Source organism: Crinia signifera, chromosome 2, assembly GCF_055691185.1.
Source record: "Crinia signifera chromosome 2, ASM5569118v1, whole genome shotgun sequence".
Lineage (NCBI taxonomy): Eukaryota > Metazoa > Chordata > Amphibia > Anura > Myobatrachidae > Crinia > Crinia signifera.
Window position 1 is genome coordinate 366,965,567 of NC_139218.1, and position 144,179 is coordinate 367,109,745.

The window sequence follows — 144,179 nt, forward strand, 5'->3', positions numbered from 1 at the left end:
TGTTATGGATTTTCAAATTCTCGGATGCTTTTTCTCCAATCCGCAGCCATTTTCGCCAATCCTCTGACTTTCCGACACTCAACGGTCAGAACATTGAATTCAGACTGTCGATTTGCGGTCGAGAGAAATTACTTTCTCGGAATCCCAGATTTAATGCCCCCCCCCCTTCGGGTTAATTTACTAAAGCTTCTAGAAATGAAAAGAGGTGATTTTACCCATAAGATCTTATTCAGTTCCGTTCGCAGCAGCACTACGTATGCACTGGGACTTATGTCTTACTGCACATGTGCATATACAGAGTGTATGCACCCACAGCGAACAGTCTCATTGGTGTTCCCATGAGAACATTGGGCGTTCTCATGCCAATGAGGTCGTGACACAGGTGCGGTGGGCGGGCAGCTGACATCACCGGATGTAAGCTGCCCACCCATTTCCTTCCCAGCGTGCACACGTGTATTGCTCAGAGCAATCTGGTTGGCGACCATCAAAAGATGTGGGAGGTTCCCCCTGGCCTGCGGCAGCCCCCATTCGCAAGTCAGGGCAGTTGATTCATAAGGGTGCGAATTCGGTTCCGAGCGAATCAACCAGAATAGTCCCCATAGAAACCAATCAGATTCTGTCTTTCATTTCCCTATTGTACCCTCGGAAATGTTCAACAGAATTGGACCGGTTGCTACGGGCAACATCAGCTCTTTTCATTTCATTTTTAGAAGCTGTAGTAAATGCAACCCTGGCTTTTCTGAGTGGACTTTTGTACTGGAAAATAGAATCATTTTGCATTGTCAGTAAGTATTTCTATTTTTACGTTCTTTCATTTTCGGTGATGCTTGTTGCCTTTGTTCTGTTGTATCTGTTTTTCTCGTGTTCCGGATCATCTTCTCTAGTACCTAATGATTCAGGGGCTTAATTGGCAGAGAGGGACGTCTCACCTGACTGGCAGTCTGGACGGCGCAGCTTCAGAGCAGGGGGACAGAATTTTGGATTAGCTTACGCTGTTTTCCTTTCTGTTGAAAATAGGTCACACTGGGGGTTATTCTAGTTCATTCTTTCTGACAAAATCCTTCTTAGATGGACAAAACCATGTGCACTGCGGGTGGGGCAGATGTAACTTGTGCAGAGAGAATTAGATTTGGGTGGGGTTTTTTTTCAAAGTGAGATCTATATTGCAGTGTAAAATAAAGCAGTCAGTATTTTCCCTGCACAGAAACAAAATAACTCACCCAAATCTAATTCTATCTGCACATTTTACATCTGCCCCCCCTGCAGTGCACATGGTTTTGTCCATCTAAGAAGGATTTTGTCAGAAAGAATGAACTAGAATAAACCCCACTGTGTCTACAATTAAGACCTCAGTAGCCGGACCACAGGTGCGCACAGGAAAATTGTGAGCGCCAGTGAAAATAACTCAGTTGCTATAATTCACCCCCTTCAGTTAATAATTCATAAACAGGAATTAAACAACCTGGTCATTTCAATTAATTCTCTGTAGATTCATTATCCTGGGCCTATTACATCGTTTTAATTAAAATCCTATGCTTAAATGAAGAATAATGTATCGGGGAATGGGTTCTGGTTTAGTTAAGCTGCAGATAAGGCTCCCGGAGGTATATTATAATGAACGTTATATTTGTTATGAATAAGTGGCTGTTGAAATATTTATTGCATCCATAAAATATGTTTTAACCAGGAAAAGAATAAAAAACAAAAACAAACCCACTTGCTTTAAATCAGCACTGTCCGTGTTTTTCCCATGCTCAGCAATGATCACATATATTCCTGGGAACACATCATGTGGGGCTCTGGAGATCGGTCTGCTACTGTGCTGTCAAATTATAGATTCCTTCTCTGTTGTTCTCCAGCTTCGTACATAGCATCAGGCTATCCATCAGGCTTACAGGGTCACATTCAGCCAATCAGGGCTCACAGATTTTTTTTTTTGCAGGGACCACGTTTGAAAATCTGCATTATTGTGGCGTATTTATTTATTTGTTTATGCCTTAGATACAGAATTGTACAGCTAGTTGCCATCCTGGAATTGCTGTCCCTCCAGCAATGTCTTGTTGTCGTTATTATATATTATCTAAAAATATCCACAGCAGTATTAACTATTTGGCGTGATCTTCTGCTAAAGCTGCCGCTTCGGAAGCAGTTACTACAAAGATGTTTTAACCCAGTATTGTGGAAACACCAGATGCTGAATAACAGCTAAAGGGCTAGATTCTCGAATGCCCCTTTCAGACCGCACAAAAAAACCGGTATTTTGCCGATTTTTAACAGTTTCAAAACGGTAATATGTGCGGTCTGAAAGGTGCAGAGTGATTTTACCATTTCCAAAATACCGGTTTTTAGAAACGGTAAAAAAGCAGGGTCCTACCCATTTCAGACCCGTTTTTTTTTTTTTTGCTGTCTGAAATGGTACCCAGGCAGCAGCGAACACTATTGGTCCCCAGCGCAGTGCATATTTAATGAGCCGGCCGCTCATTACATATGCGCATATTTAATGAGCGTCCGGCTCATTAAATATGCACTGCTCTGGCTCAGAGCATCCCTCATACACATGCTCCGGTACACTACCTCCCGGGGGTCCTAATGCATAGAGCAGGGCTCATCACATTGACTGACCTGTTCAGGAATGCGTTACCGAAGGCGATGAGCTTTCTGAAGGGCTTCTTGGGGTCCGCCATTAGCGCATTCCTGGGCAGCACCCCCTCCACCGGACCGTGCATGACGGCGATGAATGAGTCGGTGGTGGGCTCCGGGCCGATCCTCATTGCGGGGAAATCCTGCTCCATCAGGTGCCGGATGAAGGTGGTCTTCCCCGTGCTGTTCTGCCCCACCAGCAGCACCATGGGCTTGTTATGGAAGTCAGCGTCCTCCAGGGCCGGGGAGTGAAACTCATGGAAGCGGTAGGTCTCCTCCAGGGGCAGCAGCTTCTATTCACGTGTGTCCCTGGTGCGGGGCTCTCACACACCGACCGGTGCGGGGATCAGTACTGTGTGTGCGGTCCCCTAGTTCTCCTCGGTGAGGACTGCAGCTCCCGATAATGAGCCTTGCTGCTTTCACACCGCAAACCTGCTGCAGACCAGGTATTTACATGCGATGTGAAAGGGGTTAAACTTTCTCTGACCCCTTTAAAAAAAAAATGTTTTAAATACCTGGTCTAAGCAGGTTTTGTGGTGGGAAAGCAGCATCAGCTTCAAAAGGGATAACATGGAGACTGATAAACAGCCAGCCAATCAGCTCCTACCTGCCATGTCTGTTTTTGAAAAATTTCAGGCAAGATCTGATTGGCTGGTGGTTTATCACTCTCCATTTTGAATAAACGTTTTCTTTATTTTCAACACAAGTAATAACAAGTATGCACTGGTGAATACAATCGGGTAGATCTATTAGTGCCCAAAATGGCTAGGAGTCCGGTAAGTATCAGGGCAATGTTAAGTAAAGTAGTATACAATACGTTGATGTAATACATTTTGCCTTGTCATTATTTAACAGAGTCTCCTAATAATTTATCAACCTAATCAATAAGTATGGGTTCGCCTTATACAAAACATCTTATTACGGAGCAGTTTTTGACTTCCCAATGTTCTGGTCCTTGGTTTATATCGTATGTCTTACTAGATGGACCCATCTGCCCCTTAAACAGAATCCTATACCCTACATTTATAACTAACAATAGAAAGACAGAGAAAGATGACAAGAGACAGCGGAGGGGGGGGGGGGGGGGTGGGCAGTATTTATGGGTAGGAGTATCGTTGCATTTCCTGTTAGCTCTTCCAAGTCTCAGACTTCGGTGGGTTCGTATATATATCAGCTCGCCAGTTCCTGTACCTGGAAGGGAGGCGAAAGCCTCGATGTTTCGGGGTGGGGTGGTCTTTACGGCTTAGTCAATGGATCTGGGTTGGCTCGCTACAATATCCCGCAACGCGAGATTCTGTGTGTTAGTGCTATGTTTTGCTAGGGTCCATGACTGATGTTCCGCATAAAGATAAATTTTCGATTGAGTGTCTTCATCTAGAGTAAGTATATATATCTTTCCCATTTTCTGCGAAAGCGGGAGTCGCCGGACGGGGAAGCAGCTGACAAATATTTCCGATCATAGTACATTTGTTGAAGTGTCATCCTATGTAGATCTGCTAGTCTTGGACTGGTTTTAGCAATCCAGTGCTTGAGTATCAGTTTTTTGGAAATCGTAAAGATAATCGCAAGTAATGGAATCACCTCTCTATGCTGAGCCACGTCCAGCCACCCATCAAAGTTAATGCACAGACATGCCTTAGGGTTTGGCACAACCTTAACATGAAGCTGTGAGTTAATAAACACAAATAGTTTGTTCCAGTACCTTCTAATCTTGGAACATTCCCAGAAGCAGTGTAGGAGTGAGGCAGCTACTGCCCCACATTTTGGGCATCTCCCTTCGTCATCTGTAATAAAGTGAGCTCTTATGTTAGGAGACATGTAAGCTCTATGTACTGTCTTCAGGTGTACTTCCTGTAGATAAGCTGAGTGCAGGGCCTTCATCGTGGCCACAAATCCTCCCACCAGGTCCCCAGGGGCTCGGATCTCTTCGATATCGCGGTGCCATCTGTCTGCCATCTTGGTCATGTATGTTACAGCAGGTATATTGGCTAAGTGTATATATATATGTTTCAATTTGTAAGTTTGGGTTTCCCATTTTTTCAGTGTTTTAAGGATTACATCTGTTGGTGAAGCTTGGCGTTGTGTGAGTTGTAGGGATTGTACATAATGACGTACTTGTAAGTACATGAAGAAATTGGAATTAGGTAGTAGAAATCGCTCTCTCAGATCGCTGAACTGGACAAGGGCACCGCCCGGATCAAACATTTGGTTGGCTGAAGTCAAGCCTTTTTCCCTCCATTGCAGAAAGACGGCATTGTGCAGTGAGGGAACAAAAGCTGGATTTCCCCACAGATTCACATAGGGCGTGGCATTATGTCGTCCTTTTAGTTTTTTGTTAAGTAGGGTCCAACCTAGATAAGTATCATGAAATAGTGGGTGATTCAGGATTTCTGTTGGGATAAGCTTTTTCGCGGAATGAAGTAGGGCATTTGGCGAGTATGGGTGAAAGGCACATCTGTCCAATTCTACATTCGTGTAATTACTTTGGTCTAACATCCAATCTGCTGCATATCTCATGAGAATGGCTAGGGAGTAAGAGTATACGTCTGGGATGCCCGACCCCCCTTCCTCCCTGGACAGGGCTAGTTTAGAATATGCTATTTTTGTTTTTTTCCCTTGCCATATGAAACGTATAATGGCACTTCTTAATTTTTGGTTGTCTTTCTTGGTTATGACAAAGGGTAGTAGTTGTAGTACATAAAATATTTTAGGAAAGATGATGTTTTTTATCACAGCTATTCGTCCGACCAGTGATATCGGGAGGTCCCGCCATCCGTCTAGTTTTGTAAGTATGGTGGATATGGTTTTTGTTAAGTTTAGTTGGTAGATATCTTGGGGTGATTTGGGAATCAATATGCCGAGGTATTTGAAGTGTGACTGGGTGATTTTTAGGTGTGTGGTCGTGGCCATTACTTGAATATCGTTATGTGGTATGTTAAGGGGTAAGAGTTCCGATTTAGTGACATTAATTTTGTACCCTGCCCTGCTTCCAAATAAGGTAATAAGACGGAGGATTTCAGGAATAGAGTTTTGGGGTTCTGATAAGAATAGAAGCATGTCATCGGCGAACAATGCAATTTTCACCTCCCTGTCTCCCACCCTTATGCCCTTATATCTGCCTGATGTTCTCAGCATCATTGCCAGAGGTTCCAATGCTATGGCAAACAGTAAGGGTGAGAGCGGGCATCCCTGTCTCGTGCCTTTTTCTATGGTGAAGGGGTCAGATATAAACCCGTTACACGCTACTCGTGTTTGAGGGTTGTGGTATAGTAATTTTATAATATTGATGAAGGCTTCGGGGAACTTAAATTTTAATAATGTGTTATACAAGTGTGGCGACTCTATAAGGTCAAAGGCCTTCTCGGCGTCTAATGATAGTATGGCATTATGTACGTGTGGTGGGGATTTTTGAGAGGCTGCTAGAACTGCCATTACCTTCCGAACGTTGACTACGGAGTGCCTTCCTGAGATAAATCCCGTCTGGTCGGCATGAATTATCTGCGGCATTATAATTTTTAATCTATTTGATATTATTTTGGCTAGTAGCTTATAATCTAAATTTAGCAATGATATTGGGCGATATGATCCAGGGAGGGACAGGTCTCTATCAGGTTTGGGGAGGATTTTGAGGGTAGCGGAGTTGAAGTGTAACGGGGGTTTTTGTTTTGTGATCATATCATTGAAGGCCTGTGTAAGTATAGGGGTTACAGTGGGAGCTAGGAGTTTGTAAAACTCGCCACTATAGCCGTCTGGGCCCGGGGCCTTGTTCGGCTTCAAGTACTTAATTGCTTCCGCTACTTCTGCCTCTGTGATTTCTGCTATCAGCGAGTTAGACATTTCTGGTGTGAGGGTAGGGTATTGTAGGGTTTCCCATTCTGGGGTGTGGAGGGGGATATGAGCTTCTGTCCCTTCTTGTGGTGTTGGGGGATTGGTATTAGGGATGGAGGAGGTGTAGAGATCTTTATAGAATTGCTGCATGGTCTCGGCAATCTGGGTATTTGACTCGGTCATTGCGCCATTAGGTTTGCGGAGTGGGTGGACTATCGCAGGTTTATAGGAGCCCTTTAATAGATTGGACAGTAAAGTTCCCACTTTATTGCCAAACCGATGAAATTTATAATTTACTGTAAAAAGGTACCTATCACCCATATCCGCCACATATTCATCGAAGTGTGTCTTCGCTAGGAGGTAAGCCTGTTTATGTGCCGGGGTTGGGGAGGTTTTGAAAGTGGAAAATGTAGTAGTTAGTTCCGCCTGTAGTGTAATATATTTTTTAGAGTAGATCTTATTCGTCGCTGCAGTAAAGGATACTATGGATCCTCTTACTACTGGTTTTAGGGCCATCCAGAATAAAGTGGGGTCTGACTCCCTCATTTCTTTATTGTCTGTGCAATAGTTTAGGATCGACTTTTCTACAAGGGCTTTAAATTTGGGGGATGTAGTGAATCTAGAGGGGAATCTCCATAATCTGTTGCTGCCAGATTCATCGGGAAGTTGAATGTGCGTTGTCACCATGGCGTGATCCGAGAGAGCTATGGGTCCAATGTTAGATTTGGTCAGGAGCGGGAAAATTGTGAGTGAGACAAATATATAATCTATGCGGGATAGGGACCCATGCGCGGAGGAGAGGCATGTGAAGTCCCTTTCTGTGGGGTGGTGTGCTCGCCATACATCTACCACCTGCAAGGAGTCTTGCAATAGCTTTAGGCCAACTTTTGGTGTGTTAGAGGATGTATGTTTACCCGATGATCTGTCTAGCATTGGGGACATTACCATGTTGAAATCTCCTCCTATAATTAGGTTCTCAGTTGCATGGGGGGTTAATAGGGCTAAAATTGACCTTACAAACTGTTTTGAGTATGGCGTGGGAGCATATATGTTGACCAAAGTGTATTTTTTGCTAGCGATAGAGACAGATGACACCACGTACCTTCCATTTATATCTGTCTTAGTTGACAATACTTCCATTGGGAGATTCCGCTTTGCCAAAATCACTACTCCTCGAGCTTTTGAAGTGTAGGGGGAGGATGCGACCACGACCCAGCCCAGCATCTGCAGCTTTGAGGTTTCTGCCAGGGTAAGATGTGTTTCCTGTAAGAAAGCTAAATCTATGTTATTTTTGTTTAAATAGATTAGAATTTTTCTCCGCTTCATGGGTGAGTTGATGCCACCCACGTTCCATGTACATGTGGTCAGGTCTGGCATGGCCCAGCATAGAGTGTGATTGTGGGGTCACGACCCCATTCCACCTCATGAGTAATTAAAAACATTAGTAAGCATCTAAAGAGCTCAGAAAGCACAACATATATCTTATTTGCCATAAACTGTAGTTTGACGTGGGGAGAGGGAGAGAGGGGGGAAGGGAGGAAAAGGAAGGTCAGAAAAGAGAGAAATAGAAAAGGCATGTAGATAAATATCCACATAGTAACAAAACAGTTGCTCTAAGGGCCGATGCCCTAGAGTAAACTTCCGAACAATAATACTAATAAATTGGTGTAAGTCTAATAACCGGCGTCTCACTCCGTCCATCCGCCCCACACCGGCTCTACTGGAGAGAAAAAAGGGGGGGGGGGGAAAGGGAGGGGGGGGGAGGGGGTTTGAATGTGGAATACCGTCAGATATTATAACACATAGCTAAACTGCATGAGGAGGGGAAAGGATGGGGGGGGGAGGGGGGGAGGGGGTCTGTGGAGGAGGTAGTGTATCGTCCTCAGCATCTTGGTATTAACATCTAGGGTCTAGAGGTACATCCCAAGTATTGTAGAAGTTGCCAGGCCTCACATTAAAGATGGTGTCAAGTCCTGTGGTAAGCTTCCTGGGGCTTGGGGTTATCACCGGTGAAATCGGCTAGAGTTCCTCGGGTAGCATATTGTGGCGCCTTCTAAACCATGCAGTCTTTGGTCCAACGAGAGTAGTCTCAGGAACTGGATTCCAGTTTTGAGAGGTTATTTCTGTGGATCAGTTGTGCTGTCGGTCAGGGATATCAGAATCTGAGGTGTCGTCTGGACTCTGGTTTCAAAATGTAGAAGAGAGAATGGGTGGGGGGGGGACCCAACTTCAGGGGGCAATGTCAGTGATGTCTTCCGCCGTTTTTGCGTGGGATAATTCCCGCATGTATGCCTCTGCATCTTTGGGCGTAGAAAAATCTTTAAAGCTGGTGCCGTCATATATACGTAGTTTTGCAGGGTACAATAAGCCAAATCTCCGACCTTCAGTAGCCAGTTTAGAGCATAGGGGTGAGAACGCTTTCCTCATCTTGGACAACTCTGCAGAGTAGTCCTGAAACACATGGAGTCTGTTTCCTTCCCAGGCAAGGTCCTTGATCTTCCTGGAGGCTGTCCAGATCTCTGCCTTATGGAGGTAGTTCATGCATTTAAATAATGTAACTCTGGGTCTTGGTCTGGAGGGGGTGGGTGGGGGGCCTACTCTGTGCACCCTTTCTACCACCATATCCTGGCACGCTGCTTCTATCTGGAGTAAAGCAGGTAGAGTATTTTTGACAAAGTGGGCTTACGCCGGCCCCTTAATGGATTCAGGTAGCCCCACCAGTCTTATATTGTGTCTGCGCGACCTGTTCTCCAGGTCCTCCACTCTGTTCCACAACTGGTAGTTTTCAGTGTTGAGCCTCTTTATATCTTTCTGCATGTCATAAACATCATGTGTGACAGCACCTATTTGTTGTTCAGTGGCTACCACCCTATGCGTGAGCTGCTGCAGCTGTTGTGTAATGTCTGTGACCGCTTTGTTAAGCAGAGGTGTCATGGCGGCGTTAATGGCTTCCACTAGGTCGTGGTAAGTTACAGGTCCCTCTGACCCCACATTTACTTGACCTCTGGGCTGAGCGTCTCCTCCCGCCACTTTCTTATGTGCTGGAGTCGTTCTGTCCCCTTTATCAGCTGGCGCCATGTCTTCAGCCGTCCTGCGGCGTTCTGGGCGCGGCTGCTGGGCATGCTGAGGCGCATAGTGCGCCGGAGGTCCCGTCTGGCTTGTCGCGCGATCCATCGGCTCGGCGGGTGCTTGGGGTATAGCGGGGAGGGTGTATGGCAGCAAAGAGGCTCCAGGAGCCGTGTATATGAGCCCAATGCGAGGCGGTGGACGGAGCTGCGGGACGGAGCTCCCTACTCCATCAAGCCGGAACCGGAAGTCTATCACTCTCCATTTTATCACTTTTGAAGCTTAGTGCATCTGGCCCAAAGCCTTCTACAGTGTTGAACATTATTAGAGAAAACAAGGGTAGGAATCGGAGGGTGGATCATTTGCTATATTCACAATGGGGCCGATTCAAATGAATTTGGCACTGCTGTATGCATATGCTGAAACCCCGGATGCGGCAAGTTTCACAGTCGCCAATCCGTTCACTCTGGACGGGGATACGGGGGCGGGCAGGATGCGGGAGCAGGGGGAACGCCCAGCATTTTATGAACCTCCCAATAAAAACCCCGGGGCGTTCCCCTGGGAACGCTGGGCATGTGGATACCTGCGAGCATCGATGATTTCTCTCCTGTTCGGCTGCATGTGAGTGGTTGTGTTAGGGAAAATAGGCAAATGTCTCAGCTGCCACGATTTTTATTGAGACGCCCACGGACGACTTTGCAAATCTCAGAAAGACACGACATCGGTCACAGATCAGACGACTATTGAAGTTGCGATCTGCCGTATGTTCCTTCGGCATGGATGCTGGAGGATGTTGGAGCCATGTTCACTTCGCACAGATCTCTCCGCCACGTTCTAATAACGGTTATGATAGGTTTGAGTTTGAGTCACCGCTCACAAACGTTCCCTGACGTTGGATCCGATGCACTAAGCTTCAAAAGTGATAACATGGAGAGTGATTAACAGCCAGCCAATCAGCTCCTACCTGTCATGTCACAGGCTTTGTTTGAAAAATGTCAGGCAGGAGCTGATTGGTTGGTTGTTTATCACTCTCTAAATCTGGCCCTCAATCACTTTGCAAATAATTCTTTCCTGTGACTACCGTCGCTATACCATCGTATAGCTGCAGTGTGATGTAAAATTAGTTTTGCATCCAAATTATGGTACTTGTTAAGTTTCACGGCGCCCGATATATCGGATGCGATATCAGCCGATATATCGGATGTGATATCGGCCGATATATTGATGCCTTTTTATGGTAGCTATTCCTCTCTAATCTCCCACACTTTACCAATATCGTTTACCTAGTCATAACGCCGATATAGTTAACTATATAGATGGTGCCCCTCGTAGTGTGTAGAGGGCTGAAGAAGCGTCGATTTGTTTATTTCAGTCATCAGAAGATCTCCGTTTACTGTGTTATCTAAACTGAACCTCAGGCCAAAAATTGATTTACTTCTAGGCTGACTTCGCCGCCGCGGAGGGCCTCAGACACTCTGGATTGATATAGAGGCAATCTCTCCCTCTCACTCAGTTCTGTGTCGTCTGACACAAAGTAATGATCTTGAACTGTGCTGTCTGCTCATTGCTGGTCTCTGAGACTTGTTCCCAATGCAATCACATCCCAGCATGCGGCTTTCTAGAAGTGTGACTGTACGGGTGTCTTATTTTAGGACTTTGGTTCCTAATAAATTATTGGTCACCTGGAAGAAGTTGCTTGAGGACAGGCGTGTGTATATATACAGAATGTGCCCTATTAACATGATTTGACATCCTCCAACGTGATAACTGTCAGATATATGTTGATGTTCTCTATATTGCTTATTATACTTGCAGTTCTATTGTAATTTATGGAGTGCCGTATGCAGTTTGCAGCATTGTACTACAGTATGTGACATTTTAGTGTTCTGTTTATATTTGTAGTTACATACATGTATCCAATCTTTTTTCCTTTGAATAAACCTTTGTTTTCAGGAGCGAGCGCTACAAACTCCGGAATGGCACAGTTTGCTGCCAGGCTATTCCAGGTTTTACCTAATACTTGTTATCTCTCTATTATCAAATATACCTCAAATTGGTTTGATATAACTTCCATGTTGTTTGCAGCTACTAGATATCCCCTCAGGCCAACTGTGTATGCCCTTAGGTCAGTATTTTTCATCTCTTGTCCTCAAGTGCACCCAACAGGTCATGTTTTCAGTATTTTTATCAGTGGAAATGGGTGGGATACATTCTGACCCAGAAAAATAGATAAATTCCCCTGTGTACGACTAGCAAAAGCCCGAAAACATGATTGGAAGTATTTGAGAACTGGAGTTAGGATCCAATGTCTTAAGCCCCGTACACAGGGGGCAATATCAGCACATATCTCCAACAGTCGCTGTGAGCGTGCTCCCCCGACCAGCCCTGCAATGGTCCTGCAACCAGCAGCTTCCCCAGGCAGAGTGTCTCGTTTTCATCTGCGACCGTTACTGGTCGCTGATAAAAATTGGACACTGAGCAATTGGTCCCTGAGCGATATATCCGTGTGTACAGAGCTTAAGCCGACACTGTTTAACCCTTTGAGTGCCAAGTGAATTTGTCAAAATAGGTGTGAAAATTGTCACGCACACATTTTTTACTCATCATAATTGATATTGTTTCATGTATAAGGCCTCGCAATTGTTATGCAGCGCCGTACAATGACATGTAATGTATATATTTTCTAGGAAATATATTTTTTTTTAACACAACATTATATTTTTTTATGTATATAACAAATGTGAGCAGTGCTGACATTTTTAGCTACTATTTTGAACATCTCCCACAGAGATGTTGGCACCCGAGGGTTTAGGGGTTTATTTATTGAATGAAATATTACCATAAATACACATCTTTATGAAGCACTGATTAGATCATATGATTGTCTCACTTGAGGGTGGGCATTATAAAATGATAATGTCTCCATCACCGCAAGTTAAATTCCAATAGCACAATGTTTGAAATTGCTCTTTCTCTCCCGTACCCCTTGATTAGTACCCCTCCTCTCAATTTGAAATATCCACAGTACTTACAAGTGGAAGTGAGCGGTATGCATGTCCTTATGTTAAGGAGTAGCGGAGGAGTAGCATGCTGTCAGGAATCGGGTCCCCCTGTGTCTTGCCGCTGTCTGTGTGCTTTCTCCGGATAGGGGGTTGTTCGGGGGTGTCAGGATTCCTGGAATACGGACATGCTCATCTCTAATCAGAACCATCCGGTTTTTTAAACAATGGCGAAAGTAGATCCCAGATATTTGCAACAGAGATCTGCTGAGAAGACTCCTTCCTGGTGTCTGCAGCCGATTGGACATCATCAGGCATTGAATGGGTCTCTGCAATTCCGGCATTGAGTGTCAATAACATTGGGAATAGCGGAGGCTGCCAACCAACCAACCGTCTCCAATGTGCGAGCAGTGTGACGGACCCTGGCTTTGCTTGCACACAGAAGACATGCTTACTCAGCGAGCCATGGATGCTTGCCTAAAGATCAGTCTTCCAGAATCTCAAGCTCTTTGCTGTTTGATGGCCACACTTAGAAAAACATTTAATAAGTTGCTTTTGAAGAAGAGAACGTCCTTTATTACTTACTGTATCAGAGCCGCACAGAACGCGCAGTGATTACATTAAGTAATCTCACTTTTATTTGCTCCTCATTAAATGACTGGATTTACATGCAATGTAGCAAGTGGCGGGTTAGAACAATGACAGCAATGTTCAGGACTGTAAGAGTTCATTTAAAATTTGCAGGGGGGAAAATTGGTTCTCCTTAGACTATCACAAAACAAAGCGTCTTTAAAAATAAGTGTTACACAAAATCATTCCTAATTGTTTGGGGCACGTAGGCGTCTATCCTATTAATTGATTTAGCCCCTGTGACTAAGTTGGTTATTCAGATCTGATCGTTGGGCTGCTAATGTTCGGAGCCCAGCGATCACTTGGCCGCCACCCCGCTAGCAGTGGCGTAGCTACCACTCCACAGCCCCAGCGGTGGCGGGGGGGGAGCAGGCGCCACAGGGGCGCAGGTTCACGGAGGCTGTATGATGCCACGCCAGGAGTCTGCAGGGGATGTACTAAAAGGAACGACAGTCCCGTCTGCAGCAACAGCCATTAAAAATATATGGATGCAGACTTCTCTCCTCGGCTGTCTGTGTGAGGACGCTCAGTGACCCGCCCCATGAAACGTCCATGGGGCGGGTCACTGAGCGTCCTCCTCACACAGACAGCCAGAGAGCTTTTTCCTGGCTTCCACCCTACCTGCCGCTCCGCCTTCCACCGTGGCCGACCACCGCTCCCAGCAGGGCACTGCTTCTTGTAGAGAGTAGGTTCAGATGCCCTGCTTCTGGACAGATAAAAGCAGAGCAGGTACTGTTTATTCTGTACTTGCGGCGCGCTGTCTCTGTGTGGGGGCGGGGGGCGCCAAATTTCTTATGGGCAGGGGGGAGCTGTATTTCTAGTTACGCTGCTGCCCGCTAGAGTGAAATCCCGCCCACGTGCAAGGCTGCAAATGGCATGGCAGCCTTTCACATTTCTGCATATCCATTTGCATCGCAGTCACCATTGAATGATTACTGTAGCGTGTAGCGTGTATTCAGGACTTACTAGGTGGCTGCAAAGAAATCGGTTGATCGGGGTCGGCTATGATGTCAGAGGTCCTCCCCGAAAGGGCCTGGTCCCTTCTGTGTGTTCCCTTGCCACTCCCTAAAAATGGCCAGGTGCCACCCCCAAATTCTATGAGCATGTGCACTGGTTGGATTGCAGATATATGCCACACTTATGGTACCGCCAGATTCACAGACTTTTGTTAACGGCCCCAAAGGGCTACTTACTGTACAAGAATCATTGGCGAGGTGGGTCCATGATGCAGTAGCAAAGCAATAGCCCCCACAGACCATTTGGGGGGTTCCAGCACCTGTGTTATGCAGATTCCTTGCATTCTGGCAGTCCTTATTTGCTGAAAATGTCACTCCAAAAATGTATGCCAAGAGGAGTCAGATGCTTGAGATACTACTTGGCCTCAAGCATTTGTCAGGGAAGCACAACGTGTACAGTATTACATAGAAGTGATGGGATTCCAAAAAAACCCAGGCAATGAGCATGTATAGAAAACATTCTAATTAAAGTATGTGGTTCACAAAATTTATCGTCACACTACTGCCATAAGGGAGGTGCGTTCTGCTGTCATCCCATGTGATGAGTTACCTACCCTATAACATAATACTTCCACCTTTAGGAAACTAACGTGTTGCCACTCCAGCAACTATTGCTACAGTATATTCAGTGGTTTATATTTTTGATGCTCTGCTTTTCAGCAATGTTTTACAGTTTCAGTTCCCATGGGCCTGGGCAGGACCGCCATCCGGGCGGATCGACAGTATTGGATCCGACCAGACCAGTTGCATGGCCCAAACACATACCCTAGTAGTTCTTAATTGCAATTAGCTGTTGTATCCAAGATGGAAATAGCTTGTCGCTGGCTGAGTTCGGTAGGGAGGGGGCTATCTATTAAATGTGAAGGTTATGAATTGCAGATTGTATCACTGAGAACTGTAAAATAATAAAGTTACTCAGAGATCTGTATGATGGAACCGCCAGGAGCCCCAACAGTCAGCAACTCTGGCTTTCCCAGGCTGCGCGATCAGCTAATCTGCCATGATACAGACGCCCATTGCTTTGTAGAATGATGACTATGGGGTTAATGACCAGCCTGGATTATGGTCCTGATTCAGACCTGATCGCAGAGCTGCTTTTATTTTTTTTTAGCAAATGGACAAAACCATGCTGCACTGAAGGTGGGGCAGATGTAACATGTGCAGAGAGAGATAGATTTGGATGAGGTGGGTTCAAACTATATATCTATATTGCAGTTTAAGATTAAAGCAGCCAGTGTTTACCCTGCACAGAAACCCTCTCTCTCTACCTATGTTACATCTGCCCCACCTGCAGTAACATGATTTTGCTGGGTTGCCTACTCTCCTGGAATGGCCGGGAGGCTCCCGAAAATCGAGCCCCCCGGAAAGGTGGGCAACCCTCGCAGATACCCTTTGCACCCCCCCCCATCAGCGTTAATTTCCTGCGATTAGCGGCTTTTCAGGGGCGGGGCTAAAGATGCAAATCATGTCATTTAGGGCTTGATGACATCTACATCAGGCGCCGCCTCCCGAAGTGCTGTTGACCGTCTCCTCTTCGGGCTTCTCCTGGAGAGGAGGCTTTAAAAGTAGGCAGCTCTTTGTTTTGTCCATTTTCTAAAAAAGCAGCCCTGTGATCAGGCCCCTATAAACAGAATGAATGTAGTTTGCAGATTAGATTACATAAGAATCCTGCCAATACTGTAACAAGCTTCATTAGCTCTCATTCTGCAGGTCACAAGCCTAGACCTCTGGTTATACCCTCACTGAGAAATTAGCAATGTACAGTATTATAACACAGGGATGTAACTGTAACCGCTAAAGGTAAATGTTAAAAAAAATTATTAAGGCAGAAGAAAACGAATGAAGAACTATTCAGCCTTCCAAGCGCTGTCAGTGTGACAGCAGGGTAATGGTGACCGTGATTCTATCAGCTTCAGTGGCCGGAGTTATTGTCTGGGGACTGCTAAAGTAGGTTACAATGAAATCGCTGTAGACATTGTACTCAGCTATATGCAGAAAGAGAGTGTAGATCATTTCTGCTGATGCTTACCTGAACTCCCCTCTCCGGCCAAGAGATATCCATCAAAGAGTAATGATAATTTAAATTATCCAGACCTCAGAAATGTGTTATTTTCTACTGTGCATTTCAGTGCTTGAAGGGCTCCCATCTCACATCATCCACCACATTTCTAGTTTGTTTTTAGAACTTTCAGGCCGGATTTAGAGATGTATTTAAACCCATCATTTACGTACATCTCCGATGTTTATGGTCGGTGGTGGAACTTGTGGGTGGTGGGCCCAGGTTCAAAAATATAATCCCCCCCCCCCGCTCCACCCCATTCCTAGTTCACAGTATGCAACACTGTGGTGGGTCACAGGGAGAGGCAATGGGAGGCAAAGTGCCACAGGGAAAAACAGTGGGTGACGGGCAGCAGTGGTCGCCTTAGTCCTCAGAGGCCCCGGTGCATTACACATTCTGCACCAATGGTAGTTCTGCCTTTGATTATGGTTCTGCACATGCAGAGCCTGATTCCAGTTTGTACCTAGTACCGAGACAGGGGCTAGGCATGTATGGAGTCCAGATGGCAGCAGCAGCTTACCTTGTGGTTGAGCTTGCCCCCAGTGTAGTGACTTGCAAAATCAGCATGTCGTTCAGCGGTGCTGGCGCTTGTAGATGATGTCATCTCCAAGCGCCGCCCCCTGCACCCATGTGCAGTGTAAATGGTGTCGGCCCAGGAATATTCCTTTTCCTGTGAAGAATGTCTCCCACCTGTACCTTGTTAAAGCCCTTGAAAGTTTCTATCATGTCCCCCCTTTCCTTTCTCTGCTCTAAAGTATACATATTAAGATCTTTTCGTCTTTCCTGGTACGTTTTGTGATGTAGGCCATGCACCATTTTAGTTGCCCTTCTTTGTACAGTCTCTAATGTATTTATATCCTTCTGGAGATATGGCCTCCAGAATTGAACACAGTACTCTAGATGAGGTCGTACCAATGACCTATACAGTGGCATTATTACTTCTTTCTTTCTACTGCTGATACCTCTCCCTATGCAACCAAGCATCTGACTTGCCTTCTTCATTGCTTTGTTACATTGCCTACCTGCTTTTAAGTCCCCTGAAATAGTGACACCTAGATCCCTCTCTTCCTTAGTAGTTCCCATTATAGTGCCATTTATACTATATTTAGTCTTTGGATTTTTGAGACCCAAGTGCATTATTTTGCATTTTTTGGCATTAAACTGTAGTTGCCATTCCTCTAATCTACCTAGATCATCAATCATTTTTTTTACCCTGTCCCCATTACTGTAACATTTCAGCCAAGTGAGTCAACCTGCCTTCCCCTTCCCAGTGGAGGCCACCAGGAAGTCATCAAGTATAGGAGTAGATAGTGACCTCCTGCAATGTGTGTCTCTACTGGGAGCAACCAGCATTGTGACCACCTCCTTCTGATTGGCCAAAGTGCCAGGTAAGGCCAAGTCATATTGACTTTTAGAGTGTTTGGAAGATTATAGCGCACGTAAGGCAACAGAGGCGACCTGCGGTCATTTCTCCGCTATCTCTGGTAATCCAACCATGTTGTAACAAATTACAATTTCTTAGTTTTGCAGCTTCATAAGACCGATGCCCATCATATACTTTTGTCTGTAAACTGCTTCTAGGTCACGCAAGGTAAACTTTTAAAGCAATTTTAAAATCCGTATCTCTAGGGCACACTGTAATATAGAACAAAGTTTTGTAACTTTTTTATTTCTTCTAAAGCTTTTTTTTTTTTCTCTTTAAATAATGATTTGAAGTAGTTATAAAAGAGAGAAAGATCTCACTTAGGGGCTACTTTGATCCGACAGATAATTGGACGTCTTTCACGTACAAACAATACTCTAACACTTATCACTGTAAACGCACAAATCAATGGGCAGTGGTTGCACAGTGACGATATGTAAACATGGTTAGAACGTTTCTAGTGGACAGACGATGACTTACCTTGTTTGGCTGGTCCGACATCAACTTGTCTTACTGGCGTGATGGTGCATTTCTGGTGGTGAGTGACTGCAACCCAAACCCTCCCCCTACTGCCTATCCCTATTCTCCCTCAACCTAACCTTTAACATCCGTCTTGTGTCTAACTTCCACCTAACACTTCACTCCCACAGCCTTACCCTAACCATCTGCCATGTGTGCAACATTACCCCTCCCATCCTGTAGCCTTAAACTGGCAATACATCTACAGATCGATTGCCAGATTGGGTTGGTTGGAACAAAAACCTGGTAATATCTGAATGACAGTTTTTGGCAGTTTTCCAGCATTTCAAAGCAAATGGTCCACTGTCATTTGCTCTTATCCATCACCAGGTTTTTGTTCCAACAAGCCAGATCTGACAATCGATCTGTAGATGTATGGCCAGCTTTACCCTAACAATTTTATCGCATAGCATAATCCTAACTCTAAGCCTCCCCCTAGTGTCTAACCCTTGCTCTTCAGTTCCTCAGTCTAACCCTCTTCCTCACCATAGTGCCTAACCTTAACCTTCTTATCCCGTAGCCTAACCCTAACCTTTCCTCGTGTTTATCAATAACCCTCCACTCCATGCAAAATATCAACATGTCACATGTCGAGATTCTGCAGATATTGACATATTTCAAGTCGACATTTCAACAATGTAAATATCCTAACTGTCAACATTTGTGGTGTCAATATTATAACTGCATCCTGGATTTCACATGATAACTGTGGGATTTGGTAGGGATTTTGGCATCATTTCCATATTCTTAGTTTGTTGGGGTATTTTTGAGTTTAGTTAATTAGTATTACTTTTATGAATATTAACAGTTACTGTTGAACTAAAAAAAAAAGTGTAAAGTATGTTTTTTTCCCCCAAATACCGGCAGTCTGTCAACTACAGTAGGCTGCATCTGAGGGCGCTGTATGCGGGGATGCAGAACCCGTTCTGTACACGTGAAGAACTGTTCCAGCACAGGAACATCCACCCCACCATTGGAGATACGTAAACACTTGTGATATGTACACCCTACTGCAGTGGTAGCCAACCCTAGCCCTCGAGAGCTACCAACAGTTCACATTTTCCAGACAACCTAGCTGCTGCACAGCTGCACTCATTAATCACTGACACATTTTAAAAGATCCACAGGTGGAGCTAATTAGCTTACTTGTGATTCTGTGAGGAGACCTGCAAAACATGCACTGTTGGTACTAGCTCTCGAGGACTAGGGTTGGCTACCCCAGCCCTACTGTATATCGGTTCAAGGCATGTACTGGGTATTAAGTTGGGGATTTAGAAAAAAAAAATATTTTCTTCGGTCAATTTATTTTATTGTTATTAAAAGAGGGAAGTCCTTTTTTATTTATTTTTTAATACTTTTTATTGGTTTTCAGTGTGATTTTCCAACAAGAAAAGATTTGCTGATTTACAATCATCAATTAAGCAAAACATTTTATCATAAGTAAAGATATCAAAGATTGAGAAGTACTTGATGGAGTTGTTTACAACAAAATAAACAGTTGAAAATATTTATGAAAAACACCCAAAGACAAATAGACTCACACTATAGGCCCCCATACATCGAGGCGATTTGGTCCGATTTCGGCCGATTGCGACCAATTTGGTTAAATCAGACCAAATCGCCTCTCCCTGACATGCCGTCGGGTCCAATGCGCGGTCCTGTGCGACCACCCGTTCCTCCAGCCGGCGAGGTGGGCGGGAAGCAGGGACACATGCGATCCATCACAACGGATCTCATGCGTCCCTGCTGCCGGGAAGGTCCCGACGGCTTGCAGGGTATCGGGTGTCCGTACACTGCTTCGAGACATCACACATGATGGGAAGGAAGGGGAAGGGATTGTTGAGTTTTTTTCAAATCTGGGTAGCATTGCATAATACGAGGGTTTTGTTTAAGTCTAGTATGGATTGGGAGAGTAATGAACTATTTGAGGAGGTAAGTATAAGTAGGTAGGTATAAATACGAGTTGTGAGGGGTATGGTGTACTACATCTGTGAGCGTTGTCCCTCAACTATTCTCAAACAAAGTATAAACTTTTGGAGAGTAAAGGGGGGGGTTATATGTTAATGAGAATTGTATCGTAAGTATTAAATACTTTATAACGCCTTTTTTATTTTAAAATGGTGACACTTTCTTATTAAGAGTAAGGAGGCAAACGTATGGTATTTAACATAGCTGTTTTTGCTACATTTATTTTAAAGGAACAACACTTTATTAATATTTATCTTAAAGGGACACTTCAGGATGATGATGATGATTGTTTTTATAATACATTTATATATTATCAATTTTATAAGGCAGTAAATTAACAGTAAATTATTACCATAGTAACCCCCCCACCCTTGGTGACCAAGAGGTGCCCTATGCTATTCACCATTAGGGGGGGGAGGAGACACATATTTTTTCAGTACTCCTTTGTGTGTGTTTTGATGGAGTATATTGTGTGTTCCCCAATTCATGATGACTGGATATATAGGGGTACTGTAAATTCAATAGCAAAGCTATGAAGGCAAGCAATGCCGATAGCTCGCCATCAGTATTCAACTACCCCCTGTTCACTCTTCGTTTCTACCTCGCTGGTTCTTTTCAGCAAGGTGGAAATGGCGAGTGCCGCCATCAAAATGGCGGGACTCACCACAAAATGCAGTGGGCTCGCAGCATTTGTAGCAAAACTCGCCATTTAGGGGAATCCTCACTGTCCTCTGACAATGAGGATTTCCCCGGAACATTGAGTACAGCGAGCGGCCGGCAAGGGGGTTTGACAGCGAGGATGGCCTATTTTTGGCGACCTTCGATGAAAACAAGCCATCCTCACTGCACAAACCCCCATTGCCCTCTGCATTGAATATTACCCATAGTTGGGATGGAGATTTGCGATGGTTGTTTGAGAATGATGGCTTTATGGTGATTTATCAGCAATGTTGCCTAAAAGCAGGAAATGGCATAGATGGAGTAGGTTGATGGATGGCAATGGTATAGATGGAGTAAATGAATAGCTAGCAGTGGTATGGATGGAGTAAATGGATGGAGGGCAATGGCATGGATGGAGTAGATGGATAGAGGGGCAATGTCATGGATGGAGTAGATGGATGGAGGGCAATGGCATGGATGGAGTAGATGGATGGAGGGCAATGGCATGGATGGAGTAGATGGATGGAGGGCAATGGCATGGATGGAGTAGATTGATGGAGGGCAATGGCATGGATGGAGTAGATGGATGGAGGGCAATGGCATGGAGGAAAATGGCATGGATGGAGTAGATAGATGGAGGGCAATGGCATGGATGGAGTAGATGGATGGAGGGCAATGGCATGGAGAGAAATGGCATGGATGGAGTAGATGGATGGAGGGCAATGGCATGGATGGAGTATATGGCAGTGGCATGGATAGAGTAGAGGGGTGTATTCTTGGTATGGATGGAGTGTGGCCTACCTCCAGTGAAGTTGTGATTACAAGAGGGATGTGGTGGCTCTACTATTTCCCTAAACTATATAAACCAGCCATAAGCGTGATGAGACCATGCAGAGGATTAGGTGTGATCAGTAGTCGATTGTGTCACCACTTAACATAGGGAGTCAATGGCACATACATACATATTTAAAATAATTTTGTGGCCTCCTTAAAAAAAAAAAGGCAGGGAAGTCATTTTAGTCTTATTGACAACTGTCACACTTTGTTGTGTGTGTCACTGCCTGGATCAAGATAACTCTAATTTGTGCATAGAGGTAACTGAGTTATCTCCCTCACCCCCAAATACTGACTAAGAAGTATGAGGAGGACCTTCAGGCACGTCTGACGTTGTGAGCAGACATTTCTCCTCCAGTTTTTCATCATTTAACTTCACTCTTATATTGAAGTTGCTGCTTTGCTTATAAAATATAAATGAGTATTGCAGTATTAATGCACAATAATGACACTAATAAATTATTTGTAGAGTTTAACTTTCTTCCTCAACTTCGTTTGGAAATCTGTTTCAAACAAAAATGTCTCTTTCTGTAAAAATTTTACTATTGTACAAGTAATATTAACCTATCTCTCAATCTGAGCCTCTTATTCTCTATTCCAGTGGTACCCAAACTGTGTGCCGTGGCACCCTGGGGTGCCTTGGGGGACTAGCAGGGGTGCCCTGGGTTGGTGGTCCAGGACCAATGTAAGTTCTTTATGTCCATTATAATAGTCAAATTGTGGACAAACAGAAGTGAATCCTGTCCACATAACTGACCCTAAGGATGAGGTATAAACACAATTTATTTAACTTAATACTGTATTTGTTTCTGACTATCTCAATAAGACATTTTTAGCCTAGGGGGTGCCACGAAAACATTTCTGATGCTTCAAAGTGCTGTGATTCAAAAACTTTGGTAACCCCTGCTCTATTCTCTGTCACAGGAAAGTATTGTTGGGCTGCACCCACTCCTTGAGTTTTTCACTGAAAATGTACCTGCATAATTTATCAAATTCCAGAGCCACACTTTTAAGCTTCCCAAATCTATTCTACCCACTTATATGTAACCCTCTAGCCCAGTGGTGCCCAACCTGTGGCACTTGTACCCCTGGGTTACTCTGCAAACCAGTTGGGCATACTTAAAAACAATATTGTAATGACAGAAGAAGTCATCTCCCGATGGTGGAAGAAGTTTCTCATTGCCATGGAGAGGAACGGCGTTGCATCACTTCCGGTTCCGTCTACAGAGTCATCAACATCTCATGCTTTTGCCTGACCAGCAATCCACTGGGAGCTACCTGCGCTGCCGTCAGACATCAGCAATCATCTGCCTGCGCTGACACGGGTCAGCCCTATCAAACAATCAGCATGCTGACAGCCATTCACTGACTGGCTGTAGGCTATGGGAGCAGGTAGAGAATTTAGCTGGGTTGCTTTGATTGTGTGTAATGCAATTCCTTCTTATGGCATTCACCTGTCTGCGTCCCCTGGTGTACATATGGGTGTATGAGTGCAAGAACTGAGATGTCTATAGTCAGCAACTGTGTACAATATCCTTAGATGCCAACTTCCCTCATACAACGGAAATCTGCCCCAGACCTTTAGCAGATGCTCATGGCCTGATTAACCAATAGGCTGATTAGGCTGCAGCATGGAACGCTGGGAGGGCGCAGCGCCAGCATGATAGATTTCACTAGGATGGGAGTGATTCTTGGTGCCACTAGAGTTGGGAACTGTGAGAGCAGCGGTATCTGCTGGGATTGCCGGTGTCACTGAGGCAGATACACCTGGAAGAGGAGATCCTGGGCGGGATGCACGAACATCCGCAGGACTCCCTTAGACTTGTAGTTCACCTGTAAAAAGAATGTTAAAATAAACACACTCCTAGAATAGTAAAACTTTATTACATATATTTTACACCAATCACACATACATTACCCTTCCTCTCTCCCACAAAGCTTCTCCGGAACAACTCACCCCACACTGACAGCAGAGTGAGCCAAGTCCCTCACCCCGCACTGACAGCAGAGTGAGCCAAGTCCCTCACCCCGCACTGACAGCAGAGTGAGCCAAGTCCCTCACCCCGCACTGACAGCAGAGTGAGCCAAGTCCCTCACCCCACACTGATAGCAGAGTGAGCCAAGTCCCTCACCCCGCACTGACAGCAGAGTGAGCCAAGTCCCTCACCCCGCACTGACAGCAGAGTGAGCCAAGTCCCTCACCCCGCACTGACAGCAGAGTGAGCCAAGTCCCTCACCCCGCACTGACAGCAGAGTGAGCCAAGTCCCTCACCCCGCACTGACAGCAGAGTGAGCCAAGTCCCTCACCCCGCACTGACAGCAGAGTGAGCCAAGTCCCTCACCCCGCACTGACAGCAGAGTGAGCCAAGTCCCTCACCCCGCACTGACAGCAGAGTGAGCCAAGTCCCTCACCCCACACTGATAACCTCTTTGCTGGGGAACCTGCTCAGCCCTGATTGGCTATAGGCAAGTAAGAAGTGTCCCCCGGCTGTGGCATGATACCGCTGGCTGCTGGAGCCCAGTGCTGGTTCCAAAATATGGGGGACCCCCAGTTTTTTTTATCCCCCCATATTTTTCCAAGAGCCTGGTGCTGGTTTCTTAAATACTGGCGAATCACACAAATTTTCTTCCCTGTATTTGGGGAACCAGGACCAGCTCAATGAGCCCGGGGCTGGTAATATTGGGGAGGGGGGACCTCATGCCGTATTTTTAAAAAGGTTTACACAAATCCGCACATTCCTTTGTCTAAAAAAAATCCTACTCTTGTTAGTAAAAAAACACGTGTAAAATAAATCGTATATTTTCGTGACTTAAATCGCCGTGACTTTGTCTACAAAAAAATGCTCCCTATTACATTCATATGTTGAAAAGTTTCAGCTGGGTATTCTGTACATGTAGTAGAATCCAGTGTTGTCCCCAGAACCATTATTTAGCGTGCATTGTACCATCGCACCATCGCTATTACGTGCATTGTACCATCGCACCATCGCTATTACGTGCATTGTACCATCGCACCATCGCTATGACGTGCATTGTACCATCGCACCATCGCTATTACGTGCATTGTACCATCGCACCATCGCTATTACACCGCACACTCCATCCAGTCAGGGTAAAGTGCAAGGACTGATTACCGTAACCTGGCTCTCGGTGGTCACAGGGGACAGATTAAGTCACTCAGGCAGATTACCTGATCCACGTCTGCAAATATTACCACTCACTGTCAGTGTAAATAGCAATCACCACTGCCTGTCCCGTGTAGACATCCTATTTACTCTGAGAATACAGATTACGTTTCTCTGGGATGGCGACGCCTAATTGACATTGATAGGGCACACTGTTATGGTGCGGAAAATGAAGCGAGGCTGTGGCTGTTCTAAACCCCTGTGATCTGTCACTGGGCCCGATTCAGGCCTGCTCGCTACGCTGCGTATATTATATTCGGAGCCTAACGAGCATGTTAACGCTGCCCCTCGAAATGCGCACCCCTCACCTTCCGAATCTACGCTGCAAGCGCATGCACAGAGGAAAAATCCTTTGATTACTTACCATCTTAACTTTATTATCCGCCGCACGGTCTTCTGTGAATTGGGGGTGAACGTTGAAGTTATTTGACATCAGCCACTGCCCTGAGCAGGCGTGGTAATGCCTGTGTTCCCTGCGACCCACCCAGTTCTACTATGGGCCCGCCACTTTTTGTGTAAAATCCCATAAAACGCCGGGTTTCCACCCCGGAATGTTAATCAGGCCGCAAGCACCACGGGGGATTGAAAATCTTGCCAACGGTGCTTGCTGCGGCGGTTCTCACATGCGCAGTCCCCCATCATGACAGAGGGGCCGAATTCCCCCCACTGTTCCTCACCGCTACATTTATTTTCCAATGAGAATGCTATGAGGCTAAGGGGGTTATTCAGACCTGATTGGTTCCCTGCTAATTTGCAGAGCCCTGCGATCAGATAGCCCAGTGTGCGCAGTCTGTGCGTAGCCCAGGACGTACTCGGCCAGTGTGATCCGGGTGATGGAGGCCGGAGCTGACGCCACACGTCGTTCATATTATGGAAGCAAGATAATAAAGTGAAAGAAAGAAGCTGCACTTACATACATGTTTAATATAAGTTGTACTGGATTCAGTTAGTCAGGGACTCAGGGTATAGAAATAAGATTCAGTGGCTAATTCAGAATGGATCATTAACGTGAGAAGTCTCAGCGAGGAGTGAACTGTAAGGAGAAAGCCGACAGAAAAAGAGAAAACGCCTTTTGCAAAATGCGAGAGAATTGCAAATGGAACGCTACTGACTATCCTCTTGCAAATCCATACTCAGTTCCCGAAACATTCAACAGTTTTTGCCACCTGCGCTGATGTGAGGAACTCTGAGGCCCTCACTAATCTATGACTGGGACAGGGTGAAGGTGGACATCGCTGACATCACAGACCCGCCTGGGCACAGCTGTGTTTCTTCAGACGCACCCAGAAAACGTCAGGTTACCAACCCCAAACGCCGGCTTCCTGTGTCATACTCCGGGCAAATTGCGTTTACGATCCATGTGTATTTTCATATGTGTGCGATGCAGACGTACGTATGTGCAATCTTTTGATAATCGCTCGATTTGTTAATTCTCTGATTAGTGATATATTCTGAATTAGCCACTCTGGTCACTGCCTCTGGAGGTGCGGGTGGAATCCGCCTACTCTATCTGGTTGGAACATGCGCAGTGTGGCTGGAACATGCCCAACGTCAGGTGGCTTAGCATTCATCCTATTGCTGATTCCTCGTTCTCGGCAGAGGAGGAACTACCATTGGTGCAGCAGGTGCATTGCACCGGGGCCCCTGAGGGCTAAGGGCCCCACTGCTGTGTGGCATATTGTGAACTTGGGTTGGACTTAAGGAGGGGGCCCAAATTATATTTTTGCACCTGGGCCAAGCACTTACAAGTTCTGACACTGGTTCTTGGGCAAATCTCCAATGATCGCAGTTTTGACATCTAACAAATGTTATATACAAATATGAACAGAATCAGCGTACTTTTATTTGTTGGATACACATAAAATTGTAGCTATTTGTGCAAACACCAGAACAATGCGCAATGCTAAGATCCAATTAGAAATGACAATTTGCGGCAGTTGCAAAGTTGTGCAACCTTTCTACCTAAAGCTACTTAGAAGAAATACATGAAAAAGTGGGCAAACCATCCTGGAGGATTCAGTATTGAATCCCGGCGGTCGGGATCCCGGCGTTCAGAATCCCGACGCCGGAATCCCGACAGCCGAAATGCCGACAAGGGGGGGACGTGGATCGCCCCCCCTTGCGGGCTCGCTGCGCTCGCCACGCAGCGGGCCCGGTGCCTCGCTACGCTCGGCACACTAATTTATTCTCCCTCCAGGGGTGTCGTGGACACCCCAGGAGGGAGAAAGTGTCGGCATTTCGGCGGTCGGGATTCCGGCGTCGGGATTCTGAACGCCGGGATCCCGACCGCCGGGATATTAACTGCATCCCATCCTGGACCCCCAAAAAGCCGCAGCTGAGATAGTGGGACCATATAGACAGCTGAACGTACTGGACATTTTTAAAAGATGTCAAATGGATGATGGCCCTTATTCAGATCTGATCGCAGTACAAATTTGTTCTTAAAATGGGCAAAACCATGTGCACTGCAGGTGGGGCAGATGTAACATGTGCAGAGAGAGTTAAATTTGCGTGAGTTTATTTTTACACTGAAATTTCAGTTTCAACACACCCCACCCAAATGTAACTGTCTCTCTGTGCATCTGTTACATCTGCCCCACTTGCAGTGCACATGGTTTAGGCCATTTTGTGAACAAATTTGGACTGCGGCCAGATCTGAATAAGGGACGATGTTTGCACTCTTATAAATGGTTGAAACATGATAGCAAGCAAGTGACGTCCATCAAATCCACACGTTTCCAGCATTTTGGGGAACTGAAAATTGTCTGAATAGTAAATTTTCATTGTTTTCATAAGAGTTTGTAAAAAGTTGGAATAATCACATTTACCTCTAATCTGCAAGCTAACCCCCCCCCCCCCCTTATCCATACACCTCCATGCAGTGGCGTTGAGTGGTTACTTTTTACCCAAGCCCGGGTCTGCTGGAGGTGCCTGGGTTCTGCTCCCCCTCCCCCGTTGCAGGGAGCCGTACAGATGGGAGAGGGATGGCAGCTGCTCAGTGTCGTGTGCTGAACCGGGGAGAGAGCTACAGCGACAGCCTGTGCTAACGCTCCCTCTCGTTTATTTTGTTTTATGGGAGTGTGGCCACACCTACATCCCTCATCAACTAGTCGAAAAAACTGCACTTTTTGATGTTTGACGTTTTTTAGGTCAAATTTACTTTCAACCTATTTAATTACAGTGCCGATTTTTCCATTAGAAATCCAGCATGGTCAACAAATACGTGGATCGGCAAATTACTCAATGCAGTTTCAACATGAAAAACAAAAAATGTGAAACTGTATTAGTGAAAAATCAGTAAAAACCGTCCTGAAATGGATGAAATTGAATACTAAATTCTGTTTTTTTTCCATCTAGCTGAAAAAAACCCCAGATGTAATTGAATACCCCCCATTTTCTGCTAGTAATTGAATTGCTTAACAAGGGCAACTGTAAACGGACTTTCTGAACTCCCAGCATTTAAATGTTCATTCACTCAATTATTTTGTTTTCTATTTCTCCCCCTTTTACATTTCATTGATTTGCTGACAGTTCATGTGGAAAGATACATAAATGCTGTTAATGATGCCACAAAGCAGAAAGTTCCAAAAGTTGGAACACAAATAGTCTTTGCAATCTAAGATGCCAGAGGGTCAAACAACACAATTAGGGCATCTACTCTTATTGTCTATTGCACTGGAAAAATTGACCTATAGTGAAAAAAGCCTGAACTAGATTGAAATAAATGTCATTTTATGTGTGCAAAACAAATATGTTTATTTAACGCTTCCTCCGCAAACATTTTCTGCATGGCTGCGTAACCTTGTACACCTAATCATTATTTTAAAAGTTTTAAAATGCATTCGTAAAGCCTTTTAGTGGCCGAGGCCTTTGAAGAACATGAGAAATGTTTTACTTATATTGAATATTGATGGAACAGCAAGCCTATTTGAATAGTAGTCAAAAGACAGAGCATGCATCAAGATCCTGATATTTGTGATGCATACCTCTTTACCTTTGAAGTTTTACAAGCAAGCGGGACTTGCTGTGTCGGCGGTGCGATCAAAGCGAAAAAGGGGCCGGGGCCGGTGCTAGGGGGTTCGGTGCCCTCCTGCAAACTATAAATTTGCGCCCACCCAAGCTTTACAAAGGGACAGCACACAGCAAAAGAAAAATGTGTGCTCTCACAAGGAAGGGGAATGGCCACACAATAGTACTCCCACTCCAAATTACACCGCATAGTAGCACAATATTATTCACCTTACACAGCTGTAACTAGCCATTTTGGTACCATGAGTTAAAAAACAGGGAGAGTTTGCGCCATAGCAGCCCTCAAAAATGTAGGGGCGTGGTCACATAAAAACACCAATTACACCGTAACCCCCATAACACATTATGCTTCACACCTCAATACCCATTACACATTATACCACACACAGTAAGGCAAATTATACATTATGCCACACATCATGATGCCCGTAACACAATACGCAGCACACCATAATGCCCATTACACATTATGCCACACACAGTAATTCCCCTGACAAAATATGCCATGCACCATAATGCCCATATGACATTGGCACACATTATGCTACACATAATGCCCTGAGTACTCCTGGATATGCCTACATTTGAAGGGCTGCTTATTCATAACGCCCACACCAGTTGCCAAAAGTAGTTGCTCTGCTTATACGTAGTGCTTACACCAGTTGCCGACATTAGTAGCACTGTGTAACCATATGCCCACACCAGTTGCCAACAGCAGTAGCACTACCTATACACGTGCCCACACCAGTTGCCGACAGCAGTAGCGCTGCCTATACACGTGCCCACATTAGTTACCGACATTAGTAGTGCTGCCTACACATGTGCCCACACCAGTTGCCGACATTAGTAGCGCTGCCTATACATAATGCCCACACCAGTATCTGACAGTAGTAGAGCTGCCTATACACGTGCCCACACCAGTTGGCGACATTAGTAGCGCTGCCTATACATGTGCCCACACCAGTTGCCGACATTAGTAGCACTGCCTATACATAATGCCCACACCAGTTGCCGACAGTAGTAGCGCTGCCTATACATAACGCCCACACCAGTTGCCGACAGTAGTAGCGCTGCCTATACATGTGCCCACACCAGTTGCCGACATTTGTGGAGCTGCCTATACATAACGCCCACACTAGTTGCCGACAGTAGTAGTGCTGCCTATACATATGCCCACAGAAGTTGCTGACATTAGTAGCGCTGCCTATACATAATGCCCACACCAGTTGCCGATATTTGTAGCGCTGCCTATACATGTGCCAACACCAGTTGCCGACATTAGTAGCGCTGACTATATACGTGCCCACACCAGTTGCCGACAGTAGTAGCACTGCCTATACACGTGCCCACACCAGTTGCCAACATTAGTAGTGCTGCCTATACATGTTCCCACACCAGTTGCCAACAGTAGTATCGCTGCCTATACACGTGCCTACACCAGTTGCCAACATTAGTAGTGCTGACTATACACGTGCCCACACCAGTTGCTGACATTAGTAGCGCTGCCTATACATAATGCCCGCACCAGCTGCCAACAGTAGTAGCGCTGCCTATACATAACACCCACACCAGTTGCTGACAGTCATTATCGCTGCCTATACATAACGTCCACACCAGTTGCTGACATTAGTAGCGCTGTCTACACACATGCTCACACCAGTTGTTGACATTAGTAGCGCTGACTATACACGTGCCCACACCAGTTGCCGACATTAGTAGTGCTGACTATACACATAATGCCCACACCAGTTGCCGACATTAGTAGCGCTGTCTACACACATGCTCACACCAGTTGTCGACATTAGTAGCGCTGACTATACATGTGCCCACACCAGTTGCCTACATTAGTAGCACTGACTATACATGTGCCCACACCAGTTGCCGACATTAGTAGCGCTGACTATACACGTGCCCACACCAGTTGCCGACATTAGCAGTGCTGTCTACACACACATGCTCACACCAGTTGCCGACATTAGTAGTGCTGCCTATACATGTTCCCACACCAGTTGCCGACAGTAGTAGCACTACCTATACACATGCCCACATCATTTGCCGACATAGTACACTCACACTTTTGTCTCTTGGCAGCTCAGCCTCTCCTGTGTCTTCAGTCTTGCTCCCTCATAGCCCCGCCCCCTTCTGTGTAACCCGCCCCTAAGCCCGTGTAGCCCCGCCCCCTCCACCCGTGTAGCCCCGCCCCTTTTCGGCCATACTGCTGACTTGATATTTAGTAGCCTGGAGGGAGCTCTGTGCCTCCGACGCTGCTGCCTGTCATGCAGTGTGACAGGCACAGCCACAGAGGACTCCAGGGGATGCAGAGCAGGGACAGGGCCGCTCCTGCCTGGCGCCTACCTGCTTTGCATCCTCTGCTGAGCGGGTAGCACCGGCCCTGGCTGGGCCACAGGGGAAGGACAGGTCCTCGGACAGAGGGGGGAAAACACTGCAACCCATTTGTTTCATTTCAGGGGTTATGCCCAGCGCTCCCCAAGAAGTGATGTTGAAGTATGGTAATAATAGACGTAGGTCAGCTGCAGCACTCTAAAGGTGGCCATACACTGCTGCGATGTCTCACACCAGTGTACGGCTACCTGATACCCCGCGAGCCGCCCGGGACCTTCTCTGGTGACAGGGACGCATGCCATCCATAACAATTTGTTGTGATGGATGGCATGCATCCCTGCTCCCCGTCTGGCTCACCGCTGGGATGGTCGGGTGGTCGGACGTCCAGCAGGTCAGATGTGCATGGAAATGCACATTGGACCTAAGGGGACATCAAACTGACCCGATTTGTTGGCCCGGTTCATTGGAATCAACGAAATTGTCCCAAATCAGCTCAGTGTATGGGGGCCTTTAGTCTTCTAGGGACCTTCTCGGTTCAGTAAACTATCTAAACACAGTTATTTGGAGCAGTGCTTCCTCCTCAAAGGCAGCTTGTGGTTAGTTAAACTCTCCTGCTGTTACACACCACTGTACTATTGGTAGAAGTTTAAGGTTCTCCAGTGGCCTCTGTTAGGCTGAGTATGTGAAGGAGGTGAACATGTTGCCTTTTTCTTGCTGATTATTTATGGGTTTGTGTCTCAGCATGTATATGTGGTTCTGTTTCTCAGGGTGCCTGGCTTCATGGGTAGGGGTGTGCCCTCACTGCTTCACCCCTGCAGGCAGTGAGGGGATCAGTCAGATTGTAGTGCTGCTCCTACACTGTGACAGGAGCTGTGTACTGCATGTAATCATACAGTGCAGCACCAGCTCCCGTCATTGAGCAGGAGCCATCATTTTGGTGTGATCCTTCAGGGGCTGCAGTCCGCTTTGACTTTTCATAAGAACTGTATTCAGAGATTACAGTTCATAGTCAGATTGTGTCTGTTCCACGTGCACACTCTTCGTACATGTGTGTCTGCTCCACGTGCACACTCTTCGTACATGTGTGTCTGCTCCACGTGCACACCCTTTGTACATGTGTAGAGATAGAGACGGAACTACCATTGGTGCAGCAGGTGCAGTGCTCTTGGGCCCTGAAGACCAAACGGCCCACTGCTGGCCCTTTCACCCTCTTCCTGTAACCCACTGTTTTTCCCTGTCACATTCTGCCTCTCCCTCCCTCTGTCACCCCCTGCCGTATTGCATATTGTGAACTTGACTTGGAGTGGAGAAGTGGGGGTCCCTATTACATTTTTGCACCTGGGTACACAACCCACAAGTTCGGCCACTGTGTAGAGATATTCAATTATAATATCCTTGAAATATACCGATTTTATATCCAATTGTTGGGTATTGTTCCTTGTGTACAGAGATATACCCTTATGTGTAATATACAGCTAGGTGATTTGCTTATTGGAATACAATATGATGGTTCTGCCCTCTTGCTTGGCTAAAGGAGAAACTATCGGCAGATAGAAGTCCCTACACATTAGCATAAAGTCCCTACACATTAGTCCAACCAACTATAGCCCCAATTAGTCTACTGTCATTTTCAGGCTCACCGTACACAAATTATGTCACGGATAGAAAGTACTATTGTCTAAGAAGCACTCAGAGTGCATACACATTCTTTTAAGAGCTATTGAGAAATAAACATCACTTAAATACTGCTTTGTTCCTTTGACTAAACTATAAACTCGCCATCGGGTATCTTTCATGTATGACACGTTAAAATAATGTAACACTTTCAACCTTTAACTCAGTGGCGGTTTTTACCTATAGGCTGCAGGGCTGCAGCCTCCCCCAGGTAAAATCTGCCACTGTCTCTGTCTGTGAGACTGCTCTGGCTTCAATGTGACTGGCAGTGACTGCCTATTGGAAGTCCGACCTGCCAGTCACCCAAGGCAGTCCTATTGGGAGGTGTTCCCTCCCTCCGGGATGCCTCTCTGTGCGCAAATGTGGGGCAGCCGCCAAAACGGGTTCTGCAGCTGATACTGCGCATGCGCTGGACCCTGCAAAGGCAGCCCATGGAGGCTTGGGCAGCGCATGCGTAGTATGTATGAAGTTACTGTGCATGCACTGGTCCCGTTAAGGGGATCGGCAGGTGCAGGGAGCGTGGCGACGGCAGCGGAGAGGGGCCCACATTGCGGCAGCCCCCTCCTCTAAAAGGGTAAGAGCCGCCACTGCCTTAATCACTTAGAGAAGACAGGGACACAAGTGCTGGCGTTTCAAAGTAATGTCAAATTTATTGATTGACAAGTTGACTATTAGATCTGACAATAAGTGATGGCGGCACTAAAGAATGGTCACGGGTAACATAAACACACTCTTACCAAACAGCCGCTGGTGATCAGCTCTCCAACTGGCAACCCACCCGTGCAGGTGGTGTAACCCATCTCCCGTCCAGGAAGATGGGTTTAATGACATACAGCAATGTCGAGAGAACTACTGTAATACATATAAATAAGCGACCGTTCTTTACCGCTGCCCAACATAAAACATAGGGATAGGAGGGAGGGAAAATACCTCCCTGTAAGATCACTTCCTGCCTCCTTCTAACTGCCCACTCCTCCCCTTTTGCACCCCATTGGCCAATGCCCCATCATCAGATCTCACAGTAATCTTAAGGTGTCCATACACACGCAGATTTATCTTCAGATCTGGCTGGTTGGATCAAAAACCTGGTTATGGATGAGAGCAAATGACAGTTGATTATTTGCTTGTTTTTGTTCCAACCAACCAGATCTGCAGATAAATCTTAGTGTAAATCTAGTGTATGGGCACCTTAACACTAGCTACTTAAAGTGACAGCATCTCCAGAACCCTTTATTGGTTTATGTAACCTCTGTGCTTAGTCAGCCATCGGTTTCCTTACAGCTACTGTAGCACAGTAATTCAGTGGTCCTACAACTCAGTCCTCAAGGAGCACTAACAGTTCATGTTTTCCAGGTCATCTGTGGATTTCTAAAATGTGACAGTTGGTGATACACAGTGCACATGCCCGGTGACCTGGAAAACATGAACTGTAATTGCTCCTTGAGGACGGTGTTTGGAAACCGCTGCTCTAATCCATCTCCCTGCATTGAGTTTAGGGACTGATTCATGTTTTTAAGTAACACAAAAAAACAAGCAATGGGGTAAGACCATGTTGCCCAAATACTTGCAGGTGGGGGCTGATGTAACATGTGGGGCAGATGCAATGTGCAAGTGGGGCTGATGTAACATGTACAGGTGGTGCTGATGTAACATTTTGGGCAGATATAACATTTGGGGCAGTTGTAAAATGCAAGTGGGACTGATGTAACATGTGCAGGTGGGGTTGATGTACCATGTGCAGGTGGGGCTGATGTAACATGTGGGGCAGATGTAACGTTAAAGTGGGGCTGATTTAACATGTGCAGGTGGGGCGGTGATGTAATATGTACAGGTGGGGCGGATGTAACACGTGCAGGTGGGGCTGATATCACATGTGCAGTTGGGGTTGATGTAACATGTGGGGCTGAGGTAACCAGGGCTGCTAAGAGGTATGCCGGCCCCCGGGAAATTTTTTGGGTGTGGCCTACTCGGGATGTGGTCACCTCCCCCCAATAAGGCCACGACCCCAAAATGTTTAGGGGGTGAAAAAAAACACTATAAAGGGAGTGTTATTGTCCCCCACCCACCTCAGCAGCACACACCTACAGCATGTGCTGTGCTGACAGCAGGCTCAGTATGAGTTCTCTCGCTGCCAGTGAGACGCTCATGCTGAGGCTGCTGTCAACACAGCACATGCTGTGGGTGTGTGCTGCTGCTGCTGCCCGGGAGGGGGAAGGGGGGGGGGGGGGTCGGACCAGGGTCCCCATTGGGCCCCTCCAGCAAGCACGGGCCCAGGTAATTAGTACTCCCCCCCCTCTTCCCTCTCAGCGGCCCTGGATGTATCATGTACAGGTGGGGCTGATGTAATGTGGGGCAGATGTAACGTGCAAGTGGGGCTGATGTAACATGTGCAGGTGGGGCTGATGTAACATGTACAGGTGGGGCTGATGTAACATGTGGGGCTGATGTAACATGTGCAGGTGGGGCTGATGTAGTATGACGTAGGCAGTAGCGCACGCAGGGGGGGTTTCTGAGTACCCAGAACCCCCCTCAGGAGTCTAAGGGTCCTAGGCTGAAAGCTGAGGTTCCCCTCTTTCTATGGGTACAAAAATTTTAAAAATCCCCGGCACTCAATTAATTACCCGCTCCAGGGGGGCTGCTTTCCGGGTCCAGTGATGCGGAGGCACGGCGCTGGGACGTTCCGGGAGGCTTGCCGTGCGATGCGGTGCTGGCCGCCGGGACTCTCCCCAGGGAGGGGAGGGGAGGTGGGGTGTCCAGCCTGTGACGTTCCAGGAGGGGGGGGGGTGTTGCCGAGCGATGCGGCGCTGGCCGTCGCGACTCTCCCCAGGGAGGGGAGGGGGTGTCTGGCGCCGTGGGAGGGGGTGTCTGTGCTGGCGGGGGAATGATGCGAGTCGCAGCAACGCAATGCTCCCCAGGGAGGGGCGGCTTGCTGGGTGATGCGGCACGGGGGGACCAGCTCCAAAATGCCGCCCTCCAGCGGCTGGCGCCCTAGGCAAATGCCTAAGGCTGCCTAGTGGTGGCGCCGGCCCTGGCTCCAGCTCCACAAATCTAAGAAATCTATTTCCGGGAACTGGAGATCTCTGCAGTCAAGCAAGCTGTCCTCCCACCAGAAAATTATGCCCACTCCACTATACACCCCTCCTCTGCATATTAAACATCCTCTACCACCCTGGAAGTTATGTATCAGGGCCCCTTCATTCAGCCCAATGCCCCTTTCTCCCACCCCATCTCCCACCATCTGTGCATTAAAAGGGTAATTAGTGGAAATTACTGATCCAGGCCCTACATGCAGAGCGGTTGATATAATACCCCCTAACACCCGCGGGACATCAAAGCTTCCCCCACCCCTACCGCTGGAGGATCGGTAGGGGCCCCAATACATTGCTATGCCCAGGGGGTCTACACTGCTGTTGATGCCCCTGTATGTATGTATATATGTATGTATGTATATATATATATATAAATATGTTTGTGTGTGTGTGTGTGTATATATACAGTATATATATCTCTTATATATTTAGCCAGATCTGTCAGTCAAGCAGTGTGGCAAACGGTGGGCGGGGTTTCACGGGTGATTGACAGGCCCATCCACCGTCAGCCACACTGCAAAAGCAAGGCACTTTCGTTCTACTGTTCTCCACAAGCTCACACCCCTCCTCGCACAGCACTCCCCATATGCCTGCCCACTAACTCCATCCACGGCTGCTCACCACCCACAACCCCTCCCCCAACACACTCATCCCCTGGCCGCCCAGCCCCCCCCTCATATACGCGCTGACCACGCGTAACTACTACTTTCCCACCGCCCCGCCAGACATTTCGCCCACCCCCCTTCTGCCTCACACCCAGAGGCGTAGGGAGGGCGGAGCCAGTGGAGCTCACGCTCCAAGCGCAGATTGGCTGAATGGCGCCGCCGGCCCGCCCCCCCCTCCGCAAATGATCAGTCGTCCGTGGCGATCATAATCATACTAATTGTACTAGCGGGCAGCGTGCGCCGGCAGCGCCGCTGCCCGCCCCCCCTCCGCAAATGATTAGTCGTCCGTGGCGATCATAATCATACTAATTGTACTAGCGGGCAGCGTGCGCCGGCGGCGCCGCTGCCCGCCCCCCCTCCGCAAATGATTAGTCGTCCGTGGCGATCATAATCATAATAATTGTACTAGCGGGCAGCGTGCGCCGGCGGCGCCGCTGCCCTGCCCAGCGCCTGCCTCCCGCCCTGCTCACCCGGTCCAAACGTCACGGACGGTGAGGACGGGCGGCTGACTTACTGGTCTCTAAGTTGCTGCTGCTGCTCGGGTCGGCTTCCGGGCAGCGCAGCAGAACTCTACTCCAGACTCTTTCCAGTCACCTGCCCATGCTACCCTCCTCCCTGGCTACAGCAGCGCACATCAGCCATCCCAAGCGCTGGCTGTAGCCTGGAGGAGGAGAAGGTTTCTGCTGCCGCCCGTGACGCCCTGGCCCTGCTGTAATCATTATTCAAGGTGAAGGTGAATTTTTTTTTCTTCTTTTTGTTTTATACAGCTAATTAATGATGTTATGAACATGGTGTTATAAATTTGGGGTTTGGGGGATTGGTGGGGCCCAGGGGGGAAGAGGGGGGGGGGGGCCGCAGCAGATTCCGTTACAGGGTCTTACTGTATATAGCGCAGCAGATTCCGTTAGTGTCTTATATAGCGCAGCAGATTCCATTACAGCACCTTCTATAGTTCAGCAGATTCCGTTACAGTGTCTTATATAGCGCAGCAGATTCCGTTACAGTGTCTTATATAGTGCAGCAGATTCCGTTACAGCGTCTTATACAGCGCAGCAGATTCCGTTGCAGTGTCATATACAGCGCAGCAGATTCCGTTACAGCGTCTTATATAGCGCAACAGATTCCGTTACAGCGTCTTATATAGCGCAACAGATTCCGTTACAGCGTCTTATATAGCGCAGCAGATTCCGTTACAGTGTCTTATATAGCGCAGCAGATTTCGTTACAGCGTCTTATATAGCGCAGCAGATTCCGTTGCAGTGTCATATACAGCGCAGCAGATTCCGTTACAGTGTCTTATATAGTGCAGCAGATTCCGTTACAGCGTCTTATACAGCGCAGCAGATTCCGTTACAGCGTCTTATATAGCACAGCAGATTCCGTTACAGTGTCTTATATAGCGCAGCAGATTCCGTTACAGTGTCTTACATAGCGCAGCAGATTCCGTTACAGCACCTTATATAGCGCAGCAGATTCCATTACAGCACCTTATATAGTTCTTACATAGCACAGCAGATTCCGTTAGTGTCTTATATAGCGCAGCAGATTCCGTTACAGTGTCTTACATAGCGCAGCAGATTCCGTTACAGCACCTTATATAGCGCAGCAGATTCCATTACAGCGTCTTATATAGCGCAGCAGATTCCCTTACAGTGTCTTATATAGAGCAGCAGATTCCATTACAGCGTCTTATACAGCGCAGCAGATTCCGTTGCAGTGTCATATATAGCGCAGCAGATTCCGTTACAGTGTCTTATATAGTGCAGCAGTGTCACGCTCGGGGTACCTCGTGGATCTGTCTGAGGCCCGGAGGTTGGGTGTTTGTGGCTTGAAGGAGACTGGAGAATAGCAGGTTTAATATAACTCTTTATTGTAGCACCAACAAGAGAAGGTAAAACCATATATGAAACTGTAGATCAGGGAACCCAGTGAAGTACCTGGGCAACAGCTGAAAGTCCAGAATGATGGGAGTGATCCCAGAGTCTCTGTTAGTTCACAGGGAAACACAATGGCTAGCTGTGGGAGCTGACGGCAGTGGGCAGTGGAAGCCGGAAGTCAGCGACATCCGAGGACTTGACAGCAGGTGCCGATGCAGACGGCAGGATGGAGAAACGTCAGCGGGCACGGAGGGCTGGCAGTAGCTCGAAGTGCTGATAGCAGGATAGCGAGGCGTCAGCAGGCACGGAAGACTGGCAGTAGGTGCGGAAGCAGACAGCAGGATGATGAGGCGTCAGCAGGCACGGAGACTGGCAGTAGGTGCGGAGGCAGACAGCAGGATGATGAAGCGTCAGCAGGCACGGAGACTGGCAGTAGGTGCACTTGGACCACAGGTAGGCGTGATGATGTGTCAACAGACACGCAGGATTGACGACAGGAGCAGCGGATCGACAGCTGGAGTGTAGATGTGTCAACAGACACGCAGGGCTGGCAGCAGGTGCAACTGGTCGACAGCGGGAGTGTAGATGCGTCAACAGGCACGCAGGGCTGGCAACAGGTATAGCTGGTCGACAGCAGGCGTGTAGATGTGTCAACAGACACGCAGGGCTGGCAGTAGATGCAACTGGTCGACAGCAGACGTGTAGATGTGTCAACAGACACGCAGGGCTGGCAACAGGTGTAGCTGGTCGACAGCAGGCGTGTAGATGTGTCAACAGACACGCAGGGCTGGCAGTAGATGCAACTGGTCGACAGCAGGAGTGCAGATGTGTCAACAGACACGCAGGGCTGAAGCATGTGCAGAGGCTTGAGACACTGTAGTAAACCTGAAAGGGCTGGAGGCAGGATGCAATTGCAAAGTCCAGGAAACAGGTGTGACTCTGTAAGGGCTGGAAGCAGAATGCAAATGCAGGTATCCAGGTATCAGGTGTTGAACTGCAGGTAACGAAGACAGGGATGAAAGATATCACAGGGCAAGGGCAGGAGCACAGGCTGAAGCTTCTTCCACAGGGATTGACAACAAAGCACTGGCGCTTGTATGCCCCAGAGGGCTCTGCTTTATACCCCAGGGCAGATCTTGATGGGAGGAGCTGAACTGGGGTTCTGAACCATTGGCTGGCTACAACAACATGGCGGCGACCGGACTGGAGACAAACAACTTTGGTTAGCTCTCATGCTGGACGCGTGTGCCGCAGTCCCCAGAAGGATGGTCGCAGCCGGAAGACCTAGACGCCGCGCTCCCCGACCTGCACCCGGACGGATGGCCCGCAGGCCCCGCCGCCGGAGATGAACAGGTGAGCGGCGCGTCCTAACCGCGGCCGTGACAGTACCCCCCCCTTTTGAAGTGGACTCTGGACACTTCCATGGTTTTCTTGGATATTGTTGATGAAACTTACGGACCAAAGTGGGAGCATCGACGCGAGCAGCATCCACCCAGGATCGTTCCTCTGGACCGAAGCCTTTCCAGTCTACCAGATACTGAACTTGCCCTGAACGAATTTTAGAGTCCACAATTTTTTTAATTTCAAAAGCAACATCATGTTGAGCTTGAGGCTGAGGGGATTTGGGTACTTTATCCTGGAATCGATTTAATATCAATGGTCTTAATAAAGAGATATGGAATGTATTAGAAATTTTCAAAGAACGAGGCAACTGTAATTTATAAGCCAATGGAGAGATCACCGAAGTTACTGTATATGGCCCAATGAATCGAGGTGCAAACTTCATGGACGGAACTTTGAGTCTAATATTCTTGGTGGAGAGCCAAACTCTGTCGCCCACCTTGAGTTTCGGAGCTGCCCGTCTGTGCCGATCAGAGAATTTCTTGTAACGTTGGGAGGCTTTCTCTAATGAAGCATGAACATTCCTCCAAACGCTTGAGAAAAACTGGACAGATGAATTAACTGCTGGTATATCAAAAACAGGAAGATTTTGGAATTCTGGAACACGTGGATTACAACCATACACAATGAAGAAGGGAGTCTTTTCGGTGGAGGAATGATAAGAGTTGTTATGTGCAAATTCGGCCCAAGGCAGAAGCTCCTTCCAATTGTCTTGCGAGGAGGACAGATAGAGGCGTAAAAAGGCCTCCAAATCTTGATTTACTCTTTCGGTTTGACCATTGGACTGCGGATGATAAGATGAAGAAAAATTCAGCTTTACCTGTAAAGCACTACACAACGCTCTCCAAAACTTCGATACAAATTGCACCCCTCTGTCAGAAACAATTTCTCTCGGAAGACCATGTAGACGAAATATCTCAGCTATGAATATTTGGGCCAATTTAGGAGCAGACGGAAGGCCCTTCAATGGAACGAAATGGGCCATCTTGGAGAAACGGTCGATGACGACCCAGATCGTGTTGAACCCTTGTGAAAGGGGCAGATCGGTGACAAAGTCCATCGATATGTGTGACCAGGGTGACTCGGGTATGGATAATGGTTGTAAAAGACCAGCTGGTGCTTGACGAGAAGACTTGTGACGAGAACATTGGGTACAGGACGCAATGAAGTCAGTGACATCTTTCCTCATGGACGGCCACCAGTACGCTCTTTTAATGAATTCTAAGGTTTTCTTTATACCACAATGTCCAGAAAAACGAGAAGAGTGTGCCCACTGAAGCAAAGATGATCTTTGTCCAGGATCAACAAAAGTCTTTCCTCTAGGAATGGCTACTACAGCAGTCTTGGCAAACACTGTAGGGCTAAGAACTGGGCTTATGGTACGATCTTCTGTAGAGGACGTAAAAGACCTGGAGAGTGCGTCCGCTTTGCCATTTTGAGACCCAGGACGGAAAGATAACACAAACTCGAACCTCGTGAAGAATAAGGCCCATCGGGCTAGTCTGGGATTCAGACACTGGGCGTTCTGTAAATATAACAAGTTTTTATGGTCTGTGATGACGGATATAGGAAACTTAGCCCCCTCCAACAAGTACCGCCATTCTTCCAAGGCCAATTTAATGGCTAGTAACTCTTGTTCACCAATGGGGTAATTCATCTCGGCTGGTAGAAACTTCCTGGAGAAGAACCCACATGGGTGTAGGTGACCGTCCTCAGATTTCTGTGAAAGTACAGCTCCAACCCCAACAGAAGAGGCATCTACCTCCAGGATAAACGGGCGAGAACAATCAGGCTGCAGAAGAATTGGAGCTGAAGTAAATACATTTTTTAATTGCTGAAATGCAGCCACCGCTTCGGGAGGCCACTTGGCAGGATTGGCTCCTTTGTGAGTCAACGCTGTGATGGGACAGATGATGGAAGAAAAATTTTTGATGAATTTCCTATAATAATTGGAAAAGCCAATGAAGCGTTGAACTGCCTTTAAGGTATGAGGTTGTGGCCAATCAAGAACTGCTTGCACTTTAGAAGGATCCATGCTTAACCCGGTACCTGAAATGATGTAGCCAAGAAAAGGAACTGAAGATTTTTCAAATTCGCATTTCTCCAATTTACAGTATAGCTGGTTGGATCGCAAACGCTGTAACACTTCCTTCACGTGCAGACGGTGTTCCGGAATATTCTGAGAAAAAATAAGAATGTCATCGAGATAAACAACCACAGAATAGTACAGTAAATCACGGAATAATTCGTTCATGAATTCTTGGAATACTGCTGGAGCATTGCTGAGACCAAATGGCATAACAAGATACTCGTAGTGACCGTCTCTAGTATTAAAAGCTGTCTTCCACTCATCGCCTGCTCGGATACGGATAAGGTTATAGGCTCCTCTGAGATCCAATTTAGTAAAGACTTTAGCCCCTTTGATTCGGTCAAACAACTCAGTCACCAAGGGTAACGGGTACTTATTTTTGACTGTTATGGTATTCAGTCCCCTATAATCAATACAGGGCCTCAGACCTCCATCTTTTTTTTTAACGAAAAAGAATCCGGCTCCCGCTGGAGATGTGGAAGGCCGGATGAAGCCTTTTAATAAGTTCTCTTTAATATATTGGGACATGGCTTCTGTCTCTGGCAAAGAGAGTGGATAGGTTCGGCCCTTTGGAGGCATTTTACCTGGAATAAGGTCGATGGGACAGTCCCAGCGCCGATGCGGAGGTAATTTGTCGGCTGAACCTTTACAGAAGACGTCGGAGAAGGCTTGATAGGCTTGAGGAAGAAGATCAGGAGACGTAGGCGAGGTGGACTGGATGCGCACTAATTCGGGAAGACAGGTATGACGGCAGTTCGTACCCCAGGACAGGATCTCCATAGTACTCCAATTGATTTTTGGAGAATGCTGCTGGAGCCAAGGAAACCCCAACACCACAGGATGGTTCGCTTTAGGAATGATGAAAAAAGACAATTCTTCTTGATGCAGCGCCCCAACTTGAATTTTAATGGGCAGAGTTCGATGAGTGATGGAGGCTTGAGGAATAAGACTCCCATCAACGGCAGATAAATGGAGCGGCTGTGAAAGTCTCTGAGAGTCCAGGCCGTGATAGGACACAAACTGGGCTGAAATGAAGTTGGCGGCTGCCCCAGAGTCCAGTAAAGCAGATACTGCGAGTGACCCGTTGGGTAACACCACCTGTATGGATAGCAAAGAGTCGGACTTGATTGGAGAATTTTCTACTCGTCCTAGGTTGGCCTCTCCACAACCAACTAGGACCGGGAGTTTAACGGACGACGGGTACATTTGGCTAAAAGATGACCAGACTCCCCACAGTACAGGCATAAATTCTGTCGCCGTCTTCTCTGGCGTTCTTCGGGAGTTAGGCGAGTATGATTAATCTGCATAGGTTCGTCAGAAGAATTTGGAGGAGGAGTAGGCCCAAGGCGAGGAGACACGGGAATAGACTTGCCTCGCTCTTGTCGGGATTTCTCCAGTTGACGCTCACGGAAACGGAGGTCCAACCTATTGCAGAGCGATATGACCTCACCCAGCGAGGTAGGAAGATCTCGGGTGGCTAACTCGTCCTTCATGCGTTCAGATAACCCTGCCAAGAAAGTGGAAATTAGCGCCTCCTCATTCCATTTCAGTTCAGATGCCACAGTTTGAAAGTGGATAACATATTGAGAAACGGAGCGGGAGCCTTGACGAATCCGTAGGATTTCTGAAGCAGCAGAAGATACTCGTCCTGGTTCGTCAAAAATTTTCCTGAATTGGGAAATAAAGTCAGAGTAATTGGAGAGCAGGGGATCATTTCTTTCCCAAAGGGGGGAGACCCAGTCCAATGCAGAATCTGATAATAAAGAGACAATGTAAGCCACTTTAACCCGATCAGAAGGAAAGTTCATTGGTTGCAGGGAAAAATGTACTTCACATTGATTGATAAACCCCCGGCAGGTACGAGGGGTACCATTATACTTAGAAGGGGTAGACAATCGTAAAGACGGGGAGACAGTCTGGGACGGAGGGTTTGCGGCTTGCCTTTGGGATATGCCTTGAAGGGCTTGAGTAACTTGCTGCTGGGATTCCTCCAGTGCTCGCAGCCGAGCGACCACATTTTGAAAGAACTCCTGGCTGGCGGACGGATCCATTGGGCCAGTGCTTACTGTCACGCTCGGGGTACCTCGTGGATCTGTCTGAGGCCCGGAGGTTGGGTGTTTGTGGCTTGAAGGAGACTGGAGAATAGCAGGTTTAATATAACTCTTTATTGTAGCACCAACAAGAGAAGGTAAAACCATATATGAAACTGTAGATCAGGGAACCCAGTGAAGTACCTGGGCAACAGCTGAAAGTCCAGAATGATGGGAGTGATCCCAGAGTCTCTGTTAGTTCACAGGGAAACACAATGGCTAGCTGTGGGAGCTGACGGCAGTGGGCAGTGGAAGCCGGAAGTCAGCGACATCCGAGGACTTGACAGCAGGTGCCGATGCAGACGGCAGGATGGAGAAACGTCAGCGGGCACGGAGGGCTGGCAGTAGCTCGAAGTGCTGATAGCAGGATAGCGAGGCGTCAGCAGGCACGGAAGACTGGCAGTAGGTGCGGAAGCAGACAGCAGGATGATGAGGCGTCAGCAGGCACGGAGACTGGCAGTAGGTGCGGAGGCAGACAGCAGGATGATGAAGCGTCAGCAGGCACGGAGACTGGCAGTAGGTGCACTTGGACCACAGGTAGGCGTGATGATGTGTCAACAGACACGCAGGATTGACGACAGGAGCAGCGGATCGACAGCTGGAGTGTAGATGTGTCAACAGACACGCAGGGCTGGCAGCAGGTGCAACTGGTCGACAGCGGGAGTGTAGATGCGTCAACAGGCACGCAGGGCTGGCAACAGGTATAGCTGGTCGACAGCAGGCGTGTAGATGTGTCAACAGACACGCAGGGCTGGCAGTAGATGCAACTGGTCGACAGCAGACGTGTAGATGTGTCAACAGACACGCAGGGCTGGCAACAGGTGTAGCTGGTCGACAGCAGGCGTGTAGATGTGTCAACAGACACGCAGGGCTGGCAGTAGATGCAACTGGTCGACAGCAGGAGTGCAGATGTGTCAACAGACACGCAGGGCTGAAGCATGTGCAGAGGCTTGAGACACTGTAGTAAACCTGAAAGGGCTGGAGGCAGGATGCAATTGCAAAGTCCAGGAAACAGGTGTGACTCTGTAAGGGCTGGAAGCAGAATGCAAATGCAGGTATCCAGGTATCAGGTGTTGAACTGCAGGTAACGAAGACAGGGATGAAAGATATCACAGGGCAAGGGCAGGAGCACAGGCTGAAGCTTCTTCCACAGGGATTGACAACAAAGCACTGGCGCTTGTATGCCCCAGAGGGCTCTGCTTTATACCCCAGGGCAGATCTTGATGGGAGGAGCTGAACTGGGGTTCTGAACCATTGGCTGGCTACAACAACATGGCGGCGACCGGACTGGAGACAAACAACTTTGGTTAGCTCTCATGCTGGACGCGTGTGCCGCAGGCCCCAGAAGGATGGTCGCAGCCGGAAGACCTAGACGCCGCGCTCCCCGACCTGCACCCGGACGGATGGCCCGCAGGCCCCGCCGCCGGAGATGAACAGGTGAGCGGCGCGTCCTAACCGCGGCCGTGACAAGCAGATTCCATTACAGCGTCTTATACAGCGCAGCAGATTCCGTTGCAGTGTCTTATATAGCGCAGCAGATTCCGTTACAGTGTCTTATATAGTGCAGCAGATTCCGTTACAGCGTCTTATACAGCGCAGCAGATTCCGTTACAGTGTCTTATATAGCGCAGCAGATTACGTTACAGTGTCTTATATAGCGCAGCAGATTCCATTACAGCGTCTTATACAGCGCAGCAGATTCCATTACAGCGTCTTATACAGCGCAGCAGATTCCGTTGCAGTGTCTTATATAGCGCAGCAGTTTCCGTTACAGTGTCTTATATAGTGCAGCAGATTCCGTTACAGCGTCTTATACAGCGCAGCAGATTCCGTTACAGTGTCTTATATAGCGCAGCAGATTCCGTTACAGTGTCTTACATAGCGCAGCAGATTCCGTTACAGCACCTTATATAGCGCAGCAGATTCCATTACAGCACCTTATATAGTTCTTAATGTGCCCATACACGTACCAATTACCCGGTACTTTTTGTGCTAAAATAGCATCGTTGTGCATATGTTGTGCATGGGATGCGATGCTATTTTAGCACAAAAAGTACCGGGTAATTGGTACGTGTATGGGCACCTTTACATAGCGCAGCAGATTTCGTTACATTGGCTTATATAGCGCAGCAGATTCCGTGGGGGGGGGGGGGGGGGGGCGCGAAATATGCCCTTGCTCCAGGCACCATGGCACCTAGCTACACCGCTGCTCACACCTGACAGCGGTCCCTGGCTACGGCGGCAATAATAGCAGATCCGCCCCCCTCCCAGCAATCCACTTCTAAACCGCCCACATCCCTCCCTCCTGCCATACAGTGGGTTCTCGAATCCTCCCTCCCAAATCACTAGCCGCCCGCCGCATCACACTGAAGCCGCGGCTCATCGGGGTATAAGGCACCCCCCCCCCCCGGCACTACTTACAGGCGGTTAGCACAATTATTCCACCCCAAGTCAATGCCGCCCACCGCTTCACACTAGCACCCCTAAAGGAAACAGCTCACTGGGGTATGAGCCGCCCCCCCCCCCCCCCGGCGCTACCGAGCAGCAGCGGCGAACGCAACCATTTCCTCCCCCTCCCCCCCCAAGTCACCGCCGCTTCACACTTCCCTGCAGTAAACAGATTACCGGGGGATGACCCCCCCCAACCCAGCAGCGGCGGCGACCGTAACTAACCACCCCCCCCCCCCCAAAGCAGCGGATCTCCGGGGTGGGGATGGGGTGCCGAATAGCAGATGCCAGTACAGAACGGACCACACTCGGCAATACATACTGCAAGGAGGGTAAGCAGCAGCTAGCGCAACGCCGCTCTCTGCTTACCACTAATGATGTTTGGATGTTTTTTGTGGCTTATTCCCTCTTCGGGACTTTCCTTTTTTCCCCCTACATACTAAATTCCATACACCGCCCATCCTAAAAACACCCCGCATGTTGACCTCCAACACCCACAGTATCCTCACACCTGTGACTACCCCACCTGCAGCACACCCAAACAACCTCCCTCGCACCCCAACCTCCCATGACACCACCCCACCCACAGCACAACAGCATCCACTTGCAAAACACCACAACCACACCTCCAGCACCCGCAGTACACCAACACCCGCCCCCATCCACAACACACTCACACCCGATCCCTCACCCCGCACCTCCAACACAACTACAGCACCCCCACTTCCCTCACAAGCGTCACGGCACCAAACCAAACGACACGGGCCAACCCTGCAACTCCACCACACACAGTATCCCCACCCACACCACCCAACCCTCACAATAACTGCGTACACAGGTTAAGGGGGCACAGCCCCTTACGACGGTGTGAAGAGCGCCCGTAGGGCGCGATGAATTACCTAGTATATATATATAAATATAAATATATATAAATATTATTATTATTTATATACATTTGGTCTATCTATAATACTTTAACTGACCCGGCATATACTGGGTCACCTAAGTGTCCATCACCGTGCTTTGCTCCGCCCCTCTGGAAACCCCCTACTGAAAATCCTGCGTTTGCCCCTGATGTAGGTAAGGTGTTTCTGTGTAGTATAACATATGGATTGTGTGTCTGTGTAGTATGACATAGGTAAGGTGTGTCTGTGTAGTATGACGTAGGGATGGTGCATCTGTATAGTATGACGTAGGGAAGGTGCATCTGTGTAGCATGACGTAGGAAAGGTGCGTCTGTGTAGCATGACGTAGGGAAGGTGCGTCTGTGTAGCATGACATAGGGAAGGTGCATCTGTGTAGCATGGCGTAGGGAGGGTGCGTCTGTGTAGCATGATGTGGGAAAGGTGCATCTGTGTAGCATGGCGTAGGGAAGGTGCGTCTGTGTAGTATGACTTAGCGAAGGTTCGTCTGTGTAGTATGACGTAGGGAAGGTGCGTCTGTGTAGTATGACGTAGGGAAGGTGCGTCTGTGTAGTATGACGTAGGGAAGGTGCATCTGTAGTATGACGTAGGGAAGGTGCGTCTGTGTAGTATGACTTAGCGAAGGTTCGTCTGTGTAGTATGACGTAGGGAAGGTGCATCTGTGTAGTATGACGTAGGGAAGGTGCGTCTGTGTAGTATGACGTAGGGAAGGTGCATCTGTAGTATGACGTAGGGAAGGTTCGTCTGTGTAGTATGACTTAGCGAAGGTTCGTCTGTGTAGTATGACGTAGGGAAGGTGCGTCGGTGTAGTATGACGTAGGGAAGGTGCGTCTGTGTAGTATGACGTAGGGAAGGTGCATCTGTAGTATGACGTAGGGAAGGTGCGTCTGTGTAGTATGACTTAGCGAAGGTTCGTCTGTGTAGTATGACGTAGGGAAGGTGCGTCTGTGTAGTATGACGTAGGGAAGGTGCATCTGTAGTATGACGTAGGGAAGGTGCGTCTGTGTAGTATGACGTAGGGAAGGTGCGTCTGTGCAGTATGACGTAGGGAAGGTGCGTCTGTGTAGTATGACGTAGGGAAGGTGCGTCTGTGTAGTATGACGTAGGGAAGGAGTGTCTGTATTATATGACAGGGAAGGAGTGTCTGTATATTATGACGTTGGGATGCTGTGTCTTTATATTATAACATGCCATCTATTTTCCTTGATGTGTCCTGGGTTTTGCTCTCCCTCCTACCTTTTGTCTATCAAACCTCCCTCCTGACTCTCCTATAGGCCTCACACTGAAAAAACCTGGGTCCAACCTTGGTTATTGAACATGGTTTCAAGCCTTGTCAAAACATCTTGAACTACCATTCACATAGCAGGCTAGACCCGAGTTGCCTTTGCCGGCAGTTGTAGATTACACAATCGGTGATCCGGCTCTCTGTATGCTTTAGTGTGACTCGGCTTGGATGATCTTGTTATGGCAACAGTGTGACTCCTCCTGCTTCCTGGAAGATCTAGCTATGGCAGCAGTGTGACTCCCCCTACCTGCAAAAGTGTGACTCCCACTCCCGCCTCCTGGGTGATCTAGCTATGGCAGCAGTGTGCCTCCCCCCTGGGTGATCTAGTTATGGCAGCAGTATGACTTCCCCTACCTGCAGAACTGTGACTTACCCTCACGCCTCCTGGGTGATCTAGCTATGGCAGCAGTGTGACTCCCCCTCACACCTCCTGGTTGATCTATCTATGGCAGCAGTGTGCCTCCCCTCCTGGGTGATCTAGCTATGGCAGCAGTGTGCCTCCCCTCCTGGGTGATCTAGCTATGGCAGCAGTGTGCCTCCCCCCTGGGTGATCTAGTTATGGAAGCAGTATGACTCCCCCTACCTGCAGAAGTGTGACTTCCCCTCCCGCCTCCTGGGTGATCTAACTATGGCAGCAGTGTGACCCACCCTCCTGGGTGATCTAGTTATGGCAGCAGTGTGACTCCCCCTCCCGCCTCCTGGGTGATTTATTTATGGCAGCATGACCATACTCAGGAGGTAGATGCAACACCACCCTCTCGACCTCATGTCTAATAATAGCCTAAATTCCTCTAGAACCTAACTTATAGTAACAATGATATTAATAACAACCTAAATAACCTCTCATTCTCGCCTGAAACACTTCTCTGGTAATAAATACTGCAGTGTGTTATATCACTTTGACAGTATATCAAATCAAATGCCATCATGAAAGTGTACAATTACTGGTAATGCCAAGTGAACTATAAAGCAACGCTTTCCCAGTTGCGGTTTTGCTGCATCTCCAGAAGTAACAGCCGCTGCATTTTCCTTGGTAAATCAATCATAGGTGCCGATTTATGTTTTTGCTGGTGGGTGCTCAAGCCAAAAATATAGGGGAGTGGCTTCCTGGGAAAGGGGCATGGCCACAAAATAACACTGATTTATATTACGCAGAACAGTTGTCTCCAATATTCAAATTATGGCAACAGTGCAAAATACATAAAGGGGAGTGCAGTGGGACATGGACGGGTGGGCCGCTGCCGAGTGGGTGGGTGCTCATCAATTTCCGTGGGTGCTCGTCCCCTCAAGCACCCACAGAATCGGCACCTATGAAATCAATCACTGCGTATATTTGGCAGAGAAGGATCCGGCTTGTGTCTGGTGTCTGACAAGTATCTTTCCTTCTGTGTACATCGGTTTATTAACAATTTCTTTCATCTACAGACTGATTATTATGTTCATTTAGTTTAAAGTTACCAGGAACAGAATATAAACATCACGCACATCTCTATTAAACTTTTATGAATCATCAATGAGGAGGAAACAAAAGAATAAATATAGTAAGTTATAAACACATTTACATCTAAGAGACTACAAAAGCCCATAGCCTTTGGGCTTCTGTCTGCAGCGCTGTGCGAGGGATCCGTCACAGATCTCTCCCAGCATGCCCCGTGGCCGGTGATGTCACTCTGCACATACACAGAGGGACGCCCGGGTCTCAGACCTTGAAGTCCAGGGAGGGGGCTGTATCTAAAGGATAGCTCATATGACTCCCCCTCCAATAGCATATGTTAGTGCATATGCGATTATATGTGATTATTATGGAGGCCACGAATGTTAGAGCATCCCACTCAATGAGTGGTCACAGCCAGAGCCTCTGACTGACAGGCTGTAGGTGTGGATGGAGCTGGGCAGCATTTCCAAAAACAGGGATGTGTTGCCCCCATTTTTTGTGGCACGTCCTGTGTAAAGTATGCAGATTTCCTGGCCCCTACAGTAAGAATAGCCCTGCAATTCTGTGTAACCTGATGGACGTTCTTCCCACAAGTGATCATATCATACTTGCCTACTTTTTAAAACTAGATTCAGAGAGATTATAGTTGGTAGTAGAATTTTGCACATCATCCTATTGAGGGGGCATGCCATGCTCCTCCCAAAGGGCGTGTCTAGCTCCATATATGGAGAGATTGTGAAAAGAGATTGTGAACGTGGCACCTAGAAGCGTGGGTGTGCACTGCTACATCTGAGAGGAATCTTTTATAATGACTTATATCCAAATGTAGATGAGCCGGAAAGCAGTTAGTAAGAGCTACTATACTTGGTAAAGTGCTGGGAAATGGTGCTGATGATTCAATGTAAATTTCTCATTCCTTATTCCATAAAAATGTAACAGTGTAATGTGGGCTAGGTGAAATGAGGGAGAGAGGGAGATTGCTGCTATTTCAGGGAGTTTCTTGCAGAATCAGGGGCGGAACTACTGGCGGTGCAGACGGTGCAGTGCACCGGGGCCCAAGCCAGTTCATGGGGCCCACTGCCATCTGCACCGCGGCTGCCGTTTCTGATTTATTTATTTTTTTTAACCTAAAGTACGGTGGCCGGCATGATTTCGGGGGAGGAATGCGGACGGCTGGGACTGGATGTTGCGCGGTGGTGGTGACGAGGGTCGGGGGTTCACGGATCGGATCTCTGCTGTGGATCCGATCCGTGGCATTGCTCCCCCAGCCCGATGACAGCCGTCACAGCCACCGGCGCTGCACAATCAGTGCAGCTGTGACGGCTTCCTGGTGAGCTCAGCTGTGTGCTTGTGCAGCCTGCACCGGGAGTAGCTGGCGCACAGGCTGCCTGAGTGGAGACCAGAGCCAGCTACCCGCGCCGCAGCCGGTATCTCCATCCAGCCTGGCTCCTTGATGTGGTGGTAAGTCAGTGGCCACTGGCTACCAGAAGATGACCAACTTATCAAAAATAAATGTTATGTGGGATGTGAGGGTGATGGGTTGTGGTGTTGGGTACAGTAAGTGGAAGCAGGGTGTGTAATGGGAGTAGAGGGATTATAGGGTGTACATGGGTGGAACAGGGTGTGTGTGGCTGGGATAGAGGGTTATGGGGTGTATGTTAGGTGAAAGGAACTAAAGTGCAGGATGTGTTGGGTGTAGCAGTATATGGGGTGTTTGAAGGAGATGGGGGAGTAGGGTATGTTGGAGTTAGGGGGGTATGGGGTGCAAGTGGCAAGAAATAGACAGCCTAGATGCTGGGTCCTGGGGGGAGCAGCACATGGCCACTCACCACCTGCTGCCATGGCTCTGTGTGGTGTGCGCTTAGCTCCTTGGCTGTTGAGGGGCTCAAACCAGCATTGACGGACATTTGAAATATGGCACCTGCCCACCAGGTTCGCTAGCCTGCAATATATTTTAAATGTCTGTCAGCGATGGTATGAGCCGCTCAGCAGCTTAAGAGCTGAGCACACACCACACAGGGCTGCGGCATTGAGCTCTCTTATATGGCCCTAATATGGTAATTCTGTAAGGGGCACTAATGTGGGCATTTTTTAAGGGTCAGTACTATGTGAATTATGTGTAAGGAACATTACTGGCATAATATGTAATGGACATCACGTGTGTGGCGTAATGTGTAATGGATAATACGGTGTGTAGCAATGTGTAATGGACATTAGGGTGTGCAACAATATGTAATAGGCACTACAGTGTGTAGCATAATGAGTAATGGGCACTGCAGTGTGCAGTGTAATTGGTACTGCGGTGTGTGGCAACATATAATTGGCATTACAGTGTCTAATAATGTGTAATGGGCATTAGGGTGTTTTTAATCCTGGCACAGAATACGCTACCCCCAGTCATACCCGGTAATTTGATCCTGGGTCCAACCCTTTCACACTAAACCTGTGTCACCCATTATACACAGGGCAACCCGGGTTAAAATGCCGGGTTGGTTAAGCTGGTTATTCAGTTTAGCGCTTTCACATCTCACCTCGACTCGGCAATAACCCGGGTTATAAATACGATCTGAAAGGGCTGTGAGGGGCTCTGCCTGGCACAATGGGCCTTATTCAGATCTGAGCTCAGTACAAATTTGTTCGGCAAATGGGCAAAACCATGTGCTCTGCAGGTGGGGAGTTAGAATTGGGTGAGTTTTTTGGTTTCTGTGCAGGGTAAATACTGGCTGCATTATATTTACACTGCAATTTTGATTTCAGTTTCAGCACACCCCACCCAAATGTAACTCTCTTTGCACATGTTACATTTGCCCTACCTGCAGTGCACATGTTTTTGCCCATTTTCCGAACAAATTTGTACTGAGTTTAGATCTGAATAAGGGCCAATGTGTATAAGTGTCACTGCTATGTGGTGTAATGTGGTTAACATTCCAACAAAACTATGCCCTAAATTTTTGGCACCCGCCTTCGGCGCACACTGTTCCTGTTTTGAGTATGCAGGTGTGTGGGAGGTTAGGGCGGGTCAGGGGGCCCGAAGCATATTTGTGCACCTGTTCCCACAACTCGCTAGTTCCGCCTCTGTGAAGAATACAGGAGGGAAGTCAACTGTGGATCACATTCTGCATTTTAGGACACAGCTACGGATCACACAAGCAAGAGGCATCTCTTTACCATATTTCTCTACCCTCCCAGAAAGGGTTTGTGTGCAGACGGAGGAAAGTGTCTGCACACAAACCGCACGGTAAAGATGCATCGAGCGACAGCAAGCACGCGCTGAAGCGGTCGGCGTAAGTGACGCACTCCCCCATCGAGCTTGCAAGTGGTACAGTCCAAGCAAAGGACTACGTCAGCCATTGTCAGAAAGGCTGGGAGGGTCCAGAAAATCGGGTCCCACTCATGGCCCCCCCCGTAAGGGTGGGCAAGCCACCCACATGTCCGTGGAACCCCCGGCTCCCCCCCGCAACTACTAACTATACGAGTGAAAATCCCACAATTCATAGCTCTTTGGGGAGGAGGCAGGGCTAAAATGCAAATTTGACATTTTAGCCCCTCCCAGACCCCTGTGAATCTTATTGTTTACTATAAAAGGGCAGGCTTAATGACATCAAGCTCCGCCCACCTGCCCTGGAAGTCCCACTGAGAGTCTACTCTCTTGGTTTCTTCCAGAGAGGAGAAATGAGGAGTAGGCAAGTATGTTCTTTACGGACAACACCACCTACTTCTGATGGTGTGCATGCCCAATATTTAAAAGGGCAATGGTCTCAATAACAAGACATAGCTAGTAAAAGCATTGCCCTTTTAAATATCAGGCAAGAATGCGATGAGAAGGGGCAGGTTGGTTTTCGATACACGGTTACGTATAAGTACACATTGTACACTAAAATAAATAATTAGATGTAAGTAGGCAAAGAATACTTAATTGCAAATTGTAGTTTAAATGGCACTAGTTGTTATTTTGGAAAATGATCACGTTTATTTTGGGTTCATTTTATCTTTGTTGTATAAATGTGTTTTTGTGTAGTTTATTATTGTCAGACGTCGAAGAGAAAAACATTTCCTACAGTCATGACAATACGCGAACTCTGAGTACACAGGTGTTTCCCAGCAGGGTAATTAGTATAAGACAGGAGAGCGGTAGGGGAGAGAGATCTATTTTTAAGGCATGTCAGACTTACTTACTTCTGCTCCTGATAAGAGGAAATGTTGTCCAAAAACACTGCTCTCTCTGTGCCGCAGCGTTATACGTTGCCTCATGACGGTAATTGTGTGCTCTCCTTACCAACCTTGAGGATTAGTACTTTTATACTCTACATACAGCATGTATATAATGTAGATCACCATGCGCTATTGTTAGTCCACAATTGTGTTAGTATCCTAAGCAGGTCCTCATTAGTATGCACCTCCATCTGCCTTATTTGCAGTTCCCTTTTGTAATTTCCTCCTCAGGAGGCACTGAAATACTGCATCTAAAGAAAGGGTGTGAAACACAACGGTGAAAAGTGTATTGACCACACACATAAAGTTGTACGTTCATCAGTTAAACTGCTACATGGTATATCGGTCACTTCGCCCGCCACTGCTCGATGGACCCCCAAATCGATTATTTTCTGTCTGATCGGTAGCTTCTGTCTACTGTCAGTATATCTGTTCACTCGGCCAGTAAATTGTTGTAGTAGGCAGTAGAAAGGATATTCTTCCTACCAGCCAATGGTGTATTTTTAATGGACCCATTTATTTAATAGTTACCGCTCCAAGGTCCCACCCTGATGGCAGCAGGGTAATAAAAATCACTGAGTAGATGTACGGCGGCCATTTTCCTGGTGTTTTGCTCATGCACAATAGTACATTCACAGTGAAAATGACGCAGTGATTGGTGCATGCACATTAGAGACTGAGGGCGGGATGCACTAACGGAAAAATTAGGTAAAAACCCTGTTATTGGGGTTTTAACCGCATTATGGGATGCAGGAAAACTACTGCAAAAGCTGTCCGTACCCCATAGAAGCCTATGGGCTTTTTACCGGACCCCCGCCACCCAGCACCGATGCATGCCCCCCCCCCCCCCCCACAAATCACCTGGAGCCGGGCAGCCTCCTGCCATGCTGCCCTGGCCTGTGTTCACCTCCAGCCTAGCACCTACATCCACTTCCGGGTGGATGGAAGAGGAGGTCAGACTCTAATGTACGGTACTGCTAGCAGAGAGGAGGGGGTCTGAACATGCGCAGAAACAAACAACAAACATCGGCCCGTGCAAACGAACGCGGCCCTGCAAATGGACCTGAAATAGGTCCTTTGTCATTGCCACAATGCGTGTGCAGGTGAGAGCTGCTGAAGCTTTATACTGTATTTCTGTCAGCAGTGTTCCCAGCTAAAATGGCGCCTTAGTGCACATATATTTCTGTCAGCAGGGTTCTCAGCAAAAAGGGCACCTCAGTGCACATATATTTCTAACTAAACTAAAGGTAAAAATAAATTAGGAACCAAGAAATGTCCCAAAAGTCTTTCAGTCATATATATATGTGTCAGGAGTTGTATTCTCTTAAGCAAAATCCAATACAGTATACAGTATATAAAAAAGTGACAAAATATCATCATAGTAAATCAGCCAGTAATAATCACCAGATGGAAATAGAAGAGCCCTTCGCAATATTTAGGAGACAAAGGGAAATCGGAGGAGATTTTTATAAGGTTCTGAATTCGCACAAAATCAAATTTTTTGACATCACAATCATTTTGAAAAAATAGCAAATGTAATAGAATGCGACTAGAGGTGTAAAAAATGCGATGTCGTGCGATTTAGTGCGAATTTTGATCATGACAAAGTGCGAATTTTACTCATAAAAATGTGCAAATTAATGCACATGTGTGATCTGTTAGACAAAGAAATGTCCTGTATTTAGTTTAAAAGAACAGAAAAATCGCCGTGGGGTCCCCCCTCCTTAGCATAATCCAACCCCAGGCTCATTGAAACAGTCCTGGTTTCAAAAATACAGGGGACAAAATGTGTTGGAGTCCCCCGTATTTAAGAAACCAGCACAAGGCTTTTGGACTGGTCTTGGTTCCAAAAATACAGGGGACCAAAAACTGGGGGTCCCCCATATTTTAGAAACTGCAACGGGCTCCAACAGCAAGCAGTGTCATGCCACAGCCGAGGACACATTTTCCATTAAGTCCCCTGGCCGTACCATGCGCACTGTGGCTGGGCAGCCCTGGACAGGGTACCTGGGGGAGTTGGGAAACCATCCCCATCCAGGGCTGAAGCCTGGGGCTGTCTCCGGCGTCCCAGGGCGGTGGAAGCTGGGCTGATGTAGTTCACCTGTATTAAGCAATGTGTTTAAATCTATTTTTGCACACAAGACCCAGCATGTGGGGGATTAATATGTCCACTGGGTCTCATAGTTCACATGTAGGAATAACAACACAGACACCCAGAACAGTATAAGTTTATAGGCACACATTTTATACCATGAGATCCCACTTACAGTACATACCTTATCCGGCGCTGTGTCCTCTCTGCCTCTGCCACTGCTCACTTGGCACTGTCAGCTGCCGAGTGACCAGCCTGTATTATAGTGCAGACAGGGATCCCTGTGACGTCAGCCACGGTGCACATGGTACGGCTGGGGGACCTTATGTAAAAAGTGTTCCCCAGCTGTGGCATGACGCCGCTGGTTGTTGGAGCCCAGTGCTGGTTCCAAAATACGGGGGACCCCCAGTTTTTTGGTCTGCCGTATTTTTGGAACCATGACCGGTCTAAAAACCTGGTGCTGGTTTCATTAATATGGAGGACCCCTACACATTTTGTACCCTGTATTTTTTAAATCAAGATCGGTTCAATGAGACAGGGGCTGGTTTTGCTCAAGAAGGGGACCCCAAGCCGATGTTTTATTTTATTTTCACTTTAATACATTTTTCGGGCCAGAACCATGCACATATCTTAGGGCCTTATTTTGGTTCATTCTTTCTGACAAAATCCTTCTTAGATGGACAAAACCATGTGCACTGCAGGGGGGACAGATGTAACATGTGCAGAGAGAATTAGATTTGGGTGAGTTATTTTGTTTCTGTGCAGGGAAAATACTGACTGCTTTATTTTTACACTGCAATATAGATCTCACTTTGAAGTAAAACCTCACCCAAATCTAATTTTCTCTGCACAAGTAACACCTGCCCCACCTGCAGTGCACATGGTTTTGCCCATCTAAGAAGGATTTTGTCAGAAAGAATGAACCAAAATAAGGCCCTTAATGATCTGTGCATGGTTCTGTCAAACTCATCTGTCAGAACTTGTTCTATTTGTTTTTGCAATTTTTGGTAACTTTTTCCAAGAATCGCACCCTATTACATTTGAGAGTTGTACATTTTATAATGGGAAAACATCTGGATGTGAATTGAATTGTGAGAAAAAATAAAATTTTCGTTGCAAAAGTGCAATTTTTACTGCAATTTGCATCCTATTAGCTGTGTGATTTTTCGTAAAATGTGCGACTACGACAGTTTTTTTTACTAAAAATCACCCAGAGAGACATATGTACTAAGCATTGGAGAGAGATAAAGTTGATGGAAAAGTACCAGCCAGTTAGCATCTAACTGCCATTGTAAAGGCCATGTTTGAATAATGACAGATATGAGCTGAATGGTAGGTACTTTATCTGTCTCCACTTTATCTCAAGACAAGGATTAGTACCGGAGCTGGCCCTAGACATAGGCAAGCTAGGCAAAGCCCTAGGGATTTGAAAGGCCTAGGGGCATTGAAGCCTGATTAGTGCCGGTAGAGGTCCTCCTCCAAACGGACAGCTCAGCTGGGATCAGGAAGCAGCAGGAGCTGATGGACTTAGGAGCAGTCAGTGGGGGCAGCGGGGAGCATCAAAAATGGCTGTGGGAGGAGGGCTGCTGCCCATAACCAATCAGAAGCAGCTCCTCCTCCCATGGGCCTTTGCAGATTCACTGTCTCCCTGCAGCCACAGGACTGTCTCCCACCCCCACTCCACAAAGCACAGTCATAGATTCAGGGAGCTGCAAGGGCAGACACACTGACTGCCAGCAAGCTTAAGCACAGAAAAAAAATAGCTATTAGCATTATTGTGGGGCATATGTGTAAGGGGCATTATTGTGTGACACTATTATGCATAAGGACATTACTAATGTGGGGCTTATGTGTAAGGGACATTATTGTGTGACATCATGTGTCTAAGGGCATTACTAATATGGGGCTTATACTGTATGTAAAGGGGATTTAATGTTTGGCATTATGTGTATAAGGGGCACTATCATAGGCGAATCTGGGGGGTGGTCCGGGGGTGCACAGGACCACCCATTAGCTCATTTTATAGCTGAGGGCTGGGGCTTTCCAACGAGCCCAGCCCCGTGTCTCTAGCCCCCTGGAAACCGGAGATACTGAAAGGCAAAGCTGTAACGTTTTCCCTATAGGATAACATGGGACCCGCTAATTCCGACCCCCACCCAGTTCCAACGGCTGCCAGTTCCCCCTTCGGCATCACTGAAGCTCGAGGTTGATCTCAGTCAAACCCAAATCGCTAGGCCTTCAATCTGATACCAGTCTGGATCCATATGGGTTAATTGGTTCCAGGGATATTGAGGTTAAACCATTTTTTGTTCATTTCTTAAATGTAATTTCATGACTGTTTATGTTCTTTAATGGGCAGATTTCTCTGGAACCAAACAGCCCAGTTTCACGGGACCAACTCAAAAGTTCTTCAATATGATACTGGTGTCATGTAAATGGGTCAGTTGGTTCCAAAGATATAGCTGGTTGGTTAAAGGGGGGTAGGGAGAGGGGAGTGGTTTTCTCTCCCCCTCACACCAGAAAATGCAGGTTGGTGTATAAGGGGTCAGCCTGGGAATGTCCCTGCATGATCCTGGGACCATATTCCCGGGTAAATCCCTGCATTTTCTTTTGTGAAAGGGGTATTATTTCAAATAGCCGTGACCTGCACTGCTCTGAATACAGCCGGGCAGCCCCCTGCCCAGCTGTCAATGATGGTCACCCCTGCAGCTTCTGCTCCAATTCTTCTCCCCGCTTTCACCTCAGCCCGCCCCCCCTTTAATCATGTGGTGCCGGCACCAGGCATGCTCCCCCGACGTCACGCACAACAATAGCGCGCACAATATTTCAAATGTCCACTCGGCTAGAGGGGACACCAGGAGGGGAGTGGGAGCGTGCTCTGCGCTGCGCTCTGCTCCTCTCCCCATAGAAGCAGCTGCACTGCTCTCCATCTCTCCCTGCAGCAGCAGCGAAGGCTCATATAAAAATTTACAGTAAGTGGCACTTTGGGGGGGCATTGCTTAAGGGACGCCACAAGTGGCGGTATGTGGGGGCATTATGCATAATGTGTGGCTTAATATGTAAGGGGCATTACGGTGTGCAGCCTCATGTGTAAGGGGCATTATGTGTGCAGCATCATGTGTAAAGAGCATTATGTGTGCAGCATCATGTGTAAGGGACATTATGTGTGCAGCATCATGTGTAATGGGTACTATGGTGTTCGGCATCATGTGTAATGAGTACTATGGTGTGCGGCATCATGTGTAATGGGCACTATGGTGTGCGGCATCATGTGTAATGGGTACTATGGTGTGCGGCATCATGTGTAATGGGTACTATGGTGCCATCAAGCAAGAACCCCCTAGCAATGAACACGTAGGTAAGCTGCACTTATGTGGCAAATATGTAATGGGCATTACATTTTGTTATATAGTATGTAATGGGCATCATGATGTGTGGCACAATGTGTAATGGGCATTATGGTGTGTGGCCTTATGTGTAATTGGCATTACGGTGTGGCTTTATGTGTAATGGGTATTACGGAGTTTGCTAAAATGTGTAATGGGCATTACTGTGTATGGTCTAAAGTGTAATACCACACCCCTTTTGTGATGCCACGCCTCCTTCTCGTGAGGCCACGCCCCCTTTTTGGAGCGCGGCTACGCCGCGCAAAGGTCCCCCTGCTTTTGTATCTAGATCTGGGACCAACCATTACCATAATTCTAGATTCGCCTATGGGCACTATTACCGTGTGGCTTAACGTGTATAGATGATACGGTGTGGTGTAATGTCAACAAGGAGTGATATGTGGTGAGATGCAGCATGTGGCCAAACCTCCAAAAATGCAGTTTTTTGAGGTTTGACTGCATACAGCATATGCAGCCGGGAATGGGATACATTCTGTGGCGGGGGAAATGCAATCTTAGAAGCCTGTATGTTTCTATTGCACTGCCCTTGCTATATATCCAACTGGGTCCCTCCCAGTTTCCCCTGCAGCGCACATGTCACTCTCTGCATTTGCAGGTAGGACTCTGGCTACTAAATCCGGAAGTCTTTCAACACAAAGGACAGCTCTTAATAGATGCCAATATGCATGCAAAGAGTTACAAGATGCATCGCAAGCAAAGGGCCTGATTCAAACTAATGGACAAAACCATGGGCCTAATTCAAACTTGATTACAGGGCAAATTTGTTATAAACATGAAAGATTAAGATTAAGCCAAAACTCACAATATGCTTCATAAACAGGGACATTGTCCACCAAAGGCGCACATTAAACATTTACACCATGTTACATTTACATGTTAAGTTACACGCCATTATGTCCATTATGTATTATGCCAAACACCATAATGCCTATAAAAAATTATGCTACATAAGTGCTGCTTATCTACATGCTCATTGCCAAGGGTTCCATGCTCATTGCCAGAGGTTTCATGCTCGTTGCCATGTGGGATTACATGCTCATTGCCAAGGGGGAATACATGCTTGCGGTAAATGGGGGACAGCCGCCGCCAGGCAGAAGTGATAGCCACTGACAGTGGCAGAGCCTGGCTGTATTCCGAGCACTGCAGGTCCCAGCTATTTGAAATACTGTAATACCCCTCTCACACCAGAAAATGCATTCCCAGGTTGGCCCCTTTTACACCAGCCTAGTCCCTGCATTTTCTGGTGTGAGGGGGAGAGAAAACCATCCCTCCCCCCTTTAACCATTTATCTCATTTAACTTGTTATATCTTCGAAACCAACTGATCCATTTACATGAGACAAGTATCATATTGAAGAACTTTTGAGTGGGCTTTAAATGATTTTGGTCCAGTGAAACAGGAACGTTTGGTTCCAGAGTAATCTGCCCTCAAAGAACATGAACAGCCATGAAATTACACTTGAAAAATAAAAAACACAGTTTATCTGCAATATCTCTGGAACCGATAGACCGATATGGACCAGCCTGGTATTATCTTGAAGGCCCAGCAATTGGAATTGAATGAGATCAACCTCAAGCTTCTGTGATGCCAGGGGAGGAACTGGCAGCAGTCGTAACCAGTTGGGGGGTCGAAATTAACAGGTCCCATATTATCCTATGGGGAAAAACGTTACAGCTTTGCCAGGCGATATCTCCGGTTCCCAGGGGGCTAGAGACACGGGGCTGGGCTCGTTGGAAAGCCCTGGCCCTCAGCTACAAAATGGGCCTATTTGGAGAGTGGGCCTGCAGCTACAGCTCCACCAGGCTCATTGTTAATCCAGCCCTGCTGAGGAGTGGTTGCTGATCTTCCAGGCGACAGGCAGGGACACAAGGATAGTGTAGCACCAGAGCAGCGCAACCACAGTGGAGCTATGAGAGGGAATTCTTGCCCGAAATATCAGCAGCTGAAACTGACACTGTCTGTGATCAGGGAAAAGGGGAGCGAGGGAAATGGACCAGTGCACGGGTATTACAATAAATGAAAATTCTGCAACAGTGGGGGAAATTTACTAATATGAAAAACCTAGTTTTTCGTATTAGTATTTTCCCTACGACTGCATACGACTGTTTAAGTCGTATGCAAAGTCGTCTTCCGGAGGGGAATGTACAAAGCAGTCATACGACTGCTTTGTAACCCTCCGATGTCGTATTCATTCGTATTAGCTGGCCATATATACGGCCGCTAATACGAATTTTTCTAGCAGTCTGCACGGATCAGTCAGATCCGTGCAGGCTGCAGAGTGTAAAAAAAATTAGAGCCGGGGGGAGACTTTTTATACAAGTCCCCCCGGCCAAAGCATTCAGCCCTCTGGCCAGTCAGCCTGGCCAGGGGTCCTGGGGGAGTGGGGACCCCCCCAATAAAGGGGTCCCCCCCCTCCAGGACTTACCTAACCAGGCTGAAGCCTGGTGCTGTCCCCGATGCCCCTGGGCGGTGGGCATCGAGCTGATTCTGGTGTAAAAAATAGAAGAATAAACTATTGTTTTAAACTGTAGAACTATGAGTCCCAGCAAGCCTCCCCTGCAAGCTGGGACTTGGTGAACCACAAGTCCCAGCCTGCGGGGCATTAAATGGCCCGCTGGGTCTTGTAGTTCCACAGTAAAAAAAAATAGTTAAATAAAAACACACTGACACCTGTAAAATAAAAGTTTAATACATACATTACACACACACTGATACTTACCTATCTTGATCCCGTAGGTAGGTCCCAGAGTCTTGATCCGGTGCCTTGTCCTGGTTCCGGATCCATGTCGCCATTCTTCTTCATGTCGATCTTCATGTCGGCGTCGCCGTCAGGTCCGGGTCCGAAGAAATCCATGGTGGACCTGTGGAAGGAAATCCAACTCACCCAGGTCCTCCATGGAAGTTCTTCTGGCTTGGTCCAGGGCTTCTTCCTTCTTCTTCCTTCTTCTTCCTTCTTCTTCCATCTTCTTGCTTCTTCTTTAAGCTGCCGGGCGACTCCAGCAAACTCCCCGTCTGTCAGAGCTGCAGAGATGTTTCCTCCTCGGCGTCTGGACTAAGAATGAATTCTAGTCAATCAGGAGCCAGTAAAGTCGGCTCCTGATTGGCTAGAATTCATTCTTAGTCCAGACGCCGAGGAGGAAACATCTCTGCAGCTCTGACAGATGGGGAGTTTGCTGGAGTCGCCCGGCAGCTTAAAGAAGAAGCAAGAAGATGGAAGAAGAAGGAAGAAGCCCTGGACCAAGCCAGAAGAACATTCCAGGGCTGAATGCTTTGGCCGGGGGGACTTGCATAAAAAGTCTCCCCCCGGCTGTGGCATTACTCTGCTGGCTGGTTTGGCCTGGGGCTGGTTCTTAAAATACGGGGGACCCCTAGTCATCTTGTCCCCCGTATTTTGGGAACCAGCCCCGGACCTGGAGCCTGGGGCTGGTTGTTAAAAATCGGAGAACCCCTATTTGTCGGGTTCCCTGATTTTTAATTACCGGCCCGGCTCTTTCAGCCTGGTGCTGGTTATGGCTGTGGGGGAGACCCCACGACGTTTTTTTTTGTAATATTTATTTTTTTTTCTATTTTTTTTTACACTGAAGCCTGCACGGATCTGACTGATCCGTGCAGGCTAAAGCCAAATACGACAGGGAAAGCAAGGTGTATTTTCCTGTCGTATTTGCGTGGGTGTTTTACACCAATTAGCAGCCGTATTATCAATACGGCTGCTCAGTAAATCAGGAACCACCATTCTTTTGAATGGTGATTCCTGTCGTATTCTATCGATGGTGTAGACATTCGTATTTGTAAATACAAATACGAATGTTCCATCTTTAGGAATACGAATTGTTGTATTTTCGGGATTGTAAATCCCGAAAATACAAATGTGTAAAAAATAGGTGTATTTCTGCCTACGAATAAACCTATTTTTTACGAATCCATTTTGGTAAATTTCCCCCAGTATGTTTAATCCACAATAGCTTGGATATACCGCAGAGAGGACCACGCTCTCTGGACGTTTTCAGGGAGTGGAGGTGCGCCCTAGAGAGTAATTAGGAATATAGGCGTAGGAGAAGAAAAGACTCTCTTTTTCTTGGGGCACTCTTGATTAAATATAACCTGGGATGATCAGTGGATCATCGGTACAGGGTTTGCTTATGGTTGAGGTCTGGGGTGGGGTATCCTTATACAGACTTGGCTTGAGTCTCGCTATTCTAGTGAGTCATGGTATACTGTCTCGTGACAGGTCTGAGCTGTTGTTTTAAGGGGCTAGTAACACAATGTTAGAGGGGTAAGTGGTCCCCCTTGCGGCTGGCAAGAATTAATTGATTTAAAATGTAACTTTTAATATTCAAATTAAAAGAGGTACTAGACAAAACGTTTTCTCAACATTTGACACACAAACATTAAGACATATAGCAAAAATGGCAATCAGATTGTAAATCAGTGCTTTGAAATACTTGTTATCCTCTCAAGCCCTGACACTGTTGTGAATACTTTGTCAAGGTAAAAAAGTGGATACTTTATCAAGGTTATTTGTATCCTAGTTCAAAAAGTATGGAGAGGAGGGGGAGAGCAGAAAAGGAGACAGTTTGTTTCAAATGCACAACATATTTGGCTGTCTGCCAGAGGACTGTACACTGTTGGACAATCCTGAACTGTGTCTCATTTGTTGCTGTTTCACTTTCAGGTATATTCCCTTAGTATCTCTTGGAGTAATGGAGTGGATAATATTGCAGATAGTAATTACACTGAGAATATTTACAATATTAGCAAAGTATCACAGTCTAGTACAGGTTGAGTATCCTGTATCCGTGCATCCCTTATCCGAATTATTCCAAAAACCGTGGTTTTTGGAATCATTCGAATTTTTTTTTTTTTTTTAACCCCCCTAACCCTCTTTTCATACTTACCAAGTCCCCGGGCGTCCACAGCAGGCCTCCGGCATCTTCTCCAGGGTCTCCAGCGGTCCCAGGAATGCATTGCGCGAGTGTTCGCGCCCGCCGGTGACGTCACCGGTGCGCGCGCACACTCGTGCAATGCATTCCTGGGACCACTGGAGACCCAGAGAAGATGCCGGAGGCCTGCTGTGGACGCCCCGGGGACTGCGTGGACGCCGAGGGACCACCAGACAACATCAGGGGACAGGTAAGTATGCCTAAAAAAAATTATTGCAAAAACCGAAAAATTCCCCTATCCGGAATGCTCGTGGTCCCGAGCATTTCGGATAGGGGATACTCAACCTGTATTTCCACTCTTGGTGGTGATTGTGCTGAAAAAGGTGAAAAATATTTACAGAGGTATCACAATGAAATATTTACTGAGATGTCACAAAGTGGCGTTTCATAATACGCATAAAATATATAGGTCAGCGCAAAAATGTGCAATTTTCTTGAGTGTTTTTATTGACGCTGGTGTGGTATGCGCTGACAACAGTTTTATTGCAGTTTTATAAATAGTATTAATATCCCTTCGGTTTGACCTCTGGGTCATTGCACCGGGTTTGCAGGCAGATAGACTGTCTGAGCGCTGTCATACACTTGTTTAATACTGTGTTCAGGAGTAATTTAATAAAGAAGGTAACGGCGGTTTCCTGCCTCTCTCTCCCGCTAGGAAGGGAGGGAAGGCTTGTTGGGGCAAGAATGGAAGGGGAGGGAGTTAAAGTGTAGTGAGACAAAGTAAGCCTGAGAAAAATTGAGGCCTGGGGTAGGTTTAGGCCCAATTCTCCCAGAAGCGGAGTGGGTGAACTGACACTGTGTCAGATTCCATGGTTGATGGACTAACGTTTTTTTCATCCTTAATTACTATGTTACTATGTTACATATATATCAGGAATGGCACGGAGGGTCCCGTCAATCAGGTCCCCCCCCTTCCTCGGAAAGAGAGGCAACCCTCACAAAAAGCCGCCCTGCTCCCCCCGCGCGAATCGCATCATTATAACTCCTCCCACTGCAGTGCAATGTCTTAAAACAGTGATTGCAGGCCAGGGGGCGTGGCTAAAATGGCGCAATCACTTTGGCCATGCCCCAAAACAAGTAGCCACTCATGTGGCTCCGCCCCCGCCCAACCCCTTTTCACTTCCGGCACACCCTTCCCCTCCGAGCTGGCTGCCCTCTCCCGGAAATGTGAGGTCAGCAGACAGCACATGCATGGTAGCATTGTGGAGACACAAAATGATGTGGGAGTCTAAAATAACAGACCATTCAACAGACTCCTTGAATCACTAACTGAGATTAGAAAAGTCACCAGCCTGATGGTCAGCAAGATGGAGTCGCGACCCCATGCTGAGAAGGTCGGGACCCACTTTGGGGTCAGGACCCACAGTTTGAGAACTGCTGGACTACACAACAAAGTTTTAACACAGCGCCACCTACTGTCCTTTCAGAATTGTATCCAAACAATAATCATTCTTTAATCATTTATTTGTTGCCTTACTACAATTTTATTTTAATGAAAGGATTACAGTGTAGTTCTAAAGTGGTGGTTTTTAATATAATTTGTGTTTTAACCCCTTCCCGACATTTGACGTACATTTACGTCATGGCCGGGATGTACTTCCCGACACATGGCGTAAATGTACGTCATGGCTTTAAACTGTCACCGCGTCTATAGACGCGGTGACAGTTTAAACATGTCTGCTGTCCCTGACAGCAGACATGTCCCTGCATGCCCAGGGGGGGGGGGCTGCGATGCCGCCCCCCCGTCGGCGATCGCTGTGATTGGCTGTTCAGTGTGAACAGCCAATTACAGCGTTTTCTGTGTCACCGGCGAATAACGTTCGCCGGTGACACAGGGATCGGTGGTGATTGGTGCTGTAAAGTACAGCACCAATCACCACGGGGTGTAAGGGTGACACTGGTGTCACCCCACCTCCCCCCACCCGCCCCCAAAGGCCGTGATTGGTTCGTCGGACCGACGAACCAATCACAGCCATGGAGGGTGATTTAAACTAACGGTGACTGCACTGCAGACGCCATTCCGGTCTGGAATTGCGTGCAGTGCGGTCACCGTGCCTATCTGCCGCGATATACTGACCTGATCACTGCTTGTAGCGTTCCTGGATCTTGTTACTTCTTGTGACTTCCTGTGTTGTGCTGTGCTGTGTTGTGCTGCTGCAGTGTGTTCGAGTTATAGATAGAGAGATAGAGAGAGAGAGATAGAGAGAGATAGAGAGGGCTAGTGACAGAGAGTGCTATATTTTGTGCTGCTGCAGTGTGATAGAGTTATAGATAGAGAGATAGAGAGAGATAGAGAGAGATAGAGAGATAGTGACAGATTGTGCTATATATTTTTTATATATATACAGCTGTACTGCGTGTGCAACTGACTGCTGCCCCCCCCTTTTGTGCTGATCAGTATAAATTAACTGATCAGCAACTTTTTGGGGGCGCATGTTTTTTTTTTTATATATATACCTGTCAGTGCTGCTGCTGCAGTGTCATAGAGTGATAGATAGTAAGAGATAGAGAGATAGAGAGAGATAGTGATAGAAAGTGCTATATTTTGTGTCTGCTGCCCCCCTTTTGTGCACCCCCAGCAACTTTTTGGGGGTGCAGGGGTTATTTTTTATATATATATAACTGTCAGTGCTGCTGCTGCAGTGTCATAGAGTGATAGATAGAGAGAGATAGAGAGAGATAGAGAGAGATAGTGACAGAGAGTGATAGAGAGTGCTATATTTTGTGTCTGCTGCCCCCCTTTTGTGCACCCCCAGCAACTTTTTGGGGGTGCAGGGGTTATTTTTTATATATATAACTGTCAGTGCTGCTGCTGCAGTGTCATAGAGTGATAGATAGTGAGAGATAGAGAGAGATAGAGAGAGATAGAGAGAGAGATAGAGAGAGATAGAAAGAGATAGAGAGAGATAGTGACAGAGAGTGATAGAGAGTGCTATATTTTGTGTCTGCTGCCCCCCCCTTTTGTGCTGATCACTATATCTGAGGTGATCAGCAACTTTTTGGGGGTGCAGAGTTTTTTTTTTTTATATATACCTGCCAGTTGCACTGTCAGTTGCACCAAAGGTTGTGCACCTGCTGCCCCTCACTGGTAATCAGTGTCGCATCACTGATCACCTTTTTTTTTTTTTTTTTGAGGGTGCTGTGGGGTCTTTTTTAAATTTTTTTTGATCAAATTTTTTTGATCAAATTCCTGTTGCCTTTGAGCGCTGTTCAGTGACGGACGTTACTGACCAACATCTGTGCTCAATTTTTGGCGCAGGACCTTTTTTTTTTTTTTTTTTTTTCTTCTGCACTACATACACACTACACACTACATACTACATTGAAATAAAGTTTGTACCCCCCCTACACTATACACGTGTTGAAACATTTCACTACCAGAAACACAAAAATAAAAATGGCATCCCAAATGTCATCCCAAATGTCATCCCAGTCATCCAGAAGAATGTATTCAGCGGAGGAGGCATATGCCATGCTTGCCTCTGACTCTGACACAGCCAGTGAGGCAAGCGGGGAATTTGTAGGATTCATCTTAAGCTCCTCTTCCTCCTCTAGTGATGAGGGACCCCCTCAAAGACGCCCCCGTAGAGCAGCTGAGACCCCCCCCCCAATAATTGATCTTGTATGGACCACACCACCACCAGACAATTTTGAGCCCCAGGTTCCTGAGTTTTTGGCCATCCCAGGAATCCAATTTGATTCCACAGGTCTCAGAGAAATTGACTTTTTCAAATTATTTTTCTCTGATGATTTTATAAATTTAATGGTGGACCAAACTAATTTATATGCCCAGCAGTTTATTGCTCAAAACCCCACGTCATCATTTGCTAGGTGGACCCCTGTAGATGCAGTAGAGATGATGACATTTTGGGGTCTGGTGTTTCATATGGGCATAGTAAAAAAGCCAGAAATTAGGCAATATTGGAGTACAGATGTTCTGTACAGCACCCCACTTTACCGTATGGCCATGACCCGGACTCGTTTTGAGTTAATCCTTAAATTTTTGCATTACAACGATAATGCACAGTGCCCACCCAGAGATGATCCCACCTTTGACCGGCTATTCAAAGTCAGGCCGGTCATTGATCACTTCAGTGCCAAATTTGAAGAGATGTACATCCCAGATAAATTCATTTGCATAGACGAGTCCCTTATACATTTTAAAGGAAGGGTTAAATTCCGCCAGTACCTTCCCAGTAAGAGGGCAAGGTATGGCATAAAAATGTATAAGCTGTGTGAAAGCACCTCAGGGTACACTCACAGGTTTAGGGTATATGAAGGGAAGGATTCAAGAATTGAACCGCCAGAATGCCCCCCCTCCCTCGTAGGTGTTAGTGGAAAAATTGTCTGGGATTTAGTGCACCCCTTCCTGGATAAAGGTTATCACCTCTATGTGGATAACTTTTACACCAGCATCCCCCTGTTTAAGGCCCTTGGTTCAAGAGGTACAGCAGCTTGCGGTACTGTGCGCAAGAACCAAAGAGGCCTCCCAAAAACGCACATTGCCCAAGTAATGAGAAGGGGTGAAAGCAGGGGAATATGCACCGAAAATATGTTGTTGGTCAAATATAAGGACAAGAGGGATGTCCTTATACTGACAACAATTCACGGAGACAGTACCACCTCCGTCCCTGTACGAGGTACCAGTACCCACACCTCAAAACCTAATTGTATCCTGGATTACAATAGGTACATGGGCGGAGTGGATCTTTCAGATCAGGTACTGAAGCCGTACAGTGCCCTGCGGAAAACAAAAATCTGGTACAAGAAGCTGGCCGTGTATATCATCCAGATGGCACTGTATAACGCTTACGTGCTATTCCGTTCTACCAGCCAGAGGGGGACATTTATGCACTTTCAAGAGGAAGTCATAAAGAGCCTAATATTTGGGAACCAGCAGGCAGAGGGCCCCAGTACTTCTAGTACTGGCCCCCGTATTGTACCAGGGCAGCATTTTCCTGATGAAATCCCCTCCACTGGAAAAAAGGGCAGGACACAAAAAAGGTGCAAAGTTTGCTATAAAAAGGGAATAAGAAAGCAAACTATTTTCCAGTGTGACACTTGCCCCCGACAAACCCGGCCTATGTATAAAGGAGTGTTTTAAAATATACCACACATCTATGGATTATTAGGTTCATAATTTCACCGTGCTTCGGGGGTCTTGCTAATGCCACATAGCACCCACCATTCATTCCACCAGAATCTGAGCCGCAAAATCCAAAAATCACTCCTTCCCTTCTGAGTCCTGCCATGCACCCAACTGGTATTTTTTGGTCACATGTGAGGCATTGCCGTACTCGGGAGAAATTGGGGCACAGATTTTGGGGTGCTTTTTCTCCTTCATACCTTCTGAAAATGAAAAATTTTGAGCCAGAACTGCATTTTTGTGTAAAAAATGTAATTTTTCATTTTCACTGCCCAGTTGTATCAAAATTGGTGAAACCCCTGGGGGTTTGAAATGTACACTATACCCCTAGATGAATTCCCTGAGGGGTGTAGTTTGCAAAATGGGGTCACTTGTGGGGGGGTTCCACTGTATTGGTGCTTTGAGGGTCTTGCTAATGCGACATAGCACCCACCAACATTCCACCAGAATCTGTGCTGCAAAATCCAAATATCACTCCTTCCCTTCTGAGTCCTGCCATTTTTTGGTCACAAATGAGGCATTGCCGTACTCGGGAGAAATTGGGGCACAGATTTTGGGGTGCTTTGTCTCCTTCATTCCTTGTGAAAATGAAAAATTTTGAGCCAGAACTGCATTTTTGTGTAAAAAATTTAATTTTTCATTTTCACTGCCCAGTTGTACCACAATTGGTGAAACCCCTGGGGGTTTGAAATGTACACTATACCCCTAGTTGAATTCCCTGAGGGGTGTAGTTTGCAAAATGGGGTCACTTGTGGGGGGGTTCCACTGTATTGGTGCTTTGGGGGTCTTGCTAATGCGACATAGCACCCACCAACATTCCACCAGAATCTGTGCTGCAAAATCCAAATATCACTCCTTCCCTTCTGAGTCCTGCCATTTTTTGGTCACACATGAAGCATTGCCGTACTCGGGAGAAATTGGGGCACAGATTTTGGGGTGCTTTGTCTCCTTCATTCCTTGTGAAAATGAAAACTTTTGAGCCAGAACTGCATTTTTGTGTAAAAAATTTAATTTTTCATTTTCACTGCCCAGTTGTACCACAATTGGTGAAACCCCTGGGGGTTTGAAATGTACATTATACCCCTAGATGAATTCCCAGAGGGGTGTAGTTTGCAAAATGGGGTCACTTGTGGGGGGCTTCCACTGTATTGGTGCTTCGGGGGTCTTGCTAATGCGACATAGCACCCACCAAAATTCCACCAGAATCTGAGCTGCAAAATCCAAAAATCACTCCTTCCCTTCTGAGTCCTGCCATGCACCCAACTGGTATTTTTTGGTCACATGTGAGGCATTGCCATACTCGGGAGAAATTGGGGCACAGATTTTGGGGTGCTTTTTCTCCTTCATACCTTATGAAAATGAAAAATCTTGAGCCAGAACTGCATTTTTGTGTAAAAAAATGTAATTTTTCATTTTCACTGCCCAGTTGTATCAAAATTGGTGAAACCCCTGGGGGTTTGAAATGTACACTATACCCCTAGATGAATTCCCTGAGGGGTGTAGTTTGCAAAATGGGGTCACTTGTGGGGGGGTTCCACTGTATTGGTGCTTTGGGGGTCTTGCTAATGCGACATAGCACCCACCAAAATTCCACCAGAATCTGTGCTGCAAAATCCAAATATCACTCCTTCCCTTCTGAGTCCTGCCATGCACCCAACTGGTATTTTTTGGTCACATGTGAGGCATTGCCATACTCGGGAGAAATTGGGGCACAGATTTTGGGGTGCTTTGTCTCCTTTATTCCTTGTGAAAATGAAAAATTTTGAGCCAGAACTGAATTTTTGTGTAAAAAAATGTAATTTTTCATTTGCACAGCCCAGTTGTATCATAATTGGTGAAACCCCTGGGGGTTTGAAATGTACACTATACCCCTAGATGAATTCCCTGAGGGGTGTAGTTTGCAAAATGGGGTCACTTGTGGGGGGGTTCCACTGTATTGGTGCTTTGGGGGTCTTGCTAATGCGACATAGCACCCACCAAAATTCCACCAGAATCTGTGCTGCAAAATCCAAATATCACTCCTTCCCTTCTGAGTCCTGCCATGCACCCAAATGGTATTTTTTGGTCACATGTGAGGCATTGCCATACTCGGGAGAAATTGGGGCACAGATTTTGGGGTGCTTTTTCTCCTTCATACCTTATGAAAATGAAAAATTTTGAGCCAGAACTGCATTTTTGTGTAAAAAATTTAATTTTTCATTTTCACTGCCCAGTTGTACCACAATTGGTGAAACCCCTGGGGGTTTGAAATGTACATTATACCCCTAGATGAATTCCCAGAGGGGTGTAGTTTGCAAAATGGGGTCACTTGTGGGGGGGTTCCACTGTATTGGTGCTTTGGGGGTCTTGCTAATGCGACATAGCACCCACCAAAATTCCACCAGAATCTGTGCTGCAAAATCCAAATATCACTCCTTCCCTTCTGAGTCCTGCCATGCACCCAAATGGTATTTTTTGGTCATATGTGAGGCATTGCCATACTCGGGAGAAATTGGGGCACAGATTTTGGGGTGCTTTTTCTCCTTCATACCTTATGAAAATGAAAAATTTTGAGCCAGAACTGCATTTTTGTGTAAAAAAAATAATTTTTCATTTTCACTGCCCAGTTGTACCACAATTGGTGAAACCCCTGGGGGTTTGAAATGTACACTATACCCCTAGATGAATTCCCTGAGGGGTGTAGTTTGCAAAATGGGGTCACTTGTGGGGGGGTTCCACTGTATTGGTGCTTCGGGGGTCTTGCTAATGCAACATAGCACCCACCAACATTCCACCAGAATCTGAGCTGCAAAATACAAAAATCACTCCTTCCCTTCTGAGTCCTGCCATGCACCCAAATGGTATTTTTTGGTCACATGTGAGGCATTGCCGTACTCGGGAGAAATTGGGGCACAGATTTTGGGGTGCTTTGTCTCCTTCATTCCTTGTGAAAATGAAAAATTTTGAGCCAGAACTGCATTTTTGTGTAAAATAATTAATTTTTCATTTTCACTGCCCAGTTGTACCACAATTGGTGAAACCCCTGGGGGTTTGAAATGTACACTATACCCCTAGATGAATTCCCTGAGGGGTGTAGTTTGCAAAATGGGGTCACTTGTGGGGGGGTTCCTAACTTTTAGCATCTTATGGTGCCTAGAAACCTACATGGTGCCTAAAAAATAATCTCATAAAAAGGAGGCTCCAAAATCAAGTAGGTGCTCCTTCTATTATGAAGCCTGTGGTTTGGTCAACGTGCACACTAGGGCCACATATAGGATATTTATGAAAACAAAAGAATTGGGGGAATCAATTTTTAGTCACATTTCTCTAGTAAAATCTACTGTGTTCCTTAGAAAAATGTATTAAAATTGCAAATCTGCAAAAAAAATGAAATTTTGAAATTTCACCTACACTTTGTTTTAACTCCTGTGAAACACCTAAAGGGTTAACAAACTTCCAAAATGCTGTTTTGAATACTGTGAGGGGTGCAGTTTTTGAAATGGCATCATTTATGGGGGTGTCTCACATACAAGTCCCTCAAAGTCACATCAGAACTGAACTGGTCCCTAAAAAAATCAGTGTTTGAAATTTTCTTGAAAATTTGAAAATTTGCTATTCATATTGTAAGCCTCCTAGTGTCCAAAAAAATTAAAAGGAAGTTGAAATAATGATGGAAACATAAAGTAGACATATGGTCTATGTTAGTTATTAACTATTTTGAGTGGTATGATTATTTGTCTCACAAGCAGAAAATTTAACATTTTGCAAATTGCTAAATTTTCCATTTTTTTACGACATTTTGGTATTTTTCACAAAAAAACACAGACTGTATCGACCCAAATTTACCACTAATTTGAAGTACAATGTGTCACGAGAAAACAATCTCAAAATCACTGGGATAAGTAAAAGCAAAAAAAAGTTATCCCCACTTAAGTGAGACATGTCAGATTTGAAAAAAAGGGCTCTGTCAGGAAGGCAAAAACATGCGGTGTCAGGAAGGGGTTAAAAAGTAATTCTTTGAAAATCTATTATGATAAATTGTGGTATACTGTAACTACAGAAAGGAATCAGAAAATGTGGTACAGGGGGCAGACTTAAAAACTCAGAATTGCTAGTTGTAAATTCAGAATTACACATTATTTCTTCGGTTACAGTTTTCTTATCTTTGCCAATAGAATTCTGATAGAATAATAATTCTGAGATGCAAAATAATTTTTATTTTACTTTAAACACTTTTTTTCTAATTGTGCTTCGTAATCGCTAACAGAGATACCTGACTTTGTGACTTTTTTAGATTTCTGTCAGAATTCTGACTTTTAAAACCAATTTAATTTTTCAGGTGACCCCAGGCATTTCAGGACCACTACCAGGGCTCTAATATTAATTAATGTGTGCAGAATTCCCCCCAAAACCCTATTCCCACTACCAATAGAAATGACAAAAATATAAATGTTAAAATAAATAATTCAGTAAAGTTTTGTCAGGAGAAAGACTTTGAAGATAAAGGCATCTTACAAATCTATACTATTCTGAAAGAGCTTAATGTGCAATTGTTCAGAAATCTATTAGAGCAAGCACAATTTTCTACGCAGTGTCGCCCCATGTGTAGGCCTCTTAAGAGTGCACTGACATTGTGGTATAACCACAATGTCAGTGCACTCTTAAGAGGCCTACACATGGGGCGACACTGCGTGATCTGAGCAACGTAGATTGCTCAGATCGCTCAGCACACAGCGCTGCACAGCCCTGAAAACCCTAATATATGTTTGGGGTGGGGAGGGTGCATCTTACCTAAGTAATTGCATAGGAGAAGATATCTGGCTGCAAAATCTAATGCATTAGTAACATTTGTACAAATGTAACAATTATTTATCCATATATACTTATAAAAAAATAAACAGTCCTCCAATAAACATGGTTTTTTTTTTTCTGTAATTACTGTGATTTGACTCTCATTATCCCACCTTTTGGTAACCCTTGACAGGAGAGTGAGAGAGATGGCAGCACATGATCACACTCTGGGTTTCCTTTTCTGTGCTGGTGTGCACTCATCAATAGCATGCTGCTGCAGTTGCTCCCGATTTGTACACAAATGTGCAGCCAAAAAGCAAGTCCTGGGCTATCTTTTGGCTGTGAACAGAGGAAAAGTCATTAGATGGTGAGTAACCATTGAATTGTTTTTCCTCTGTGAGGGCGCTTGCGAAAGCATATATAAGCGTACAGCATAACAAGGGAATTCAGATAGCGGGGGGGGGTGTGTACATTTATCAGGCCAGCGTTAACCTCCACATATAGATATAAGCAGCTTAGCGATCAGGTCTGAATTACACCCAAACCCCCAGGTCTGAATTTTAGATGCATGCAATTTTTGGGGGGTCAAAAATGAGGGTTGAAGCTTGGGGGGGGACACCCCACTCACCCAGGTACCCCGTCAAGGGCACACTGCACATATAATAGGGTATGAATTTTTAGACAAAGGCCGGGATATACTGTAGACAGCGTTGTTGTAGCAGTCTGCTTGCACTGCTTTTGTAGCCTGTTCGCGGCGTTCCTGGCTGCTTCCGCCTTCACCTTCCCCGTATGTATCATTTTATATGACTAGCGGTTGCCACTGAGAATGCGATCTGCCTAGTCTAGCTGGTTGCATGACAACTGCGCATCTGTGGATGCTGTCATGTGCAATTGGGTATTTGTACTAGCTGAGGACAGGAGCAGGTGCTATCTATCTATCTATTTATCTATCTATTTGTTTATTTATTTATATATATATATATATATATATATATATATATATATATATATATATATCTATATGCTCACATTAGGTCCAGAATAACCAATCATTTCCAAGGCTAAAATGATTGCCACTTTAAAAATACGGGCATTCTCCACAAAGTCCCGCACCTCTGCTTTCTCTCAGTCCATAACATTTAGCCCCTGGTATAGATATGCAACAATGAAAATTTTAATACAGTAATGCATTTTTATGGAATAAAATACTAAAATGTGAGACTTTTTTTTTTTTTTACCAATTTTATTTAATATTTTAAGTTTTTAACCTCCTATAAGTATATATAAGTATACTCATTCATTCATTTAAATATAAAACAATATATAATGTTCACAATACTGCCATCAACTTAAAATTTCTTAATAACAGTTATTCAATTTAAAAATATAGGTTTGACTGATGCGTACCGCACACAATCGCAGGGAGAGTGAAGGCGTAATGAGGACCGTTTCTTCCAGAAGAATTCCCTGTAATTACAGCTGATGAGTAGGATGCTGCAGTAAAGACAGGTATGAATCAGAATAATATGCCAATTGAAGGTCCGTGAAGTGCTAAATACTGTATGAGACAGTCTGGGGTGCAGTTTAAATTAACTGGTAAATAGATTTAAATTTATATAGTGATTTACAGGAGAATAAAAATCATATCTCCTTTTGAAGCATTCAAGGGCTTCGGATACCATCAAGACTGCGCAAATGTGATATGATAAATGTCTTGTATGAAGATATCATTTTTCGCATTTAGTAACTTATACAGCAAAAGGTGATGATGATATTTACTTTTGTAAACAATGGGGCCGAATTAGGGCCGGTTGGAGACGGACACCGGGCCGGAGAAGGGAAATACCCAGCATTTTATTGGCATCTCCATGAAAACGCTGGGCGTTCCCCTGGCAACACAATCGGGCCAATGGCTGCTCTCAGGGCGGGCTGCTGATGTCACATGACGTCAGCGCCTGCTCAGGACTGACCTAAATGTAGAAGACTGATTAACAAACTAGTCTTCCAAAAATAAAAAAAACACCCCATGAAATACAGTATGACTGAACCTTTGGTAACATAACTACATCCAAAGAGGTAAAGTAATGGTTAATCTCCAGTCTAACCTAATAATTTCTTAATGACTTGTTTCTCTCTCATTCTGTTATGCACCACAATGAGACTGAAGCCTCTCGGTGTAAGGATAAAGCGGAGAATCGCTCAGAAGCCGCCCTAAGACTTCTGCTGCTCTGCGAGCGGGGAGCGAACAGATGGCCCAAGCGCTAGATGAAGAAATCTGTCTACGTTTAGATGTCAAATGATTTCATCTTAGCAGGGTGTGATAACTGGGAAATAGGCAATATTAGGCATAAAGACGAGTACTTCTTACAGCAACAGCACAGGATGACTGGCAAGCCATGTAAGAGCCTTCAGAAATAAACATTAACGATATTACGCTTTCTGGAATGTTAGACAATACTGTACACTAGATGCAAAATGATAAATGATCATATTGGTGATAACGGCAAAGGAAAGCTCTGCTACAGTATTCTGCCCAAGGCCGGTATGTAGCTTCCTCTAGCCGGGCCCCCTCCTCTCTGCTGGGAGCAGGTCCGTTCGCAGATTGCCTGCATTCGCACTGGATCCGATGGGCTGCACATGTGCATACGCAGGGTGTGTGCACCCACGCACCCAACACAGCAGGGGTGTAGGGAGGGGCGTGGGGCATCGGGCAGCCCCATTATCATATGGGAACACCCAGCGTTTCAAGTGCCTTCCCATGAGAACACTGGGCATTCTCATGCTAGTGAGGTCATGACGCGGGTGGGTGGGCACCGGATGTCAGCTGCCCGCCCATTTCCTCCCCAACATTCACGCATATGTAAGTTTGCACCGAGCAACCTTACATATACGTGCACCTTCCACATCTTTCGATGGTCGACGACCATCGAAAAATGCGGTAGGTTCCCCCTGCCCTGCGTAATGATGTTACTGTGTATCATCCATCGCAGGCCCCTGCAAGTGAGTCGCCCTTGCGAATGGGTTTCTCTTTGTTGCTATCATTGCTGCCATATAATATATTACCTATCCACCTTTACGGCGTTGTTTTTGCAAAGCTCCGATTACTAAATTCTAGAAGAAATGAACTCTTTACCCAACATTCAAGTTTGGAACAGCTTACCATTTACACTAAGCTTACCTGAGAGCAGGCAGCCATTTTGTGGACTGAGCAACTGTGTCTATCAGTTCCCAAGAGTATGCGGCACAACTTACAACAAGCAGTACCAGTACAGCAACGGTACCACACAGCACCACTACTGCAAGCAGCACCACTAAAACAAGCATACTACTACACAGGCAGCACCTCTACAGCAAGAGGAACCACTACACAAAGCGGCACCGCTATAACAAGCAGCACCACTACAGCAATCAACACCACTAGAGCAAGCAGCACCACTAGAGCAAGCGACACTACTACAGCAGGCAGCACCACTAGAGCAAGCAACACTATTACAGCAGGCAGCACCACTACAGCAAGAGGAACCACTACACAAAGCAGCACCACTACAGCCAGCAACCCCACTAGAGCAGGCGACACTATTACAGCAGGCAGCACCACTACAGCAAGAGGAACCACTACACAAAGCGGCACCACTACAGCAAGCAGCACCACTACAGCCAGCAACGCCACTAGAGCAAGCGGCACCACTAGAGCAAGCAACACTACTACAGCAAGCAGCACCACTAGAGCAAGGAACACTATTACAGCAGGCAGCACCACTACAGCAAGAGGAACCACTACACAAAGCGGCACCACTAGAGCAAGCAACACTATTACAGCAGGTAGCAACACTACAGCAAGAGGAACCACTACACAAAGCGGCACCACTACAGCAAGCAGCACCACTACAGCAATCAACACCACTAGAGCAAGCAGCACCACTAGAGCAAGCGGCACTACTACAGCAAGCAGCACCACTACAGCAAGCGACACTATTACAGCAGGCAGCACCACTACAGCAAGAGGAACCACTACACAAAGCGGCACCACTACAGCCAGCGGTACTTGTGTAATATCTGGGCGCCCGATTTTCCATTGCATCGCATTGCATGTAATATAGTGGCATACAATTCATGCAATGCGATTTTTCATTGTAAAGACCCAATTTTTAATTGTATAGTCACCCATGGGTGATTTCATACCCCCACTATCCAACTATGCATGGAGTTGATTTTATATAGTGTGGCAAGCGCAGCAAGCCCAGCGAGGGGACGCAGAATACATGTAAAGTAATCCACATCCCCTTGCAGGGCTCGCTGCGCTTGCCACACTATATAAAATCAACTCCATTCGTAGTTGGATAGTGGGGGTATGAAATCACCCATGCGTGATTAAACAATTAAAAATCTGGTCTTTACAATGAAAAATCGCATCACATCGCATGCCTTAAGTAGTGGCATGCAATGATAAAATCGGGCGCCCAGATAATACACAAGAACCCAGCCAGCAACCCCACTAGAGCAAGCGACACTATTACACCAGGCAGCACCACTACAGCAAGAGGAACCACTGCACAAAGCGGAACCACTAGAGCAAGCAGCACCACTACAGCAATCAACACCACTAGAGCAAGCAGCACCACTAGAGCAAGCAACACAACTACAGCAAGCAGCACCACTAGAGCAAGTGACACTATTACAGCAGGCAGCACCACTACAGCAAGAGGAACCACTACACAAAGCGTCACCACTAGAGCAAGCAACACCACTAGAGCAATCAACACCACTAGAGCAAGCAGCACCACTAGAGCAAGCAACACTACTACAGCAAGCAGCACCACTAGAGCAAGTGACACTATTACAGCAGGCAGCTCCACTACAGCAAGAGGAACCACTACACAAAGTGGCACCACTAGAGCAAGCAACACTATTACAGCAAGCAGCACCACTACAGCAAGAGGAACCACTACACAAAGCAGCACCACTACAGCAAGCAGGACCAGTACAGCCAGCAAAACCACTTGAGCAAGCAACACTATTACAGCCAGCTGCACCACTACAGCAAGAGGATCCACTACACAAAGTGGCACCGCAATAGCAAGCAGCGCCACTACAGCAATCAACACCACTAGAGCAAGCAGCACCACTAGAGCAAGCAACACTACTACAGCAAGCAGCACCACTAGAGCAAGTGACACTATTACAGCAGGCAGCACCACTACAGCAAGAGGAACCACTACACAAAGCGGCACCACTAGAGCAAGCAACACTATTACAGCAGGCAGCACCACTACAGCAAGAGGAACCAAAGCGGCACCACTAGAGTAAGCAACACTATTACAGCAAGCAGCACCACTACAGCAATAGGAACAACTACATAAAGTGGCACCACTACAGCAAGCAGCACCACTACAGCCAGCAACACCACTAGAGCAAGCAACACTATTACAGCAAGCAACACCACTACAGCAATAGGAACGACTACATAAAGCGGCACCACTACAGCAAGCAGCACCACTACAGCCAGCAACACCACTAGAGCAAGCAACACTATTACAGCATGTAGCACCACTACAGCAATTGGAACAACTACATAAAGCGGCACAAATAGAGAAAGCAGCATCACTACAGCAAGCAGCACCACTAGCACAAAGCTTCTGGGTTTGTTGGCTGGGCTGAATACCTGCCAACTGTAAGGTCTCCAACCATTTAAGCACCACTAGAGCAAGTTACACTATTACAGCAGGCAGCACCACTACAGCAAGAGGAACCACTACACAAAGCGGCACCACTAGAGCAAGCAACACTATTACAGCAGGCAGCAACACTACAGCAAGAGGAACCACTACACAAAGCGGCACCACTAGAGCAAGCAACACCACTAGAGCAATCAACACCACTAGAGCAAGCAGCACCACTAGAGCAAGCAACACTACTACAGCAAGCAGCACCACTAGAGCAAGTTACACTATTACAGCAGGCAGCTCCACTACAGCAAGAGTAACCACTACACAAAGTGGCACCACTAGAGCAAGCAACACTATTACAGCAAGCAGCACCACTACAGCAAGAGGAACCACTACACAAAGCAGCACCACTACAGCAAGCAGCACCAGTACAGCCAGCAAAACCACTTGAGCAAGCAACACTATTACAGCAAGCTGCACCACTACAGCAAGAGGATCAACTACACAAAGTGGCACCGCAATAGCAAGCAGCGCCACTACAGCAATCAACACCACTAGAGCAAGCAGCACCACTAGAGCAAGCAACACTATTACAGCAGGCAGCACCACTACAGCAAGAGGAACCACTACACAAAGTGGCACCACTACAGCAAGCAGCACCACTACAGCAATCAACACCACTAGAGCAAGCAGCACCACTAGAGCAAGCAACACTACTACAGCAAGCAGCACCACTAGAGCAAGTGACACTATTACAGCAGGCAGCACCACTACAGCAAGAGGAACCACTACACAAAGCGGCACCACTAGAGCAAGCAACACTATTACAGCAGGCAGCACCACTACAGCAAGAGGAACCAAAGTGGCACCACTAGAGCAAGCAACACTATTACAGCAAGCAGCACCACTACAGCAATAGGAACAACTACATAAAGCGGCACCACTACAGCAAGCAGCACCACTACAGCCAGCAACACCACTAGAGCAAGCAACACTATTACAGCAAGCAGCACCACTACAGCAATAGGAACGACTACATAAAGCGGCACCACTACAGCAAGCAGCACCACTACAGCCAGCAACACCACTAGAGCAAGCAACACTATTACAGCATGTAGCACCACTACAGCAATAGGAACAACTACATAAAGCGGCACCAATAGAGTAAGCAGCACCACTACAGCAAGCAGCACCACTAGCACAAAGCTTCTGGGTTTGTTGGCTGGGCTGAATACCTGCCAACTGTAAGGTCTCCAATCATTTAATCAGCAGGCACCATAACCTTTCAGATCAGTCAGAGGGGGAGAGATAAAGTGGAATGTACCAACCAGGAGCTGATTGCTGATACTTTCTCTATTTATACTTTCTCTATTTATACTTTCTCTATTTAATAATTGCTACCAACTCCCCCAGAATATGTTATTTACTTTCTGATTTCTGTATATTTCATAGAAATGTACTGGTAGGCCATTTGCACCTTTAGTTCTCTCTTTATCAAGAAGGTCATTGGGCCAGATGCACTAAGCTTCAAAAGGGATAAAATGGAGAGTGATAAACAGCCAGCCAATCAGCTCCTACAGTACCTGCCATGTCACAGACTGTGTTTGAAAAAATGTCAGGCAATGTAAGTGCATCTGGCCTGTTGACTAATTGTTGATACCTGAGCTACTTGCTTAAGATTTGTCACACATGCTCAAGTGCATCCATTCACAATATATAACTGTAAAAATGTATCAATTAGATCCTCTTTGAGCCCAGATTGCAACCATAAGAACCGTGTCTAGCATGAGTGAACCACAATCAGACATCATATTGCATAGTCATACTGCCTCCAGTATGACAAAATTCTAGAAATTTTGCCAAAATTTTATACATTTTCGTACCTATTCATCAGACTAATTCAGGGGGCCAAATGTAATAGGGTGAGAGTTTCAGAAAGTGAGAGATTTTGGGAGAGTTTTCCCCTTTTTTTTAAAGCAGCAATCAATTACACTGCAAAACCAGGTTTATTTTGCCATGTAATTGATTGCTGCTTTAAAAAACATGGGAAAACTCTCCCAAAATCTCTCACTTTCTGAAACTCTCACCCTATTACATTTGGCCCTAGAAATCATATGGGATTGGTTGAAGAATATATAGCAATAACCTAACAAGACTGCCCTGGAATTCCCTGTTGGAGCGTTCATCTCTTAATTCCTGGTTTATAATCTCTCCTACTGGATTCCATTGGGTAAATATACAAATTTACCCCCATGACACTAGCAACAATTGCAAGGATGCCCCGTGTGCAGTCTTGCAATTGCATCGGTATTATACTGTATGAGTGCTTTGCTAAACAGCAAAGTGCTTGCATGTTAAGCAGGGGCAAACGCAGGATTTTCAGAAGGGGGTTTCCAGAGGGGCGGAGCAAAGCACGGAGATGGACACTTAGGTGACCCAGTATATGCCGGGTCAGTTAAAGTATTATCGATAGACCAAATGTATATAAATAATAATAATAAAAAATTGGGGCCCCTACCAATCCTCCAGTGGTAGGGGTGGGGGAAGCTTTGATGTCCCACGGGTGGTAGGGGGTATTATATCAACCGCTCAGCATGTAGGGCCTGGATCAGTAATTTCCACTAATTACCCCTTTACTGCACAGATGGTGGGAGATGAGGTGGGAGAAGGGGCATTGGGCTGAATGAAGGGGCCCTGATACATAACTTCCAGGGTGGTAGAGGATGTTTAATATGCAGAGGAGGGGTGTATAGTGGAGTGGGCTTATTATTCATACATTTCTAGTGGGAGGACAGCTTGCTTGACTGCAGATAACTCCAGTTCCCGAAAATAGGAGGCAGAGCAATCTGCCAACGAGTATATAAAACTACATACCAGGTTTGTGGAGCTGGAGCAGTAACCAGCTGCTGGAAGGCTGATATCTCTGGTTCTGAGAACAGTAGAGACAAGCTTCTAGTGCCCATCAAAGGGGGAGAGTCCCAGCTTTTGGAATATACCCTCAGAAAAACTCTAATGTAGGGTACACACCAGGACGACCACCGTCGTCCACGACCGATAGACGACCATGGAACGATTTCCCTTGGACTTCCCGGGAGCTCCCAGGCTCCCAGCAAACGATTAGCAAAAATTATGTTTTTTTGCGGAACGATCTAAATCCGATCCCGATGCGCCCGTGATGGTCGTTAAGACGGTCGGATCGCTGTGTTTTTTTTTTTTGCAAGAACACATGCGACCGTCGTCAGATTGGCCTTTGAAATTTGAATGAAGGGGCTGGACTAGCAGAGGGGGATAGGAATAGCAGCAGCCATTTTAAACCAGTGTATTTCTGCTTTGTTACTAGTGAGGCTTGGTTTATACCTGCTGAACGCTGGACATAGCTATTTACACATTACTTTGTTTTGCCTGCCATTACAAAGTGTCTTTTAACCCTGCACTATGGAGAATGCAGTGATGGGTAGTCACCAGCAACATTACCTGCTCTATTATGCAGTGCTGAAGCTCAGGCGTCAGAGGGCCCAGCGCAGGAGAGAAAGATCATGCTGGACAAAGCAGTGGCTACTGCAGCGTCAGACTCGTTCGCACATGCCACTGCTCAGGGATATCAGGGAAAATAACCCAGACGATTTCCGGAACTTCTTGAGGATGGATGATGCCACATTCCAGGAATTGCTGCGTCTGGTGACTCCCCACATCGAGAAGCAGGATACCAAGTATCGCATTACTATCCCTGCTGAGGAACGGCTGGTGGTGACCCTGAGGTTTCTGGCGACAGGACGGTCTCTTGCTGACCTAAAGTTTGGATCCCTCATCTCCCCGCAAGCTTTGGGCCTCATCATCCCGGAGACCTGCAAAGCCATTGTGAAGGTGCTGCAGTACCAGTATTGCAAGGTAAGGATGAAAAATACACTGTACACTTTATTGTGCAAACAAAATATTTTTATTTATAATTTTGGCCTAGGACAGAAACAGGTTTTTTAGGCCTTTCATATGTAAAACATGTAAAATAGTAAATAGATTTATTGTGTCAACACAAATATATTATAATACCATATATAAAAGATATTGTACAAAAACACACACTATATATAAACATTTAAGTATGTATGACCCAGTTTAAACTTTCCCAATAAGTACGGGCTACTGTGTGGCAGAGGATGTCTGCCGCAGATATGTAAAGGCTGCGGCCCACATGGCGCATGGCGCAGATGCAATGGTCCCGGCCCCATTGATGTGCGCCATACGCCATGTGAGCAGTGGCCATCACATACCTGCAGCTGAGACCATGTCTGCCGCACAGTACCCCATACTATTGGCAAAGACAAAAGGGCAATAAATGGAGTTTGCTCTCCAGATTGAGGAGAATCCTGTTCTCCCTCTGGTAATGCAGGTACAGGTAGCAGCATATACGTAGAAAAAAAGACACTCTGGTAACTTATGAAACAGGCCCTTACAACAGTAGGGATAAGGTACTGTGTGGCAGAGGATGTCTGCTGCAAATATGTAAAGGCTGTGGCCCACATGGCGCAGATGCAATGGCCCCGTCCCCATTGATGTGCGCCATACGCCATGTGAGCAGTGGCCATCACATACCTGCAGCTGAGACCATGTCTGCCGCACAGTACCCCATACTATTGGCAAAGACAAAAGGGCAATAAATGGAGTTTGCTCTCCAGATTGAGGAGAATCCTGTTCTCTCTCTGGTAATGCAGGTACAGGTAGCAGCATATATGTAGAAAAAAAGACACTCTGGTAACTTATGAAACAGGCCCTTACAACAGTAGGGATAAGGTACTGTGTGGCAGAGGATGTCTGCTGCAGATATGTAAAGGCTGCGGCCCACATGGCGCATGGTGCAGATGCAATGGCCCCGTCCCCATTGATGTGCGCCATACGCCATGTGAGCAGTGGCCATCACATACCTGCAGCTGAGACCATGTCTGCCGCACAGTACCCCATACTATTGGCAAAGACAAAAGGGCAATAAATGGAGTTTGCTCTCCAGATTGAGGAGAATCCTGTTCTCCCTCTGGTAATGCAGGTACAGGTAGCAGCATATACGTAGAAAAAAAGACACTCTGGTAACTTATGAAACAGGCCCTTACAACAGTAGGGATAAGGTACTGTGTGGCAGAGGATGTCTGCTGCAAATATGTAAAGGCTGTGGCCCACATGGCGCAGATGCAATGGCCCCGTCCCCATTGATGTGCGCCATACGCCATGTGAGCAGTGGCCATCACATACCTGCAGCTGAGACCATGTCTGCCGCACAGTACCCCATACTATTGGCAAAGACAAAAGGGCAATAAATGGAGTTTGCTCTCCAGATTGAGGAGAATCCTGTTCTCTCTCTGGTAATGCAGGTACAGGTAGCAGCATATACGTAGAAAAAAAGACACTCTGGTAACTTATGAAACAGGCCCTTACAACAGTAGGGATAAGGTACTGTGTGGCAGAGGATGTCTGCTGCAGATATGTAAAGGCTGCGGCCCACATGGCGCATGGTGCAGATGCAATGGCCCCGTCCCCATTGATGTGCGCCATACGCCATGTGAGCAGTGGCCATCACATACCTGCAGCTGAGACCATGTCTGCCGCACAGTACCCCATACTATTGGCAAAGACAAAAGGGCAATAAATGGAGTTTGCTCTCCAGATTGAGGAGAATCCTGTTCTCCCTCTGGTAATGCAGGTACAGGTAGCAGCATATAAAAAAAAAAGACACTCTGGCCCTTGTGTGGCAGAGGATGTCTGCTGCAGATATGTAAAGGCTGTGGCCCACATGGCGCATGGCGCAGGTGCAATGGTCCCGGCCCCATTGATGTGCGCCATACGCCATGTGAGCAGTGGCCATCACATACCTGCAGCTGAGACCATGTCGATGGTAAATGATAAAATAGCCTATTTTTTAAGACAGATCCTCAAAAACAGGAGACTCCGGATCTTCTATCAGTAAAGAACTGTAGAATTAACGGGGGGGGGGGGGGGGGGGGGGGGGGGGGGGGGTTGAGAAGGCTGTGTAGGTGTTGACTGGGTATGTGTTGGAATTGTGCTCGACTGGCCTGGTACGGTGGCAGGCGGAGTAGGCACTGGTGATTCTAATGACAGTGGTGTGTCTGGTGCACTACCCATGCTAACTATTTTAGTGCCACTGTTGAGATACCCTAAACTGCCATTATACACCAACTCCATGCATAACTTTTCAAAAGTAAGTTGCTGGTCTGGAGCCATGTTGCGAACACACTCTGCCACATAAGTGAAGTAGTTGTCATGTTTGTCCGGGTTTCTTTGCAGGACTCGCTGTGCCTGCATCATAAATTCTTCATGTGCTGCTGCTTCTCCTTTTTTTCCTTTGCCATGCATTTTTTTGGCACGGGGGAGTGGTGGAGTGGGTTCCAGGGTGGGTGGCGGAGTGCGTGCCGGAGTAGGAGCTTCGCTCGATGTGCATGCATTATCTGATAGGACAGACAGGTCTGGGGTTGCAGGTGGGTAGTCACCAAGCTGTAAAAAAATTTAACATGTTTACTAATCAATTCTATTTACTTCTAATTTCAGTTCCCTACCAGCGTGAATGAATGGAAAGTCATCGCAGAGGAGTTTGAACAGCGATGGAACTTTCCAAATTGCGGTGGAGCCATTGATGGCAAACATGTCCGCATAGCCCAGCCTATCAATAGTGGTTCCTACTACTTTAATTACAAGGGCTATTTTAGCATTGTACTAATGGCTGTGGTGAATGCGAACTATGAGTTTATCTTCCTGGATGTAGGAAGGAATGGCCATGCATCGGATGGTGGCACTTTCAAGGACACAAAGTTCTACGAAAGGCTCATAGCGAACACCCTTCACTTGCCGTCTGTCCAGGAAACTAAACAGGGGCTCAACTTTGTGTTTGTGGCAGACGAGGCTTTTGGCCTGCACGAGCATGTCATGAAGCCATATGCGCAAAGGGGCCTGAACCATGACAAAAGGATCTTTAACTACAGGCTATCCAGGGCACGGCGTGTTGTGGAAAATGCTTTTGGCATCCTGGCTAGCCGGTTTCGTATTTTCCACACTGCCATTAACCTGAGGGTGGACAAAATTGACTGGGTTGTCACTGCGTGCTGTGTCCTGCACAATTTGCTCCGCAGAAAAGCCACACAGCAAAGGGCTACAGGCACAGCACTCCAAGAAGACCAAGATCTGCCAGAGGAGGTAGTGCAGATATCCTCCTTGCAAACCCCAACACAACACTTCACAGGGAGTGCACGAGCCAAACAGGTGAGGGAAGAGTACATGGCCTACTTTAATGGGGAGGGGGCTGTGGATTGGCAGGAGGAATCAATTAGATAGCCCAAACAATAGACTCACCGATGCAGACTGCGAATTCTCCTCCTCCTGCGCCGTGACTTCTTGGTTTTCGTGTTCGACCATCAGGACTACTCCTGTCCTCATCGACTCCTGGCTGAGGGTGAACGTCAACCTGTCGTAGTACCAGAGCGATGTTTGATATATCTCGTCGACTCCAGCACCAGACTTCTTTGCAGCCTCCACCTTCTTGTGTTCCTTTAAGAACACCGTGCGCAGATTCTGGATGCGTTTCCGCACCCATTCAACATTGGCCTCTGGGTGAAATGGGAGACTGTAGCGAGCCAAGTCCTCCAAGGCTTGGGTTCTTTTCATTTTGTTCGAATACTCTTTGGACTTTGTTCGCCACAGGCATTCATGGGAACGATACTTCTCGATAAACCCTTCTAAAAATTCTTGTTCTTTTGCGTTGGACATTGGGACTGTAAAAAGATAAAACCATTTTAGTTGTTATATAGTTATATCCATGTTTTGTTTCATATTTAAATTGTTATAGTTATAGTTACCAGTTTACCTAGTTCTTATGTTTTAAGTATTTAAAATGTTAATAAACTTTGATGAAAACCACTATACATTTTATTGTGCAGATTGCTATTCACACACACAGGTGAATGGGGCCTAGCAGAGAGGAGTGCATGGAATACTGCAATGGTGGACAATGGCTATATGTATATATCTATACTAGGTGATTCATCGCGCCCTACGGGCGCTCTTCACACCGGCGTAAGGGGCTACGCCCCTTAATTTGTGAACATTTGTATTGTGAGAAATATGGTTAGAATTGTAATGAAAGATGCCCTGTATTGCAGCTTCTGGCAGTGGGTGAGGGTCCAGCGTGGCAGCACAGGAGTACCGGACGGTGGCCCTGAGTCAGTGTCTCCTCCTACTGGGTGGGAGTTAGGGTGCATGAGAGCAGGAGGCTGGGATATGAGGCATGATAGGGGTATGTGGGCAACACAGCGTCAGCGATTACCCAGTGGTGGAAGTTACAGTTCAGGAGAGCAGGAAGCTGGGTAGTGATAGGGGTGTGTGGGCATACGGGGGACTAAAGAGGGTGGTGGACACTGTGCAGCTTCTGCCAGTGGGTGAGGGTCCAGCGTGGCAGCACAGAAATACAGGAGTCAGTGTCTCCTCCGACTGGGTAAGAGTTAGGGTGCATTAGAGCAGGAGGCTGGGCGGTAAAGCATGATAGGGGAATGTGGGCAACACAGGGTGAGCGGGTCTCCACTGGCGGAAGTTACGGGGCAGGAGAACAGGAGGCAGGGCAGTGTCCTCCCACATTGATGGCAAAAGTATTCAACATCGGCCATAAACCATCGATTATTTGAAAATCATTGATGGTCGATGGGCATCCCTAGAACTGGAGGAGGGTGGGGGACAGTATGCAGCTCCCGGCAGTGGGTGAGCGTCTCCTCCCACTGGGAGGGAGTGAGCGTGCATGAGAGCAGGAGGCTGTATAATAGTGGTATGTGGGCAAGACATTGATAAAAGTTGTGGCGCTGGTGCAGAGGGCAGTGGGGAAACCTGCAGTGCGGCAGCCAGGGCCGGATTTCCCACCTAGGGGCGGTACCTGCTTGTGGTGGTACAGGATCCCCCATTGTCACGGGGGTACGTGAAATGCGGGAGCGGGGGCGGCGGTGGTCCGCTGGGGGGTGGAATTGCCGGAAGGGGGTCTGGGGGGTCTGCAAATTGCGGGAGGGGGGGGTGGTGTGTGGGGATCCGCGGTTAGCGGGAGGGGGCGGGGGTCCGCAAATCGTGGGCAGGGGCGCGGGGGGGCTTGAATCGTGGGAAGGGGGGTCCGCAAATTGCGGGAGGGGGGTTGTCGGGGTTAGTGAATTGCGGGAGGGGGGGTTGCGGAGGTCCGTGAATTGCGGGAGGGGCGCGTGGGGTGCCGTGAGTCAAGGGGGGGTGGTGCGGGGGTCCGTGAATCACGGGAGGGGTCATGAATCACAGGAGGGGGGGTCGTGGGGGGGCTGCGAATCGCAGGAGGGGGGTGTGGGGGGTTGCCGTGAATTGCATGAGGGGGGCGTGAATCAAGGGAGGGTGGGCGCAGGGGGGTGGTGCGGGGGTCCGTGAATCGCGGGAGGGGGCATGAATCGCGGGAGGGGGGGTCGTGGGGGGTTCCGAATCGCAGGAAGGGGGGTATGGGGTGTGCCGTGAATTGCGTGAGGGGGGCATGAATCGCGGGAGGGGGGGTCCCCGAATGTGTGAATTACGGGGCGGTGGCAAATCGCGAGAGGTGCCGAGGGAGCCCGCAAATCGCGGGAGGGGGGCGCTACGGGGGGTTTCGTGAATCGCGGGAGGGGGGGTCGTGGGGGGTTGCGAATCGCAGGAAGGGGGGTGTGGGGGGTGCCGTGAATTGCGTGAGGGGGGCATGAATCGCGGGAGGTGGGGTCCCCGAATGTGTGAATTAGGGGACGGTCGCAAATCGCGAGAAGTGCCGAGAGGGCCCGCAAATCGCGGGAGGGGGTGCTACGGGGGGTTCCGTGAATCGCGGGAGGGGGCGGCGCGAATTGCGGGAGGGGGGTCGCAAATCACAGTAGGGGGGGTGTGCCGTGAATCGCGGGAGGGGGGGTCGCGGGGGGCCCTTTTAATGCCGGGAGGGGGGGTCGCAGGGGTCCGGCGAATCGCGGGAGGGGAGGATGCAGGGGTCCTGCGAATCGCGGGAGGGGGCTCGCGGGAGGGAGGGGTCGCTGGGGTCCCGCGATTTGCGGGAGGGACGCGGGGGTCCCGCGTTTCGCGGGAGGGGGTGGTCGCGGAGGTCCAGCGAATCGCGGGAGGGGGTGGTCGGGTCTGGGACGGATATTAGACAGCACTTACATCGACAGCCTTTACATCGACACCATTAGTTCGACAGCTCAATAGGTCGACATGGTTTTAGGTCGACATGTCATTATGTCGACAGCTCATTAGGTCGACAGCTCATTAGTTCGACAGCTCATTAGGTCGACATGTTTTTAGGTCGACACTGCCATTAGGTCGACAGAGTCTTTGTCGACAGTCAAAAGGTCGACATGGTTTTTTTCACTGTTTTTTTGGCCGAAATGTCGACACAGTCGACATGGACACAGTTTGAAGTGTACCGCAGCCGCTCGCTATGCTTCGGGCACGGTGCCTCGCTGCGCTCGGCACACTATTTTATTCTCCCACCACGCCCTAGTGGATAGTAGGGCATGAAATACCGCCTATATCGGCTCAATAAACAGTGAAAAAACCCATGTCGACCTTTTGACTGTCGACATAGACACTGTCGACCTAATGGCAGTGTCGACCTAAAAACATGTCGACCTAATGAGCTGTCGACCTAATGAGCTGTCGACCTAATGAGCTGTCGACCTAATGACATGTCGACCTAATGGTATGTCGACCTAAAACCATGTCGACCTATTGAGCTGTCGAACTAATGGTGTCGATGTAATGGCTGTCTATGTAAGTGCTGTCTAACAATAGTCCGGATACCGGGGTGGTCGCGGGGGTCGCGCGAATCGCGGGAGGGGGGTCACGGGGGTCCCATGAATCGCGGGAGGGGGGGTTCGCGGGGGTCCCGCGAATCACGGGAGGGGGGGTCGCGGGGGTCCCGCAACTGGCGGGAGGGTGGAAAGCTGGGGTCCCGCGAATCGCGGTAGGGGGGGTGCGGGGTCCCGCGAATGGCGGGAGGGGGGTCACGGGGGTCCCGCGAATCGCGGGAGGGGGGGTCGCGGGGGTCCCGCGAATCGCGGGAGGGGGGGTCGCGGGGGTCCCGCGATTCGCGGGAGGGGGGGGGGGCGCGGGGGTCCCGCGATTCGCGGGAGGGGGGGGCGCGGGGGTCCCGCGATTCGCGGGAGGGGGGGTCGCGGGGGGTCCCGCGAATCGCGGGAGGGGGGGTCGCGGGGGTCCCGCAATTCGCGGGGTCGCGGGGGTCCCGCGATTCGCGGGAGGGGGGGGCGCGGGGGTCCCGCGATTCGCGGGAGGGGGGGGCGCGGGGGGTCCCGCGAATCGCGGGAGGGGGGGCGCGGGGGGGTCCCGCAAATCGCGGGAGGGGGGGGTCGCGGGGGGTCCCGCGAATCGCGGGAGGGGGGTCGCGGGGGTCCTGGCAGAGGGTAGGGATGTGCAGGAGTAATGGTGGATGGTGGCTGTGGAGTAATGGTGGATGGTGGGCGTGTACTGTAGCCCTGGCTGGGCGGGGGGAGGTGATGTCAAGGGGGTGGAACGTCAGACACATGAAAGTGAAACTGTTCTACACAGGAACGTTCTCCACAGGGGTTGAGTGACAGATCTGGCTAAATATATAAGAGATATACACAAACACACACACACAGGTGAATGGGGCCTAGCAGATAGGAGTGCATGGAATACTGCAATGGTGGACAATGGTTATATGTATATATCTATATATACACAAACACACACACACACACAGGTGAATGGGGCCTAGCAGAGAGGAGTGCATGGAATACTGCAATGGTGGACAATGGTTATATGTATATATCCAGGGCTATTTTTCAGCAGGCTCCAGCAGGAACTGTGGCCCTTATTCTAGTTCACTCTTTCTGACAAACTATTTCTAATACCCCTTTTACACCGCCGAAAAATCCGGGTCAGCGGCGGGTCAAACCCGGATCCTCGGCGGTGTAAATGGGGGGTATCCGTGTCCATTTACACGGGTCCTCTACCCAGGTCCTGACCTGGGTAGAACACGGATGGGACCCGTGTAAATGGCGGTGTAAATGGTCCCGCTGCGGGTCCAGGCACCCGCAGCGGGTCCACAGCGTGCAGCGCTGGGGAAGCTGTCCCCAGGTGCTGCGGGAGGAGGGGGGTCCCTGCGGCTACTGAGTGGAGATGGGCTACCTGTCAGCGGCCAGCCTGACACGGCGCTGCCACTGCTGTATCTTCCCCGCTGCTGTATCTCTTGCGGCGGATGGCGGTGTCGGCGGTCTCTCGACGGTCAGTGTCGGCGGTCCCTCGGCGGTCAGTGTCGGCGGTCCCCTGCGCCAGAGGGACCGCCGACACTGACTGTCCATCCGCCGCAAGGACCGGCCACCGGGGGGAGATACAGCAGCGCCGGCAATCATAGGGTCTTTTCCCCTGCGCCAGAGGGACCGCCGACACTGACCGCCGAGGGACCGCCGACACTGACCGCCGAGGGACCGCCGCAAGAGATACAGCAGCGGGGGGGATACAGCAGTGGCAGCGCCGTGTCAGGCTGGCCGCTGACAGGTACCCCATCTCCACTCCGTAGCCGCAGGGACCCCCCTCCTCCCGCAGCACCCGGGGACAGCTTCCCCCCTCTACCCCCACAGCACCCGGGGACAGCTTCCCCCCTCTACCCCCACAGCACCCGGGGACAGCTTCCCCCCTCTACCCCCTCCAAGCTATATAGATAGATCTATATAGATCTATATAGATATATAGATCTATATATATATATATATAGATATATATATATATATATCTATAGATATATATATCTATCTATATAGATATATATATATAGATATATCTATATAGATATGTATATCTATATATCTATATAGATATATATATATCTATATAGATATATATATATATATCTATATATATAGATATATATATATCTATATATATCTATATATCTATAGATATCTATATATATCTATATCTATATATATCTATATATATATATCTATATATATATAGATATACCACCACAATAGTGCTAATTAGCGCCCAGTAGTCACACTAGTCTTTCCTTATCTCTATACCATCCATAGACACATTTTTAAAATGAAAAACATTTATTGTAAAATCACTTTAAAACGATTTGTTTGTACAGTTTTCTCAACAGAAGATTTTCTTTATACAATGGATGTATGCAAAAAGCCCGACGCGTTTCGTCTCACAACGAGACTTCATCAGGGGTGCTTTACATATATCTATAAATAAAACATAGTAATAAGCATATCAGACGAGGAAAGACAAAAATATACATACAATTAAAATAATTTTTTTACATTTTTACAAATTGTCCTGTATGGATGAAGAACAGACGGAAGATATTCTTTTTATAGTATTACTTTTATCAGATTCGTATATAAGAAAAATACTATTTTTATTATTTTAAAATTCACCATATATCATTAATTGAAAAGAAAACATTTTTCTTGGAAATAAGATTCAAGCGGGAGGAAGGGGAGGAAAGAGAAACGTGGAAATTTCCAGCTTGCATTACTATTATCATATGAATTTTATATTTTATTCCCATAATTTTGTGAGTTTATGAAATAAAAAGCATGTCATACCTTGTTCGGTCTGTATAGTAATTTCTCAGCAGAGAATAAAATTTCGGTACTGGTTTTACTGTCAATGGTTCAAACCTGACTCCTCATTGGGTATACTACAACTACCAACAGAAATATATAGATTCAAACTCATGATATCAATTTTAATCTCAATTGATTTATATACACTCATTAGGTTTCAGTTTTACCTTTAATTTATAATCTGTTTTGCTGGTCCATAATAATTCTTCACTTTTTATTTTATGAGGAATATCTAATGGGTTCAATGAATATAACAAGTTTTATGACACATAAATCCAACCCATTTAGATCCCTTTCAAATTATATTTATGTTCATATACATACCGATTAGATTTTAGTTTTTTAGAATGACCAGGTGTTTGCGCTATCCTTGCGCCTCCACAGGTATAAAAAATCAGGTAAATTGGACCACAATTTAAAGTTTTTTTTATCCTTCTCTCTTCTATAAAGAGGGGAGAAAAGTATATTAAAACTTATTTTAAGCTAGTTACAGATGTCCCCTTTATAGTACTATTTTTATTAGATTTTTACATACCTCTAATGGATAGGTGATCCTATAATCCTTAGAGGCAAAAAAGCTTTCCAAAGGAACAAAGGAAATTCCTAATGGACGGCACATGAAAACATTGTATTACAATCAAAGTTTAGGGTAGCAAACACTATTTCCAGCTTTTATCCCCATAAGATCAAATAGCTTTTTGTACCTGGTATCTCCAGTAGTAGTGCTCTCCTCTGTATCCAATGTGCAAGTGATACCTGTATGCCCAGGTCTCCTATTTATAGGAGGAAGTCTATGACCTCACTTCCTGTGTCTCTATAAATGTGTATTTTTTTTTTTTTTTTTTATTTACTTTATTTTAAATATAATATAGATCTATTTATATAATTATCTATAATTAATAGTGCATTCATTAATTAATTATTTGAGTGAAATAATAATAATATTTTAATTGTGCCATAGTGAGCTTTAATTTTATATCTCTATACTCTCAGTAATTGATTTTTTACTTTATTTTAAATATAGTATAGATCTATTTATATAATTTTCTATAATTATTAGTGCATTCATTAATTAATTATTTTGGAGTGAAATAATAATAATATTTTAATTGTGCCATAGTGAGCTTTAATTTTATATCCCTATACTCTCAGTAATTGATTTTTTGTTTGTTTAAATATATCATAATTTATTTCCCCACTAATAATAGGAGCCCCTAAATCTCATGGATAGTCAACTGGAAACCGTGTTTGCCTTACAAAGTATAGATAGCATTAACCCTCTTAATCTAATTTTTATTTCAAGCCAAATTAGAATATTACTTGAAAAGTGATATGGGACCCAGAATGATAATGGACCCATACTTTTTGCTAAGCGGATGACAAACTATAACAATTTAAAGTTACATATTGACATATCTCCAACCTGATAGCAAGTTGTTACAATTTTACATATAAATACACCATATGGATATTATAAAGATATAACCGGCATAAATATTACAATGAAGTTGCAAGATTAACAAAGCATGGAATTTCACCCAAGCCCAGATGTAAAAAAAAAAAAAAAAAAAAATCTTGGAACATTTTACAAGAGTGTTTACCCAGGTCATGGTAAAATTTACATACATATAGTATTTATCAGTATATTTTCATATTCACTATTTGTACAGGAATAACATTTCCCAATATTCCCAGTACATCACAAGAATACTAATGCGGTTGGAATGTACCTATATAAGGCCAAACTTAAAGAAAGGGAGTGATTTCAATGCATTCATTAAGTCCCTTTGGGGTCATGGTATCAAGGGAATAGATCCAAAAGGATTCTCTCATAGTTAATAGTCTGTCTTTATCACCTCCTCTTGGATCATCCTTAATTTGTTCCAAGACGGAAAATTTAAAGGAGCTTACTTCAGAGTTATGCTTACACTCAAAATGTCTAGGTAAGCTGTGTGTCTGTACTTTTTTCTTTATGTTACGTAAGTGCTCCTGAATGCGCAATTTCAGATTCCTCTTCGTCTTACCAATATATGATAAATTACAACCGCATTTTACAATATACACCACATAAGTGGAGTTACATGTTACCACATTTTGCATCCTATAATCTTTTTTCAGATGTTCTGGAATGCTAGGACCTTTCCTATCTATATACTGGCAGCATATACATTTATTACAGGGATATAGTCCCTTCCTGTCAAACATATTCTCCATTTGTAATGGGGGATTTGAGTTTTTAACTTGTCTAAGTTTGCTAGGGGCCAGTATACTTTTAAGGTTTTTTGCCTTCCTGAAGACAATATCTGGTCTATCTGGAAGGTGAGGGCCTAAAACAGGGTCCATTTTTAATAGGTACCAATGTTTTTGGAGACATTTAGTAATTTGTTTGTTTTCCTGGCTATATTGTGTAATGAATGGTGTTAATTTTTTTGGGGTGGATTTTACCTTTACCTGAAGGAGATCCTGTCTATTTAATAAAGATGCTCTCTCTTGATCTTTTCGAATGTTTGAACTTTTATATCCTCTTTCCAAGAAGTTTCTAGCAAGTAAGTCAGATTGTTCCCAGTATGTTTCCACACTGCTACAATTCTTTCGGATTCTGACAAACTGGGCATAGGGGACGTTATTTTTCCACCTATCTAAATGGCAGCTGTTGGCTGGGATATAACTATTGGCATCTGTTTTTTTAAAAAATGTTTTGGTATTGATTTTATTTTCAGTGTCAACTGTTAATACCACGTCCAAAAAATCAATTTCAGTTTCATGCTCTTTATGTGTAAATTTCAAGTTGAAATCATTAATTTGCAACCCCTGGATAAAAGAGTCTAAGCTTGTCTTATCACCCTCCCACACCAAAATGAGGTCGTCTATATATCTTTTATAGAACTGGATATTATCATTTTTATATTTATATTCTTGACCTTCATACATCACTTCTTGTTCCCAACTGTTCATAAAAATGTTTGCGTATGACGGGGCAAACTTAGTGCCCATAGCCGTCCCTTGTTTTTGGACGTAATGGGCATGGTTAAACTCGAAATGGTTGTGGGTAAGGACAAATTGTATGCCGTCTAATATGAATGTTCTTTCTTTTTCAGTTGTTGTTATATCATCCATTAAAATATTTTTCACCGCTTCTATTCCCTTTTGGTGTGGTATACAAGTATAGAGGGCCTGAACATCAATTGTGGCCCATCTATACGTGGGCTTCCAACTGATAGTTTCCAGCTCCCTAAGAACTTGCGTGGAGTCTTTTAAGTAGGATCTTTGTGCCTTCACATAAGGTTGTAATTTTAGGTCTAGAAAGTGAGACAGGTTGGCTGTAAGTGACTCCACTCCTGCTACTATAGGCCGGCCTGGCGGATGAGTTTTGTTTTTATGTATTTTAGGTATATGGTATAACAATGCAGTTTTAGGTTTTTCTACATACAGATATTCCCATTCCTTTTTACAAATAACATTTTCTTTATAGGCTTTATTAAGTAGTGTCAGGAGTTCTTCTTTATAGAATTCTAGTGGATTATGATCTAATTTTTCATAGGTGGTGGGGTCGTCAATCAGTTTATATGCCTCCTCTAAATAGCTGGCCCGATCCTGCACGACCACTGCACCCCCTTTGTCGGCAATTTTTATAATAATTTCCTCATCTGTTTTTAGCTCTTTTAATGCCTTCTTTTCCTGTGAAGAGAGGTTACTGCATTTTTTATCATTAATTTGAAGATTCTTTAAATCTTCTTTGACCAAATCATAAAATATTTCCATGTGGTGTCCCTTTGATTCCACAGGGAAGAACTTAGATGGTGGGGCTACTAGAGGTTTAGGATTTAATGATTGATACATAGGATTTTTCAGGAAATGCCTCTCCAATGTTAGCCTCCTAATGTATCTATTAAGATCAATAAAGAGTTCAAATTTTTTTGAATGTTGATCAGGGGCGAATTTTAGGCCTTTATTTAATAACTCGATTTGTGGTTGCGAAAGGGTCTTTTTAGATAAGTTAAGGAGTCCTGTGTTAATGGGTCTTTCTGGAAGTGTGCAAACCTTTCCTTTTTTGGAGAGTTTTGCACCTCCTCTCTTTCCCCTTCTCCTAAAGATCTTTTCGTGCTCATCGGGGAATCCAATCTTTGATATAATGTTTCTTTTCCCTGTGTATGGGGGAAAATGGTTTTTCTCTTTTCTAAAAAATGATGACCTGGGGATGGAGATCTCATTACTTCGTATCTGTTTGATGTCTCAGGGTAATACGTTCGTCTAGGCGGTGTACGCTGTCTGTACCGCTCCCTTCTATCATGTTGGTTTCTATAGTAAGGGGATCTATCATGCTGGTTTCTATAATGAGGAGATCTTCCACGGTTCCTATCAAATCTTGAAAAGGAACGTTTTTGTTTTTGAAATGAGTTAAATCTGGGGCGAAAATGTTCTCTTTCATTGGAGAACACTTCTTCATTATTTTCCCTGTAATTCCTAGAATAATTCCGTGTACGTGCGGAATGTGTAGTATACCTTGTTTCTGGTTGTGTCCAATTATGCACATTCCCTCTTTCATAGTCTTGTTTGTCACGAACAAACTTCTTTTGCTTTCTAGATATAATATCTGTTTCCAGAGTATCTAATTTATTTTGTAAATCAATTACATCTTTCTTAAAGTCCTCATTTTCTTCGAACTTGGCCAATGACGTCTCTAACTTTTTTAATGAGTCTTCATATTTAACTAGTTCTTTTTTTCTCTCATTAGTAATAAGTGTGATTAGTTTTAATGAGCAATCATCTAAGATTTTATTCCAATTGCTCATAAAATCTACATTGTCTTGACCCATTGTAGGGTTCTTTATAATTCGTAGACCCCTCGGTATTCTCCCTACCTCCAAATACTTTTCTAAGGTAATTAGTTCATACCACCCCTTTAATTCCTTAGAGGCGATTTTTTCCATTTGGTTTAATAAATCATAATACTCCTCCTCCGTTCCTTCCATCTGTTCAACAGTTTCAATATCATCTAAAAAAATAGATCTACTTTTTAATTTTCTATTGGATCTATCTGTAATTACAGGCATTTTTGAGGGTTGTAGTTATTAATAAGCAGCAGTCTAGGAATTACTAGTAGAAAGCACAAGTTTACAACACACAAAATTCCTAGATTTGCGCTAATCCTGAATATCTAACGGTCGCTATAGCACTTGGCCCCCTACTAGTGAGGCCACACCAATCGAATACCACCACAATAGTGCTAATTAGCGCCCAGTAGTCACACTAGTCTTTCCTTATCTCTATACCATCCATAGACACATTTTTAAAATGAAAAACATTTATTGTAAAATCACTTTAAAACGATTTGTTTGTACAGTTTTCTCAACAGAAGATTTTCTTTATACAATGGATGTATGCAAAAAGCCCGACGCGTTTCGTCTCACAACGAGACTTCATCAGGGGTGCTTTACATATATCTATAAATAAAACATAGTAATAAGCATATCAGACGAGGAAAGACAAAAATATACATACAATTAAAATAATTTTTTTACATTTTTACAAATTGTCCTGTATGGATGAAGAACAGACGGAAGATATTCTTTTTATAGTATTACTTTTATCAGATTCGTATATAAGAAAAATACTATTTTTATTATTTTAAAATTCACCATATATCATTAATTGAAAAGAAAACATTTTTCTTGGAAATAAGATTCAAGCGGGAGGAAGGGGAGGAAAGAGAAACGTGGAAATTTCCAGCTTGCATTACTATTATCATATGAATTTTATATTTTATTCCCATAATTTTGTGAGTTTATGAAATAAAAAGCATGTCATACCTTGTTCGGTCTGTATAGTAATTTCTCAGCAGAGAATAAAATTTCGGTACTGGTTTTACTGTCAATGGTTCAAACCTGACTCCTCATTGGGTATACTACAACTACCAACAGAAATATATAGATTCAAACTCATGATATCAATTTTAATCTCAATTGATTTATATACACTCATTAGGTTTCAGTTTTACCTTTAATTTATAATCTGTTTTGCTGGTCCATAATAATTCTTCACTTTTTATTTTATGAGGAATATCTAATGGGTTCAATGAATATAACAAGTTTTATGACACATAAATCCAACCCATTTAGATCCCTTTCAAATTATATTTATGTTCATATACATACCGATTAGATTTTAGTTTTTTAGAATGACCAGGTGTTTGCGCTATCCTTGCGCCTCCACAGGTATAAAAAATCAGGTAAATTGGACCACAATTTAAAGTTTTTTTTATCCTTCTCTCTTCTATAAAGAGGGGAGAAAAGTATATTAAAACTTATTTTAAGCTAGTTACAGATGTCCCCTTTATAGTACTATTTTTATTAGATTTTTACATACCTCTAATGGATAGGTGATCCTATAATCCTTAGAGGCAAAAAAGCTTTCCAAAGGAACAAAGGAAATTCCTAATGGACGGCACATGAAAACATTGTATTACAATCAAAGTTTAGGGTAGCAAACACTATTTCCAGCTTTTATCCCCATAAGATCAAATAGCTTTTTGTACCTGGTATCTCCAGTAGTAGTGCTCTCCTCTGTATCCAATGTGCAAGTGATACCTGTATGCCCAGGTCTCCTATTTATAGGAGGAAGTCTATGACCTCACTTCCTGTGTCTCTATAAATGTGTATTTTTTTTTTTTTTTTTTTACTTTATTTTAAATATAATATAGATCTATTTATATAATTATCTATAATTAATAGTGCATTCATTAATTAATTATTTGAGTGAAATAATAATAATATTTTAATTGTGCCATAGTGAGCTTTAATTTTATATCTCTATACTCTCAGTAATTGATTTTTTACTTTATTTTAAATATAGTATAGATCTATTTATATAATTTTCTATAATTATTAGTGCATTCATTAATTAATTATTTTGGAGTGAAATAATAATAATATTTTAATTGTGCCATAGTGAGCTTTAATTTTATATCCCTATACTCTCAGTAATTGATTTTTTGTTTGTTTAAATATATCATAATTTATTTCCCCACTAATAATAGGAGCCCCTAAATCTCATGGATAGTCAACTGGAAACCGTGTTTGCCTTACAAAGTATAGATAGCATTAACCCTCTTAATCTAATTTTTATTTCAAGCCAAATTAGAATATTACTTGAAAAGTGATATGGGACCCAGAATGATAATGGACCCATACTTTTTGCTAAGCGGATGACAAACTATAACAATTTAAAGTTACATATTGACATATCTCCAACCTGATAGCAAGTTGTTACAATTTTACATATAAATACACCATATGGATATTATAAAGATATAACCGGCATAAATATTACAATGAAGTTGCAAGCTTAACAAAGCATGGAATTTCACCCAAGCCCAGATGTAAAAAAAAAAAAAAAAAAAAAATCTTGGAACATTTTACAAGAGTGTTTACCCAGGTCATGGTAAAATTTACATACATATAGTATTTATCAGTATATTTTCATATTCACAATTTGTACAGGAATAACATTTCCCAATATTCCCAGTACATCACAAGAATACTAATGCGGTTGGAATGTACCTATATAAGGCCAAACTTAAAGAAAGGGAGTGATTTCAATGCATTCATTAAGTCCCTTTGGGGTCATGGTATCAAGGGAATAGATCCAAAAGGATTCTCTCATAGTTAATAGTCTGTCTTTATCACCTCCTCTTGGATCATCCTTAATTTGTTCCAAGACGGAAAATTTAAAGGAGCTTACTTCAGAGTTATGCTTACACTCAAAATGTCTAGGTAAGCTGTGTGTCTGTACTTTTTTCTTTATGTTACGTAAGTGCTCCTGAATGCGCAATTTCAGATTCCTCTTTGTCTTACCAATATATGATAAATTACAACCGCATTTTACAATATACACCACATAAGTGGAGTTACATGTTACCACATTTTGCATCCTATAATCTTTTTTCAGATGTTCTGGAATGCTAGGACCTTTCCTATCTATATACTGGCAGCATTTCCAGTTGACTATCCATGAGATTTAGGGGCTCCTATTATTAGTGGGGAAATAAATTATGATATATTTAAACAAACAAAAAATCAATTACTGAGAGTATAGGGATATAAAATTAAAGCTCACTATGGCACAATTAAAATATTATTATTATTTCACTCCAAAATAATTAATTAATGAATGCACTAATAATTATAGAAAATTATATAAATAGATCTATACTATATTTAAAATAAAGTAAAAAATCAATTACTGAGAGTATAGAGATATAAAATTAAAGCTCACTATGGCACAATTAAAATATCATTATTATTTCACTCAAATAATTAATTAATGAATGCACTATTAATTATAGATAATTATAGAAATAGATCTATATTATATTTAAAATAAAGTAAATAAAAAAAATAAAAAAAAAAATACACATTTATAGAGACACAGGAAGTGAGGTCATAGACTTCCTCCTATAAATAGGAGACCTGGGCATACAGGTATCACTTGCACATTGGATACAGAGGAGAGCACTACTACTGGAGATACCAGGTACAAAAAGCTATTTGATCTTATGGGGATAAAAGCTGGAAATAGTGTTTGCTACCCTAAACTTTGATTGTAATACAATGTTTTCATGTGCCGTCCATTAGGAATTTCCTTTGTTCCTTTGGAAAGCTTTTTTGCCTCTAAGGATTATAGGATCACCTATCCATTAGAGGTATGTAAAAATCTAATAAAAATAGTACTATAAAGGGGACATCTGTTACTAGCTTAAAATAAGTTTTAATATACTTTTCTCCCCTCTTTATAGAAGAGAGAAGGATAAAAAAAACTTTAAATTGTGGTCCAATTTACCTGATTTTTTATACCTGTGGAGGCGCAAGGATAGCGCAAACACCTGGTCATTCTAAAAAACTAAAATCTAATCGGTATGTATATGAACATAAATATAATTTGAAAGGGATCTAAATGGGTTGGATTTATGTGTCATAAAACTTGTTATATTCATTGAACCCATTAGATATTCCTCATAAAATAAAAAGTGAAGAATTATTATGGACCAGCAAAACAGATTATAAATTAAAGGTAAAACTGAAACCTAATGAGTGTATATAAATCAATTGAGATTAAAATTGATATCATGAGTTTGAATCTATATATTTCTGTTGGTAGTTGTAGTATACCCAATGAGGAGTCAGGTTTGAACCATTGACAGTAAAACCAGTACCGAAATTTTATTCTCTGCTGAGAAATTACTATACAGACCGAACAAGGTATGACATGCTTTTTATTTCATAAACTCACAAAATTATGGGAATAAAATATAAAATTCATATGATAATAGTAATGCAAGCTGGAAATTTCCACGTTTCTCTTTCCTCCCCTTCCTCCCGCTTGAATCTTATTTCCAAGAAAAATGTTTTCTTTTCAATTAATGATATATGGTGAATTTTAAAATAATAAAAATAGTATTTTTCTTATATACGAATCTGATAAAAGTAATACTATAAAAAGAATATCTTCCGTCTGTTCTTCATCCATACAGGACAATTTGTAAAAATGTAAAAAAATTATTTTAATTGTATGTATATTTTTGTCTTTCCTCGTCTGATATGCTTATTACTATGTTTTATTTATAGATATATGTAAAGCACCCCTGATGAAGTCTCGTTGTGAGACGAAACGCGTCGGGCTTTTTGCATACATCCATTGTATAAAGAAAATCTTCTGTTGAGAAAACTGTACAAACAAATCGTTTTAAAGTGATTTTACAATAAATGTTTTTCATTTTAAAAATGTGTCTATGGATGGTATAGAGATAAGGAAAGACTAGTGTGACTACTGGGCGCTAATTAGCACTATTGTGGTGGTATTCGATTGGTGTGGCCTCACTAGTAGGGGGCCAAGTGCTATAGCGACCGTTAGATATTCAGGATTAGCGCAAATCTAGGAATTTTGTGTGTTGTAAACTTGTGCTTTCTACTAGTAATTCCTAGACTGCTGCTTATTAATAACTACAACCCTCAAAAATGCCTGTAATTACAGATAGATCCAATAGAAAATTAAAAAGTAGATCTATTTTTTTAGATGATATTGAAACTGTTGAACAGATGGAAGGAACGGAGGAGGAGTATTATGATTTATTAAACCAAATGGAAAAAATCGCCTCTAAGGAATTAAAGGGGTGGTATGAACTAATTACCTTAGAAAAGTATTTGGAGGTAGGGAGAATACCGAGGGGTCTACGAATTATAAAGAACCCTACAATGGGTCAAGACAATGTAGATTTTATGAGCAATTGGAATAAAATCTTAGATGATTGCTCATTAAAACTAATCACACTTATTACTAATGAGAGAAAAAAAGAACTAGTTAAATATGAAGACTCATTAAAAAAGTTAGAGACGTCATTGGCCAAGTTCGAAGAAAATGAGGACTTTAAGAAAGATGTAATTGATTTACAAAATAAATTAGATACTCTGGAAACAGATATTATATCTAGAAAGCAAAAGAAGTTTGTTCGTGACAAACAAGACTATGAAAGAGGGAATGTGCATAATTGGACACAACCAGAAACAAGGTATACTACACATTCCGCACGTACACGGAATTATTCTAGGAATTACAGGGAAAATAATGAAGAAGTGTTCTCCAATGAAAGAGAACATTTTCGCCCCAGATTTAACTCATTTCAAAAACAAAAACGTTCCTTTTCAAGATTTGATAGGAACCGTGGAAGATCTCCTCATTATAGAAACCAGCATGATAGATCCCCTTACTATAGAAACCAACATGATAGAAGGGAGCGGTACAGACAGCGTACACCGCCTAGACGAACGTATTACCCTGAGACATCAAACAGATACGAAGTAATGAGATCTCCATCCCCAGGTCATCATTTTTTAGAAAAGAGAAAAACCATTTTCCCCCATACACAGGGAAAAGAAACATTATATCAAAGATTGGATTCCCCGATGAGCACGAAAAGATCTTTAGGAGAAGGGGAAAGAGAGGAGGTGCAAAACTCTCCAAAAAAGAAAAGGTTTGCACACTTCCAGAAAGACCCATTAACACAGGACTCCTTAACTTATCTAAAAAGACCCTTTCGCAACCACAAATCGAGTTATTAAATAAAGGCCTAAAATTCGCCCCTGATCAACATTCAAAAAAATTTGAACTCTTTATTGATCTTAATAGATACATTAGGAGGCTAACATTGGAGAGGCATTTCCTGAAAAATCCTATGTATCAATCATTAAATCCTAAACCTCTAGTAGCCCCACCATCTAAGTTCTTCCCTGTGGAATCAAAGGGACACCACATGGAAATATTTTATGATTTGGTCAAAGAAGATTTAAAGAATCTTCAAATTAATGATAAAAAATGCAGTAACCTCTCTTCACAGGAAAAGAAGGCATTAAAAGAGCTAAAAACAGATGAGGAAATTATTATAAAAATTGCCGACAAAGGGGGTGCAGTGGTCGTGCAGGATCGGGCCAGCTATTTAGAGGAGGCATATAAACTGATTGACGACCCCACCACCTATGAAAAATTAGATCATAATCCACTAGAATTCTATAAAGAAGAACTCCTGACACTACTTAATAAAGCCTATAAAGAAAATGTTATTTGTAAAAAGGAATGGGAATATCTGTATGTAGAAAAACCTAAAACTGCATTGTTATACCATATACCTAAAATACATAAAAACAAAACTCATCCGCCAGGCCGGCCTATAGTAGCAGGAGTGGAGTCACTTACAGCCAACCTGTCTCACTTTCTAGACCTAAAATTACAACCTTATGTGAAGGCACAAAGATCCTACTTAAAAGACTCCACGCAAGTTCTTAGGGAGCTGGAAACTATCAGTTGGAAGCCCACGTATAGATGGGCCACAATTGATGTTCAGGCCCTCTATACTTGTATACCACACCAAAAGGGAATAGAAGCGGTGAAAAATATTTTAATGGATGATATAACAACAACTGAAAAAGAAAGAACATTCATATTAGACGGCATACAATTTGTCCTTACCCACAACCATTTCGAGTTTAACCCCTTCCTGACAGAGCTAGTTTTGGCGTTCCTGACAGAGCCATTTTTTTCAAATCTGACATGTCTCACTTAAGTGGGGATAACTTTTTTTTGCTTTTACTTATCCCAGTGATTTTGAGATTGTTTTTTCGTGACACATTGTACTTCAAATTAGTGGTAAATTTGGGTCGATACAGTCTGTGTTTTTTTGTGAAAAATACCAAAATGTCGTGAAAAAATGGAAAATTTAGCGATTTGCAAAATGTTAAATTTTCTGCTTGTGAGACAAATAATCATACCACTCAAAATAGTTAATAACTAACATAGACCATATGTCTACTTTATATTTCCATCATTATTTCAACTTCCTTTTCATTTTTTTGGACACTAGGAGGCTTACAATATGAATAGCAAATTCTCAAATTTTCAAGAAAATTTCAAACACTGATTTTTTTAGGGACCAGTTCAGTTCTGATGTGACTTTGAGGGACTTGTATGTGAGACACCCCCATAAATGATGCCATTTCAAAAACTGCACCCCTCACAGTATTCAAAACAGCATTTTGGAAGTTTGTTAACCCTTTAGGTGTTTCACAGGAATTAAAACAAAGTGTAGGTGAAATTTCAAAATTTCTTTTTTTTTGCAGATTTGCAATTTTAATACATTTTTCTAAGGAACACAGTACATTTTACTAGAGAAATGTGACTAAAAATTGATTCCCCCAATTCTTTTGTTTTCATAAATATCCTATATGTGGCCCTAGTGTGCACGTTGACCAAACCACAGGCTTCATAATAGAAGGAGCACCTACTTGATTTTGGAGACTCCTTTTTCTGAGATTATTTTTTAGGCACCATGTAGGTTTCTAGGCACCATAAGATGCTAAAATTTAGGAACCCCCCCACAAGTGACCCCATTTTGCAAACTACACCCCTCAGGGAATTCATCTAGGGGTATAGTGTACATTTCAAACCCCCAGGGGTTTCACCAATTGTGGTACAACTGGGCATTGAAAATGAAAAATTAAATTTTTTACACAAAAATGCAGTTCTGGCTCAAAATTTTTCATTTTCACAAGGAATGAAGGAGAAAAAGCACCCCAAAATATGTGCCCCAATTTCTCCCGAGTACGGCAATGCCTCACATGTGACCAAAAAATACCAGTTGGGTGCATGGCAGGACTCCGAAGGGAAGGAGTGATTTTTGGATTTTGCAGCTCAGATTCTGGTGGAATTTTGGTGGGTGCTATGTCGCATTAGCAAGACCCCCCAAGCACCAATACAGTGGAACCCCCCCACAAGTCACCCCATTTTGCAAACTACACCCCTCAGGGAATTCATCTAGGGGTATAGTGTACATTTCAAACCCCCAGGGGTTTCACCAATTTTGATACAAGTGGGCAGTGAAAATGAAAAATTACATTTTTTTACACAAAAATGCAGTTCAGGCTCAAAATTTTTAATTTTCAGAAGGTATGAAGGAGAAAAAGCACCCCAAAATCTGTGCCCCAATTTCTCCCGAGTACGGCAATGCCTCACATGTGACCAAAAAATACCAGTTGGGTGCATGGCAGGACTCAGAAGGGAAGGAGTGATTTTTGGATTTTGCGGCTCAGATTTTGGTGGAATGAATGGTGGGTGCTATGTTGCATCAATACAGTGGAACCCCCCCACAAGTCACCCCATTTTGCAAAGTACACCCCTCAGGGAATTCATCTAGGGGTATAGTGTACATTTCAAACCCCCAGGGGTTTCACCAATTTTGATACAAGTGGGCAGTGAACATGAAAAATTACATTTTTTTACACAAAAATGCAGTTCTGCCTCAAAATTTTTAATTTTCAGAAGGTATGAAGGAGAAAAAGCACCCCAAAATCTGTGCCCCAATTTCTCCCGAGTACGGCAATGCCTGACATGTGACCATAAAATACCAGTTGGGTGCATGGCAGGACTCAGAACGGAAGGAGTGATTTTGTGGATTTTGCAGCTCAGATTCTGGTGGAATTTTGGTGGGTGCTATGTCGCATTAGCAAGACCCCCCAAGCACCAATACAGTGGAACCCCCCCACAAGTCACCCCATTTTGCAAAGTACACCCCTCAGGGAATTCATCTAGGGGTATAGTGTACATTTCAAACCCCCAGGGGTTTCACCAATTTTGATACAAGTGGGCAGTGAACATGAAAAATTACATTTTTTTACACAAAAATGCAGTTCTGGCTCAAAATTTTTCATTTTCAGAAGGTATGAAGGAGAAAAAGCACCCCAAAATCTGTGCCCCAATTTCTCCCGAGTACGGCAATGCCTGACATGTGACCAAAAAATACCAGTTGGGTGCATGGCAGGACTCAGAAGGGAAGGAGTGATTTTTGGATTTTGCAGCTCAGATTCTGGTGGAATTTTGGTGGGTGCTATGTGGCATTAGCAAGACCCCCCAAGCACCAATACAGTGGAACCCCCCCACAAGTCACCCCATTTTGCAAACTACACCCCTCAGGGAATTCATCTAGGGGTATAGTGTACATTTCAAACCCCCAGGGGTTTCACCAATTTTGATACAAGTGGGCAGTGAACATGAAAAATTACATTTTTTTACACAAAAATGCAGTTCTGGCTCAAAATTTTTCATTTTCAGAAGGTATGAAGGAGAAAAAGCACCCCAAAATCTGTGCCCCAATTTCTCCCGAGTACGGCAATGCCTGACATGTGACCAAAAAATACCAGTTGGGTGCATGGCAGGACTCAGAAGGGAAGGAGTGATTTTTGGATTTTGCAGCTCAGATTCTGGTGGAATTTTGGTGGGTGCTATGTGGCATTAGCAAGACCCCCCAAGCACCAATACAGTGGAACCCCCCCTCAAGTCACCCCATTTTGCAAACTACACCCCTCAGGGAATTCATCTAGGGGTATAGTGTACATTTCAAACCCCCAGGGGTTTCACCAATTTTGATACAAGTGGGCAGTGAACATGAAAAATTACATTTTTTTACACAAAAATGCAGTTCTGGCTCAAAATTTTTCATTTTCAGAAGGTATGAAGGAGAAAAAGCACCCCAAAATCTGTGCCCCAATTTCTCCCGAGTACGGCAATGCCTGACATGTGACCAAAAAATACCAGTTGGGTGCATGGCAGGACTCAGAAGGGAAGGAGTGATTTTTGGATTTTGCAGCTCAGATTCTGGTGGAATTTTGGTGGGTGCTATGTGGCATTAGCAAGACCCCCCAAGCACCAATACAGTGGAACCCCCCCACAAGTCACCCCATTTTGCAAACTACACCCCTCAGGGAATTCATCTAGGGGTATAGTGTACATTTCAAACCCCCAGGGGTTTCACCAATTTTGATACAAGTGGGCAGTGAACATGAAAAATTACATTTTTTTACACAAAAATGCAGTTCTGGCTCAAAATTTTTAATTTTCAGAAGGTATGAAGGAGAAAAAGCACCCCAAAATCTGTGCCCCAATTTCTCCCGAGTACGGCAATGCCTGACATGTGACCAAAAAATACCAGTTGGGTGCATGGCAGGACTCAGAACGGAAGGAGTGATTTTTTGGATTTTGCAGCTCAGATTCTGGTGGAATGAATGGTGGGTGCTATGTTGCACCAATACAGTGGAACCCCCCCACAAGTCACCCCATTTTGCGAAGTACACCCCTCAGGGAATTCATCTAGGGGTAGAGTGTACATTTCAAACCCCCAGGGGTTTCACCAATTTTGATACAAGTGGGCAGTGAAAATGAAAAATTACATTTTTTTACACAAAAATGCAGTTCTGGCTCAAAATTTTTCATTTTCAGAAGGAATGAAGGAGACAAAGCACCCCAAAATCTGTGCCCCAATTTCTCCCGAGTACGGCAATGCCTCATGTGTGACCAAAAAGTGGCAGGACTCAGAAGGGAAGGAGTGATATTTGGATTTTGCAGCACAAATTCTGGTGGAATAATGGTGGGTGCTATGTCGCATTAGCAAGACCCCCAAAGCACCAATACAGTGGAACCCCCCCACAAGTGACCCCATTTTGCAAACTACACCCCTCAGGGAATTCATCTAGGGGTATAGTGTACATTTCAAACCCCCAGGGGTTTCACCAATTTTGATACAAGTGGGCAGTGAACATGAAAAATTACATTTTTTTACACAAAAATGCAGTTCTGGCTCAAAATTTTTCAATTTCACAAGGAATGAAGGAGAAAAAGCACCCCAAAATCTGTGCCCCAATTTCTCCCAAGTACGGCAATGCCTCACATGTGACCAAAAAATACCAGTTGGGTGCATGGCAGGACTCAGAAGGGAAGGAGTGATTTTTGGATTTTGCGGCTCAGATTCTGGTGGAATGAATGGTGGGTGCTATGTGGCATTAGCAAGACCCCCGAAGCACGGTGAAATTATGAACCTAATATTCCATAGATGTGTGGTATAATTTAAAACACTCCTTTATACATAGGCCGGGTTTGTCGGGGCAAGTGTCACACTGGAAAATAGTTTGCTTTCTTATTCCCTTTTTATAGCAAACTTTGCACCTTTTTTGTGTCCTGCCCTTTTTTCCAGTGGAGGGGATTTCATCAGGAAAATGCTGCCCTGGTACAATACGGGGGCCAGTACTAGAAGTACTGGGGCCCTCTGCCTGCTGGTTCCCAAATATTAGGCCCTTTATGACTTCCTCTTGAAAGTGCATAAATGTCCCCCTCTGGCCGGTAGAACGGAATAGCACGTAAGCGTTATACAGTGCCATCTGGATGATATACACGGCCACCTTCTTGTACCAGATTTTTGTTTTCCGCAGGGCACTGTACGGCTTCAGTACCTGATCTGAAAGATCCACTCCGCCCATGTACCTATTGTAATCCAGGATACAATTAGGTTTTGAGGTGTGGGTACTGGTACCTCGTACAGGGACGGAGGTGGTACTGTCTCCGTGAATTGTTGTCAGTATAAGGACATCCCTCTTGTCCTTATATTTGACCAACAACATATTTTCGTTGCATATTCCCCTGCTTTCACCCCTTCTCATTACTTGGGCAATGTGCGTTTTTGGGAGGCCTCTTTGGTTCTTGCGCACAGTACCGCAAGCTGCTGTACCTCTTGAACCAAGGGCCTTAAACAGGGGGATGCTAGTGTAATAGTTATCCACATAGAGGTGATAACCTTTATCCAGGAAGGGGTGCACTAAATCCCAGACAATTTTCCCACTAACACCTACGAGGGAGGGGGGGCATTCTGGCGGTTCAATTCTTGAATCCTTCCCTTCATATACCCTAAACCTGTGAGTGTACCCTGAGGTGCTTTCACACAGCTTATACATTTTTATGCCATACCTTGCCCTCTTATTGGGAAGGTACTGGCGGAATTTAACCCTTCCTTTAAAATGTATAAGGGACTCGTCGATACAAATAAATTTTTCAGGGATGTACACCTCTTCAAATTTGGCACTGAAATGATCAATGACCGGCCTGACTTTGAATAGCCGGTCAAAGGTGGGATCATCTCTGGGTGGGCACTGTGCATTATCGGTGTAATGTATGAATTTAAGAATTGTCTCAAATCGAGTCCGGGGCATGGCCATACGGTAAAATGGAGTACTGTACAGAACATCTGTACTCCAATATTGCCTAATTTCTGGCTTTTTTACTATGCCCATATGAAACACCAGACCCCAAAACGTCATCATCTCTACTGCATCTACAGGGGTCCACCTAGCAAATGATGACGTGGGGTTTTGAGCAATAAACTGCTGGGCATATAAATTAGTTTGGTCCACCATTAAATTTATAAAATCATCAGAGAAAAATAATTTGAAAAAGTCAATTTCTCTGAGACCTGTGGAATCAAATTGGATTCCTGGCATGCCCAAAAACTCAGGAACCTGGGGCTCAAAATTGTCTGGTGGTGGGGTCCATACTAGATCAATTATTGGGGGGGGAATCTCAGCTGATCTACGGGGGCGTCTTTGAGGGGGTCCCTCATCAGCAGAGGAGGAAGAGGAGCTTAAGGCAAATCCTTCAAATTCCCCGCTTGCATCACTGCCTGTGTCAGAGTCCGAAGCAAGCATGGCATATGCCTCCTCCACTGAATACATTCTCCTGGATGATTGGGAGGACATTTGGGAGGACATTTGGGAGGACATTTGGGATGCCATTTTTATTTTTGTGTTACCGGTAGTGAAATGTTTCAACACGTGTATAGTGTAGGGGGGGGCACAAACTTTATTTCAATCCGGGGGGTATGTAGTGTGTAGTGTGTATGTGGTGCAGAAAAAAAAAAAAAATGCTTTATACCAATAAAAAAAAAAAAAATGAAGGGGTTAAAAAAAAAAAAAAATGAAGGGGTTAAAAAAAAAAAAAAGGAAGGGGTTAAAAAAAAAAAAGGTCCTGCGCCAAAAATTGAGCACAGATGTTGGTCAGTAACGTCTGTCACTGAACAGCGCTCAAAGGCAACAGGAATTTGATCAAAAAAAAAAAAAAAATAGATCAACCCTGTGCCGAAAAAGATGATCAGTGATGTACGTCACTGATCAGCGCACAGCGGCCACAGGACACCCACAAAATCACAGTGTGTGTAAAAAAAAAAATTAAAAAAATACCCCACAGCACACACACAAAAAAAAAAGGTGATCAGTGATGCGACACTGATTACCAGTGAGGTGCAGCAGGTGCACAACCTTTGGTGCAACTGACAGGTATATATAAAAAAAAAAAAACCTCTGTACCCCCAAAAAAGTTGCTGATCACCTCAGATATAGTGATCAGCACAAAAGGCGGGGACAGCAGACACAAAATTTAGCACTCTCTATCACTATCTCTCTCTATCTCTCTATCTCTCACTATCTAACACTATCTAACACTCTATGACACTGCAGCAGCAGCACTCACAGGTATATCTATATATAAAAAAAACCCTGCGCCCCCAAAAAGTTACTGATCAGTTAATTTATACTGATCAGCACAAAAGGAGGGGGCAGCAGTCAGTTATATAAAAAATATATAGCACAATCTGTCACTATCTCTCTCTATCTCTCTCTCTCTATCTCTCTATAACTATCACACTGCAGCAGCACAAAATATAGCACTCTGTCAGTAGGCCTCTCTCTCTATCTCTCTCTCTCTATCTCTCTCTCTCTATCTATAACTATATCACACTGCAGCAGCACAAAATATAGCACTCTCTGACACTATCTCTCTCTCTATCTCTCTCTATCTCTCTCTATCTCTCTCTATCTCTCTCTATCTATCTCTCTATCTATCTCTCTATCTATCTCTCTATCTATCTCTCTATCTCTCTATCTATCTAGCTAATACAGTGCAGCAGCACAATTTCACAGGCACAATTATTGAACAGGATCCAGTAATCAATCAGCAGCGATCAAGTAAGTATTGCAGGCAGCAAGGTTCTGGTCAGTATGGCGGCAGGGGGGTACGGTGACCGCACTGCACGCTTTCCAGACCGGAATGGCGTCTGCAGTGCAGTCACCGTTAGTTTAAATCCCCCTCCTTGGCTGTGATTGGTCCGTCGGTCCGACGGACCAATCACGGCCTTTGGGGGCGGGCGGGGTGAGGTGGGGTGACACCAGTGTCACCCTTACACCCCGCGGTGATTGGTGCTGTACTTTACAGCACCAATCACCTCTGATCCCGTGTCACCGGCGAACGTTATTCGCCGGTGACACAGGAAAACGCTGTGAATGGCTGTTCACACTGAACAGCCAATCACAGCGATCGCCGACGGGGGGGCGGCATCGCAGCCCCCCCGGGGCATGCACGGACATGTCTGCTGTCAGGGACAGCAGACATGTTGAAACTGTCACCGCGTCTATAGACGCGGTGACAGTTTAAAGCCATGACGTACATTTACGCCATGTGTCGGGAAGTGCTTCCCGGCCATGACGTAAATGTACGTCAAATGTCGGGAAGGGGTTAACCATGCCCATTACGTCCAAAAACAAGGGACGGCTATGGGCACTAAGTTTGCCCCGTCATACGCAAACATTTTTATGAACAGTTGGGAACAAGAAGTGATGTATGAAGGTCAAGAATATAAATATAAAAATGATAATATCCAGTTCTATAAAAGATATATAGACGACCTCATTTTGGTGTGGGAGGGTGATAAGACAAGCTTAGACTCTTTTATCCAGGGGTTGCAAATTAATGATTTCAACTTGAAATTTACACATAAAGAGCATGAAACTGAAATTGATTTTTTGGACGTGGTATTAACAGTTGACACTGAAAATAAAATCAATACCAAAACATTTTTTAAAAAAACAGATGCCAATAGTTATATCCCAGCCAACAGCTGCCATTTAGATAGGTGGAAAAATAACGTCCCCTATGCCCAGTTTGTCAGAATCCGAAAGAATTGTAGCAGTGTGGAAACATACTGGGAACAATCTGACTTACTTGCTAGAAACTTCTTGGAAAGAGGATATAAAAGTTCAAACATTCGAAAAGATCAAGAGAGAGCATCTTTATTAAATAGACAGGATCTCCTTCAGGTAAAGGTAAAATCCACCCCAAAAAAATTAACACCATTCATTACACAATATAGCCAGGAAAACAAACAAATTACTAAATGTCTCCAAAAACATTGGTACCTATTAAAAATGGACCCTGTTTTAGGCCCTCACCTTCCAGATAGACCAGATATTGTCTTCAGGAAGGCAAAAAACCTTAAAAGTATACTGGCCCCTAGCAAACTTAGACAAGTTAAAAACTCAAATCCCCCATTACAAATGGGGAATATGTTTGACAGGAAGGGACTATATCCCTTTAATAAATGTATATGCTGCCAGTATATAGATAGGAAAGGTCCTAGCATTCCAGAACATCTGAAAAAAGATTATAGGATGCAAAATGTGGTAACATGTAACTCCACTTATGTGGTGTATATTGTAAAATGCGGTTGTAATTTATCATATATTGGTAAGACGAAGAGGAATCTGAAATTGCGCATTCAGGAGCACTTACGTAACATAAAGAAAAAAGTACAGACACACAGCTTACCTAGACATTTTGAGTGTAAGCATAACTCTGAAGTAAGCTCCTTTAAATTTTCCGTCTTGGAACAAATTAAGGATGATCCAAGAGGAGGTGATAAAGACAGACTATTAACTATGAGAGAATCCTTTTGGATCTATTCCCTTGATACCATGACCCCAAAGGGACTTAATGAATGCATTGAAATCACTCCCTTTCTTTAAGTTTGGCCTTATATAGGTACATTCCAACCGCATTAGTATTCTTGTGATGTACTGGGAATATTGGGAAATGTTATTCCTGTACAAATTGTGAATATGAAAATATACTGATAAATACTATATGTATGTAAATTTTACCATGACCTGGGTAAACACTCTTGTAAAATGTTCCAAGATTTTTTTTTTTTTTTTTTTTTTTTTTTTTTTTTTACATCTGGGCTTGGGTGAAATTCCATGCTTTGTTAATCTTGCAACTTCATTGTAATATTTATGCCGGTTATATCTTTATAATATCCATATGGTGTATTTATATGTAAAATTGTAACAACTTGCTATCAGGTTGGAGATATGTCAATATGTAACTTTAAATTGTTATAGTTTGTCATCCGCTTAGCAAAAAGTATGGGTCCATTATCATTCTGGGTCCCATATCACTTTTCAAGTAATATTCTAATTTGGCTTGAAATAAAAATTAGATTAAGAGGGTTAATGCTATCTATACTTTGTAAGGCAAACACGGTTTCCAGTTGACTATCCATGAGATTTAGGGGCTCCTATTATTAGTGGGGAAATAAATTATGATATATTTAAACAAACAAAAAATCAATTACTGAGAGTATAGGGATATAAAATTAAAGCTCACTATGGCACAATTAAAATATTATTATTATTTCACTCCAAAATAATTAATTAATGAATGCACTAATAATTATAGAAAATTATATAAATAGATCTATACTATATTTAAAATAAAGTAAAAAATCAATTACTGAGAGTATAGAGATATAAAATTAAAGCTCACTATGGCACAATTAAAATATTATTATTATTTCACTCAAATAATTAATTAATGAATGCACTATTAATTATAGATAATTATATAAATAGATCTATATTATATTTAAAATAAAGTAAATAAAAAAAAAAAAAAAAAAAAAATACACATTTATAGAGACACAGGAAGTGAGGTCATAGACTTCCTCCTATAAATAGGAGACCTGGGCATACAGGTATCACTTGCACATTGGATACAGAGGAGAGCACTACTACTGGAGATACCAGGTACAAAAAGCTATTTGATCTTATGGGGATAAAAGCTGGAAATAGTGTTTGCTACCCTAAACTTTGATTGTAATACAATGTTTTCATGTGCCGTCCATTAGGAATTTCCTTTGTTCCTTTGGAAAGCTTTTTTGCCTCTAAGGATTATAGGATCACCTATCCATTAGAGGTATGTAAAAATCTAATAAAAATAGTACTATAAAGGGGACATCTGTAACTAGCTTAAAATAAGTTTTAATATACTTTTCTCCCCTCTTTATAGAAGAGAGAAGGATAAAAAAAACTTTAAATTGTGGTCCAATTTACCTGATTTTTTATACCTGTGGAGGCGCAAGGATAGCGCAAACACCTGGTCATTCTAAAAAACTAAAATCTAATCGGTATGTATATGAACATAAATATAATTTGAAAGGGATCTAAATGGGTTGGATTTATGTGTCATAAAACTTGTTATATTCATTGAACCCATTAGATATTCCTCATAAAATAAAAAGTGAAGAATTATTATGGACCAGCAAAACAGATTATAAATTAAAGGTAAAACTGAAACCTAATGAGTGTATATAAATCAATTGAGATTAAAATTGATATCATGAGTTTGAATCTATATATTTCTGTTGGTAGTTGTAGTATACCCAATGAGGAGTCAGGTTTGAACCATTGACAGTAAAACCAGTACCGAAATTTTATTCTCTGCTGAGAAATTACTATACAGACCGAACAAGGTATGACATGCTTTTTATTTCATAAACTCACAAAATTATGGGAATAAAATATAAAATTCATATGATAATAGTAATGCAAGCTGGAAATTTCCACGTTTCTCTTTCCTCCCCTTCCTCCCGCTTGAATCTTATTTCCAAGAAAAATGTTTTCTTTTCAATTAATGATATATGGTGAATTTTAAAATAATAAAAATAGTATTTTTCTTATATACGAATCTGATAAAAGTAATACTATAAAAAGAATATCTTCCGTCTGTTCTTCATCCATACAGGACAATTTGTAAAAATGTAAAAAAATTATTTTAATTGTATGTATATTTTTGTCTTTCCTCGTCTGATATGCTTATTACTATGTTTTATTTATAGATATATGTAAAGCACCCCTGATGAAGTCTCGTTGTGAGACGAAACGCGTCGGGCTTTTTGCATACATCCATTGTATAAAGAAAATCTTCTGTTGAGAAAACTGTACAAACAAATCGTTTTAAAGTGATTTTACAATAAATGTTTTTCATTTTAAAAATGTGTCTATGGATGGTATAGAGATAAGGAAAGACTAGTGTGACTACTGGGCGCTAATTAGCACTATTGTGGTGGTATTCGATTGGTGTGGCCTCACTAGTAGGGGGCCAAGTGCTATAGCGACCGTTAGATATTCAGGATTAGCGCAAATCTAGGAATTTTGTGTGTTATATATATAGATATATCTATATATATATATATCTATATATATATATATCTATATATATATATATATATATAGATATATATATATATATATATCAACAAGGAAAGGCAGGGCTGACCCAGGTTCAGTGTAAATGGTGCAGACCCAGGTCCGACCCAGGTCGAAGTGCTGTGTAAATGCAGTATAAAGCAGGGTCAGACCCTTGAAACTCCAGCGTTCAAAGACCAGGGTCGGACCAGGGTTTTTGGTGTAAAAGGGGTATTAGATGGACAAAACCATGTGCACTGCAGGTGAGGCAGGTGTTACTTGTGCAGAGATAATTAGATTTGGGCGGGGTTTTACACCTGCCTCACCTGCAGTGCACATGGTTTTGTCCATCTAAGAAATATTTTGTCAGAAAGAGTGAACTAGAATAAGGGCCTCAGTTCCTGCTGGAGCCTACTGAAAAATAGCCCTGTATATACGTATCTATATATACACAAACACAAACACACACACACAGGTGAATGGGGCCTAGCAGAGAGGAGTGCATGGAATACTGCAATGGTGGACAATGGTTATATCTATCTATACACACACACATGGGGCCCACCCGAGCAAACAGTGACATGGTCGGGTGCTCGGTTGCCAAACCAGTGCTCTATACACACTTTACACATTGGTGGCAACAGTGGGCATGCATAGGAGAGCATTGGGAGTGCAAACATACCAGGTTGTTGTTCTGGGAGCTGAGACAAGAAGGAGAGTCCAACTGCTGCGCCAGCACTGTTTGCTATGTGGAAAAACATGGCGCTGGGGGAGTGTTTAGGAAATGCCACTCAAATAGGCTGGATCAAACGACGGACGCACCGACGGACGGCCGACGGAGGTGGCAAAAAACACTCACGATCTGCATGCGATTGACGGTCGGTCGCCCTGGGATTGACGGATCCTACCTGCAGCACGTAGGACCAAAGATGCGACCAAACGAGCGGCGTGAACGCGCATTGGATCGGAATCGGATCAAATAAATGACAAAACCGCACAAAAGTACATACAATCTGCATACAACCGGTCGGAATTGGATCTAAATTGACAGAATCGTGCCCTAGTCGTCCTGATGTGTACCCAGCATTAGTCAGACAGAACCTGAAATATCTGACTGGGAAGCGCAATTAACAGGCTTGGATGGGAACCACTGCTTTGAAGTCAGATATCTCCGGTTCCCAAGGGCCTATTTTATAAATTATTGTACCCATGGAAAGAGGGGACCCTCAGCTTTCCGCCATGTCACCAGGCCACCATGATTTTGGTAGCAGCGGCTGCGTGTAATCTCACGCTGCCGCTGTGGTGGGCCCAGCAAAAAATGCAGACATGTCTAGACTGCGGCCCTGCCATGCTGTGTCAATGCCACATTACGACCCTCATCAGCCCTTATGGGGTGTACACACGGGCCGTCGATATTGATTCGGGAGGGAGTGGCTGGGTGAGGGGAGTGGGAGTGGGGTCTAGTCTTTTTCTGCTCTAGATTCTGATGCATTGGAGTCAAATCTGCATCGAATGTGGCTTAAACTGTGCAATTCCGGATCCACATCGAATCGAAAGTTACCCTAAATCGCACAGTTTGTACGGGGCGTTGGACTGCGGTGACATTTTCCGGAATAAAATCAGTGTCTCATACTAAATTAGGACCATCGCATGCAATTATTTGCCTATTATTTGACTAAAGGTCAAACATATATAAAATCCTGCCAATTTTTATTTTTTGTAATTAAATATATCTTTCCAATGTTTATGTTTTTTTTGCTCGTATTTCTTTTAGAAAACAAAACTGTGGTTATTTGGCATCTCTTTTTTATTTTATTTACATCTTATAGTTTTCATTTCTAATTCAACCCTTTGAGTGCCAACATCTCTGTGAAGGATGTTCAAAATATCCGCCAACAATACCGGCGCTGCTCACATTTGTTATATAAACTCAGATAAAAAATGTTGTGTAAAAAAGAAAGATTATGGGTGAGATTTAATAGGATGAGAGATTCAGAAAGTGAGAGATTTGGTGAGAAATCGCCAGTTTTTTTAAAGCGGCAATCATTTACACTGCAAAACCAGTTTCATTTTGAAGTGTAAATGATTGCCGCTTTAAAAAAACTGGAGATTTCTCACCAAATCTCTCATTTTCTGAATCTCTCATCCTATTAAATCTCACCCTATATTTCCTAAATACGGTAACATTACAGGTCATTAATGATGAATACAAATGCTTGCTTGGCAATTTTCACACCTATTTTGACAAATTCACTTGGCACTCAAAGGGTTTAGAATTAACCTCATTCAAAAGGTAAATTTGTTATATTATTATCCATGTAGAGGTCCAGCGATGACAATATGGCAATCGTGGGCACAGTCAAATAAAATGAAAGCAAAGGATATTCCACATTCTATGGAAGCTCTGCCAGTGTGATCTTTAGCGGGAGCTGGCAGCAGGAGAGGACAGATGGAATTTAAATTGTAGACAGGCAGTTGATGTCAAAATCCAAATGGAGTGTGAGAGAATGTTGTGGAGAGGAGATGGTGTTTACAGTAAATATAGAAAACAGACAATCTGGGAAGAAAAGTAGCATTACATACAGTATGTACAATCAGAAGCCAGATACGCAGCACACGGAAATAGAAGCAGGGTGTACTAATACAAGACTGAGGACCTTGGATCTAAACATTGGGCAGATTTCCTACTGGAACGAGGTGCATTTTGTCTACATAATTAAACATAAATCTGCAGGTAATGAGTTGTTGTGTCACGGAAGAAATTTGTGTTACAAATTAATGTTATTGTAACACAATCAATTATACCAGTGGCACAAAATCCTTGCTACGATATAGAAGCTATGCCAGGATATCCGTCTGTGTGCTACAAAGCTTATTTATAGTGTGACTTCTGAGCCACCAAATCAAAGGTGTGAGATGGGAAATGATTTCTCTGGAAAACATTTTTTGTGTGTGTGGGTGTGTATCAGAAAATAAACAATGTGTTACAAAATAAAGCTTTTGTTGTTGTTATGTATGCAATAAAAGTGAAACCCAGTCCTGTTTTGCAGTACAATATCAATCATGGATTTTTTTTTGTATTTGTATCTATTATAAGTTTGTATTACACATATTACCATCACCAGGAGGCAGTGCGCCCGCTGTCAATTAATTCCATTCCATACATTGATTCATGATGTCACGCATAGGGGGGCGTGGCCACTGGTTCTGGGAAGTGGATCTCGGAGCAGGAGTTGTGAGTATTTTCCCTTCGAGGAAAGAACCAGGATGTGATGCAAGGTGAGGGAGGAAGTGGGTACAAGTGGGAACCAACATGTAGGTTCATATACTGTATTACAGTCATTTCAGTTTTCAGTACCAGTTCCATCTATTAATGTCTGTAATGCTTAAAGCTTTAAAAAAATAAATATATAGGATGCTATTTACGAAAGGGGGAAATAGCGCCCCCCGTTTATTCAATGCTGATGTTTCCGACGGCTTTGAAGGTGGATTTCGACAAAAAAGATCCGACTTTGTCAAATTCATGCTGTTTCTCTACAATCCACGGCCACTTTTCACCACTGAACCGGTGGAACATTGAATTCCGCCTGTCGAGTTGTAGGTGAGCTGAGTGAAAATGGTCTGGGATTCCGACTGTAGGGACGTGGCGACAGTCGGCATCCCGGCTCTAATACATAAAGGTAAAAACTACAAATAATGTAAGGAGCATAAATCAAGAACGAAAAATATGGCGCTATTGACGTGTGATTGAGTGGAGCCCTAAATCAGTATCTTGCCGAGGGCACCGTCTAAATCCGGCTATGAGTGTAGTTCTGTGGTGGGAGAGTGGCTAGGATGAAGGAGGAGAAACCACTCCCCCTCATGAAAACTTTTTGTGGTGCTGGGCGCCACTGCCTGGGCCACAATATAACACTTTTTGCAGCACTTTATAACACTTTGTTTTTTTTTAATCTACCGTATGTAACATTTTTATCCCTGTAACACTCCTTAGCACTTCACTTGCTATCCTTGTTGTGGTGCGTTGTGGTGGTCTGTATGGCATGGTTTGGGGGCATCCCATGCCATAGACTTGAACCCTTATAATATAGAAGGGAGTTAGGGACTTACCATATAGGAGGTTACATGGATGTGGAGGACAGCCGGTAATTGTGGCCAAGATTATGCAAAAACCCTCTGTTATGGAAAATGTATTATAATTAATAATAATAATTGAATAGTGCACCTGCATTTTTTTCTCTTTGTATCAACTGATCTCTCATATATATATATATATATATAAATCATAGTTGCCGACTTTTTGGGCAGCCAGCTCGGTGAAGCAGGGGGGTTTGGGCCATCGCCGGGAGGGAAAAGTGGCAGTTCGAGGGTGGAGCCACAGATGGGCTGCCCTATTGGGGGAGTGTTTAGAGTGATCTTGTAATTTTAGCCCGCCCCCCGCAGTGCAATGCCGGTATTACAGGCATTGCACTGCAAGGGGGCGGGGCTAAAATGCTGCAATAGCGTAATTTGGCACGTGGACCCCCCGGGGTGGTTCGCAGGAGATAGAGGGCAATGCGGGAGGGTTGTCCCCCTTTTTGGGGGCCTGGAGGGGGACCCAAATTCCGGGACCCTCCCGGCCATTCCGGGAGGGAAGGCAACCCTGATATAAATGTTCATAGTAGACCCTACTGTATGGGTTTATTCTGTAGAAATAACTTGAAATAAATGTGATATTCCCCTATAATAATCTAGACAACCATAGCATGGGACAACAATCTGTTTCATTTTTGCTAGGTATTTCGTATTGGAAAAGAATGCATTATTAATGTGTTTGTTCACTGTGGGAATTATCCTCTGCTGGCACATGGTGTCATTTCAGTGTATGAGCCTTTGCTGTGAACTCTGAGGGTGTTCGTACCTTGCTGCGTGTTTAGATATTATGAGTCTGAAAGAGCTGCCATTATAATGTTACAGGACTGGAGAAAGGGTTGCTGGGGATAGAGCACAGGACCATCGATCGCCTCTTCCGCGCAGCTATTCATCTCTCTAATTGGACAAGAGTGTGTGTCGGATCCCTATCCTCTGCTGCTTGCTATTGAAGGCTAAAGGTTGCCGGCCTTCCATACAGTGTAAATGTTGCAGCTTGTAAGCTGACAGATGGGATATATACAGAGATGAAGTCTGGGGTCGGCATCATAGCGTCAGTTTTGTCCCAACCCCTCCATGAAGAGCCAAGTATTCCAGCATTTGAATTAGTGGCCCCAGGGGGGTGTGGGGGCTCCGGGCACTTGCGGGAGGCTTTCCCACCTTCACGGGCCATTTTGCGAGCGTATGCAAGTATGTACAAAAGACACCCGGCATTAGCAGAGCTGTACGGGACCTGACTGCTTGCTCACATCTGGCATCTCACCCTGCATGCGTACTGAGGCTATGGCCCTTATTCTGGTTTACTCGCAAAGGCAAATTCCTTCTCAAATGGACAAAACCATGTGCACTGCAGGGGGGCAGATGCAACATGTGCTAGAGATTTAGATTTGGGAGAGTTATTTGTTTCTGTGCAGGGTAAATACTGACTGCTTTATTTTTTACACTGCAATATAGATGTCACTTTTAAGTAAAACCTTACCCAATCTAACTCTCTCTGAACATGTTACATCTGCCCCCCTGCAGTGCACATGGTTTTGTCCATTAGAGAAGGAATTTGCCCTTGCAATTGAATCAGAATAAGGGCCTCTATGTATGGGGACCAGTGGAAACTCCAGAGGAGGGGCTGCAGCACAGTTCAAATTTAAATAGGGGAGCCACACCAACTGCCAGTGAGTCCATTTGGAATGGGAGTTGGTGGCACATGATGCGGTTCCCCGGTCTGAAGTTTTAACCTTACTGCAGCCCCCCTCTGATGAGGACACATGGGCGCCACTTGTGCTGTTCTATTTGCACTGTGCTGGGGGAATTCATTTTCTTTTCTATTTTAGCCCTTACATACTCCTGTTATGGGCCTATAGATTAATTGAACAACCACCATTCTGTATGTATCCCTGTTCTAGGTTTATTTATATATCATATACTTCTTATTCTTATCTGGGGAATTGATGCCCCATATATTTCTGCATGTGAATGATAAAGAAGACATTACTAACTGGAGTGGGAATAGAGGATGGAAGATATTTTCAGACTCATCAAAACTAATGAATCACTATTAGCCAAATAGCACTGCCACATAATCAGTTCTACACTCAGACCAACAGAACCCTGCAGAAATGCAATAATGCAGTTTTGAAAAATACCAGGCAGTTTGAACACAGCCACATTGGATATATAAAGTGCATTATAGGGATGGCCATCGATGTTTACCATCGATGGCAAAGGCAAACATAAATAAATACTGAACAATTACAGTATTATATAAAGGTGAAACTCGAAAAATGAGAATATCGCGCAAAAGTTCATTTATTTCAGTAATTCAACTTAAAATGTAAAACTACTATATTATAGAGACTCATTACATGCAAAGTAAGACATTTCAAGCCTTTATTTGTTAGAATTTTGATGACAAATAATTTTTTTTTGTAAAACATCACCCTGTAAGTTGTAAACTTAGATTCAGGGCCCATTTATGTCTCTGTATTTCTTTGATGACAGCCTTGTATTAATACTAGTTTGTCCTCAATTGTGAAATGTAATATGCTTGCACAATGGGGTCCATTCAACCTGATCGCACTGATTTTTACATGGGGCACAAGTCCTCGCAGGCTGTGCACCAGACTTACTCGTCGGTGCGATGGAAAAAGGCATATCCGCCCTATAGATGATGTCGCACACCTCCCTTAAAACTCTCAGGCATGCCTGCGTCTTCCCAGACACTCCCAGCGGTTTCCTAGACACGCCTGCAAAATACTGGCGTCACTCACATTTGTTATATAAATTCAAATAAAAAATGGGTAGTAGTAGTACGTTTATTTATAAGGCGCCGCAAAGTGTCCGCAGCGCCGTACATAGCAAACAAAAAAACAAATTACAAGGTAACGTACAGGGTGTGTTGAAAAATACAGTATAAATAGGGGTATAGCTGGTAGAACTAAAATCAGCATCAGTTCAGAAGTAGGTGTCAAAATTGTCGAGGAGACTGAAGATGAAGTAGAGGAAGGGAAGAACAGGACAGGAGCACAGGTGAGGTAAAGAGGTAGGGTGAGTACGTGAGGAAGGAGGACCCTACTCATAAGAGTTAACATACTAAAAATAGGTGGGTGGACGAACGAAAAACAATAGGATAAGTAGGAACGGAGGGGAACGGAGGCAGGATAGGAGGATCAAAAGAGGTTAGGAGGAGGGATAGGCTAGTCGAAAAAAGTGGGTTTTGAGGGAGCGCTTGAAGGAGGTAAGGGAATCAGAAAGCCTGATGGGTGGCGGGAGGTTGTTCCAGTGCAGGGGGGCAGCGCGAGAGAAGTCTTGGACACGGGAGTGGGAGGAGTTGATTAGGTGAGAGGTCAGTCGGCGGTCAGCGATGGAGCGAAGAGGACGGGAGGGAGTGTGGAGAGAGATCAGTGAAGAGAGGTAAGGAGCAGTGGAGGAGGAGAGAGCCTTGTAGGTGGTGGTGAGGAGTTTAAAGAGAACTCGGAAAGGAATTGGGAGCCAGTGAAGAGATAGACAGAGGTGGAGGCGGAGGTAGAGCGGCGGGAGAGGAAGATGAGCCTAGCAGCAGCGTTAAGAATGGATTGGAGAGGTGCGAGGCAGGTGAGAGGTAGCCCAGACAGAAGGATGTTGCAGTAGTCAAGGCGGGAGATGACAAGAGAGTGAATGAGAATTTTGGTCGCGTCAGTGGAGAGGAATGGTCTGATGCATGAGATGTTGCGTAGGTGAAAGCGGCAAGACTGTGAGAGAGCATGAATGTGGGGGGTGAGTCAATGATGACACCGAGGCAGTGCGTTTGGTCGGTGGACGTGATCTCGGTTTCACCAATGCTGATGGAGATAGTGGGAGAAGAGGGGATGTTCGGGGGATGGAAGATTAGAAGTTCAGTTTTAGCCATGTTTAGTTTCAGGAAGCGTTGGGTCATCCAGGCTGAGATGGCCGTGAGGCATTCGGAGACCTTGGACAGGAGTGATGGGGATAAGTCAGGGAAGGAGAGATAGATTAGGGTATCATCAGCATAAAGGTGGTAATGAAAACCATAGGAGCTGATGAGGGTGCCCAGAGAGGTGGTGTAGAGGGAGAAGAGGAGAGGGCCAAGGACTGACCCTTGGGGAAAACCAACTGGCTGCGGGGTAGTAGGAGAGGAGGAGCTCGGAGAGGTATGAGGTGAACAAGGAGAAGACCGTGCCAGTGATGCCAAAGGAGCGGAGGGTGTTGAGCAGGAGAGGGTGGTCAACAGTGTCAAAGGCAGCCGACAGATCAAGCTGGATGAGGATAGAGAAGAGGCCTTTGGATTTAGCCGATAGTAGATCGTTAGTGACTTTGGTCAGGGCAGTTTCAGTGGAATGTAAAGGGTGGAACCCGGATTGGAGGGGGTCTAGAATGGAGTTAGCAGTAAGGTGGCTTAGGAGATGATTATAGGTCAGAGGTTCTAGGAGCTTGGAGGCAAAAGGGAGGAGGGAGATGGGCCTGTAGTTGGATGGAAAGTTGGGGTCCAGATTTGTTTTTTTGAGAATTGGGGAGACAAGAGCGTGTTTGAAGGAGGAATGGAAGATCCCAGAGGATAGGGAAAGATTAAAGAGGTGATCCAGGTGAGAGCAGACTGACGGGCTGAGATGACGGATAATATTGGAGGGGATAGGATCGGCAGGTGGAGGGAGAAGCGGATTGAATGATAGAGTGGACTTCAGCAGCAGTGGTGGGGTAAAATGAGGACAGGGGTTGGAAGGAGGGGAGTGGAGATGTAGGAGGGGAGGAGGGAGAGGGTGAGGTCATTGCAGCAGTGATGACAGTCCTGAGAGAGGAGATTTTGGTTGAAAAGTAGGTAGCAAAATCAGCGGCTACGATGGAGGACGGAAGAGCTGGAGGAGGGGGGGAGAGCAAGGAGTTGAAGGTGGCGAAGAGCCTGCGGGGATTGGATGATTGGGAAAGGATGAGGGACTTAAAGTAGGATTCCTTGGCCAGAGCAAGGGCAGAGCTGAAGGAGGAAAGAATGAATTTGAAATGGAGATAATCCGCAAGGGAGCGTGATTTCTTCCAGAAGCGCTCAGCAGCGCGAGAGCATTTTTTAAGGAATCGGGTGATAGGTGAGTGCCACGGTTGGGGGTTGGAGCATCGAAGGGGGATAGAGGAGGGAGGGCAGGCAGAGTCCAATGCCGAAGATAGGGTGTCATTATAGAGGAAGGCGGCGAGGTTTGGGCAGGACATGAGGGCGATTGGGGCGAGAAGAGGACACAGCGTGTTTGAGAAGGCAGCAAGATCAAGTGTGTTGACGTTATGCCGTGAGGCAATGCGCTTGGGAGGGGGGGTGGGAGAGGGGGAAGCAGTGAGGGAGATGGAGATGAGGTGATGGTCAGAAAGAGGAAAAGCCGAGATAGTGTAGTCAGTAAGGGAACAAGAGCGAGAGAAGACGAGATCGAGGGAGTGTCCTTGGATGTGGGTGGGAGAGGTAGTCCACTGAGATAGGCCAAGAGAGGAGCAGAGAGAGAGGAGTTTGGAGGTGCCAGGATCAGCGGGGTTATCCAAGGGGATGTTAAAGTCACCAAGAATGACAGATGGCAGGTCAGAGGAGAGGAAGAGTGGAAGCCAGGCGGCAAAGTTGTCAAGAAATTGGGAGATAGGGCCAGGGGGGCGGTAGATTGCAGCGACACGGAGGTGGTAGGGGTAGTATAGACGGATAGAGTGAGACTCAAAGGAGGAGAAAAGGAGAGAGGGTTCAGGGTGAATGACACTGTGGGTGCATGAGGCTGAGAGGAGAAAACCCACACCGCCACCTTGGCGACCATCAGGCCTGGGAGTGTGAGAGAAAGAGAGGCCACCGTGGGAGAGAGCAGCTGGAGAAACAGAATCAGAGGTGGAGAGCCAGGTCTCGGTGATAGCAAGGAGGTGGAATGCTCTAGAGATGAATAGGTCATGGATGGCAGGGAGTTTGTTGCAGATGGATCTGGCGTTCCATAGTGCACAGGAAAGAGGGGGGGTGGGTTGTGTATTTATGTGGATAAGGTTTTTGGGATTGCAGAAGCGAGGGGGGGTCGTTGGGAGGGTGGGGGTGCGGGGGCGAGTGGTCAGGATAGGTATGGGATTGGAGGGGAGGGGTACTTGTGTAGTTTCACGGCGTCTGAGTCCCCTTGCGGGGCTCGCTTCGCTCGCCCACGCTGCGGGCTCGGTGGCTCGCTACGCTCGCCACGCTATTTAAAATCAACTCCATGCCAACATGGATAGTGGAGGTATGAACTATCCATGTTGGCATGGAGTTAAGTTACTTTTTTGGACATATTTTGTGGCGCCGTGAAACTACACAAGTACCAAAAAATGTTGTGTAAAAAAAGGGTACTTGTTTCCTAGAATGGCATGTGATGCGACCGATGCGATGGCCGCGATTTTACATAGAAATGCATGGTAAAATGTAAATCGCGTCGGTCGCATCGCATGCGGCCAAAAAATCGCATGCGATGTGACTGACGCGATTACCGATTTTACATAGGGAACAATGTTAAATGGCCCAATTGACCCGATTTTACATAGGGAACAATGTTAAATGGCCCACAGACCCCAAATAGCCACCCTGAAGTGTGAAATGGCCCCCCCAATTGTTAACGCCACCCCACGATCAACGTCAACCCGAAGCGTGGCGAGCCTATTCAATGCGGCCGTTTTCAGGCATTTTTTCCACCAATGCAGGTTAGGCTTTATTTAACCGGTGTAAAAAAGACGGAAATGGGCAGAGATTCGACTAAAACACGTGAATCGGTGAGTAATTCGTTCCATTTTTTTCCGACAGTCGAATAAATTGGCACTTGAATAGGTAGAATGTACATTTGACAGTAAATCGTGAAAAGTACAGATTTTCCCACTGTTGGAAAAATCAGCCTGGATTAAATGACTACTTCTTACTAGTATGATGCCATGGGATGGTTGGGTTGTGGCCACCCTGGGGGTCCCTGTGTACTGGACTTGAACCTTAGGAATATTAAAGACCCATGTGATGAGGTCAACTCATGGTAGGTTTGTCCATATTATTTGGTCAAACATGCTACTAAGAACCTCAGTTTTACTCCATGTTAAATTGCGGAGTGTATTATAATTGTTCTGATTATCATAATGCACCTTCATTTTCTCCTACTTTCTGAAAATAAATATTGCACAAACAAGTAATCAAATCAATAGGATTCGGTCACACTCCACAGCAGATCTCCAACTCTTATCTGACAGGTACTCGTGGAATACTTGATGCCTGTCTCTCTCCATGCTGAGCATAAGCAGTCCATAGGTCTTAAGGAGGTGTTTGGTCTTGCAGAGAGGTTACCATGGCAACCATAGAGCTTACCTCTGACACCTTATGGCATGCAGAGTATCACACTTACTTACCTTGTGCCAGCAAGTGTATCCCTCCTCTGCCGCACCATCTTCCCAGTGACATAGTCAGGTGCCAGTCAGGAAGCAAGGACTACTGTACTGTGCCAAAGCTTTTACTCTCTCATTTGCCATCTTCTCAAATATTGCTGGGTCGATGGTGTCGTGGAGGAGGAATTTAATAGAGGGCATAAAGCAAGATGTGGAGTGTTCGTCGGGAGTGCCCTGCTCAAAGAAGGATTAATGCACCCCTGGTACTGTACTGTATATCAATAAATAGAATGGTCATTGAATTTTATATTGTTACATCGATGCTCACTGTATTGTATATTAGTCAATAGAATGGTTGATACTTATGTATATCTGGGCTCCCATGTTAAATGCACCCCATTTTTTCATACCCCTACTATCCAACTACGCATGGAGTTGATTTTATATAGTGCGGCGAGCGCAGCGAGCCACCGCGCCCGATTTGTGTCGTGCGGACGCGGTCTCATAAGAAAAACGGGAGCCCAGATATTACATAAGTACCGAATGGTCCTTGTATCACTAAAGTGCTATTTGTATAATGGAGGGGTCAGTGCTTTGTCCAGTGCAGCTGGTAAGTATTATATTTGTTAATCCTGCCTACTGGGGATTTTGTTCTTGCACTGTGCATATAGAAAAGTCTGTATGAGCAATATCTAGTTGGGTTTGTATGGGGTATATATACGTACAGTACTTGTGATACCGCTGCTCTAACGGGCACTCACTTGTCTGCTCCGCACGCAGAGGCACATGTCATATACTTTAGCTCCATGTGTCAGCCCTTGCCAGCCTTGTACATGTATCCCAGCATGTTCATGGCCTTCCCTGCCTCTACAGCCATTGCAGTCTCCATGTGGTTCTGCTATACAGGAGTTTCCCTCCAGGCCCAGTACTGGGCACGGCCATGACAGTCTGAATCAGCTGACAACTCTGGACTCAGTGACCTTACAGATGGCGGGATGTAACATATGCGGCTGGCATTGCGGTGCGGTGACGGAGGCCCCCCGCGATATCTGTTATGTGGTGTGTGTGTGTGGGGGGGTGTGTCTCCGTCACCTCCTGGGCGCCTCCTTCTCCCCTCACGCCGGGGACAGCTAAGCAGTCTGTCCCCAGCGCCTCCTCCTCCCCCCTGCAGCCGGAAGGACATTCGGCTGCTTTACTAGGGGGAGGAGGGGTTTAGCTTCCGGATCCGGGAGGACCTGATGCAAGGTAAGCCAGAGGGAGTGGGAGATGGGGTCAGCAGAGGTGGCGGGCTGGCATTGGGATGGCGTCGGGTGGCAATAGAAGCCCATAGGCTTTTATAGGGTATCGCCACCCTGCCCTGTGGTAACGTGGCGGCGGGGTTTTAGTACATATGCAAATGCGATTTTTGGTTTAGTACATCCCGCACATACTCCAGTCAGCTAAAGCACCGCCTGGCACCACAGCTTTCCTGAGTAGCTGCACCGTTGCTCTCATCGGTTCTACCCTGGTGTTCCCTAGTAGCTTCTCTACACTGCTGTTGCTCACCCGGTCCAATCACGGTAACCTGCACTGCTGGCTGCATTTCAGTTCAATCCCGTCTCATGCACCTGCTGCGATCTGCTCAACCTGTCCAATACCGGTAACCTGCACTGCTGGCTGCACTGCAGTTCAATGCTGGCTCCTGCTTCTGCTGCGATTTGCTCATCTGGTTCAATCCTGGTAACCTGCACTGCTGCTGCACTTTGGTGTAATCCCGGCATCTGTGCTCTGCTCATCCTGTACATCTTGGTGACCTGCATTGCTGCGGTGAAGTTCTAAACATGGTTTAGAACTTGAAATGAGCAGAGGTTCCTCTATAAAAAGCAAAGTAGAGATAAATTCATCAGAACAATAACCTGACATACAGATCTAAGAGAGCTCCCCCTGAGCACAATAAATACGGGGGTGATACAGTTACAGGAGAATGCACAGCACAGACTATCTTACAGCTTACAGATCAAATATGAGGAAACATATATCAGGTGGGAGAGAGAGAGACATAAATATATGTATATATAGCCAGGTAACATTTTTACCACTTCCCCATATCACTGACACTTGGCAGGAAACATCTGCTTCTGTGCGACTCAAGGTTACACTGTAGACTGGAGTCATATTTCTTTGCCACCCTTGCAAGTGGCTCTTTGTTAGTGAACTCGTTCAGGCAGTGCCATAACTAGGTGTGCGCCAGTGGGGCCTTGCCCACAGCGCATCTGCACTGTGGACGTATCTGCTGGCACATATCTTCCAGCCCTGACAGCGCTAGAGCCAGTGACAGAACATCCCCTCCTCACCGCAATGTGTTTCACAGCTGCCTGATGAGCAGAGCCCTGAGTCTAGGACACATAGGGGGAGTACCGAGCTGATGCTGATCGGCGCTCCCCCTGTGTCCTAGACTCAGTGCTCTGTTCGGCAGGTGGCGCTGTGACTGACTGAGGAGCCGTCTGAGTTTGGCAAACAGAGTTCAGAGGATGCGCTGTCACTGCTTATGGAGTCGGAAGAGCAGCAGCAACAAGTAGGCACCGGTATGGGGGAAAGGAGATGTGATATTACTGACACGGGAAGGAGGGGGCATGGCTGACACCGGGGAAGTGGGGGGCATGGCTGACACTGGGGGAAGGGGGGCAGGGATGACACTGGGTGGGGGGCGACACATACATGGCTAAAACTGGGGATGCTACTCCTGTGGGCATTGTGTGCATAAGCAGTGCTAGTCCTGTAGGAATTGTGTGCGTAAGGGGTGTTACTTCTGTGGGTATGATGCAGTGTATCTACCTATACTATGGCACAGTGCGTCTAAGGGGCTCTACCTGGTGCAGTAGGTATGGGGATCTACCTGGCACAATGTGTCTAAGGGGCTCAACTGATGCAGTGTGTCTAAGGGGCTCTACCTGGCACAGTGTGTGTCTAAAGGTGCCCATACACGTTACAATTATTGTATACAATATTGCATCTCGGTTTTGTACTAGATCTCATCTCATCGCAAAACCGAGATGCGATGAGATGCGACATCGTATACAATATTGTATACAATAATAGTAACGTGTATGGGCATCTTAAGGGGTTGTGCCTTGCGCAGTGCAGAGGCGTAAATCTGCGAGGCAATGCCGCTGGGCTCCTGCTCCCAAGGGGGCACCTCTCCTCCCCTGCAAGTTTAAATCAGTTCATTGAAAGCTGTCCATATAGCTTCTGTGGCTGACTTTCCCTCCTAGTAGGACCATAGACATCACACTGTTTATTTATACACACACATGCATACATATGTTTATATAAGGTGTGCTGTGTGTGTGTGTGTGTGGGGGGTGTGCCAATATTTATCTTGCCTCCGGGCAACTGGGGCGAACTTATGCCACTGGCGCAGTGTGTACTAGTGTCTATTTGTGGTGTAATGTGAATAACAGACACTACTGTGTGGTGTAATATAAAATGGTACTATTGTGTAATCACGCTGGTACAGGGCTCAGAATTGTCCAGTTACGGCATGAATTACAGGCTCTGATTACTACGGAGCACTTCTATCTGTATCAGGCTTCTCATATGTACATACTACAGTTTAAGTTACCATTTATCTTAAATATAATGTTTGTAATGCCTGTAGTTTCTGTTTCTATGATTCTGAGGTGGACTGTGTGCCAATATTTGGGCAGTCGGTTAATGCTTTTTGACCTGCGCATGCAGCTGAGTTGCACTGCCCGTGCATCGCGGTTTGTTTTTACTAACGGTTAATCCCATCAGTCAGTGGTAATATGGGAGGTTATAGTGGGGTCGCTACCAAGATACAATTGCAATGCTTTCAGCAGCTCAGTTCTGATGGACATTATCAGCAGCCATAAAGTTGCTCAGATGTTCCAAGGTGCGACCAATGGTCTTGTTGAAGAACAGTGCGCTACTTCGCAGTCTCGAATCTTCCTGTCCTTAAAGACTTCATGGCCTAAACCAAGATGACCACCAAGATCACTACTAAGCATTTGCATTGGCTGTCTGGTCCACTCAAGCTATTTCCATCATGAATGAACATGTAACAGTGAGTACGGCTGTACCTGCTATCAATAAACCAGCACTACCATGAGCAACAAAGCTTATTAGGGGAATGGAGAATTAAAGCTACGGGGAGAGATTAAGCAATTTGGGACTATTTACATTGGAACAGAGACGTTTACTGGGGGGACATGCTCAACATGTACAAGTATATCAAGGGCCAATATAAGGAACTGTCACACACCCTCTTTTCTACTAGCAAGGAATCTAGGACAGGAGGGCATGAGTATAGATTAGAAGAAAAAAGATTTCATTCAGCTAGTAGAAAGAATTTCTTTACGGTCAGAACAGTCAAACTCTGGAACTCTCTTCCCAGAGAGGTGGTAACGGCTGGCTCATTAAATGCGTTCAAGGCAAAGTTGGACAAACATTTACTGGATAAAAACATCCATGGGTACAAATAAGAAATATAATCTGTCTGTAAAATTTTAGAACCTACCAAATCAGCAATGGATATCTATACCAGGTTGAACTAGATGGACGCAAGTCTTTTTTCAGCCTTACCTACTATGTAACTATGTAACTATGTAACCATCAATGGTTTCCAAACTGTGTACTGTGACACCCTGGGGTGCCTCGAGACACTTGCAGAGATGCTCTGGGTTGGTTATCCAGGACCAATTCAAATTATTTATGGCCAATGTAATAAACAAAACCAGTGCTGGTGGCTGCCAATTATAAAATACGTAGATATACAGAAGCCAATCCTGTCCCTCGCCACATAACTGACCCTAAGCATTACATATAAAAACAATTTAAATAATTTCATTTATTTTTCTAAATTTCTCAATAAGAAATAAGACAATAAAAATAATTACAGAACCCCAGCAAGTTACTGCAGAAGGCCATCACATCACATGTATAGTCAGCAGACAGCACATACATGGCAGCATTGTGGAGGCACAAAATGATGGGAGGAGTCTAATATACCATAACCCATCACATCACATGTGTAGTCAGCAGACAGCACATACATGGCAGCATTGTGGAGGCACAGAGTGATGGGAGGAGTCTAATATACCATAACACATCACATGTGTAGTCAGCAGACAGCACATACATGGCAGCATTGTGGAGGAACAAACTGATGGGAGGAGTCTAAACTAACAGATAATTCAACAGATTTATAAGACTCTTTGAATCACTGACTGATGTTAGAAAAGTCATCAGCCTGATGGTCAGCAACATGGAGTCGCGGCCCCATGCTGAGAAGGCGGGGACCCACAGTTTGAGAACGGGATGCAGTTACAATCCCGGCGGTCGGGATCCCGGCGTTCAGAATCCCGATGCCGGAATCCCGACCGCCGAAATGCCGACACATTCTCCCTCCGTGGGTGTCCACGACACCCCTGGAGGGAGAATAAATTAGTGTGCCGAGCGTAGCGAGGCACCGGGCCCGCTGCGTGGCGAGCGCAGCGAGCCCGCAAGGGGGGGCAATCCACGTCCCCCCCTTGTCCGCATTTCGGCTGTCGGGATTCCGGCGTCGGGATTCTGAACGCCGGGATCCCAACCGCCGGGATTCAATACTGAATCCTTGAGAACCGCTGCTCTAGGGTACATGATTCAAAAAAGTTTGGGAACGCCTGGGTTAAGCAACTGAGCTGTTTATAGTTTGAGTCATCTATTATTGTGTGCCTCTGCACTGCCAACAGCTGGACACACATCACTTCCAACACATCTTTGGGTGTAATTCAGACCTGCTCGTTGGGCTGCGTATATCTGCTTCCATTGCGAGCAGGTAGACGAATGCAAACACCCCCTGCTGATCGAATCCCCACACTAGCCTGCACATCCTCTTGCATACAGCCGCAAGGTCCGGGCTGCCAATAGGGGGGTGCTGTGGGTACAGCTGACCCAGGCCCCGACCTCTGGAAGGGCCAGAGCAGCTCATTTTGCTCACCTGAACCCCCCCCCCTCCAACTGCCTCTGCTGCGCTGGGCTCAGTGCGCTGAACAAAGCAGGTCCCAGAGCACAGGCATATCCAACCCAGGACGTCGGCGGTCAATTAAAATGCTGCATCGGTTTTTGAGCCAATCAGAGCTCGCTTACTGGCAGACAATCAAAGCGGCTGTCGGTTTGCGAGCTGTGATTGGCTCACCAGCCGGTGCTGCATTTTAATTGGGAGCAGGCATCCTGAGTTGACAAAGCCTGCGCATTGGGAGGAGATGGAGGAGCAGAAGCCGGGTTACGGTAAGTCAAGTGAGGAGGGGCCCGGGGCCTGGACTGGAAATGAGTCCCGGGCCCCAAAATTCCTGATGGCAGGCCTGTGCAAGGTCTCTCACCATCGATGATTTCTCTAGTTTTCTCTCTGAAAAGTAAGTCTATGCTTACTTTTCAGAAGCCTTCAGATGCCTCTGTACAAGTTTCAGGGGCTGCTGTGTATTTGCGGTACCACTTCATACAAAGATTCAATACCAGCGAATGAAACGGTGTCCGACTCTAAATCATGCACAATTTCCCGTTCATCTGAGATACTCAGGTGGCTTCTATCTTCCAGTTCAGAAAATAGCAATCTTTCACCAAGGACAATAGCAATTTATATCTGTCCAGCTGTTGCAAAGATAGAAATCCCAGGTCTTCAACCATTGATTGCATCAACCGCACTCGTCTGACATTTTCAAAGGAATTTCTACACACAAGCAGATGGGACTTAACGCGCCTCACCTTTAGGGTTGTCTGGTTTTAAAGGAGAACTCTGTCCAAAAAGCCCATCTTCTTTTCAATAAAGTTCAGAGGGTTCTGGTTTAGCTGACAAGCACGTGGTCATCCACTCTTGGTCAAATGCGTCTAGTGAAACACCTGAAGATAGTCGACAGCGCCTAGATCGGCAGTAACGAAAGTTAGACACAAGCGGAAGATTGATGGGAACGTGATTGACCGTTACAAAGTCGATACGAGTTTTTCATGTTTTTGTCCATGATTATCGATCTAGACCAGGCATGTCCAAACTATGGCCCTCCAGCTGTTGTGAAACTACAAGTCCCATCATGCCTTGCCACAGTTTTGCTAGAAGGGAATGCTAAAACTATTGCAAGGCATGCTGGGATGTGTAGTTTCACAACATTGGTTAGTACTGCTGTATCTTTCTCCACTTTATCTATCTTTGAACGTTGATACATCTCTCCATCTATCTCTCCCCAAGCATTGATAAATCTTGCCCTTAATTAGTACCTCTGAGCGTTTTGATTTGAACTTTTTGTGCTGTACGTAAGCATGGATATCACAAGAACCTGGACTGTGAGGGGTATATTTCAGTGACATGCGGTGTAGGTTGTGTCCAGAGAGGCACTGCCACTCCCCGTGGTCGCCACCCCCCAGCCCCCCGGGCCGCCATGTTATAGCCAAATTATAACCTATTTATGGCTGATGAGATATTAGTATAGATATGATAAGAATGTGTATGACTGTTCTTGACCAAGTGCCAAATGCACAAAATACTATAGGCAAACAGGTGCACGCTCAGCCCAATATCAGGTACTGGGAATATCCTGCCAGCATGGGTCAGTTGGAGGCAGTGGCTTAGCTACGTTTTGGGCGCCCCCCCCCCCCCCCCCGTCGCCGCCCCGCCAAGCACCCCTACCCCGCCGCCCATGCAAACCCCCCCCCTCAATCCCCCACAGCCTTACCTATCACACTGGTCCCGGCGGCTCCGTTCTTCTGCTGAGGACCACCAGAAAATGGCCGCCCCCATACAGCAGACAGTTTCAGAGAACTGTGTGCTATATGTGGGCGGCCATTTTGTGGTGGTCCTCAGCAGAAGAACGGAGCCACCAGGACCAGCGCGATAGGTAAGTCTGCGGGGGATTGAGGGGGGGTTAACTATAGCACCGCAGCCCCCGGCGCCCCACACATGCACAGCGCCCCCCCCGCGGTGGCGGGGGCTGCGGTGCTATAGTTACGCCGCTGGTTGGAGGGTAATCTAGTGTACATTCTAGCACCCTGCACCTTGCAAAATCCTAGCAGTTCCTCCGGTACATGGCAAGTGCAGCGGTACGGTATTTTTCTCCCACCACGCCGTAGTTGATGGTCGGCACATGTCGGCTCAAAAACAAACTTGAAAAACTCATGTCGACATTTTGACTGTCAACCTTCCCATTATCGACCTAATGCTTGTGTGGACCTTCCGACCTTGTCGACCTATTTCAGGTGTCGATCCGAGGCCTGTCGACCTTCAGTGGTTGACTCATTGCATGTCGACCGTTCCCTTTATAATCTATATGTGTGTTACTGCAAGAGGCGAATCGCCCTGTTATGTGAATACATTAGTGTGCACCAAGCCATAAATTGCTATCACATACTTAATGCCGCTGCCAGCACAACGTACTGTCTGGAAGCATTGTGTAATAAACATGTCAATAAAACCCCACATCACATTGCCAACATATCATTGATCGACATCAAAACACAGTACAGCTACAATAATGCAACAAGGGGCTATAAAACTCGTGAAAAGCGATTGAGATATAATGATTACGCTTCCTTGGGAAAGTGCTTTGACGCATGATAATAATACAATCTGGAGAGTGGTAAAGCAGAGACACCAGTCCGGGGGAGGGTAACAATAAACACAATCTAATTCAATCAGCCGCTAATACAACAAATGCTTAGGAAAGGTTACTGTCATATTTTCCATGACTCACATGTTTATCTGCTCACTGTGCACATGCCTGGACATAAGCTGTGATGTGTTTTCATATAATGACTATTAGTACTGTGGGTCTGATTCAGAGGGGAACACAAATGTCGCCACCGCAGCACCATTGTACGCAGCTGATGTGCGCAAAATATGCAAATAGTGTTCGTTCTAGCACCCGCTATCTTTGAAAACCCATGCAGTTCCTCTTTCCTGCCTGGGGTGTCACTGTCTGCTGTAGTTCTTCTAGCACAGTGTGGTCTGTATATCAGCACTGATATGCAAACCAGACCTGTGCTAGAAACACCACAGCAGACAGTGACACCCCAGGAAGGGAAGAGGAACTGCATGGGTTTTCAAAGATAGCGGGTGCTAGAATGAACACTATGCAAATGCAGGAGGCATCTTGTGCAAAATGATGCCCGCTGCTGGGTTATCTGTTCCGCTGTCTGTGTTTGAAGATGCAGCATTGGATGAACATCGTGATGATCAGTCACAACATCGGACCTCTGTGCAACCATAGGGGTGCTAGGAGTGGCTAACACAACTACAGATGTGACCACGTCCTTTCACGTTAAACAGCCCCTCTAGTCGTGAAATGTCATGGTGTGACTCAGTATCGTCAAGTGACCTTTTCGGTTAAAATGCATTTCCAATGCAAAATGGGTGGAAAAGGACACACAAGCAGCTCATGCTGAATAAAATGATATGTGCCATACCTCCACTTTACATCTCAGTTCAGAAAGTCTGATTTATATGTGCAAATTTGCTAATTTGTCTATGATATAGAAGGGCTTACAGTAGGTTTAGGCACCTGAGCCTACAATGAGAATTAGGGTTAAACTGCCGGAGGGGAATAAGGATTAGGATTGAGGATTAGGGCTAGGCGGCTGGAAGGAATGGGTGTGGGGGAGAGGCAGCAGGATGGTATCCGGACTGCCGTCATCCATATGTGTCCCGACCCATCCACATCCACCTTCACACTGTCTTTCTCCTCTCCTCAGACTCCTAGTTGATCAACATCATTCCATACATGAGGGTGGAGGAGGGGTGGGGGGTGGGATTTGCAGTAGTGAAATACTGTTTTGTCCCATAAATGTGGATGAATAATAAGCACTGCTTTAAAAGTGCACCATTTGCAAAGAGTTATCCATCATATTACAGGTACTGTAGCTTGATCAATGTCCAGGTACCTCCTGGGTTCAGGAATGTGTGTGATGCATAGGGGCAGCAGTGTGTAAGTCAACCTCAAAAGGTTGACATGTACAAGATTGACGTGGAAAAAAGGTCAACACAATACATGCAAAAGCTTGACATGAAAATTGTCGACACATGAAACAGTCAACATATGTTTTTTTTGAGGGGTGTCAATTTTTGAGGGAGATTCTCTAAAAATCTCTGCCCCCCTTCGCCGCCCATCGCAATTATAATTATTGCATATGTTCTAACATATGCGATAATTATAGCAAAGGACAGCTCTTGCGTTAAGAGCTGTCCTTTGCGGTGAGAGTCGCCGGGTCCCAGCAGGTCCCGGTGGCTCCCCCCTCCCTCCCACACTCGGCGCTGCTGCTGCTGCTGCGCCGGGCTCTCCTCCTCCCTTTCACCCGGAAGAGGATCAGTGCAGGGAGGAGGTCACAGGTCCGGGCAGCACAGCTCTGTGCTGCCCGGACACAGGTGAGGGGAGAGGGGGCGATGCGGGGCGGCGGGGGTCCGTGCGGTGCGGCAGTGGGTTCGTGTTAGAAGCCCACTGGCTTCTATGGGGCATCGTAAAAATTTTCTGGCGATGCCCCCTGCCGCGGTAACCCGCGGGGGATGCTTAGAGCATCCCGAAATGCGGTAAAAAGCCGATAACGCGTTTTTTACAGCATTTTCACCTTAGAGAATCTCCCCCCTAATCTGGTAGCACATGGACATAAAATTAGTGTACTGTGTTCCTGTGCATGGCTCACTTCGCCCGCCAGGCTTCGGGCAAGGTGCCTTGCTCTACTAACTCTGCATTTGCCACATTTTCTGTTCCCATTCAAAGAACCAAAAGGATGGCAAAGTATGAAAACGTCGAGAAAAACCCCCCAGAAAAGATGAAAAAAAAACCTCATGTCGACCATTTATTGCATCAACATATTGACCATGTGGCCTTAAGGTCATGTCGACCTATTGCATGTCAACCAATAATGGTCAACCTATTGACAATTGACCCAATAACTGTTGACCTAAAATCCAAACACCATCAAGAATCTCAATACCAAACAAGATTTGGGATGTCCCATGGGTGCTTTTGATGTAAAGGTAAGTACTCCACAATCAAGATGGAAATACCCAAAAAGAAGGAAAGAGAATACAGATAGTGTAATACTGTAATTAAAATCCTTTAAAACAACGTTTTTCCAAGATAGAATTATTCTTTACTCGTACCAGAATAATATGTCTACTAGGCCCTTATTCTGATCTAAGCGGTAACGGCCGCATGCGGCCGTTCCGCCGATGTTTTCGCTCTGCGCATGTGCAGAGGGCACTCTGCGCATGTGCAGGCGAAATCGCCGCACAATTTTTTTTAACGCCGCAAAGGGGGTGGATAGGGGCGTGAGGGGCTACTTAGCCTCATTTCCCTATGCATACGCCCCGCGTTTCATGGGCGTTCCCATGCAAACGCGGGGCGTCCGCATGGTAATGAGGCTGTGACGCATGTGTTGGGGGCGGGCATCTGATATCGCCGGATGTCAGCTGCCCGCCCCCATACAAGATTTCACACGGACAAGTGTCCGTGTGGTCTTGTGTTGCGGGACCTGGTGGAGCGTGCGGCCCTGCATTCGATGTTCGGCGACCATCGAATGCAGGGGCTGCTCCCACCATGGAGGAGGCGTATCCCCGTCCAATTTCATGCGGATCGCCACATATCCGCGTACGGACGGCAGGTGGCGATCCGTATGGAAGGCGGGGATTCGCCTGCACGGTCGTGGCCGCATATTCTGATCGGGCCGCACCGATCAGAATAAGGGCCCAGTGAGGTAGACAACTGCGCAAATTGAGGGAGATCACTCCATTCAGCCAAACTGCTTCCACTCCACTGGACACTTAGTACTCAAATGGAAAGATGAGAAACCATCATGGTGCAGTAAAATTTAATAAAATCCATATAAAAACATAGACAAGAGGGTATACAACATTGGACTCTCACCATATGTTTATGTCCACATAAATAGCAGACATAAAGCGCAAGATGTAAATAGCCACAGGCGTCCCTGGAACTGTTGCGGAAAGTTAGTCAGTGGTTGGAGTCCTCTGGAGATCCCTCTGTCTTGAAGTCCGACTGGTTTCGATACCATGCGGTATCTTTTTCAAGGTATGAAAGTATGGTCCCTTGTAGCAGATTAAATACCATCTCTCATGGTGAATCCTATTACCAGACATGGATAATCTAGCCGTCTAAACACATTTAAAAAAACATAATGAAAATACATCAATCCATTTCATGTATTCCGGTTGTTCTGGCCGTATTTCCTGCTCGTTTTCAGATTCCCGTCATGTCACTTCTGGTATGACGTGCATCCAGCGGTGACTCACTTCCGGTTTCGATTGTTGACGGAAGTGACCCGTGCATGTCACGCAGCGCTTCCTATTTCATTTGACGGAAGTGACCCGTGCGTGTCATGCAGCGCTTCCTCTTTCATTTGGAACGCACGAGAGATGGTGCTTGCGTCTCAAGCGGCGGACATTTTTTTGGGATTCTGTTATTCTTGCGTTATAACAGGGGATATTCTGTGATCTTATCCTCAGGAATAAAAAACAGTATATCAGGATACATTAAATGATTTAAAAACAGGAGAGAGGATATTTCACAGTAATTTAAATGAATAAGATGAATCTATATTCATGTATATATATGTAAAGGTGAAAAAATAGAGAGTGCCACACACCTGGGAAATTTTTAGTTAGTAGAAAATATTTTACTAGATATAAAAATCAAATACATATAAAAACAATGACAACAATATAATAAATTCAGCTCCTTATAAAATAGGGAAATGATCAAGATTTATCATCGGTAAGTCAGACTCCGCTCCAAACAAATGCCTGATTTATTGAAGAGACAGAGCTCTATGAAGTGGTATCGCGTTAAATGAGTTCTTTCAAATAAATGTTAGTTCATTTGTAGTGAAATGACAAAGATTAGCGTGCCACTAAGTGTCCAATGACATAAGGTTTTTCCAATATTTAGTAAGGTGAGGGACCCTCAAAAGAATTACTGCTCATACTACCTCTGTAGTTTAAGATGGATTGCCTCTCATATGCCTGCGGTCGCCAGGAGATGTTTTGTTCTTCCGTGCGGCTCAAACTACAACCCGCTAGGACGGTCAGCCGTGAACGGCGTGCCGCCGATGGATTGAGCAGGGAGTGAGCCCGCACTGACCTGATATGAATTTCCAGGTGCTCCGTTGAAGGCTTCCAGAGTTTAGCAGGTGCGAGGTCCACTTTCGCTGGATCGCGATGGTACGATTTCAGAGCGGCTGCTCGTAGTGACAGGCAGTCTGGGCAGAGAGCTGGCAAGGTAGTCAGTGCCTTGCAAATAATCCTTGACGCGTTTCTCCGCTGTGGAACAATAGCGGTTTCATCAGAAGGGGATAATTTGGGTGCATATGCCCTCCGGTATTTAACAGACGGGTGTCCAATCAGACAGGACTAATCAGGAAACCTGTTAGAGTAGTCCAGGTGTGTTTTAACTCATTCGGAGTTATGGAGAATAAGAGGTGGTGCGGTGGAGCAATTAATTGTACAACCTTATAAAAGGAGCATTTGCTCCACCGCACCACCTCTTATTCTCCATAACTCCGAATGAGTTAAAACACACCTGGACTACTCTAACAGGTTTCCTGATTAGTCCTGTCTGATTGGACACCCGTCTGTTAAATACCGGAGGGCATATGCACCCAAATTATCCACTTCTGATGAAACCGCTATTGTTCCACAGCGGAGAAACGCGTCAAGGATTATTTGCAAGGCACTGACTACCTTGCCAGCTCTCTGCCCAGACTGCCTGTCACTACGAGCAGCCGCTCTGAAATCGTACCATCGCGATCCAGCGAAAGTGGACCTCGCACCTGCTCAACTCTGGAAGCCTTCAACGGAGCACCTGGAAATTCATATCAGGTCAGTGCGGGCTCACTCCCTGCTCAATCCATCGGCGGCACGCCGTTCACGGCTGACCGTCCTAGCGGGTTGTAGTTTGAGCCGCACGGAAGAACAAAACATCTCCTGGCGACCGCAGGCATATGAGAGGCAATCCATCTTAAACTACAGAGGTAGTATGAGCAGTAATTCTTTTGAGGGTCCCTCACCTTACTAAATATTGGAAAAACCTTATGTCATTGGACACTTAGTGGCACGCTAATCTTTGTCATTTCACTACAAATGAACTAACATTTATTTGAAAGAACTCATTTAACGCGATACCACTTCATAGAGCTCTGTCTCTTCAATAAATCAGGCATTTGTTTGGAGCGGAGTCTGACTTACCGATGATAAATCTTGATCATTTCCCTATTTTATAAGGAGCTGAATTTATTATATTGTTGTCATTGTTTTTATATGTATTTGATTTTTATATCTAGTAAAATATTTTCTACTAACTAAAAATTTCCCAGGTGTGTGGCGCTCTCTATTTTTTCACCTTTACATATATATACATGAATATAGATTCATCTTATTCATTTAAATTACTGTGAAATATCCTCTCTCCTCTTGCTACTATAGTCAATCTCCAGATTTGCATTTGGGAGCAGCCATATTGCTATTCGACCCTTTAGGAAAATCTTTTGAATTCCTTCATGTGTATAGATCAAAAGGTGGAGCAATCTTCTAATTATCTGCGCCTGATTGTTTCTGTTGATTTAAAAACAGTACATATATTATAACAAAATAATTATAAAAACCATTTGGTTTCAAAATCCTTGTTTAACCCATTGGGTACTAAGGTTTGGTAATGGAAAATCTTTTCCATTTCACATTTGGCTAATCTTTTCATTGAATCTCCCCCTCTTGCATTTGGACATATTTTCTGGAGGATATAGAAATTTTTTATGCTTTTGGTGTCGCACATGTGATGAGTTTTAAAGTGGGATGAGAGAGCATGGGTCTCTATACCCTTTTTTATGTTCCTTAAGTGCTCTCCCAACCTTACTTTAAAAACTCTACTAGTCCTACCAATGTAGAACTTTTGACACATGCACTCAATGGCGTATATTACATTAGAAGAGTTGCACGTGACAAAATC

At 45.2% G+C, this 144,179-nt stretch overlaps 1 protein-coding gene and 4 long non-coding RNA genes across 5 annotated transcripts; 2 read left to right on the forward strand and 3 right to left on the reverse strand.

Moving 5' to 3' along the window:
• Nucleotides 1-21,937: 21,937 nt before the first annotated feature.
• Nucleotides 21,938-88,203, reverse strand: LOC146058556 (uncharacterized). The gene is made up of 3 exons (XM_083170840.1): nucleotides 87,759-88,203; nucleotides 86,646-86,906; nucleotides 21,938-22,045 (listed from the first exon to the last, which is right to left on the reverse strand). The coding sequence occupies exons 1-3, from the start codon at nucleotides 88,170-88,172 to the stop codon at nucleotides 21,938-21,940; spliced, it is 783 nt and encodes a 260-aa protein (XP_083026966.1). The 5' UTR covers nucleotides 88,173-88,203.
• A 5,243-nt stretch (nucleotides 88,204-93,446) lies between these two features.
• Nucleotides 93,447-94,770, reverse strand: LOC146059207 (uncharacterized). The gene is made up of 5 exons (XR_014470178.1): nucleotides 94,738-94,770; nucleotides 94,358-94,636; nucleotides 94,201-94,265; nucleotides 94,013-94,113; nucleotides 93,447-93,646 (listed from the first exon to the last, which is right to left on the reverse strand). It is a non-coding gene; the product is annotated as an uncharacterized LOC146059207 (long non-coding RNA).
• Nucleotides 94,771-99,162: 4,392 nt separating this feature from the next.
• Nucleotides 99,163-100,601, reverse strand: LOC146059208 (uncharacterized). Its single transcript, XR_014470179.1, has 5 exons — nucleotides 100,569-100,601; nucleotides 100,189-100,467; nucleotides 100,032-100,096; nucleotides 99,844-99,944; nucleotides 99,163-99,477 (listed from the first exon to the last, which is right to left on the reverse strand). It is a non-coding gene; the product is annotated as an uncharacterized LOC146059208 (long non-coding RNA).
• Nucleotides 100,602-102,825: 2,224 nt separating this feature from the next.
• Nucleotides 102,826-103,971, forward strand: LOC146059209 (uncharacterized). The gene is made up of 4 exons (XR_014470180.1): nucleotides 102,826-102,945; nucleotides 103,038-103,102; nucleotides 103,190-103,290; nucleotides 103,657-103,971. It is a non-coding gene; the product is annotated as an uncharacterized LOC146059209 (long non-coding RNA).
• A 12,303-nt stretch (nucleotides 103,972-116,274) lies between these two features.
• Nucleotides 116,275-117,694, forward strand: LOC146059210 (uncharacterized). The gene is made up of 5 exons (XR_014470181.1): nucleotides 116,275-116,307; nucleotides 116,409-116,687; nucleotides 116,780-116,844; nucleotides 116,932-117,032; nucleotides 117,399-117,694. It is a non-coding gene; the product is annotated as an uncharacterized LOC146059210 (long non-coding RNA).
• The last annotated feature ends 26,485 nt before the right edge of the window (nucleotides 117,695-144,179 follow it).

Excerpts from the sequence above, each read along its gene's own strand:
- LOC146058556 (XM_083170840.1), bottom strand. The coding sequence starts at position 88,172 with ATGTCCAACGCAAAAGAACAAGAATTTTTAGAAGGGTTTATCGAGAAG. Across the intron at positions 86,907-87,758 it reads AGAATTCGCAGTCTGCATCG|CTTGGTGACTACCCACCTGC; the intron begins GTGAGTCTATTG and ends ATTTTTTTACAG. Across the intron at positions 22,046-86,645 it reads TCACTTATGTGGCAGAGTGT|CAAAGCAGCAACTTCAATAT; the intron begins GTTCGCAACATG and ends ATATTTTATAAG.